Below are 105,712 nucleotides of genomic sequence, written 5' to 3'. Positions count from 1 at the left end.
TCTGATCCAATGTCAATCTTACATCTTTCCTCAGTGAGAAAGCATTTGCTCTCTTAATTTCTAGTTTCACATCTATAAATTTCTCATTGTAGACTTCAGCAGTAGTAAGAAGAGACTGCATGACTAACGCTGGACATGGATAAGCAGATCAGCATTGCCAGGATTTCTTGGAACAAGCCTAAATGCATATGCTGAGCTGCATGATTACAGCAACTGAAGGCCTTTGCTCTATATTTGCTTTAAGAGGAGACAAGCGCTGCTCTCACTATCTGTGTCAGCAGATCTGTTTAAAATATCTAGCTGGTGAAATCTCTGGGATTATTTGCTTAAGCATGGTCCAAGGAATAATTTAAGTTCCTGATTAAGCAAAACTCACAAACACTTGGAACTCCCACTGAAGTGATATAGCTGTAGTGCATACACCAAAAGACTACAACAAATCACAGCCATGGTGACTATGAACAACGTGGAAGGAAGAGAAAGAGTATTCTAGGCTGATTCAGTGAGCTGTGATCACTAAATCTCAAACTGAAAATAGAAAACCTTAACCAAGCTCTCCAAAGCGCTGTACTTTTCATATCTAAGTGTTACAGCATCCAGGAAATCAGTTTCAGGTTTGGAACATCAATTTATTTTTGCTGAATTAGAAAAGTAAAAATAACTTTTATCTGTAAGTAATTTTGTGTTTTGTTTTGTTTGTTTGGGATTGTTTTTCTTGTGTTCTTTGGTTTTGTCTGACATTGTGGTTTTGTTTTGTTTCTTTTTCCCCTAGAACCACGCCACTTTATTTTTCCAGGATGGTCCAGAGGGAAAAAACCCCTATGAGTCAGCAAAAGACCTCATCACACATTCAACTTTTAAGATCCATATATAAATCCATTCTTGTTCTGTGAAGTGCTTAACAGCACTTTTGCTCTTTTTTTTTTTACTGTGAATCCAGTGCACTTCATCCTTTAAGAAATGAGGGCCTAGGAGGTTAAGTGATGCATGTGAGAAAGATAGAGGAAGTGGTGGTTAGGCAAAACATCAGGCTACGTTTTAATTAGCCACTGGACATACTAGTTCTAGCTATTAAAAAGTTAATTTAAAGTTATAAGCAAGACATTAGATCCATGCCTTAGGGACCTCTTTTATATTTGGAATCATTACTTCAGCAACTACTCTCTCTTCCAAAAGCATTATATCGTGTTATTAAATACAGCAGGAAGATAACATAAGCCAGGTATTAAGCTATTGTAGATTTGTACAGTTATTATACAGTTATATTGTACAGTAGTGCCTTTTAGTTAGTTTAAGAACATGGGGTTTCTATTCTGTCTTTTCCAATGCCAGATAAACAAGCTTTTAATAAAAATACTAACCAGAACTTGACCAGAATCCAGCATTTGTCCTTGAAAAAAATATTTCCTTAAAATGTGGCCTTTGGTAGGATTGAAATAAGAAAAAACATGCAGATAGATACATGCAGACAGATCTTCAGACACGCACAAATGATTAGAAAGCGTTCCAGCCCCTGACAGCATTATTTAACAATAAAACCCAAAAGGCTCAAACATACAGGTTTGCTAATTTTCTCCAAACTAGCTTCTGCTTGACAGAAGACACTTCTTGCACTGGTGGATTTAGCCATGACTCAATAAACTAGGGCTGCAGGCTGACTAACTCACAGCTGTCTGGGTACACTTTAATACTGTCAGCTGTGAGAGTGTGACACTTTACAGTCACAACCCAGACTGTTACACAGATCAGCAGAAGCACTGAGAGAGCTGATGGAGAAATTCCCACATTACCTCGTTCATTGGTAACACACTTATGGAGGGTCCTCACAACAAAAGGTTTAGATCACTATGCAAAGACAGACACATTCTAGTGATTGATTGCTTTTCACCAGCATGACCTCTGGAGAGATGCAACTGCTCTCGGGCTGACAGTTTTCACAGCTGGGTTTAGCTGTCTGAAGCTATTGTACAGCTCTGAAAGTAGTTCCTGTCATCAGCCTAGACTGCACCTGCACCTGGGCCCTCTGGCAATGTAGCTATCACCACAGAGATCTGAGAGACGTGTGACTAGCTATGTCCTGTATTGGTCCTCACCCTCCAGGCATCCAAACAGTTGGCCACATCCAGTAACAAACCCCACTGACTTACTGTGGGAGAGGAACATTAGCAACATTTACTATGGAATAGCTTAGTGTCAAAAAAAGAAACAGCTGTGGTTGGACCAGACAACGTTTCACTGATCTCTTTAATTACAGGGCTGTTTCTTTTCCCACCCATTTCCCACTGGCACATTTATTGCTGACATGTCAGTCTTACTAAGCGACTTTCCCAGACTCAGAAGCTGACATTCAAGCCTGGCTGATTTTGTGCTGTGGAGAACAGTTGAGAAATGTTATCCAAAGGATTTTATATTTCAGTATTTAGTTTTTTTTGGATTGTATAAGTGTTCACTAACTGCCAAATCAGAAACCAAATTATAAGAACACTGCTGTAATCTGCAGTTGTGCCCAAATTTTAGCTGTGTTTGATACCAGCTTAATGTCAGAACAAATGAGAAATACTGTCTGCCACTTGGTGGAGGGCAGCTGTAGCAAACCTCCAGACAGCATAAGAGTTGTAGCATATACAACTGGACCACTAGAAACAACAGAGAGAATTCAGTGGTCATTCTCTCTTTCTCCTTTTAACTTGGGACATTCTCAATAGAAACACTCCAGCTTTCTGAGAACTTTTTCTAGCAGTCTGTGGCAGAAATCGCCTATTCAGTATTAAGGAATGTGCATTAGGTACAAGTAATCAAGAATACTGTATGCCTAGGCAGGGCAAGTACCCATTTTGTTAGGTTTGAAAACATTTACATCTTTGCATGTGTTGCTATCCTTCACAAAAACGCTGATCTTTACGAAGCCCAGCATTATTTTGTTTTAAAAAGCTGTTAAATTTTATCCTTGTATAAAAGCTATATTGTGTATCAGAGAACTTAAAATTGTTGAATCCAAAGAATTTCAGTGATATGCAGGAAAAAACAGTTATTTGTGTACAACTGAAAAGTTGGACAGAGGCATACAATAAACCTTTGATAAGGAGCAATAAATAAGCAGATTTTTCTGATATGTGTGTATTCAAAAGACACGTGGAAATTGCCTACCAGAGGAGTGGTGAAAAATTCTTTGAACTATAAACTTTTTAAAACTAGCATTCTCCAGCTTATTGGGAAGTTCAACCAGCTGAAATAAGAAATTTGACCTAGGGCATGTCCTTTGTGGTGGAGGACAAAGTCAGTAACCACTTTAAAGTTATTTTGCTGCTCACTCATTTTTGCTCCTAAACATCCTCAGATATACCATGAGAAAATGCAACAGTGACTAACCACAAAAGATTCTGGGGCTAGCAGCTGTTACCAAACCAAAGCCTAGTCTGCAATTATGGATCTGAAAATGTGTAGGTTTGACTGAAAAGTGAACAAGTCTTCTGTGCTTCACAGTACTGCTAAACGTCATCGCCTTTGATCTAGTGCCTTAGCTGTACCAGTGGGACAAACGTTTTTTGAGATGGCAACAGAGGCTGAATAGCTTTGAGGTTTCCAAGTATGAAAATCATCCAGCTCAGTTTCTTTCAGACATATTCATTCCTCCAGGGCAGATGCAATATTTTCTTTCACTATTTAACAGCAGGGGGCATATTCAATGTATGCCAGCAAAGTTTAATGAACTCAATGAAGTAGCACTGATTTGCAGTAATTGTGAGTCCAATCATGTGTTCTAATGCCAAAGAATCTGGTTATCTTAAAGGCTTATACTACTTTCCTTTCTGGGAAAAGGGTGTGTGTGGGGGGAATCCAAGTCCATTTGCTTTGTGAAATAGGGCTCCATCTAAGATATCAGAGGCAAGAAAACACCTCCCATTTTTATTTTTACCTTTGAAATTTAAGTGTATCTCTTCTTGCTGCACCAGCCAAATTTCCACTCTCTATCCTCCTATACTAGTTGTTCCCACTACTCAAAAATTAGAATGTGGCTAGTTTTGGATACATCTTGTGAATTCCTTTTGATCTAAATAACCACTAGATGCAACCATCAGAAAGCCTTTGGGTTCTGCATACCATGTAAACTAGAACCACTAGAGTTGGCTGCAGACTGTGGCTGAGTGCTGTTCATTTACACATGCTAAGAAGAATTTTTACAAGCTAATTATAAAACTGTGCATAACTGAAAACTAGGGCTAACATTACTGTGTTAAAATTGTCTTTTCTCCACTGAGTAGGAAAGGGAGAAGAACTGATTTAGCCACTTCTTTTCAGCATAATAATACAGCTGACAGGAAGAAATAGTAGAAGGAACAGATAAATAGTAATTTCTGACATCTACCAATATTATATTCAGTGTAACCATCACAATTTGATAGGCATGCATGAACTGCTCATTATTGTTACATTCTGCTTTTGCACACTGCAGATTTGATACAGCTAATTAATTTTCATTTTGTTCCTTGTATGAACTTGATCACAGTGATCTTCAGCTGTTAAAATGGATCAGCTAAGTTATCCACAGTTATCAGTCTGTAAGAGACTTCTCTAGGGAGACAGTTTAGATGTACCAGCTGTTGATTGTCTTTGGAGGCAGGTCTAATCCATCAGAATCTATTTGCAAATTCAGGAAAACCAGTCAGCCTTTACTTTCAGAAAGGTTTTACATCACATACCTTGCAAGAACAGGAATCACTGGTTTAGCAAATGAGGAAACAGGCTCAAAAAGGCAAGACCTCAGGTTTTCAAGAGCAACTGCTAAATTCGAGGCTCTCAACAAGTTTATCTCCTAAAAAGCAAGAATAATTTGGATGATGCTGTGGAAGGAGAATGTATTGCATTCATACCATTTCACAAAAGGGCCCTCCTGTTGTTTTTAACTCAGTATTCAGTGTGATATACAAAGCACACCCATCTCAAAAATTTCAAGTAATTCAGGAATACAGATACCTAATTTGTTTTTCAATTGTGTTTTGAAACAAGACCAGTGATGCATCTTAGATTCATAAATTCAGTCAGGGTTGGAAGGGACCACAAGGATCATCTAGTTCCAACCCCCCTGCCATGGGCAGGGACACCTCACACTAGATCAGGCTGGCCAGAGCCTCATCCAGCCTGGCCTTAAACACATCCAGGGATGGGGCCTCAACCACCTCCCTGGACAACCCATTCCAGGCTCTCACCACTCTCATGGTGAAGAACTTCTTCCTCGCATCCAGTCTGAATCTCCCCACTTCCAGATTTATTCCATTATTTATTTATCTTGGACCTACAGCAACAATGGTTGTTTTAGACATGACGAGTAAACAAGTACAAGCATAAAAAACTAGACAGAGAAGGTGGAGGCTGCATTTTCAGCCTTAGACCTCCAGTTTCCTCTTAGGTGCCTTCACAGATCTGGACTCTGGAAACCAAGGTAATACCACAAGTATGTTAGCTAAGATTTGGGCCCCATACACACATCTTCCAAATCCTTTTCTCTTTCTCATTTCCGCCCCCCACATTTAATGTCCATGTCCTCACCATGCACCATCCTCTGCTTGTTTCTATATATAAAAATATTTTGAGTATCCCACCTTAAGAATGATTAAGTCAACGAAAAGAATTATGACACTGGTTTTGTTCAAATTATACTTCAAATCTGCTTAAGATTTACTATTAACTATTTATCAAAGTGCAGGGAAAGGGCCCCTGAAGGTGGTTTGAGAAGTACACACATTGCAGATTCATGCTAAGAATCCAAAGAAGATCGGTGTGTTGGCACGTCCTACAGAAATCAGTGGCACTGCTATTCATTGTGCATGTCTATGAAAGACTATACCGCAGGAGTTTTAGTAATGCCCGACAAAATTCTTTTAAACTAAACAGGTGGATGTTTGTGTTTCATTAAAGTCAATATTAACACATTTTCTTGAAGTCACTGGAAAGAACAAGACAGGCAGAAACATTTTGCCAGCCATGTGAAAAAAAGCCAGAACGCTCAGAAGCCGTGTTTTTAGGCCTATGCAAACCTATCATCATTGTCAGTACTGCTGTAAGGGCAGGGGTAATGAAGTGAGGATGAACAGGGAGGGCTTGAGCACCTTTGGCAAGCCAAATGTTCAACACATTAGAATTGCTCAGTAATTCTAGTACCCATAAACCCCAAGCCAAAAAAACAGCCTTACTTCTATTTTGCAGCCACATGTGTACTTTTTCCTACAGACACACTGGTGTCAGGTCACAATTCTGAAAAACAAACAAAGCTGTCTTCTCACGTTCTCTATTCTACAAATAGATTTTCTACAAATGCATTTTCTACAAATCATGTTGCCTCCCCATCCTAATTAAGGAAATTTAGGCTAGTCACTCCTTCTTGACAGAGAGGACTTGATACTGTGCCACTCAGAATCTAAGTCCTGGTCAGTCTTAACTACAGGGAGTCTATTGCAGTATTTAAACATTTACAGAGTCTAAACATTTTTGCAAACACTTTTAGGATTAACTTTCCACCATCTTCCCAGAAGCCACATGTATACAGTAGACATGTAATGACATTCAAATCAAGATCTCCTAGTTAGGCAGCTGCTGTCTGACTGCTGTGCCCAGCAAACTTCTTCAGGGCAAATGAGTCTCTTACCACCAAATACTTTTGCCTTCACTGAAAGTGCAGGTAGATGTTTCACCCTGAGGGCTGGGGACTGTTTTTCAGTATCTACATAGCAGATGCACTACACCAGACACTTCTTCCTCTAGGGAAAGTACTTTATAACTATTATGCACCTGATGTGCTGTGGCAAGATGAAACTAGTCCCTCCTGATCAGACTGAGATGGAAGCTACTTACCTCTTCTGAAGTTACTTACAAAATTAAGGAGATGTAAAAGATCATCCAGATCTTCAGTCCTCTATATAATTTTTGACATACATTCACCATTAGAACCTTGTGGAATCTGAAGAGTTTTTTTCTCTATGAGCAGAATTATCCTCCTATGAATTCTGAAATTAAGTTTTGGTTATTTTATTGTCAAATTCTTTACAAGTAATTTATGTTTAATGTTTGCATACACATTTTGATTTAGCTGTTTGCTAAGAAAATATTTATTATGATTGGAAGTTTAACATAGTAATCAATCACATAACATTCACTGGACTTCAAACATAGATATAAAATACCTACAAAATTTTTTATGGAATTACACAAAGCAAATGCACAGGGTTTGTCTGTTTCTACACTGAATTAATCCCAAGCCAAAACCAAAAAATAACCCCTAAAAATCACCCAAAAAAGGCATGACAAACAGCATTTTTGTTATCGTTGTACTGCTATATAATAAGCCCTTTTTACAAACATTTACTAAATGTTAAAAAAAAAAATCAATTAAAAATGTATTCCATCTAAAACAACTATTGGATTAACAGATGATTTTTAACTGACCTTACGCCATGAAATTCTATTAATAGAGGTACTTTAGTCACTTAGTTTAAAATACGGAGAGTAGAGATAGAAAAAAATTAACCTTTAGTAGTCTTTAATATAAAATGCACTAAATTTTCCAAAATAAGAATATTATGACACACTAGTGCCAATTTATGCTGACAAAAGCTGGTATCAGCTTCTTTCTAACTAAAATTAATTTCACAAAACCTTTATATATTACATGAATATTCAAGTAAACTATTTAAAAATATTTAGGAATGCAAAAACTGAATTATACAGTGTTTCAGAGAGACGGTTAATTTGGGAATGCTGTCATGTTCAACTAAATATATTTATAGATATATTTTTTCCTTATTTTTAAGATCATCATGATATTACCTGATATTGCAAGAAATCCTTATCATTAACATTTGATATTTTTCAATGTATAACTTAAAATATAATGATTTTACACATCAATGTGTACTTTTCCTCACTGTTTCTGTGTACTGTGTGACACTGAATCACACTACTAGCTTCCCTTCGTAAAGTGCTGAGTAACAGCCAAATTACATCAGATTTAACTGGAGATGATGGTGCTCAGTGTCTTGCAAAAAAAATCACCATTAAAATGCTGCAATCAAACAAAACAATTAAAAAAACCAAACAAGTTTAGCTGAGTAGTGTGTGTTCACCAGTGTCAAATCTCTAACAAAACCCTGAATGACTAACAACATTTTCTTGCAGGCTGCATTCTTTGTGTGCATCAGCTGCAAGAACATTAAAATAGTTTATTAATGATTCAAACACTGGACACCTTCTCTGGTTGAAGGCTCACTAGTTTTGGTCAACTGGCTTTTGGGAAACTTTCAGAGCAAAATAACCCAGCAACAGGAATTTGGAATGAAAAATGCCAACCATGCACACTTATATTACTGTAAGAACTGAGTAACACATGCAAGACAAAGGAAAGGTCAGAACATACCAAAGTAGCAATGGCTATGAAGTTAGTAAAGTTTTCACAGTGTTTCATACAGTCTTTTACTTTAACACAAGTGCATCACTTACCACCACTATCGCTCAGACATTTTAAAACATCTCTTGGCCATGCAGATCATTTTAAGAGAACAGGAAATTACACTTCTTAGGCATTTTTTGACATTAAGTACAACTTACTATTTTATTTTTGTATTCAGTCTTATTAAACAGATGCTTTCGAGCTATAATCATTCTAAGTGTTGGGCTTTAACATTTCTTCCAATTCTGTGGGATCCTGAGCACTAAATGTCCAAGGAACTGGTGATATACACAAAGCTAAGCTTTGTTCAAATAGCCCAAGTTATTACACAATAGAAGGTATAGGGATTTTCTTATTTGCACTCCTAAATATCTTCCTTCCTAACCTTGAGATGATCCTAACCTTGAGATGGTTGAATTTTACTCAGTTGCTCACACATATCTTTGCCTCCTGGAAACATTACTCTAGTTGGGTGATTTATGAAAAAGTAGTACTAGACTCAAAAACACCAATGACTTTTTTTTTTTCTCTGTCCAAAGAACAAAATACACATTTTCTTCCCCACTTGGCAAATTCTATTTGACACCACATCACCACCACTCAACATTAATTTATAAAACAGAGACTTACTCCACTGTCGGACACAGCAGGGGAAAAATGTTCAGAGGATAAATGGGAGGCTCTTTATCAGATATAATTGCTTGCTCATAAGGAGAGAATCCAGCTTCCCCTCAATTATTTCTTTCATAAATTAATAATTTGTTAAAATCATAGTCACAAGAATTTTAGCTATTACACAAAATTCAAGTTTAAAAACACGAGAATAAATTAGTTACAGCCTTGTAAACAATTGTTCATTTACTAACATACTTGGGGGGAAAAAAATCCTTTATATAATTAATCATACAGTACAAGGCACACATCACACTTAAGAATCCAAAGTGATAAAACCAGCAGACGTCTCCATCTTCTTTGTTCGCTGGTGTAATTGTGCTATAAACACTGTAAAAATACGTAGATTTGTTTACATTACAGTCATTTGGAAATACTAATGACTGTGCTTTTTCTGGTAAAATATTTGTGCTATTTTACAGTACAGTATGATTTGAAGCTCTTGGAATGGATCTTCTCAAATATTCTCTACAAAGCTGCCGGGGAAAAGGCCAGTTTTTCCATTCCGTTGCAGAGTGCCTTTGAACCAACCATCCTCACGTTTTTTGTGTACAAAAACAATGTCACCTTCCTTAAGTTCAAGTTCTGCTTCACTCTGAGGAGGATAGGATACCACAACCCTGTACCTGTGTAATCAGAAGAAAACACCTTCATTTAGGATCGTTTTTCCCTTTTCCACACCCCTGCCCCTACCAACCAATGCTTTAAAAAATACTCCTGTGCATGTTAAAACTTTGGAAAGCAAGAAACTGCCTAGAACTGTTTGCTGAATACATAACAACTTAAAAGATAAGTACATCTTTAATAGAAAATAACAATAGCAATGTAATGAATTTCAGTCAAATCTATTCATCTCCTACCAAGCCTTTTTTTCACTAAGGCTCTTATAAAAATTCTTGGTTAGTTAGATAACAGGAAAAAATGGTAAACGTATTTTTGGATGTAAATTTGCAGGCTATTCCAGGCAGCATAACTTGGTAATAATCAAAGCAGTAACTGGACATAATTTTTAACTGTATATTTAATATGATATTGTCCCTGGGAAGACTCTGAAGGAAAGGCACTGAACAAAAAGAAGCAACAAAACATATTCATTTGCATTATTGTTTTAAATTATTTTCATTTTTCTTCACAACTTTTTAGGATAGAACATGTAGCATCTTATTTGGACACAGTTGCACAATTTGTGTAACATTTGTGTAAATTTTTTTTAAGTGTTTGACAATTTTCCTAAGCACCTGATACAAAAAACCTCATTTTTTTTTCAATTTTCCACAGCAAAAATTGCTTTTCAAATATGAGTGCATTAAAAACAGGCTATGTTGTTCCACCTCTGTTTTTAAACATGCATAACACCATTGTTTCAGTTCACATCTACCCAAAATTTAGGTTACATCTCTGTAGACAATTGTGTCAACTTCTTAATCAATTTCTCTGATAGATACTGCAACTCACTTTCTAGTTAATCAATAATGTCCACATATTGAAGTCAAGTAGAATCCATGACTGACTGTAGAACTGAAAAGCCTTAAGCACAGTGCTAGGAGATGTGCTGCTGTGAGCCACTTCGGTTTTAATGCTGACTTAGGACATAAGAAGCAAACATTTTTAATAGACTCTAATTAATTAGACTGTAAACTACTCAGGGACGACAAGATAGTGAAGGCTGAAGAACTGCAATGAAGCTATGAAGAACTTCTTCTGATGTAATAAACAGGTTGCTTTCAAGCTGAAAATTAACCACCACACACATAGCACTAGTTTTATCCAAAAACCAGCCTCTTAAAACTGGTTTTCAGGAGAGAATATTTGCCTTGCTTACACTGCATTCTGTCTAATGCTGCTGTAAACAATCCAACTTGAAACACACTGGCTTCTGTTTCTCATGCCGTCTTATTAGTAACCTGTGTGCTCTCCTAAGTGACAGCCTAGTCTATATTCTATCCCTAGCTTCTGCCTCAGTGTTCAAAACCAACAACTTTGCAAAAACCAATCTTCTCTTTGCCTTTCCTAGAGGATCACCACCTTGCACAGAAATACTGTTCTCCTGAGCTTTCCACATAGTTTTGGACTCCTTCAGCCCTGCAGTAATGTACTGCTTCTCATTAACTTTTAGCTTCCTGATCACTTTGATAACTATCTTGTAATCTAATGCCTAAACCAAAGCACAATACGGCTGGTGTTAAAATGTTATTTTACTATATTTTTCAGTGTTTCATGAGAGGAAACCCGTCAGCCTTTGCACCTTTAAATCACATTTTTTCTTACAAAAAACCAACAAATTTTATGCCACATTTTACAAATTCTATTTGCCCAAATTGAGGTGATCAGGTCCAGACTCACCACACATTCAAAAATCTGTCTGTTCATACCACTTTTGATCAGATATGGAATAAACCCCTATTTTTCTATTATCTGTTTCACAGTGTACAACATACTGCCAAAACTACCAATTTCATGCAGAGTGAAAAGCTTATGCTTCAGCTCAAAAGTTCATTGCCAGGTCCCTGGAGAAAAATAATCACATTAACTAAGCGTGACCTCTGTTTTGGAAAAACACGTTCAATCCCACGCTTCAATCTTCCAAAACACTTCCTTGTTTCTCTCTCTATTCAGTATTTTTAAATGTTTTGAATGTGTGAAGGTCAAGTTTGCAGATCTTAGGTGGTCACCTAATCTGTAGCATTTTACATTCACCTAAGCTGCACAGTATGTGTTTTCCTCTCTCTATTTTCTTTGTCTTTTTTCTTTAGTTTTTTCCTTAAATTTGTCTTTTTTCCTTAATTTTCAAAATATTAGCCTAATTACTTTTAAGCAGATAGTGATATTACTTAAAAAAAAGAAAAGCATTTCAGCCTCCCAGAAGCAGACAGTGTATTTGCCATCACTTCATTCCTGATATTCCTAACGTATCAGGCTGTATCCCACGTTTTTGCACTTTGTGAATTTTATTTTTGTTTTGAGGTGGGAGGCGGTGGTGGTCCATCTTCACATTTTTCCATTCTACTTACAATTTCTAATATTGGCATTTCTCACACTTTTCAGCAACATGAAGAATATTGTATCTTTCATGTGTTTCTCCCTTTCTTCATTGCTTCTGTTTCACTAGACACAAAATACTGCTTTTCTTTCCATTTCTAGTTGATTTTTGGACAATTATCTGTGGTTTTCCTGATCACCACATGGATAAAATATTTTCTCACATGCAGAAAATTTTAGCTGAGGAAAACACAGAAAGCTGCACTACTATTATTACAAATATTATGTAACTTCTGACTTTAGTTTCTTTCTCATGCACATCAAATTTTTTCTGTTCAGCTCACGTATGCCCTGCTGTTTTGCAGCTTTTCTGTCTGCTGAGTAGGTGCCTTGACTCCCACAGATAATCAACACTCATCTAGGGCAGACTGATTCTCAGCATTTAATTAACAGCATTAAATGCTGCCAGATGTGATAAAACCTGCTGCTCTCTAAAGCCGCTAGCCAGCTCACTAGAAACAGATGTTACACGAGCCATTTTGTGGTGGATAGAATTATTTTCCAGAGTTGAGCCAGCTACATTGCTCTTAATTCATGCAGAATAATCAGCAGAACTCAACTCCTAAATTCTCTAGTCACCTCTGAAGATAAAACTTGAACACTAATAATTACACTGCAAAGCCAGACTCAGAATAATACTATTTCCAATCAGATTGTGGCCTGTGATTGGAATTGTGAAGAGAAGAATTTTAGAATCATAGAATCATAGAATCATCGAATCAGTCAGGGTTGGAAGGGACCACAAGGATCATCTAGTCCCAACCCCCCTGCCATGGGCAGGGACACCTCACACTAGATCAGGCTGGCCAGAGCCTCATCCAGCCTGGCCTTAAACACCTCCAGGGATGGGGCCCCAGCCGCCTCCCTGGACAACCCATTCCAGGGTCTCACCACTCTCATGGTGAAGAACTTCTTCCTCACCCCCAGCCCGAATCTCCCCACTTCCAGCTTTATTCCATTCCCCCTAGTCCTGTCACTCCCTGATATCCTAAAAAGTTCCTCGCCAGCCTTCCTGTAGGCCCCCTTCAGATACTGAAAGGCCACAATAAGGTCACCTCGGAGCCTTCTCTTCTCCAGACTGAACAGCCCCAACTCTTTCAGTCTGTCCTCATAGGAGAGGTGCTCCAGCCCTCTGATCATCCTGCTGGCCCTTCTCTGGACACGTTCCAGCATGTCCATATCCCTCTTGTAATAGGGGCTCCAGAACTGGACACAGTACTCCAGGTGGGGTCTCACCAGAGCTGAGTAGAGGGGGAGAATCACCTCCCTTGATCTGCTGGCCACACTTCTCTTGGTGCAGCCTTCTCTGTTCTTCAGCTTTTTGTTGAGTTCATCCCTCAGGACTATTTTCCTCCTCAACACCAAAGATGCTATTTCATCATCAATATCTTTCTTAAGCATTCCTTCTTCCAGACCGATGAAGATTACTCAATCCTTATAAATTATTTTGAAGATACTGTGTACAATGTAAGTAGTAGGTATGATTAAGCAACATATTTTAAACAATTCCACCTAAGGAAATGGAAACATGACAAGAGCACCTCAGCAGTATAAACATTAACCCTGCCATGGAAAGGACTAAAGGAACCCAAATGAAATTCCATTCAAATACACTGACCAAAATGTTACAGTGCTGAATGACCACCAGGGAGAATGACCTTGTAATGGCACTTCTCTGAAAGCAATAATCACTTAACTAATAATAAGGATACAGAGATGGAATAAAAAGAATGTTTGAGCAAGTATTATTACTAGGTCAATAAAAATATACAGTATATTTTTTTGCAAGTAGTTCTGAGGAAAAAAAAATTGGTCATGGAAGTGAAAAAAATTTCTTTTTTATGAGGATGAAAATAGCTTTACACAAATGTCCACTGGTCATGTCAGATAAAATTGATATTCTTTTCACATTCAAAGCATAAAAACATGACTTTGCCAAGCAGACTTAGGGTAATGTGAAAATAAATGTTATCCTTAAAGAAGAGTCACGTTTTATTTTCTATCTGTAAGTCTAAATCTAAATTCAGAAGTTTAGTATGAGATAGAAATTTCCAGCAAGAAAATTGCATAGAAAGAGTGATACCTTTATAAAAATGTTAAAAGGTATGACAGAAGTGAGATAAAAGTAGAAACTAACATACTGTCTGGCTCTTAACACATGAATATAGCTTAAGATCAAGGGACCTCTGAAAATACAATGGTATGCCCACACACCAGAAGTTAATAGTATCAGAACAAAGTCTACAACAGTAGTTCTAACTCAGTTCAGCCTGAGAGCTGTTACCATTGCAACTCCATTATCTTTTTCAGTATGTCACACAAACTGTAGCTACAGCAAAAGAAATCCTATTACCGTTTTCATATTGCTTGTGTACTATCAGGAATAATGAAAAGAGACTGTTAGAAAACAGCCACTTCCTTCCCAGTCTGTGTGATTACTGAAAACCTGAAAATTTGAAAATCATTAAGTGGATGCAAAAGAAAAGTGACAGAACTTAAAAGCAACTGCCTGGCAGTTTCAGAGTCCAGACAACTATGAGCTTTTCAGGCTCACTAGCCAGGACTGAGAGGTTGCCCTATAGCTTGCTATGTGGAGTGCACAGTAATGATGCATTTGAGTAGTAAAAGTATCTTTGCAACAGCTGAAGAAATCATATATCAAACTCAATCATAGGTAAGTTCTCATATCAAATCTGCAATCACCTTATTTGAGTGTCTATTCCTTCCAAAACCTCAATATAACACAAAGAGTAAAGAAATATAAACAAGAATTTTGGTTGATAAGCATATAAAGCATTGTTAAAAAGTGAGTTTCATCTTGCTATAAAATCTCAGCATTTTGAAGCAGTTCTAACGTACACGGCAAGTGTCAGAGAGTGGATTTTTTTTTCTTTGTTTGCCTGAGTCTAACTGCACAGGGTAATTTACCTTTCACAGACAAGAGGCCTGGATTCATTCAGGACCGGACCCAGGGATGAGCAAGGCTGCCGAGGTGGTGGCGCTACTGGAATAGAGGACTCCAGGGAACTTGTTTTCCAATGCAGTGTCTCCTGCACCAGCCCAGAGACCTCGCTGTCGGTGGGACAAGACCCAGCTTTGCTGTGACCTCCAGCTGATGGAAGCTCTGGCCCGACTGCGCCTTGTAGGGCTAACTCTGCAGCTGCTTGCTCAGTCTCCAGTGTTGGTGATGCTGGAGGTGACAATCTGGGCTTGCGTTTCGTAGATGCTCCTGAAAGCAGTTTCAGCAAACCTTTTTTTTCTTTCTGTAAATCAAAAGCAGTGTCTCATTTTAGAACAAAAGTCTCCCGTGAGGAGCTTGAACGCTTCCTCCTGGTAGATGCCATCATGATCAGAGAGGACCCAAGTGGTAAATTATGAGGAGATATTGGAGACTGTACAAATTACCAGAGGTAATTATGCAAATTCTAACAGAGAACGGTAATTATTAAAATTCTAATGAGAAAAACAGTAAGGCATTTAGACAATAAATCAGCTAAGTCCTTAACTAAGTTAGTTAAGGCTTACTACAAAAACCAATGATACTAGCCCAAAGGTTGTCTAGAAAAAACATGAGGAGTTGGATTCCCACAATGGAAATCTGTGAAATAAAGTATTTTGTTAACAGAGAAGTTTCTAGGAAGGCACAAAGAGTAATTTTAAACCAAGCAGGGAGAAAAGTCTGCCCTGGAGGCTGCTGTTTAGATAACTGTCTTTTACTTATCCTCCTCCCTCAGTAAGGGGAGACCTTCATGATTTAACAGAAATTTGCCACAAGAGGAATGCATTGTGTTTTGCTGCTCTGCTAGAGGGGAGGATTGTAAACATTCTTTTTGCTTGTCCAGACAGGAATCTCTAAAGACTATTACTTACCCTGAAGAGAATTATTTAAGTAGCTTTTGTGTTTCTTGTCTTTTTTTTTTGTAAAGGATGTGGCAGTGATCTTACCAGCCCTCTGACTGAGTGAATTTAGTGCTTATGAGAGGTGCCAGATTGTAAGCCCTGGAGACAAAAATAACCTATTTAACTACAGGAAGAAAAAAAATTTAAAAAGCATGAGGAATGTGAGATATTTATTATAGCTTGGGATGCAGTGGAATAGGTGAACTACGAATGAAAAATCCTCTGTCCTTCTTCAAGATCTCAAAAACCCTAACGCTATTTCAGCAAAGAACTGCTGTCTAGCAAATGGGAAAGAAGAGAAACTCTAAGAAATTAACATAGCCCAAGTAAAGTTAGCATAAATAAGTTTTCTAAAGCTCTGCCTAAAGGCACCTCACTCTGACTTCAGTGGCTATGGCTAAAGTAATTTTAAAATTAAATTCTAGGTATCATCGTTCAACAATAATAAAAAAATAATTAAGTGGATGAGATTAGTGTACAGTTTATGACTGAAACCTTCATAAGCTTCATTAAGGAGTGCATGTGAACGAAGTAGTAAGATAAAGCCTAAAACATTTGATAAGAAGAGAGTTGTAAAAAGAAGAAAAATTTCTAACTACACCACAACTGTAAAACAAAACCAGTTAGAAAGCTGGAGGAATGCTTCTGCCTACAGTGTAACAATCACATGACTTGTTGGATGGTGAGAATGAGTTTAGAGACAGAGCAGGATGCTTCAAATAGAAGGAAAGCAGAATCACTACAGAGTCTACTGATCCACATTTATAAATTACAGTTATCTGCTTTTTTCCTTTGTCCAGTAAGCATTGCTGGTGACATGTTTGTTATAATCTCTAGAGGTGTCTGTTTAACAAAGAAGAAAACCTGAGAAAATACTGATTTTGTCAGACTGAATTTTTTATGTTCCTGCAGCATACTGTTTTTTGGGTTTGCTGGTTTTTGTTTGTTTGGGGTTGTTTTTCTTTTTGTGTTGCTTTAATTTGGCTTGGTTTTGGTTTGGGGTTTTGGGGGGTTTGTTTTGGTTCGTTTTTTTTTTCATTGTAGTCTTATTAGTTTATAAGTACTTACTGATAACATTTCCTAGCCATACAACTTTATAAAGTATTCAGGAAATTGGCGGCAGGTTCAAGAAAAACAAAATATTTAAGATTCCAACAGTCAATCTAATACTGCATCTGAACTTCACCCATTCATTTTTTTGGTTTTCCTGCTTAAAGCATGAAGTTGCTTTCCTATTTTAACCCCTTTAACCCTTCTTCAAGGTCTGGTCTGTATTTTATGCATCCCAAATTATTCTTGTATGGCAAACAATACATTTGCCCATAGCTATAGTGACAAAATGGCTGCCTGAGTTTTAGACTCAGTCTTAAAAACCTTACAATGCTGCTATTCAGTAAATGGATTCCTTGCATGAAGAAAGTGAGAGAAATCAAGGGAATGATTTTATTCTCCACCCACCTTGCCATCCTTGTCTACTTTACTGACAGCAGCATTTCCACCAGCACTCTCTGGAGATGCAGGAGCTCCAGGGTGAGTGTTTACAGTTCTCCCACTAAGATCTCCCTCCAAGGATGCAGCAGCAATGTTGGGAGAATTCAAAGAAGCTGCTGCACATGCCAGTGGCACGGTTGAGCGGTTCACATTCACAGCTGTGACGTAAGAAGCTGTATTTGGAAGCTGGGGCTGGAGCTGCTGGGAGGCAACAGAGTGGTGTGGAATGATCACAGCTGCAGGAATAAGGCATGATGGACTCTGGGCTTGTATGGGTGTGACTGCTGCCGTAGGTCTTTCTTGACTGTGTGCGGCAACTAGAAGAAAAGAATGAAACGTAAGAGCTCAGTTTTTCACAAGGCAGAGGCAGAGTCACTGTGTGGTGGCTAATCAGCCCTAAGAAACTTCCTCCCACCTTGGAACTTCCATTTATATTACTATAATTACATCTCACACAGAATCAAATTTATCTCACCAGAATAAAGAAGTAAGCTATGCTACCCTATTTGCATCAGTATGCAACGGAAGAATAACAGCACTCCAACTACTGTGGAGAAATCCAAACTGCCAAGTAAAATGCTTCACATACAGATAGAGATGGAAAGTGAAGACTGCATTTCAGTTCACAAGAGCTAGCTAAATACTGACTAGAATTTGCTTGCTCCTTTCAATATGCTGTGTAGTTGTCAGGGCACATAAAGTAAGAAGAAACACTTCTTATAATGCTGCTAAAAATATAATTGGATTGTTTTCCCTCAACTATTCACAAAATCCACAACAGATTTAGTGGGTCTTTCAAACAGTAAGTACAGTGGCAATTACTTCTATGAGTGGTTTCTCTGAAAATGTAAGCTGGTGTCTCTTGGGATAATTAAATATAGAAGTGGATTTACTCATACCCCTGTGAAATAAAAAGAACATCTACACTAGCAGTTGTAGAATAGCACAGGGTTGACTATACAAACCTGTGCTGCAGCATAACTGCAAAGCACGGGGCTCTGCATGAACTAGTTTGTCCTATCTAACAAACAACAGTGCTATAATGTGTCAACCACACCCCAGCTGGTTCTCCTCCCCCTCTACTCTGCCCTGGTGAGACCTCATCTTGAGTACTGTGTTCAGTTTTGGGCTCCCCAGTTTAGGGAGAGGCAGAGAGCTACAAGGATGATTAGCAGACTGGAGTATGTGCCTTATGAAGAGAGGCTGAGGGACCTGGGGCTTTTTAGTCTGGAAAAGAGAAGACTTAGAGGGGATTTAATAAATGTTTATAAATATCTGAGGGCTGGGTGTCAGGAGGGAGGGGACAGGCTCTTCTCACTTGTTCCTGTGATAGGACAAGGAGCAATGGATGTAAGCTGCAGGACAGAAGGTTTCACCTCAACACAAAGGGGAACTTCTTTACTGTAAGGGTCACAGAGCACTGGAACAAGCTCCCCAGAGAGGTTGTGGAGTCTCCTTCTCTGGAGACTTTCAAGGCCCACCTGGATGCGTTCCTCAGTGACATGAGCTAGATTGTATGGTCCTGCTCTGGCAGGGGTTGGACTGAATGATCTATTTGGGTCCCTTCCAAATCCTGACATCCTGTGATCCAGCTGTTGAAGTAATCCAAAAGCACTGAGTGGTATGAAGTGCAGACAACTTAACCAAATAATATGAGACAAAATACAGCATCTCAGGTGCTTAATAACCTCTTTCCTTCAAATACTCTTAAACTTAGTGAGGTCATCCCTCTAGCTTGATGCATGCACATCTCATGTAAATTCATTCTGACTTTCAGATGCTATTCAGAGTTTTGGGCTTGCCTAAGTGATATCCTTGAATCAAGCCTCTGGCACTTACTCTCTTTATTTTGCTCTCTAAAGATTCCCCTGGTAATTTGGTTAGATTGCATCAGCAGTATCACAGAATTGTTAGGATTGGACGAGACCTCAAGGATCATCCAGTTCCAACCCCCTGCCATGGGCAGGGACACCTCACACTAGATCAGGCTGCTCAGAGCCACATCCAGCCTGGCTTTAAAAATCTCCAGGGATGGAGCTTCTACCACCTCCCTGGGCAACCTGTTCCAGTGTCTCAGCACCCTCATGGGGAAGAACTTCTTCCTAACATCCAATCTGAATCTACCCATTTCTATTTTTGCTCCATTCCCCCATGTCCTATCACTATCTGACACCCTAAAATGTCCCTTACCAGCTTTTTTGTAGGCCCCCTTCAGATACTGGAATGCCACAATAAGGTCATCTCAGAGCCTTCTCTTCTCCAGACTAAACAGCCCCAACTCTCTCAGTCTGTCTCCACAGGAGAAGTGTCTATGCTTGCATGCAATCAATGGAGTACAAGAGTGGAACAGCTTTCTGGTTTTGTTTTCTTATTCCTGATGGAATCCATACAAAAAATGCTGCAAGTCATCCTATTTTCATATGGTTAACCCTTTAATGAAATTGGCAGAATATAAATTTTCTTCCTAGTTCTTTTCAAATAAAGAAAGCATACCCTGCCTCAGCAAAGGTGAAACAAAGCAATGTCTCACTAAGATCATTTGAAGAAAGTTCCTTGAAGTCCTGAGCTAAACTGAAACTGGTGAACAGCCCTGCAAAACACAACACTGATCTGAGAAGCATCATCAAGATAGCAACACTCAGCCAAAGGTGTAAAGGAAAGCTCAAGATGATCATATTTCAGATGCTGACTACCAAGTTCTCTGTAACTTTTGAACATTAAGCAGTCATTATTGCTTGAGTTCTCAACTCCTGTAAGGGCCACATCTGTATTTGTGATTCAACAGTACACCTTTACACCACAATACAATGTCAAGTGCTCTGTGAAGAAAGAGTGTAGTCCCTTTGATTTTGCCATTTTGGACCTGAAAAGTTGGTGGGAAGTACATTGTCATGTTTTCCAGCTGAATGGAACTGTACGCTAATTCATCTTGACAGCAGTGCAGAGATGCAGGGACAGAAATGCTTGGGAGGCCACAGTAGCTTTACAGATAATACCATTTGCATCTTTTGCTTTCTCTTCTGCTTTGCCAATCAGAATCTCATGAGTAAAAAAAACCTTTGTCACAACTCAGTCAAGAGACCTCAGGTACCAAACTCGAGGCTGAAAGAGAGAACACTGAGAGAGTTTGAAATGAAATATTTATTTTTATCTTTTCTTTTGAGGCCCTAGGAGCAACTGAAATAGAATAGGCTCCAGTTGTGTAGTATGTTTCTAGCCTGGCAAATCCACAGAGGAGTGCATGGATTTGGTAAACAGAAGCTCCATTATCAATTTTTTTGGATCTGGGTTTAAATAACAAGAAGGTGTGTTTAACTATGATGTGGCCTGCCCCAGACAGTATAGGCAGAGTTATACAGAATTTTATGACATAGATCATATGGAATTTGAAGCCAGTGTAGCATTAATGTTTCAGAGTCAAAGCTGCAAGAGGCTGCAATCAAGATTAGAGAAAAAAAAGGAATGCCTAAGGACCAACCCTGAGCCAGAAACCTGAAAATGAAGAAGGAATGAATGCTGAAGGTCGTCAAAGATGTTAGGAGATAATTGAAAAATCAATGCTAAATTAGAGCAATTTCTAGCTGTTATGCAGTTAACAAGTAAAAAACAAAGGTATGACTCAGATGCTCTTTATAACTTCTAGTACTATATGAATTGAATATGACTGGGGAAGCTCAAAGGATGTCCCCATGCTAGATACTGCTGGAATGAAAACCAGACCAAACCAATATAAACAAACAAACAAATCCACCTAAAGTACTTGGAAATAATTTCCCAGCGTTGGAGTATGTATATACACATAGTTGCAGGGAGGAGAGTAACAGAAGATTCAACCATTCAGAGATATTGTCATTTCAGAAAGCATTGAACTTTAAAAAAAAATGAAATGTAAAAGGTCTTAAAAAAAATATCCCAGCACATATTTACACATATCTTAACTGCAGCTGTTTGCCCAGACAGCTTGTCTACAGTTAATCTACCACACATAAAAACGGCTTTATTATGTTTTTTACCTGTTCGAACTGCATTGCGAGCCTGGTTGACAGTCATCTGTCCTGTCACATGCATAATGACCTTGGTTTGTGGACTAGTTTGGATATGTGCTGCTGAAACCACAGCCGTGGGTACTGTGCTGGAGTTCACTGCCACACCATTCCCCTGCAGCTTCTGCGATGTTCCACCAGCAGTGGAAGGGCTGACCATAGTTACCACTCGTCCCGTTTGGCCAGCAGTAGACATGGGAACTTTTGTTTGCGATGCACTTGTCACTGTTCTGCCAAAATCAAAAGCAAAACACTAAAACGCAATTGAAAAATGAGCTAGTTGCTAAAACCTACAGCTCTTCTACTATCCAAATTTAGCATCAAATACAAAACTAGAATAATTCTGGACTTGAAACCAGATAAACTACTTACTTAGACACTCGTATAAAAATATACCTTGTAACTGGAGCCACATAATTTCCAGGAAAAACACCAATCTTGTTGGTATGCATGGAAGTTCCCTTGAACCAGCCATCTTGACAGCGTTCAAACACTAGGAACATTTCTCCCTTCCGCAGTTCCAGTTCATCTTCTTTTCGAGGAGTGTAAGGGTATATAGCAATATACCTAAAAGACAGGAAAGTAGGTGCAGTTGATAAACCTAAACCAATTTAAAATATCACTTGTGTTTTCTGGCAGAGAGTTAAGACAGAGATGAGAAGGCATGGCAGAAAGGGTTATGTGTTAGTTACTTGATCCAACATACTGTTACATTCAAACAGAAGTTGCAGCAATATTAAGGGAAAAAATTACCATTAAGAATGTTCTCCTAACTGCACTTGAATGTAATGTACAATAATTCCCATAAGACTCTCCATTTTCTTAATTGAGGGGACTTAACTAAATAGATCCCAGCATATTCCACTCCTCTCCCCCTACACCTCCTTCTAGTATCTCTTACAGTTTGTGCAAAGTTTTTTTTTTTTTGTGGGTTTTTGTTTTTTGAGGGGTGGGGAACATGGAGAAGTTCTGTCAGTTGGGAGCAATAGATCACTATCAGAAGGAGTTTTCAAATTGCAAAACTGGAATCTCCCTGTGCAACTGTGGTGCCAAAAAATAAGAAAAAGGTATGTTACTAGAACTTGAAATCAACAGGTAAGGTAGCTAACAGCTCTTCCCTTGTAAAGTTTATCACCTTTTTTTCCTTCAAACCGACATTAATGCATCATTCAGTACATTTGTAATCATAGAGTTCAGAAACATTTTACATTTTTCTTTAAAAAAAAAAATTCTTAAAAAGAAGACCCCCAAACCCAAATCAAACAAAAAACCCCACACACCAAAACCAAACCAACCAACTAACCAAAAAAAACCAACAAACCCTGAAGCTCCTGCAGTTGCATGCTGCAATGTTCCCAGGGAAGTCTTCAAATAAGATTGCAGTTTTCTATTATCACATTATTAAAAAGCAGTGCTGTTTTAACCTCCACAGTGTTTTACTTTCTGCCACATTTTGAACATACAAAGACTCTTTAAAGTGTTTATATAATTATGGACCCAGATCTATGTGAATTAGCATTCTAATATACCACATTTTCTCAAAAAGAATTTCTTTTCCACAAGGCAGCCAGTTAGTGTAGAGGGGTAGCATACCCCCTTTCTTGAAAAAGGACCCACAATTACTTGCAAAGCCAGTCTTTCCCACTCCCCTTGTTATCCTGAAGGTAAAAAAGTGGCTTTACAAAAACTTTATTCTGTCCAGTCTCTTGCACACAGTAGCAATAGCATTAACTGCGTGCTTCTTCTGTTTGCATTAATTTCTGTTCCTTGATGTCCAGACAGGAAACTTTGCATTACCTGCAAAAATGCTTTGAAAGTAATATAGGTACCTGACAAAGCAAGTCCAAAATATGCTTTAAAGGCAACATATAACAGAAGAGCAACAAAAGGCTTCACTGGTACATGATTTAGGCATGATCTACAAAGTCACATACTGAAGCCCTATGGGAAAGCAATGTTCTTTAATGTTCTGATGTTCTTTAACTGTTGTTCATTAACTTCCCTTTCAGTTAAATGATTCCAAATTTCATTAGCATCCTCATACAGAGCAACACTTCGAAGGTGGAGGATGGGAATAAATGAGATCGGAACCTGATTAATTACACTAAGCACAATAATCCGTAAGAAACTGTTAAAATGCTTGACACCAAAGAAACAGCCCAAATCCAGATGCACCTGCTACACAAGAAGGGTGCTCTTTTGGAGTGGAAGGAAACCTGGTGGGAAGATAAAAATAAAGACACAGAGCAAAAGTGATGATTCAAACATGTCCTATTAGGTGAACAGAAAGAAGTTACCAAATAAAAAGATGTTTATTGAATCATAGAATGCTAGGGGTTGGAAGAAACCTTTGGAGATCATTTAGTCCAACTTCCCTGCTAATGCACATATGCCTAGGTCAGGTTGCACAGAATTTGCATCCAGATGGATTTCGAAAATCTTCAGAGGAAGAGACTCCACCACCTCTCTGGACAACGATTGGTAGGATCAGTCTTCTTCAGGCTATGGAACATTGGGTCTCTTAGCCTCTCCTCATAACCATGCTCATGGTCCTCTACTGGGCTTTCTCTCCAGTAGATCCCTGAACTGTGGAGCCCAGAACTGGACTCAATATTCCAGGTGTGGCCTCACCAGGGCACAGTAGAGGTGGAGGAGAACCTCCCTCATCTTGCTGGCCACACCCTTCATAATGCACCCCAAAATACTGTTGACTTTCTTGGCCAGAAGGGCACATTTCTAGGTTATGGTGAACTTGTAGCAGAACATATTAATACACACAATATTTTCAGCCAAAAGGGTTATACACATATGCTTGTATTACAATGTGAAGACACAATGTTAATTAGCAGCTTTCTGCCTTCATTCCAAATTGACATCTAATTAAGTGAACCGTAGACTCTTCAGTCAAATTTCAGTTGCAACTTAGACAAGCAGTCTGACAATGACATGACAGTAAAACAGTCTAAATGAAATACAGCACTTCCCGTGTTTTGGCGTAAGTTACTCCACATAAGAATACATTTCACACCATATGTAACAATGAAAAAATTCACTCTACCTTTTGATACTTGTAAGTTACACAGTCTTCATCGCTAACTCAAGGATTCATTCATCTTCATAGACTCATAGCATAGGTTGGGTTGGAAGTGACCTTAAAGATTATCTAGTTACAACCCCCCGCCCCTGCCATGGGCAGGGACACCTTCCACTAGACCAGGCTGCTCAAGGGCTCATCCAACCTGGCCTTGAACACCTCCATATAGGGGGCATCCAGAACCTTCTTGGGCAACCCGTTGCAGTGTCTCACCACCGTCACTGTAAAGAATTTCTAATCGCCAGTCTAAATCTACCCTCCTCAAGCTTAAATCCATTTCCTCTCAGCCTATCTCTACAAGCCCTTGTAAAAAGTCCCTTCCTGTCTTTCTTGTAGGCCTCCTTCGGGTACTGGAAAGTTGCTATAAGGTCTCTCCAGAGCCACATTATCTCCAGGCTGAACAACCCCAACTCTCACAGCCTGTCCCCACAAGGGAGGTGCTCCAGCCTTCTGGTCATCTTTGTGACTCTTCTCTGGACCTGTTTCAGCAGTTTGATATCCTTATGCTGGGCCCACCTTCTGCATAATTTTATTTTTGAAATGAGTTCTTTATACACTCAGCAGCAGCTGATTATATTGCCTAAGACATAAATAAGCCTCCATATGAAGGCTATTTGGGAATATCACCTTTAAGTGTGGCTTTGCTGGTTTTGTTCTGAGTTGCATGCTTGGCCTTCTGGGAATTCTAAGACAACATAGCCAGCTGGCATGATGCAAGTACATACTGAGTTACTGATCCCATTTCTGGTTCTGACTTGTGAAAAATTGAAGTTTTACTTACACACTTGGACGTGTTTGTGGTCGTAAATGTGCCATTTGTTCAGTTGATCCTGATGTAGGCCTTTGCATTACACCTGCAGACTGAGGTCCAGAAGAGGCCGAGGCAATGATTGCAGCAGACAAGAGAGGCGGTGGTGGAAGTGGGGGATTCATATTCTGATTTTATTTAAAAAAAAAAAAGGGGGCAACAGATGGTAAATATTGTTTGATGAATTGACTCAGCTTCAAGAAGAAGTATGACATTATATGGAATTGGGAAAACCAGCTTAGTTCAGTATTAGTTTATATACTGGTATGATAAAACTGGAAAGTTATATTTTTCCATTTTGAAACCTTGAAGCCTCAGCAGCTAATTAAGCAAATGATAAGCAATTTCTCAGTACAGTAAAAAGGGAAAACATTGTTTCTAATTACAGCATCTTTAGGATAGGACTCAACACAAATTTAGAAGCCTTCCAGGAGGTACATTTTGCATCTTACTGCTGACTGTACTTCAAAACATGATTGTTTTTGAAATCTAGAACTGAAACATAATACACAATTCAGCAGCACTGCACCCAAAATCACCCCTTCTGGGGGAAATTTTCTTTTGATGTATGGGTTACAAAAGCAAGCACAATGTGAGATCATAGTCATTGAGCTATTGTTACCTCTTTCTCCTATTCTTCTAGTTTAAAAAGTTACTTTTGAAATTCAGTATTATCAAGATTGGTAATCTTTAACAAACACCCCAGTAAAAAGGCACAGTTCCTTTACAGGCAGATCGTAATGGAGGTCCTGCCTACAGGCTTCTATGCCTTTTCAGAATCAATGGAGCAATTGTTACCTTCTGTGCTGTAAAGCTCAGACAATTCTTTAGGACCTTGTGTACTGACACTCCTGGGAAAAGTCTCTCACAAAAAGAGAACTTTTCCCTCCCCTTTTCCAAAAATAATTATTTGTGTAACAACACACTCAAAGAGAGTAATAAAAAACCTCCAACCTTTCACATGAAAGAGAGAATTCATTTCAACATGATCTTCGATTTAACACAACCCTTTAATGTTGAAACAAAACTCTAAATCACTGCCACTTGAGGTTGAAAAACCACCTAAAGAAAACATAAATCAACACAATGTCCTGAAGTACTGCCTGGCTCTTCCATTATGCCAGTTTAGAAACGCACAGCATTACATTATCAATTTGGAAATGATACAATTGAAAGTCATTTTAATTCTCCTCAAGCAGCCTACTTCTAAAGGTAGAAAATAAGTTACACTGCATGATTATTACCTTGCTGATTTTGCTGAAAGTATTAATAAAAGGACAGCTCTCTGAAATAGTCTTATGTTGTCAAGACACTGCAAAGAACTGCATGATTAAAAGCTTTCAAATCCAGAGAAAACTGATTAACTCTTCCAACTTTTCAGTCAAAATTCTTATTCTTAAGCATGATATAAATTGCATGGTTTATTGTGAAATTTTTCTGATTGCACATTAACAATCTCTTGAGACCAAACAGGCCTCCTGTATCTTAACACAAAGCAGACATGACCTGCTGGAGAAACATCATTGTGAGCTCTGATACTAATAGTTGAGGTATTTACAAGAATATCAGCTGCATTTTCTTCCAATTCTTCATCATCATCTCTCCAACATTTTTTTGAAAATACCAACATGTCTCTTCCAGCTGCTTTACAACAGATGTTATTTCCCCCTTCCAGTCAGCTTCAACAAATGTCTTAGCTGAATTCAAGTTGAACATGAGAATCTAAGTTTTAGGCAACCTGCCTAAAGAATATAAATTCAAATGTTTCTTTAGGCATCTAGATTTCTTTATACATGGTAGAAACTGTAAACTCACATTAGGAGGCGATTAGCTGTAAATCTTTATAATTAAACCTATTCATGCACAACATCAGGGTTGTCATGATTCCACACTTCCTGCACCTCTACAGATATGAATGCTGGGCATTGTATTTTATTCATTTCAATACACAATATACACAGAATTTTTAGCTGCAAGAAAGGCACCTTCACAGCTCTATTTTATTCTGCTTTATTCAGGTTCAGCTCCCCTCCCCAGGTCTATTAGTATGGTAATGAAACCTGCAGTGAGCCACAGCCCAATTAAATTCCTAAACACTTGGCAAGTTCTTAGAAATCTAAATAAACTACCCGATAGGCTTTAGAGGACTAATGCTTCTCAGCTTGCACTGCTACAACTTGATAAAATAAATCAAAACGCTCTAGCCAAGTTTTCAAGCAGCTTTCTGGCATGTAACCATTGTTCTAGCTATTGAGCAAAACACCTGTCTCCAGAGAACAAGCTAGTTTTGATGGTTTCCATATTTAACATTGTGAAAGAATATATGCAAACCTCACATGATTTATTAAAATATGCTTATACAATTAATTATTTTTATTTTACGTAGCTGAGGGATAAAACCCAAATGTTTCTGCAACTGCTTTTCAGATAAGTATGGTTTCAAGCATATAAAACAGCAAATCAGTGATTTTTTTTTTAAACTGGAAGATGAAACAGTGTATCGTTTGATAATTTATGTGAAATCTTCAAATAGTACCTATACTCTTGCTCTAGAAACACATACATGTTACTGAGTTTAATTAGGCTGCATTCCTGTACCAGTCAACTGAAGATCAATAACTGGCACACCCTAAGAGTTACAAAAGGCGCAGCAGTGGGGAAAAACAAAAAGAGTTCATTCTCTGTCTTTGCTCCCACAAGAACTAGGGAAAAAAATACGACTTGCAAAATCCTGAGGGCTAACAAATTAAAGCTCATGTTTAACAAAATTCCTAAATTATAAATAAATGTTATGAAGAACAGGCCTCTCACATATGACCCTGTAATTTCTCTCAGCTGCTTCCTCTTCCCAGCAAAAGTTGAAACTTTGCTGGTTAGAACTCCAACAGTACTTATTTAAACGTCCTCCTTATTGAATTATCAGGAACTACATGACAGGCAGCTAAATGTCATCAGTATACTATCAACCTCACAGCTTTGGCCTCATTAATAATTCAGACTACCCTGTATACTGTAACATAAAGGGTCTTGGGGTTGGGGATTTTATTTGCGTGTGTGTGGTTTTGTTTTTGGTTTTTTTTGGTGTGTGTGTACCAGAAACTATGAGTAGAAAAAAAAAGGGAATTGTGATGGTTACTGTTACAGGAATTTTATAATTTTTAAAACCTTCTGCATGTAAGTGGATATAAATCATCCAAACATAGCCCATGTATTTCTGCTAGTTAAATGCACATATCAAGACACCATTTCAAAGTCAACACATCCAATCTGCAGAAGTAGCAATACAGATAACTAGGCTGATTGCAGTCCAAAATACTTTTAACCTCTCAAGAGACTGTAAAGGCAGAATGAAAGGAAGGTAAGTTTTATGTTGCTATTATATTGTTTTCTTTCTGCTGCTTTTGAATGTTACCCTACCTTTGCTGTGGTGTATTTTATCTGTTTTTCCCATATCACAGTTCAAACCACATGCTTATTTAAGAGCCTTTTTCACTAAAATCTATGGTAACTAGATCTCCTCCATTAGATAACTACCGTATAAATTACATCCAAGAATTTCCTCCCAAGTAAATGAGTCTCACATAATTGTAAGTGCATATTTTCACCCAACAACTACTGAACTTGACATCAGCTATCTATATTTCACAAAGAACTTCAAATAACACTAACCACCTACAAGGTTCAAAAATGCTAGTGGCCAAGAAGAGCAAACCAATTAATTCCCCCTCTAAGGGCAAAGTTGCAGTTTGAAGTTTCAGAGAGCAATGTAAGTGATAATATCATAGTCAAGAGTCTCAGCTGTGAGAAGTTTGTCTCGGTTCATAGACTCTTCAATGTCAAAGAACCAAATTCAAAACATAAAACAAGTATTAATGTTGCTAGCTAAAGAACTAGCCTAAAGAACTGCTGCTGTAAAATAAAACCTTTAAGTAAATTATCACAGGTTTTCTGAACACAAATTAGTATTTGCTTGAGTGATACAAGCAGGAGATAGTGTATTTAGTCACTTGGCAAAAGCGCTTCCATTCCCAGGTCTTACTTGCACCAATTTTGACCACCAGTTTGCAAATTACTTACTTCATACAATGGTTGGTAATACACTGCATCTACAAAATATGATTATGGACAAAATAAATTAAAACTTTTTGAACTAATTAAATTTTTTGAACTACAGTAACAATTCCCAAAATAACATGACAAACTAAAATGTGATACTATACATGCATCAGATAAAAGACTCACAGGCTCCTTTGGGCTGGGAACTAATCTCAGCTGTTTCAAAGAACCTTGCTACCCAAGATACAGGTTATAGGTTGGACCTGATGATCTCTGAGGTCTTTTCCAATCTGGTTGATTCTGTGATTCTGTGAAGACAGCTCAAAATACCTCCTCTTCACAACACAAAAAGAAGACTAGCTTTTCTTTGCTCAGATTCAGGACAGATAAATGTTGCAAGATGCATAAATTCAGGATTATAATAAAGGAATATATACTTCTTCACTGATGGGGTATTACACTTATTCTCTGATTTCTTCTTTTACCCTTAATCTGAGCTTGGCATGAAGTAAAAGCTGCATGAAGAGCTTGCTCTCAATGAACAGTCAATTACTTTAAATAGTGTTGTCAGTTACTTTAAGCAGTGTTATAAACACCAAAATTATTGACAAGAAGAAGATTCAATTAAACTATCTTGATGATAAAGAGAAACTCTCTCTACTTCAATCTAACTTCCTTGTCATTTGCTTAGTGTTCAAAAACGAAGAAAAAACTAGAGGGAGAAGCAGGTGTTTATACTTGTAAAGACAAAAAATACAAAAGGACTCAAGTTAACTATTCTGCTATATGACACGGTACAATTAAAATGAATGCTCAGAATGTCAGGCAGGTATTTCCAGGAAGGGAAACATCCTGAGAGAGAAGAACATCACTTTCTGTCTTGACCTGTCAGAAGCAATATTTCTAAAATTGAACCAAGAGTTTGTGACACAAAAGGCACACTTCGCAGTCTATGACTATGAGCTGCATCATCATCTACTATCATCTATCATAAAAGAACAGAGGAGCAACCTGACTGTAGCCTGAGCTACAGCTTGTATTTTACTCACGCTAAAAAAAAAATGTCAGGAAGAAACAGAACATTATGTACAGAAGCTTACTGACTTTTGAAGAGGGTGGTAGAGAATAATTCAGATTCATAATGGGAAATATATGCCTAATTGGAAACATAACCAAGAACACGGTTATCACAAAGAGAAGGTAGTCCTCCGGGATACAAGACAATCATGCGGCAGGAATTTCGCTCCATGCTGCATTTAGCACTGCAATTTAATTCCTGTGGGTACCAATGGTGAGATTGCTTTTGAACAAGCTTATGCAACTAAACCTCCCGAGGTGGCTTAATGACTCTGCACTAGCACCAAAATAAAGTATTTTTCCATCAAAGAAAGAATGACTGATTCTTAGTAACAAGCAAAAGTGTTTGCTACTGGGAGGAAAAAAAAAAAAGCAGCCAAATTCTGACAGGACTTTTGAAATTATGCTTTGAGTTCTGCCCACCCCATCCTCTTTGAAATGCATCTCAGCCACAAATCAAATCAATTACTCAGTGTTTGCAGAATGTATGTTAGCTACACTTGCGTTATGCCTAACAGCACAAATGACACCGAACCTCAGTTTGTTTTCTCAGTTCTCTTTCATCCTCAAGGACAGGATGAAAGAAGTATAAAAGATAACCTGGATTAATACATCAGCAGCTAATTATTTCTACTGTTAGATGTATACTTCATGAGCCAACAATGTGCCCTTGTGACAAAGAAGGGTAATGGTATCCTGGGCTTCATTAGGAGTGGTCTTGCTAGCAGAGTGAGGCAGGTGATCCTTCTCCTCTCCTCAGCACTGATAAGGCCAAACCTGGAGCACTGTGTCCAGTTCGGGGCTCCCCAGTACAAAAGAGATACGGACATACTGAAGATTCCAGCAAAGGGCCATGAAGATAATAAAGGGACTGGAGCATCACTCCCAAAGAAAGACTGAGAGAATTGGGACTCTGCAGCCTGCAGAAGGCTCAGGGGATCTCATCAATGTACATGAATACATAAAAAAATATACAAAGATGATGGAGCCAAGCTCTTTTCAGCAGTGCTCCATGAAACACAAACTGAAACACAGGGGTGTCATTCTGAAGATCTGGAACAGTTTTTTTGCTGAGGGCAACTGAGCACTAGCACAGGTTTCCCAGAGAAGTTGTGAGAGCTCACATGACACCATTTGGCAACTGGCTGTAGGTGGCCCTGGGTGAGCAGGGAGGTTAGACTAGATGACCTCTACAGGTCCCTTCCAACCTCAACTACTCTATTAAAATATGAACCTAAATATTAAGTGATCATTAAGTGGTTCCAGATTAGCATACATTTAAAAGCAGGATTGCACAGCTGATCCACAGACTGAAGGGGTCATTGACAAAAGGACACAGAATTGTCAAAATGCCTCCTGCGTTGCTCAGTAAGGCGGGGCAAAAGTACACTGCCTGTATAGCCATCAGTAAGGTCATCTGTCTGAAGAAAAACGATGTGAAATACATTTACTTGGGTGGGGGCAATTAGTACATCACCAATAGCAAATTTGTAGGATCACAATGGATATTTTGCTGAGTATAACCTTCATGCTACACTCAGGCCAAATGAATGGATGAAAATTCTCAAAACATAAACATCCCCATAATATGATAAAATACTCATAGCATTAATACTTTCATCACTGAAAAAGACTGTGCAGGATTTTACCTAGTTCTGGAATGTGCTTCCCATGCCAGAATGAAGTATTGCAGAGTCAGAACAGTAGGGATTGGAAGGGACCTCTGGGGGTTGTCTATTCAAACTTCCCTGCCAAAGCAGGCGCATCTAGAGCAGGTTGCCCAGGATTGTTTCTAGGCAGGTTTTGAAGGTCTCCAGAGAAGGAGACTGTACAACCTCTCTGGACAGTCTGTTCTAGTGCTCCATCACCCTCAAAGGAAAGTTATTCCTTATGTTTAGGTGGAACTTACTGTGTTGTAGTTTGTGCCTGTTACCCCTTGTCCTATCACTAGGCACCACTGAAAAGAGGGGAGCTCCATCCTCTTGACACTCAACATTCAAGTATCTGTAAGCATTGAGAAGGTCCCCTCTCAGTCTTCTCCAGGTTAAACAGCCCCAGGTCTCTCAACCTCTCCTTGTAAGAGTGACGCTTCAGTGCCCTCACCATCTTTGTAGCCCTCTCTTAGGCTCTCTCCAGTAGTTCCCTGTCCAGAACTGGACAGAATACTCCAGATGTGGCCTCATTGGGGCAGAGTAGGAGAAGCTCACTTGATCTGCTGGCTGTACTTTTCTTAATGCAATCCAGAATACCACTGGCCTACTTGACCATGAGGGCACACTGCTGGCTTGTGGTTAACATGACCACCAGGACTCCCAGGTCTTCTCAGTGGAATTGCTTTCCAGCAGGTCAGCTCCTAAGCTGGAGTTACATGGGATTATTCCTCCCCAGGTGCAGGCCTCCACACCTGCCCTTGATGAATTTTATTGGGTTCCCCTCCACCAACTCTCCAGGTCTTGCTGAATGGAAGCACAGCCTTCTGGTATGCAGCAGATAATTCAGAAAATGACAGCCCCATAATTTTAAGGACTAAAACATATTAAGAGTCCCAATGAAAGCTGTCAAAATGCAACCTCTCATCTGCAACGAAACCAAATCTAAGCATTTACTTAACAGAAAGTTGGTAATAAAAGACAGACAAGTCTGCCTTCAGTTTTGCAGACAAATATTCAAAATGATCCAAGTACCAAAAGTTCAAAACAAATCCAGATAAATGTAGCAGTTAGGCTATTCACTGTCTTTTACTTGCTTTAAAGACTTGCAAGGATAATTAGGCACCTAAATGGGATAAAACCTTGGGGGATTTTGTTCAGGTTGTTTTGTTCTCTAAGCAGAGATTTATTATTGAACTGTGCCCCCCACCAAAGGTTAGGGGCACAACTTTTGGACTCGATACGAGAATTAAAATTTTGAGATTTCCTCTGTTAAGTTCCCTTGAAGATCTCTGAAAAAGTTATCCACAATTTTTACTGCAGTCAGGGTCTGATAAGCGCAGTATGATATAGGACATTCCAAAGCTTCTCCAACACAAGCATGGCAAAAGAAAGAATTTCAATTGCTCTTGTAATGAAATCCTGCTCTTTCTGAAGACAACGTAATTTCCTTGTCCAAAGGAAACAGCAATGAAATGTATTCCTTCCTTTAAAAGATGGCCATCTGCAACAGTTTTTCATACTGATCTCCAAGAATCTAACTTAGACATGTTCTTTATCTGTCAGAGATATAAACACAACTTAATCTTATTAGGAGAAAGCAGGGTTTTGAAACTTATTTCAAAGAATCTTGATAACCTCGAATTAAGTAAGGCAGAAATATCTGCCAGTTGTGGCCTCAAGTTGATAGGTTTTTTTGTAAGATCTTGCTTGTTTCCCTTAACCTCTCTGCCAGCATAATCTCCTCCTCATTTGTGCTGAAAAGAAACACTGTTCTGGAAGGACTTTTTGTCTGCTTCCTGTGTTTACTACAGAAAAATGAAAGAGGACAGCTAGAGAAATGGATATGTATGACAGAATGTAAATTATTCTATCAACAGTAGTTTTCCTAGAGTTCAATTTATAGCAGTGTCTATCACATAGATGTCATAAACCCCTTTCAAATCAGTGTATTGGAACTCGGGGAAAAAAACCCAAAACCATACAGAGTTGAGTTTTCTTAAACAGTACTTACACCAAGAGCAGCTTGGTAGTTAACTTCTGATGGGAAGGTAAATGAAGGTCCTGTTGTGACTGGGCTACTAGGGGGTGGAGTCACAATCAGTCCTGTAGTACCAATATGAACCTGTCAAAGTCAAAAACAAAATCGGAGGGTCACTTCTGAGTAGTTTAATAAGAGCTGGTTTTAACACAGCTGTATGCTTCATGGTCAAAATCACTGCTACTAGCTCATGTAAAGTGACACCAACACTTCTTAGTCTCCATTACTATCTCTTGTCCCAAAACTTAATCTCTATGTGAAACAGACAATTGTTCACAAATGACTGTAGCTTGCAACTAAAATCTTTGAAGAAACAGGAGATTAACAAATAAATAAAGCCAAATAAATGTTTCTACTTATCACAACCAAGTTAGTATCATAGATTTCTGAAATGAATATAATTTTCAAGTTGCATTCACCTTTATTTGCATGTGCTTTATTAATATCCAATATTATATTCAATTTAGGGAAAAAAACCAATAAATTAAATCACTTCAGCTTCTGGTTTCCACAGTTTAGCAAAAATCTTTGAGGTAAGAAATTAACAGCTGCGAAAAAAAATAATATTAGCTTACAATACCAAAAATATTTGCTATCACTGCATAGAATGCTTTCCTTAAATGCTCTGATCTTGGAAAATAAACATTATGGAAGTACATATTAATATTAGTTACACATAATTAGTAATTTGAAATAAGTAATCTGACATGATCAGAGACCTTTATAATTATTTTAAAAATTGCATACATCATTTATATTCAATTTCATGTAAATACCTGAGAAGGGGCACTACAGGATAGTCCTGTCAGCTCGCTTATGCGGGCTGCTGCAGTTGGGTTGCTGGAGCTGATGAGGACAGGAGGACTAATTTCCATTGAATGGCGATTCTGAGAAGACTGTGAAGACTTGTTGGACATAGTGAGGGAGGTAAAAGAATGCCGTTTTTTGGTGTTTTTCTTAGTGTCAGTGTGCTTCTGGGTTGAATTGTTGTGGGCTGCCCCAGAGGTACCTTCTCCAGAGTCAGCAGCAGAACCTGAGGGCTTATCCAATTCTATCAGCTGTTTGGCTGCTGTGTTAAACTACAAAAGACAGTCAGACATTATTTATTTATTCATAAAAACCAGCTGAATATAACAACTAAAAAAAAACAACTATTTTCCTGTTTTTCATAATAGAAGTTAAACCATGCAATTTAAAATTGCTACATATTGACCTACTGTGCAAATTAGTCATTACAGAATCACAAGTTTTTCATTGAAAACTCAGCACTTATTTTGGGCTGGTGTGGACTATGCATCAGAGGTAAAATTTCAATCAAGAAAGCACATTGTGCTCTTGCCCAAACATGGATTAACTCAGCAATATCTGCTGCCTATGTTATCTATAAGTCAAACTAAATCACAGTTGTCTTTGATCTTGTCATCTAAAAATATCCGTGTTACAAAATTTCTTTAATGCTAATTTCATTTTAAGCCTTGTTTTGTTTGTATGACATAAGCCTACACCTTTGCATGTGGGCTCCTGAAAACATTCCTTCTAGTATCCCTTGGTATTTTATCGAATGAGAGCAATTATTGAACTTACAGTAATTTAATTTTCCTTCCTGATCACACTGGGCACGGATCATATGGACAAAATAATTTTGTACCCCTTGTATAGCACAGAAAACATAGGCATATAGCTTTTTCCAACTAACTTGCAAGTTCATTATTTAGATACATTTTAAATTTATTTTTTAGATTCTAAGTTTATTTCTTAGATTTTAAATTCAGAGAGAACATAGTATTAACAGAACAGTGAAAACAAGGTTATTTTATCACAGAACACAGATGTGAAGTTGCATGCATTCTCCAGTGAAACGGCTAGCAACCATTCAAGGTCACCATGGGAATGCTGTGAGGTGTTTCAATACAGCATTCCTTTCTGCAACAAATGCCTCTTTATCTGTTCCCACATTTTCCATGCCAGTTGTTTTTTCTGAACAGATGTATTTGAAAAAAAAGCTTTTTTACCTCACTCTTATATTCACATTTGCTTGTTTTTCCCATTTGACAAAATCTTTGCTGTAAGAGGCAGCCTGAAATCCAATTCTGCTTCACACCAAACCCCAGGGAACAGAACGACTTCCCAAACGGGGCAAGACAGAGAAGTATGTTTGCACCTCATCTCAGTCCTGCAGCAGGAGGGTAGCAGATACATTTCTCCTCCTGCTTGCAGCTGTCTGCAGACCTTAGCAAGCAGACTATCACGCAAGACCTGTTTCAAGGTATTTTGTAGTGGTGCACTTATTTTACAAATTAATTCAGGCATTCCTTCTCAGAGGTAGGTAATTAAAGTTCAAATATAACTTTCTGAAATTAAGTGAAAACACCATCTTCTCCCTGAAGCAATCTTTCTAGTTACATTCGGGCAAAACTTATTTACGTAATTTTACTACATCCCCGTACAGCAAGGAGTTATTTTTCCATACTACCAACACTAGTCAAATTCCAATTTCTAGACAACAGCTCACTTTCACATATAACGGAAAGCGGGGAGCACAGTATAAGTGAAACCAAGACAACACATACTGTCCTTATCCGACATGTCTGGTTGTGGCAGTTTAGGCTGGGTGCCTCCTGTTGCTGCCACATAAATTGCACCTCTGGTGTCCCGGGTGCCCACCCAATAGGGGTGGACACAGGAAACGGCAAATTTCTACCCATAAATCCTGCCCCCTATCAATCCATCTGCAAAGTCATTCTCTTTCTCTTTCTCCTCTCTCTGCTCCCGTGGGAGATGCTCTCTCTTATCGGGTAATGCCGGGGGAGTATCTCAAGGCCACTTAGGCCTGTCTAGGCCTAATGCCAGGAGGAGAATGGAGGGGGGGACAGCCTCAGACCTGGCCAGCCTGAGACTTGCCTAGCAGCGGGAGGGGGAAGAAAGAGCCCTGGGGGTTTGGGTATACCCTCAGGCGGAGGAGGGAAGGATTGGGAAGCCTTTGGGTATTGTGTAAGGGGCTCTGTATGCTTTGGGATATTCTTGGCACCATGCTTTGTAGTTCTCTGTAGCTTCACCAATTGCTTTTCCATTTAAACTTTCCATCACTCTCCAATCCGTTTGTGTGAGTGTCATTCTTTTGTCCCTCCCGGGGCAAGAGAGGATCTGTCTGGCCTCAAACCAGCACACTGGTTTTGCTAAAAATCAACCTGGAAGATAGGTAACAGCTTAGAAACCTAAATTCAGCTTTGCAATTAAGGTTTCAGAATAAATATATTTTGTCCAGAGCAGATGAAGAATCATTTCACAAATCTTGACTAGATCACAATCATGTGCAAAGCTGCATTCATATTCATTTCTAAAACAAATGAAATAGGTCAGTACCGCAGTTTTTCAGACCACAATTTTTTACTCAAAATCAACAATTCTACTCAATGTGGCTCAATAAACAACATTTAGTCAGGCAAACCAGTGAAAAAATAGACAGAAGTTTCCATGAAAGATTCTATGTTATTCTTCTGAATATTATTGCAAAGGTCAGATTTTTTTTCCCCCAAGCATGTTAAATTAAATCACATCACTAACAGTGACAAAGAACAGTGTAGATAGTACAGTGTTAAAAATATTCTAGCAATTCACCCTAAAATCTAATCCAAAGTGTATAGAGACATTAAAAAATAATTATGTTTTGAAACAGTCTTGTTTGGTACAAGAAGAGATGCTAATAAAAAACCCCAACCTGACACACTGGGTACATAAAATCTTATGATACCCTTGATTAAAACGTCCTGTCAACTGATGGATGTAGTCATATAAAAAGAGAATTTAGAATTCTACTACAGTAAACGGTTTCCATCTACATTTCTGTAAGATTGTTCATAAAGAAAGCTAGAGCAGCTGGATTACAACAAAAGTGTTTCCCAATTCTTCATGTTAACTTGGGAGAAAAAATAAAAATAAAAAAAAAAAGGCTGACATTATTTTCTACTGACATTTTGATTGAAAAGTGATTATTTTCCCTAATTTTTCCTTTTTGGATGTTCATATTTTTTCAGTTGTTCTGTACAAATAACCTGTAAAAATTTAAATACTTTGCACATTTGGAGCATGTTTACAAAATGTTAAACCACATCAAAATGTCAAGTTTGAGGTCTAAGAAATGTATATTGTAACCAGAACTGTATTCTACATCAAAAATTTTTAATAACATCTCTTTAGTTCTAATTAACTTTCTTTTTTGGAACAGAGATAAACATAAGTGTTATGAACTTAAATACACAATTTCTAGACTGGCTACATTTTATCACTGTGCAAGAACCTGGCTGACCTGCTTTTAAAGCAACACACTGAAATTCCATCAGTGCAAAGTCTCATAATTTAGATGTGTTAAGCAGGACTTACTGTAGCTAAACTAGAGGATTTGTTTGGTTTTAGCACTTTTTAGGAAATGAAATTCTATTTTCTGCAATGTTTGCATTATTTATTTTTCATTTACAGACAGAAGTAATTATTTCACAGTGCTATGTGTCTATAAATAAAGAGTTAATGTTTTGTTAGCCAGTTACCTATAAAAACTATAGTTTAAAACTGATAGGTATTAAAACGTATCTCAAAATGTTTTGTCTTAGGTTTTATTATTACCACAAATTTAATAAGTGAAAGCCATACAAAAGAATAGAGCAGACTAGCAAACATTTAATCATAAAATGTTCTTCCAGGTGAGAAGTTTTCCTCAAATATAATCAGGTTTTCATGGCCTTCAATATATCTAAAGTTTTATTCTTTATCCTCACTGGTTAAGAAATACAGCAAATCCTAGGACTATACTACAGAATAAACATCACAGCACAGACTACACTCATTTTATGTTAATGACTTCCAGAAAATCTCCAGCAAATGCAGCTACTAATGCACATTTTAAAAGTATGTGTATTAACACACATAAGGCAAAGATATTTCTGTCATTATAACAAAAATAGACAATGATTACAGGATTCAGAAGTAACTAAAAATGTCATGTATGAAATACATTAAAAATAGTAATTACTCCTCATCTTTGATGTCTTCAATAATACCATGGGTAAGAATGGTTTGATATATCATTGTATCAACTGTCTGTATATTTTTCAGAACAATATAGAAACGTTTATCTCAGAAAAGAGGTGTTTCAAAATTCAAGTTGATACTTTCCTGCACCTCTCACTGCTCTTCACCACATAATGCTTCAGTACAGTACATACTGAGAAAAAAACCCCATCTGTCTGATCTGAAGTATCTCTTTGGGTATTATTTCTTGTTCTAGATTTCCCATATCATTTTAGTGGGGATTCTTCCATCTACATAGAAAAATCAGCACATAAATATTTTGTCTTTAAAAATAATAAATACTATGTTGGTTGAACACAGTTGTTATAAAAAAAAATAAAATTCCATCTCATCAGGGCATTCAGGAACTGAATTAATAAAACCTGACTTGATCTTTAGCATGGTTATGCATTTCTTCTAGGACTTGAGGTACATATTTCTCATTCCATAGGTAATGTGAAAATACTTTTCATCATTCTGACTCATTTAAAGAAAATTTCGTCACTGCAAGAAGTGTTGTCTTACAAAGTATCCATAGCATCTGTATCTTTCTGCAAAGCAAACTTGGAACATTGTTGCAGCTCTACACGCTGTTCTTAATCACCTAGGTCTTTCTATAAAGAAGATAGAGCTTTCAACTCTTAAACTTTAAAATGTTGAAGAAAAGTTTCTCAAGTGCTACTTCTCTCTGTAAATTGTCGTATCATATATGAGAAATACAAAAAAGATACAGAAGTTTTATATAAGGGTCTGCTGGATGCGAAAGTCAATGCTTTAGCTGCTTAACAACAGCCTCTGTTTCTGTTCTTTGACTTTCTAATTGTGCTAATTTGGTTTTGAGAGGCAGGTATCAGAACCGGTGCAAAGCTACCTATTTCTTTGATTTACTGACTGCTTTCATTCTATGGTCGTGTGGTTTGTGATTGATTGCATGACACCAGTATTAACAGAAAAACACAGTGACTGCCTCCAAGTACTATCATTCCAATTCCATTCATTGAAAATGGGTATTAAATAGCTGGATAAAAATCACTGGTTCAGCTGCTGAGGGCATTAATGTTTCCAAACTAAGCACACAGATCTTATATTATTTTAGGTCTAAGACTATTTGTATCTCTGGTTATTTTAGGTCCAAGATTATTTATATCTCAGTTTATCACCACTACTATTATTTCTCCTTCTAGAAAATTCAATACACAGTAGGCATAACCTCACAGAGGGTCAAACTTTACTCACCTCCACATATGAAATTGGAAAGATTCCTATCTTGTCAGCCAGCATTCCTTCTGCCCAGTTTTCGTCCACACGGCGAATTACAGTCAGAACATCATCCTGTGTGAACACGCAGCAATTATGTCTCCCAGCTCTAATTAAACTTCTAATTTAATTTCTCTCCATAAGACATAGGCAATCAGAAATGGCAGTACATGGACAAGAACCGCAGCAGAGAGGGCCCTCTGTAACACGAACATGCTGCTTTAGAGGTTGCAGCTGCTTCAAACTATTCCTTTTCCTATTCGGTCAGAGTCCAGCTAACAGCCCACAACTAATCTCAGCCATCTGACTTTGTCCTTAGTGCCAGACATCTCACCATGTTCAGTCCACGGCATTCATCAGCCCCCCTTTCAGTTCTTGGCATTAATCATCAGAACTGCAACCCTTTTCTGTCTCAACTGACCCATTACCTAATTTTCCCTAGATGCTGCTCTTCTACTTTAATACTCAAGAACTCTGGTAAGTGATATGATTTCTTTTACATGTACATGGAGCATTTGGATAAGAGATGGTTTTGAGAATGCTATATAAAAAAGGACTTATGTGCACATTAAACATTGCTCTGAGATATGTAATTGTTTCATATGCAGGTTAAAATACTTGGAAACATATGTTTACTCAAGCAAGATTAAAGATTAAAAAGAAAAAAAACCCAAACCAAACAAAGAAAAAAATAAAAAAAACCCACCAACCCCCCCCCACAATTTGCCAACAAGTTAATGCCAGTGATCCTTAACAGTATTGCCGTTCTGTATTGTAATAACCATTGTCCATCCAAAAATTGGTATCTTCTCTTTCTAGAATTTTAGCCATCCTTTTAATAGGTAAGAGTAGAAAAGCGATTAGCTTACATTTGGACTTGCAACATTTTTCTGCAATTTGATAACCTGAAGAATCAGAAACTGAAAAAAGGAACAGCTATAATTCCAGTTGAACCTCTGTATCATTATGTGCCTTGCAAGACAGAAAATTAATTACAATGGAAATAATATAAGAACAAAGGTCGTATTTTCTAAAGGGCATTTAGTAATACTATAGAATTACAAAGTTGAGCAGTACTTTGTGTTTTGCATCTAGTATCCTAAAAGTGCTGCTTACTAAATGCAAAGCTGAAAGTAGTACCAACTTCAACAATTTAAAATGAGTGTTTCTTGAGAAGATGGGAGCACTTTTAATTTGTAGCATCACTTATTTCTCATAAATTATGAGCATTACTACTTGCAATTATGAAAAATTGCATTCCAAAAATAAAACCTCAGAGAAATCATACGCAATTTAGGAAGAGAAGGAAGACAAAACTAATCAACACAGGGGAAACACCTGCAGAATAATTTGCCCTTATCATACTTGCACAGCTTCATGAAAAAAATGCAAATGACTATGGAACCGTATTATTACTTTTTACCCAAGTGAATGAAATTGATAGAGGAAAATAATAATTTTATTCTTTATTTACCTTTGAGAATGGTAAACAGTCTTTATCTGCTTCCTTGTCTTTTACTTCGAAGTCATAAAGTGCTTTGCACTGAGGTGGAGGTTGAGGTAAAGGTTTAATAATCTGAACAAAATTTGTAGGAAAAAAGCCATGGATGCCATTGACTTCTCCATGATACCAATTTTCATCCACCTGTCGACGCAAAATGATGATGTCTCCTTTACTGAATTTAAGATCTCCAGGTTCTTTTCCTTCGTAGTTATACAATGCTTTGGCACATGGTAACTGAGGTACACCCTAAAGAAGAAGCGGGGGGGGGGGAAAGAAAGGCACCAGAATTAGATGAGTATTGTTAAATAGAATTTGTATTACATTCTTTGGGAGATATTAAGAATAAAAATGCATAAAATTGCAAAGTAAATTTATACATATTATTTTATTGCAGTGATTCTACTGATTTTACCCAAACATGTATGAAGAGCTTCAATTCTAGAGAGTCTTAACATTCCCCTAAATCTTATTATGATTTTTGATAATGCTAAAATTTTGCTAGACACAAGAGAGGCAAAAAAATGTAAATCATTATCCCTCATGTACTAATTCACTAAGCTTAAACATTAAAAAAAAAATCCAAACTGGAAAGTATCCTGACCGCTTGAGAGATCTAACAGGAAAACGCTGCAAGAAAGTAAAGAACTAAAATAATAGATTTCCTGCAAGACCTTTAATTGAAGGCATGATGTCTGTCTGTCTTTTTTTATTTATTTTCACTTCATTTCACAGGCATGTAATGCTAAGAAGAGGACATAAGAGAGCTGTTTTGCGCTTGAAAAACAAATCTTACTTTATTAAAGGTGAGAAATCCTCTTAACTAATTTATTTAAAAAAAACAGCTAAAAAGATTTACTGGGGAAAAAAATCTGTTGAAGGTGAGTATCCTTGAATTTTCTTTATGTGATTCCTCCATAACATCTGAAAACTATAGGTGCTGCTCTTGAATGCATGTCAGAAGGATTACAACGTAACACCATGTCACCCTCCCTTACATGCACTGCAGGTGCATTATTTCAAGAGGTACACAGACAGTGCAAGGAAATTTGCAGAAGGAATACAGGAACATCACAGTTTTTTCTATTGCACTTGGGGTGAGTACTAAAACTGCTATATTAGCAGGATCCATGCAATTCACAAAACCTGGTGATATTCAGACTGAAATGAACACTTTTTCTTTATGACCACATTTAACTGCAATCAGTGCAGAATATAAATATCACTATCATACTCTGTACAAATCTGGATAAGGAAAAAGACATCAGCTGGAGAATCTGTGGGTTACAGCTGACTAAGGGGAAATTCATTGGCCACAATAAAAAATATTTTATGTATTTTTTAGCCTTATGTGCTCTCTGCAGAATAAACAGACACAATGAAGAAGCAGTCAGTGTAGATGTTAGTAAGGACAAGTGCAGAGACAGAACTTGTGGGGAGAGTGGGCATGCTGAAAGCACAAACAAACACATCAACACGAGAGGAAATGCTGCTTGTTTGTCTGTTTCCACCTGAGTAACAAAGAAATCAACCCAAAAAATTACAGCCATTCACTGATTATGAGCCAAAAAATTACTCGGTAAAAAAAGGGCCCCAAGCAATTATGGCTCCTAGACAACATATGCATTTCTCTTGCACTGAAGGGAATAGCTGGATTTCTCCCAGGAATCACCCTGTTGTCGCAGGAGAACACTTTCTATGTCCCCACACTGAGAAAGAACTTTAATACAAGCTGTGTGTAAAAATACAGTTGGGGAGAAAATAATTTTAAAACAAACAAAATCAAAACAAACCAGGAGTGACAGTGCAGCAGAACATGTCCAAAATGATCAGACTTATCAATTAGCCATCATTTAGAACTCAATACCACACTTGTGTAGTTTATCACAAAGCCCCCCATGAACAAATCTTCACTCAAATGCACACACATCTGTTTGTGTTTTACAGGACATTGAATTTCTGCAAAGCTTGTTTCCCACGTTAAATAAAAATGGTTCAAATCCATAATTTCAAACAGAACAAAGTTCAACAAAACACGCACTTAGTTCTCAGTCAGACTGCCAGGGATTAAGGAGAAATTGTTAAATGACTTGGAAGAGAAGTTTAAGTGAATGCCTTTTCCTTCTGTCCCCTAGGGAGGATGATGTGAGGAGGAGCGGGTGAAATGGGGAGCACTGTTCTCAGGAGTACGGTGTCAAGGGACCTTGAGCACCATCTTCACATTTATACTCCTCTGACCAAACTGGGAGACACAGATCACGGATGGCGCCTTCCGGGCTGTTATGGTTAGCAGCCTTGTGTGGCTTTAGCCCCTCTGGCTGGTCACCAGGAGAGGCTGTAAGGATATGCTGAGCAGGAGTTTACATTTTCTCTGTGTCTTTCACTTGGCTAAACATGAAAGGAAGGCTTTGGAAGAAAAACTCTGCAGACTACCCTTAGGTTTACAGCTGTCATTTACCCTGCCAGCTATTTGAGAAAGTAACACACACAAACTACTCAGACAAAAACCATTTTAGGAAATTAAAATATAAAACTCAGAATGACTGCATGTGAAATAGATTTCTTAAAATTTTATGGTACAATATTTGAACTTCTAATGCTACTACTGACATTCACGTTGTTTACATTAATTCTTAGCTAAGGCTAAAAAATTTACACACATTTCACATGCCAGATTCCTTTAAAGAAAGTAAAATCAGCAATATATGATGATATCAAAACAGTTTAACAAGAATATGAAAAAATGCACATGCATTCATATATATGAGGTTCAAGTCCCTGAGATTTCTTCTCCCAGACAAGATATTTTGTCTTAGAAACCTACATCACTCACTTACAAGTTTTCTCTTTAGATTTATACTTTGCCTTCAGTCACACTATATCAAACTTTTTTTTTAATGGACAATATGCAACCGTCTGCATTTTTCATGAGTTTAAGCCAAGAGAAACTTATGCCTGCACAGAAACATGAGATCTGATTTCCTTTTAAACAGGACTTTCTGTGGCAGAATCCCAAATGTAAATATGCTTACACTGGCATTAACCAGTGCTCATTGTATAACTTAACTGCACTTGGAGAACCAGCATAAGCTAAAGTGGCAAAAAGAGTAAATCATTTCCGAAGAAATAAATGGAAAAGGTACTAGGTCTTCTGTATCTCTGTTTTTTCCCAAGACTCTCCAGCTGCAGTACTGCTGGTTCTCACCTTTCCAAGCAATTGAGGCATTCCCTGTTCTCCAGCTGTGAGACTGTGGTGTGTCTGGTGTTTCCCATGAACCAGTTCAACCTACCCAGAATATCTATGCCTTTTTCACCGGTTGAAGCTTCTCAGACACTAAATGTCTTCAAGAGGTCAGGAAGCCTTCTTTTCACAGAAGTACTGTTTGTGGTAGCAGTAGGACAGCTGGAAAGATTTCCGAAACTGCCAACATGCACAACCAAAGTGCTATCATCCCCCAGAAAAACTGGCTTGGACACCTCAAGTGGTAGTTTTTATGCCTAGCTTTCAAAAACCAGTTCTTTCTCTCTCCAGAGAACATTTTAAAACTAGAAGTTATTATCATGTTGATGCATAAGAGGATCTTTAATGACCATCAGTTATTTCAATTTTCTTATTTTCCTTCACCTATCTTTTTACTTTCTTTCCATGCAGCTCCTAAATCAAACCAAAAGTCAACATTAATAACCAGGACAAACTGAAAAACTATTATGAAAAATTTCAAATTACATGCAACTATAAGTACAGTGAGTCCAGTGCTACAAAGGTGCTTTTATCAATCTAATCTTTTTGTTGTTGTTGCTGGGTTTTGTTTGTTCATTTGTTTTTGTTTATGCCCAAAAGGAGACCCTTATTGTAAGAACATACTTGGTCACCAATAGAAGTTGCCTATAGAAGAACATACTTGGTCACCAATAGAAGGAAAGGTACTTGTTAATATGCTGCAGTCAACTTGTTTGCAAGGCAGATTTAGGCTGAGCTATTCGTGTGTATATTCTCTGGTAGGTACAAGGTATACCTGAGGTTTCTTCTACAGACTCAAACCTTTTGAATGACAATATTGATACTTCAAATCTTTTAGTCCATTCTCTTTGATATTGCTGCCTTAACTCAAAATCTTTCAAATGCATCCTTTTTATTATTTTAATGTGGATTTTTGCTTTCTACCATCCTTTGGCATTTACCAAAGCTGTCTTGTCCTACATGCAAGAACATCCCATTTCACACCTATGTTTTTTCACGTCTCTTTCATCTTGCTGACTCCAATATCTGTTTTAAAGTCTTAATTTAATGCCATCTGATATGTCTAGCTCCATTTTCTTGGTTTCAGCCTCCTTTGTTCTTTCTGTACTGCACTTACATTTTTGTATACATTTTTTGAGACATAGCTTAAGTATACTCATTTCTACTAGTTTCTAATGATATAGTTGTACTAAATCTCATTTTCTCAGCACACAGACAAACATTTCACATAAAACAGTGAAAAAGTGTAGTTGTTTTGAAATGCCATACTCAAATATGGTTAGTCACAGCTTAGTACAGAGCAGAGCTGTGCCTTGAGAGGAAACTAGCTAGCCAGGTTACTGACCTGACTAAAGAGACCAGGTTTTATACCATGACATGGACCTGTTGAAGAAGGGGCACAAACATTATCAGAAGGCTAGAACACCTCTCCTATGACAAAAGGATGAGAGAGCTGGGGTTCAGCCTGAAGAAGAGAAGGCTCTGGGCAGACCTTACAGTAGCCTTTCAATACTTAAAGAGGGCCTACAGGAAAGATGGGAACAGTCTTTTTAGCAGGGCCTGTTGCAACAAGCCAAGGGCTAATGGTTTCAGACTAGAAGAGGATAGATTTAAATCAGACGTCTGGAAGAATTCTTTTATAAGGGTGGGGAAACACTGAAACAGGTTGCCCAGAGAGGTGATAAATGCCCCATCACTGGAAACATTCAAGGGCAAGCCGGAATGGGTTCTGAGCAACCTAATCTAGTTAACGATGTCCCTGCTTATTGCAGGGGAAGTGGACTAGACAATTTTAAAGGTACCTTCCAATCCAAAGCATTCTATGATTCTATAAACTTTGCTCTTGGTAACTTGAAGAACTTCACAGCACAGGCTCAGATATACCCTGTATTTTGTAATATGAGGGCTACTCCTCTCCTCGTGCAAACAGTTTTTACATGTTCTTTTGAGGTAAACTATCAAGGACCTACTTAAAGCAGCCAGTTTATGAAAGCCCTTTTTGCATCTTCTGTCTTAACAGCTTTTAGTAGAAACCATTTAGACATTTTTTCTTGTCTGATGTCAAGAAATAAAGTTGTTTAATGTAAGTATGAGTAACTCTCTCCCACAAAGTTGTTTTGAAATTAAAAGCTGGAATACAGGAGAATGAAAGGAATTTAAAAATGCTGCCTTAAGGCCCAAGCAATCAGACTAATAACATGGAAGGTTAGAAAGGGACATTTACAAGCAAAGCTTTTGAGAGGCAGTTAGCCCAGTCCCTTTCTGTGCAGTACCTGTGTTTTTGAAAGCTTTTTTGCTGTCATCTTTCCTTGGCTATCTGAAAGGCAAAGTTCTCAGCTACTTACCTTTCCAAGGTTTGTTAAGTAAAGACATTTTGAACACTTTCCACTAAACCAAGCTCTCGAAATAACCAAACAAGTAAGTAAAAACTAGGAAAAAGTGGAGAGGAGAAAATAATTCCATCCTGCACACTGCATGTCTCCAAACATTTTTACTGTATGCATTTGACCAGCTAAAGATTGCTTCTTTCCATGGGGGGGTGGGGGAGGCAAAGGCATGAGGAAATTGCTCTGGCACAGGAAAAACTTAGAAGGTAACTTTCAAGATGCAGAAGAAAATTTGGTTTTGTACCCACTGATTTTGAAAAGGAAAGTCAAGGCATAGAAGACAATTTCATTCCAAGTTTTTAAAAGCCTTCTCATTGGTTACTACAAAATTGTTTTGCTTTGAAAAAAAATAGGTAACTGCAAGAATCTGAATAAAACTTTGAAGTGTACACTGTGTAGAGCTAAGTTTACATAAAGTAGTCCTTTTCAAAAGTAACCATTTGCTTTAAAGATCTACTCTTAATAAGCTGTTACACCAACCTCACTGGTCAGTCTGAAAATGCTATTATCCCCCTTGATTTTCTCTTGATATGTTACAACTCACTGACATTTGAAGTCTCCATCAAATTTGATTTTTCTTGTCCCAGTGCCACTGCACAACAATGTGGATCTCCTCATCTCTTTAACCATGTCAAGTTGCACTACAATTTCATTCCATTCCACTTAAACTCTTCTACCAATGCATTCTGTTTTCATGTACTATCACCTACTGCTTCTAAAACCAGAATGCCGCATAATCCGAGAAGAAAAACGCCTACCTATCTTGGCAAGTATACATCTAGAGGAGCAGTAAAATTATGAGACTGGGTAGTGGCACGTTCTAGTCCTACTCCAAACTATCACTAACCCTACTATATACCCCTGAAGAATTCTGGGATCAAGTTGGATAGGAAGAAGAAGAAAAGTTAATTGCAAAAATGTAGTGAGAAAAGAAGTAAAAAACCAAACCAAACCCCACATAGGATAAAGTATCTGAGGGTCAAGAGGCTGCCAAAGACCAGTTAAAAGACTTACATATAATATGTCTTAAGTAGTTTTCTAAGATACATATTTCACTGAAGATCAGAATAGAATACAGAACTATTTGACTGTTCAAAACACCTGATAGATAGTACTGCTGTGTTTAACAAGAAGCTGCCTTTCGCCCAATCACTCAGTAAGGGCTTTTTGTAACTATTTGCTTCTCGTCCAAAATCTGTTACAGGAAGTGTGACAACTTTCTTGTGCCAACACAGAGTCCTAAATATCACTTACTTTTCTTGTCTGCTATATGAACACAAAAGTACAAAACAGTAACTACTGAAGAGAAAAAGAAACAACCACCAAAACCTTTCAAAAACTATCAAAACACAGACCACATCTGAGCTAAATTCTTCCTCTAAATTCATTCTTACCCAGATGCTGTACAACCTTCCCTTTTTACTCTTCATTATACTTTCCACAAACTGGAAATATACCACTTTTTTGGTATACTTTTCCTGCTGCCTGAATTCATCCTTATCCTCCTAATAGTTATCTGGCATTTACACTGCCTATCAAAAAACATATAAGCAATTGCTTAAACAGCCAAACAATTAATTCCCAAGCAAGATGTGTGCCATTCTGAGCTCCAAGTCCAGATTAAACAGAAATTTTTATAAATGCAGAATACTATTCTTTCCTGTTAGCTTAATGAAGGCAGTTTGAGATGCCATAGACCTTTTTATATTCTTCTATGAACAAATAAAGCTTCAATAACTGCAGCTGTTATCATTCAAAATCTGCCCTACTAGCTGAACCACCAACTAACCTTATAACAACATTTATCAGTCACCAATAAGAGCAGAAAAAATAATTATTAATTCCAGAAAACATTCAGAAAACATCTTGCTGTAATGTTTAGAGTCACAGTATGGCAGACACACTGCACATGACAGCTGGTGGGAATTTCTGCAGCATGTGTAGTAGGCTAACAAAGCTATTGGGACACAGCAGCATTGGAGAATGGAACCAAGTTGCAACGCTATGAAACATCTTTTTTTGTTTGTTTGGTTTTAAATACATTAATGCAAAACCTCACTGCATTATAAAGAAATAAAAGGGAATCTACATAACCCCATACAGCACTGCTAACACCTAGAAGAGACTCCACTACCTGCTACCACTAGGTTTTGCTGCACTGGAGTAGTGGTAAGAAACAAGTAGAACTATCTATGTTTTTTTGCCAGTCTTAACATGGCTAATCAGAATAGATACCTTTTCCTTCATTTTTGCATTAAACTTAAGCCACCAATATTGGAAAAGTAATTCTATTTTACTGGCCACGTTTAAAATTCTCTCACAAATCTGCCCTTTTTAATGCCTCTTTACAAATCAATTTACAAAAGGGTTTGCTCCCTTCAAAAACAAAAGTTAATCAACATAGTGTAGAAGATTAGAACATTTGGTTTATCAAAGTGCTGAAACACAGGAGGCCCTGTCCTGACTTCAGGGAGTTATTTTTTAAATACAAGTATCAAAAGCTCCAGAGGGTTTATCAACAATGTAAAAAATTTAAGCGTAATGCTTTGTATAGTTCTAAAGGTTTTTACACTTTGAAAATGAATGTAAACAACCTTCCCTCACTGCGATGTGAAAATGAATATGTTTACTTGTTGCACCAAGAAAAGATGAGGGAATTCCAGGTGAGAAGACAGATTGAAAAAAATTGAAAAGAATAAATGAGAACTGAGATTGCCAAGAGCAAACTCTTACTGTGCTTTGAAGGTGAGGAGTTTGAACATGACATAGGAGAAATGCCAGCGAATGACTCTGAACAAGGGAGTGAGTTGGTAAGATTACTCTTTGTGAGATCAGCATGAAAAAAGGTTCCTTTAATCTCTCAAATACTTTGCTGCCAAAATTTGGGGAATGGAAAAACACAGAGGTGCAAAGGAGGAGGCCGCTGCATTTTTTCATGAAAACCTATAAAGGTTGACAGGCATGACTTTTTATCTGAGTATGCTTTCCTTTCCATTATGATCAAGTGTTAATGTATTCCCTGCCAAAACAGTGCAAGGTCTAAAATTAAAACAACCCTGTCAATAACATTTTAAAAAGAGAGCAACCACACAGTTCTCCTTCTGAATCGGATTTTAAAAGTCTGAGATAGCATCTAACATTCCACCACCTGCTGAGAAAGTGGGATTAGGTTTATTTGCCATCACTTCCACTGTTTTGTAAATGTTCAGGTGCTTATCCAACCTTCTGGATGAATGCAACATCACTATCACACATCCTTCTGAGGTACTCCCTACAAACTCTTGTTGCCAGACTCTGAAGGAACTTTTACAAAGCATGATTCAGAATCAAGTACCACGTCCTCCTTCTCCTGAAACACCCTCACTTGAAATTCTTTTGGAATCCACTTAATTCCTTTAATACCCCAATTCAAATAACCCCTTGTGGAAAAGGTGCTAATTTTAGCTCTCATTGTAGCACACACAAATACATGTCTGCTGCATCTGCTGCACGCACAGAGGATGCCAAGAGGATGGAGCCAGGCTCTTCTTGGCAATGCCCAATGACAGGACAAGGGGCAATGGGTGGAAGATGAGGCACAGGAAGTTCCATGGAAACAGAAGGAAGAATTATTTCACTGTGAGGGTGACAGAACACTGGAACAGGCTGCCCAGGGGGGGTCGTGGAGTCTCCCTCTCTGGAGATATTCAAGACCCACCTGGATGAGTTCCTGTGTGATCTGGTATAGGTGATCCTGCTCTGGCAAGGCAGCTGGACTAGATGATCTCTCGAGGTCCCTTCCAGCCCTAACATTCTGTGATTCTGAGACTTGCACCACAATTCACCAGCCTCTGTATGTATGAAACCCAAGTTTTTACAAAGTGTTTTTTGTTGGGTTTTTTTTTTGCTTGGGCATTTTTACTTTTTTTTTAATCTTTACTCTTACATAACTGACAAGGTAAGCATTTTTTTCTATTTGTCTATGCTATAAACACAAAAGAAACAATCCACTCTTTCATCCAGTTCAACAAAAATGACCATTTTCCTTCCTTAACAAAAAGGGATTGTTTATGTTTTATACTATTAACTGCCTGAGATCTCCTCATAGTTTTCATTTATGTGTTCATGCCATAAATAAAAATACAATGATTTTAAGCAAGAAGTTATGTGTATGACAGAGCTTGACAAGTGGGACAGAGCCTAACAAGTGGTATATTCTTGCACATTCTTTTCACATTTAAGTGGTCTTAAAAGTACATGAAATCCACTACTTTTTGATGAAACTAAAATGGAAGATGTTCTCCAACAGTGATTAACTGTTCCAACACTCCCTGGAATCAGAGTAGAATCTCATCAAAGTATCACCTCTGAAAAAAATACAGGCTCTGGCCATCACATCCTCCATTCCCACTGCAGATTACTTGCTAATACAGATATAATGGTTGAAGTTTTCATATCCCAAAAAAGTTTTCAGTTCTCTGCTTGTAAAATGTGATACATGCCATGATCTCAGGGTTTTCTTTGAAATAATTAAAACAGTTCTCATTCCAGCCACATTAATCTCACTAGAAGTTTATTCCACGAAAGCTAATTCCGTGACATCCAGGCCCATTTTTGCCAAAACCTGCCTCTTCGGCACAGTAAAACTGCTAAGATAAAATCACTGACAACAACAAGGGACCACAGGGCTGAGACCATGCACTTCCTGCATGAGCAATTTAACTTCCAAAACTTTAAGGAGCCTGTAAGTTCCTACTGCAGAAGGACCTCCTGCCTTTGATAGTCCACAGTGAATTAATAACCATCTACTTACATTACCTGGGAAGGCACAGAATAATTATGTTCCACAAAGTCTCACGAACAAGTCACAAGAAGTACAACTTTCTCATTTAGACAAAAAGTATTTTAATTATGTGGTTCAATTGTAATGCATTATTATGGGAAAGCACTGCTTTGGAGCCAAGAGTTAAGAGCAAGATAGGATAATGAAAAGCTGACAGGTCTTTAATTCTGTCTTAACTATTCATGCTACTAAACTGGTTGAGATATATTTGGAATGCAGAATTCAGTTGCGCTGCTTCAGAGTTCTCTGAATCAGAATCCAGGAAAGTCTGGTGGAAGACAACTCAAGCAGGATACTCAATCTGAAATTCCACCACTTTTTGTCACCTTGGTAGGACAGCCTACACCTTAGGCCCACTGCTGACAAAACTAGTATTTCTGACCTCTTGTATGAGATTGTACTTTATATAAAATCAAACTGATCAACTACTCTTACAAGAAACACAAACGGTAAACCCTCTGCAGATCACAACTGTATTAACAGGTCGCTCAGCTTTGTAATTGTTCCACTCAGCACACTTGTGTGAATTGGTGCTGACACAGAAATACTGTACTGAACAAAAAGCCCTGAATACATGTTCATGTAGGTAAGAAACCTGCATGTGGTGTGACAACACTGATATCATGCCAATATACATGCCATCATCACACATGGATATTCAACTTTCCTGCAAGTTAAACACTCTTCAACCCACTGACTCGAGCTCAAAGCTCCAAATAAATTATCTTGCAAGAAACAAACTCCCCATATTTCTTCGAACTGTACTAATTATTAAATTTTGTAGACATTTCCATTTTTCTTCTTCACTCAACTCTGTTCTGTCTTTGTAGGACAGTGTAGGTTTGGGATTTTATGTGACCCTAAACAACATTTTGGGGAAGTATAGTACAGAAATACTGATGTAGACACATTCTGTCCAGAATTGGCTGCCTTCAAAAGAGCGGGCTTGTAAAGTCTGTCCCTGCACTGCCTGAAAGCCTGCATTTAAGGTTGTTTCTAAAGAGCCCATTAAACCTGTGATGCAGAAAATCACTTTTTCCAGAAAGGCACTAAGTCTTAAACTGAAAACATAGACAAAGGAACAATTTATCCCTTCCATTAGGAGGTTTCCACTGGCTTACCATGCTTCTTAAAGTATTTATGTAACTCCCAGTAGCTCTAGCCTATTATTTATCATAACTCTTCTGAGTATATAAAGCTGTAATTTCTATTAATTGGTATTCATTCTTTCTGCTACTTGTTGTATGAAGCTATTTTTGCTGTATGGTTGGGCTTGGGTTTGTGTTTTTCTCAGCTTTGGAAAAGTAGCCCTTTTGAATCACAAGATAGGCAAAGGTTGCTCATACTGAACAACTAAGTATCTCTAAGCAAACAATACTTTGTCTTGAACTTCATTATGATAGCCCCAGATTCCTGGACTAACAAATCACAATTTGATCATATTTTATATGTTTCAATACATGTGGTAAAGTAAAATAATTATCTATATTTTTAGAAATGAACATTATGTTAATATAAGCTGTTAAAGACCTTCAGAATAAGACTACTGTAAAGAAAAATCACAGCTTGAGATACTTCTTCCTTTCTACTACATTGAGTGCTTAAGCAGTAAGTAATTATTTTCTTTTTTTAAGCTTTTTAAAAAAAATTCTTTAAAGAGCTGACAGCTAATTACATGTAATTTCTTTGCTCTTTCCTTCCTTTCTTTATTATTTAAGGTCTTCTCCCATTTCCCAATAGATTAGCTTTCCTCAAGCAGAAGGTCACACTGATCCTATTTCATCATCTGTATCAGTTATGACTTCTGGAAGAGAGAGAAGCCAGACTGTAAGAATAACTACAGGAAGCCTGCAGATCTATTCCTAAATGCATTAAAAATTCTTCCAATACAACAAGCTGTTGTTTACAGCTATCTGCAGGTAACCCGTTGAAGAAATATACTTCCAGTATTCTCTATATTGGAAGCCAACTCTGAGGAAGTTACTTTGAAATCTGTGATTTGCCCATTAGAATGGTTCCATTAATGTTACTGCTAACATCACTGCACAAGTCACATGAGTGCACATGCTGAGTAATACTGCTTTGCAGTAATTCAACAGAATTACACTTGTGCCCATCTTTATGTGCTTCTGTAACGCAGCCACAGCATTCCAGTTTCTGTGACATTTAGTCTTCCACTCTTAGTACTTATTTCAAAACTCTGGATTTACACTTTGAGGTATTAAAACACAAATTTCAAACTCTTCTAGCTACAAAAAAAAAAAAAAAAAGAAAAAAAAGTAATGCTGTAATTTTTTCAAAATCTGAAAGTTAAAGTTATCTCCAAATGTGACTTTTTTTCGTTTAAATGTGAGTCCACCATCCTGAACATTTTAAGTTGCTAGTAACAAAAACCAAGTAGTCTTTAACATTATTTACGAGACTTTGAGTACAAGAAAGTAGTAAGTAAACCACGTAATGCCATGTGCCTCTCAAAGTAGGTTGTGTCTCTTCTACAGGCAACTGCAATTGTCCCTATTAACAGACTTAACTGAAGTTTTCTTTGGATCCCTTAATAGTCTTCCTATAATTTAGAAAGGGAAGGCCAAAGGAATAACTTTCTGTGATAATGATCATAATAGAAATCCTTATTTACTAAAATTTGTAAGACTTTCCACATTAAGTTACTTTTTTGCAGTTTCCTAGATTCAACTTGCAAACTTTGCGGTGCTGAGGAGGAAATCTAAACATGCACACACAAAAAGCAGGATTTGCATCTTAAAACACAGTTTAAAACACAAAAGCAAGACTAAAAAGCTCTTTTTCCAAAGTATCAAATAAAATACAAAGGAACTGAAAACTTTTTTTAAATAGTTCATTAATTATCTATCCTAAGTTCTTGACAATGTGGAAAAATTAAGAACATATAAGATCTGTATAGAAAAAAGAAATTCAAAGCATGTCTTCATTTTATGTTTACAGTTTTTGGGGAACCATAAGAAAACTATCTCCTGGTATATATGAGGGCACTTTCCTTGTAAATTGTCTCCATTTTGGTTAGGCATTAGCATGATCATCCTGTAGTACACACAAAATTCTACTCTTCAGAAAAAGGCACCACACTGCTTCTAAGTGTTCTGCTGTGTTGAGTGCACACATACTTTTGCAGACCTCGTTTATCATCCATACATCATGCAAAATGCATTGCAAATTTATTACACTGCCTGAAGGAAATCAAACCTATTATCTCATTACTCAAGTGCTAAAATCTAATTTCCTTACAGTTTTTAAGTCTACATTAGCAGCTTATATTTAGTTTACACTTTCAGATGAACAATAAATAATTAGTTTCATATAGAAATGGCCAGTCTCGGCAAGATGATGTCTCCAGTGCTCCCTGTATCACATATTTTCATGCTTCCCAAACTTTCAATTGGGAGTGCTAAATATATATTCCTGTTTCTTCTTGCAGTGCTATACTGCTCAATAGTTTAGTATATAAGTTTTGGCAGCTGGCTTTTCAATGAAATGAAATTATTTAGGTATCACTGCAGGTCAGATATTGTCTCTCCTCTCCCTTGCTAAGAATAAAACAAAACAAAAACAAAACAAAAACAAAACAAATACCCCCCCCCCAAAAAAACCCAACCCAACAACCAACCAATCAACATTTCTAGGAATGTACTTAAAATTGTTTTGTGTGCGTAAACACAGTGCTGGTTTACATGGCCTTTGCAAATACACCACCAACTAGTTACAAGCAAAAGCTTTACAGATCCATAAAATATAGTACAGTTTGGTTTCCTAAATTCTCTGTGCAGCTGATGAAAGCTTCTGTGTGAAATGCAACTGAAATGCAAGAAACAATTAAAAAATATTCCTTAGCAATTTGATTATATCTATAACATCACCCCTAAAATTAACTGTACACGAAAGTCTTCTGTTTAAATTCTTTGAGTCTTTGAACACTGCACAGAGGAGCTTAACATAAAAACACATCAGAAGGAACTGCATTTTACAAATCAGCATTGACACCATTATAAATCAGTGTATCTTTCAAAGGCATGTCAATTTTCTTCTAAAATATTAAAGATAACAATAATAAAATCCATACATACTTTAGAAACGTGCTCCAAACAATAGTTGTTATTGGTAACATATGCTCTAAACATGAGCTAGAATATAAACTTTAATAATGTGGATGAAAATTCCAAGGACTGATCATGACCTGTTCCATGTGTGCTACGGAGCCAAGGCAATTTTTAGCTTGGTTACATTTGAAAAGGGATCCCTGCGGTCTTGGCCAGCTCCATTCCCCTCTCTATCAAGCTGCATTAAAACAAGCAGGCACACAACAGGCAGAGTGCCATGTTAGTGTCATCCTCTGCTTGGTTCTCTGTGGCTGCTGGCTGCTCACTAAAGACATGTATAATTTGACACCAGCTACAGGCACCTCTTTCCTTGCTGGCTGGTAACACAAGAGCAATAAAGGACACCAGTAAACCCCAAATATTGGGGGACCACAGAGGACATGACGAGGTATCATAGGGCACCGCAGAACTGCCACAGGCCTAAATCTTAGTCTAATGAAAATAAGCAATCTTCTTAACCAGAGGAGACTTCAAGCTGAAACACCTTTCAAAAATCTGCATGTGCAGAAATCTGAGTCTTCTACTCTCCCCTACCCAAAAGAGCACAGGAACAAAGCCAGTTCCTCCTTTTGCTTGGGTTCAGCAGTCTGACTGAGTTGCAGCTCATCGTTAGCTAATATTCAACAAACTGAACAAAGACCATTCAGCCAGTAAAAGGAAAACTGCTAGAAAGCAAACATTCAGGCAGGGTACCAAACTAATAACTACAGCACACCTTTAGAAAGGCATAAACAGAGGGAATGGGATTCACCTGGTCTCACTAGGGAAGTAAAGGCATATAGTTATTTACTTTACAGATTAAGTTAAGAGCTTTTTACTTCTCCAGTCTTCAATTTTATCTACTCTCCATAAAATTAATAACTCTTTCCAAAGTCTTCAGGTAAGATTAACTTCTCTTTATACTCCATCCTGATACTTACAAAAAAAGCAATTTATTAAAAAAAGAAACTATCACATTTTAAAAACTGTTATCTTAACCCTCTGTATTTTAAGGGTGTGGATTAACACCTCTCATTTCTGTTGTTTGGGGTTTTTTTTAGCATTTGCCCAATATATTTGTAAAGTGTTGTTGTGGGGAATCTTTTACTATCTCCAACATTTAGTTCATTCCAGCAAAGATAACAATTCCACATCATTAACTCTCCAAACACTAGGTGATCCCTATTGCCTTGCATTTATTAGTACCCATAACTATTATTTACCTTAATCCCTTGAAACCTCATTGGTTTCCATGTAGTCAAGTAGATCAAACTAAGTGGAGTGAGGAAGGCTTTGAACAACATAATCTATCTGAAACCAGAAAAAGAGGTCTCTGGAGAGGCTTCCATAACACAAGCACTCCATACCCAGACCTACATCTCCCACACCAACTGCACAAAACTCCATCTCCTCAGGGAGCTTCACAAATCCTCTGGTAAAGTAAGTGACAGGTATTTGTCTGCTCAACTGGTCCCATCCAGAAGCATGAAAAGCTCGATGATGCTGTTTGTGCACAGCAGTGATGCCACAGAAAACTGCACTATGAACAGAGAAAGTTTCGTGCCAAACAGCATTTTAATTTATTTTATTAAAGTATTTTTTAAATAAGGAACTTAATCAGTCACTTGAGTGAAAATATGGAGGATGGCAAATGTGAGGGTGAAGACATAAAATCCATACTCTGTGCAAATTAGGAGATCCCTTCCCAAATTAATACACTGCTATTATATTTGAGAGGAAGGGCATTAGTAAAACACTGCCACACAAATTAGGAGTGGACAACCTGTCTCATAAACTTCAAAAAGTGTTAGTAGTTTGTCCAGGTTACAAAATGAAATACAAATCATGCAAAAATTTAGTAATTTTCATAAATTGGACTGGTAAGATTGCAGACTTCTCACAGCCCACTGATTCAACGTATGCCATCTTATGGAGGATCTCAGTAGCTCTCCTCCTCTATCTGCTTTTTACCAGAGATAAAAAAAATCCATCAGAAATCCGTAGAATACCATGCTTAACTTCATCCATCTAGGCAACAGTGCAAAACTACTACTATTACTCTGGAGGCAGAGAAAAATCAGATAGTGCAGAGACTGTGCTTTACCTACTGGTGTCATACTTGGATCTGAAGATGAAAGACATTTTAGATAAAACAACAAAGTAACCTCTCCAACAATACAAAAAAGCTAATCTCATTAGTTCATTACTCAGACCAACTTAACACTCAGACACAACACAGGTCTTCCCCTGTCTATTCCTTTCAAATACAACTTACGTTAAAAGTCAGTAACATTACAACCTCAATTCTTTCAAGTGAGTAAATGCTGAGATAAGATTGCCTTCAGAACTTTATATTATTTCCCTATATATGCACTAAAATGCAAGTCTCTGACGGCAGGATCATGTTCTAACTTTCTAAGGATGAGATTATGTTATTTTCTTATTAGTAATCAGTGATCATAAGTCTCCATGTCCTACTCATTTGACCAACTCAGAATATTAGATTTTCAGTTTCCCTCACTAAGACTTTAATTATGTTAAGCACAATAAACTTATTCATAAATATTCACAATTACTTCAGCATGGTGGGGATGTGCTGTAACTTCACTTTACAGATAGAGACAAAACGTTAATCCAAAGTGCTCTATCCCTTCAGATTATTTCTTTTGTTCCCTTTTCTCTAGCTCTTTCCAAAATATAGGACATTAGTTTTACACTTCAGGGATTCATAAAATAGGTGTCAGCCATGGCAGCTCAAAGATACATGTCTTTTTCCTCCTGCATACTGATGAATGCATACCATGTTATGTGTCAATACTGAAATTTGTTTCATTACAAAGTCTGGGAGAAAGAAAGACATCAGGCAACCACTATTTTAGATCAAATACTCCTAAATTCTGAGCTGGCCACCAAGGGATCAAATGATGGTGGACAGAAGGAACACTTTTCCTTTACAAATATTCAAGAGCAAAAAAAATGGCAAGGACAACAGTTTTTATCTAGGACACTTGAGACAGTATTTCGCTAAGGCCCATGCTGTGTTGCATTGGCACATCAAACTTTGCCCTGTGACTGTTCAAGGTGAACCAGCTATTAGACTCAATCTGCATTGAAAATAAAGAGGTGAAAGTGTTGAGGTTTGCAGGAAAACATCATGGTCCTATTCTTGCATTTCTGTTTTTCAGCATTTCCTGGCCTTGCCAGCCTGAGTGGATGTTACCACTTAAATACTTTGGAGGAGGGAAGAAGGCTTAAAAGCAATTGCATGATTGAAATAACTCAAACACAAGATTTTAGAACAAAGTAACATTTATATCCCATAGGCACACATCAGATTATGGAATCTGTCCCTTGCTTCAATACCTATAACATTTATTCTGTCATGACCTAGACTTTATTTTTAGTTAACTATAGATAACCTCATATAAACACATCTGTCCAGGAGAAACCAGCTGCGATATGCAGCTTTTACAAACTTATTCTCTACCTTTATTTTCCCTGGCCAAGTTTCTTCATTATCTCCCATGGTCAATCTCACTTTTTCTTTCCTTAAAATGGACTGAGCTCTACTCTCTCACATATGCCAACTTGATTCAAATACCATGACTGTGCTTACATTCCCTCATTACCTGTGCTTTCATCAGTACAAACTTAGGTGTAACCAAACCTTTAAAGTCTATGTACAAAGTTAAGACCTTGGTAACTGGTACACTTCCTAGCTTTAAAAACAGTAATAGTTTAAAAAAGTAAATGTACGTATTTCTCTTCTCATTCTGTACATCCTACTTTAAAACAAGTATCATTAAAAAATATGCTCTACAAATGTATTTTCCAGTGTTGAATACTCCACAAAATGTGTAAAACTACTACAGTTAACATTATATATTTAAAGTCCTATTAAATTTAAATGGACCATTTAAATTCATTATGTTAAATACCTTCCTATTCTGACAGCATTTTGAAGTCTTTAGGATTACAGTATTTGAGACAGACAATCGAAAATGGAAAAGCTAATGCCCATCACCTATGCCTATCTTATTTTCTATATACTGTTAGTGTACTAGCATTTCAAAGGATCTATGAATTAGAAATCAGCCACCTCCAGATGTAGAGAGGAACTCTGGTTACCCCCAGAAGAATGACAAATTGGAAATCCAGGAAAAACAAATCATTATGTAAAAAAAAAAAAATCTTTAATGCAATAGGGAATGCCTATTGTAGCTCGCTAAACGCTTTTTGAAGTCACACGTGATGATTTACAAATGCTCACGCACACGTTTACACTTACAGCAATGGACACACTCAGGAACTGCTTGTGTTACATGGGTAGTCAGCACCCCTACTATAGCAGATTTTGCACATTTTATTATACTTACATATTACAAAAAGCTAACTTATTCTTCTGTTTATTAAAACAAATAAGGAATGTAAGGTTACAGTTTAGAAGTTAGCCAATGTCACCAGAAAGCAGACAGAATATTTGTTTCTAGGTGAACAAGCATTAGTACTCATTTGTGTTTTGGCACAAGCTAGTTCATTAGCAGCTTGATAGTAAAAGCAGAACAGCAGCTTTCTGCAGTAAAGACCCAGTATGCTATTTGTATATGAAGCTTATTTTGGACACAGCAGAAAGAGGGAGTATTTTAACATATGAGTTAGAAAAGGCACTATTTTCCATTCTGGTCCCTCAAAACATGTAAACAAATATGGAAGAAAGACAAATCTACACAGTTAAAAATGTAACTACCTTGGGAATAGGTTTCCATTTTGTAGATGCATTAAGAGCTTTGAGTCCTGGAAGAAAGCACTTGAAGAATGCTGAAGGTTAGAGTCTGTTTTGTTTTGTCTTAATATATGTTGCAGAGAATACAGGCTCTTTAAAAGAAATATGCTTTTTTATTTGCCCTCATTTTTCCCAGCACACAATAGCTGCTACAGTCCAGTGTTTAAATGACCTTTGCCCGGCCCTCCTACTATGTTTTCCCTTAGGAATGTCATTCATCCTTTTGTAACACATTCCAACTCATTATTGCCTTATTTTTTCCTGTGACTTTTGTTCTAGTCTTTAAAAGAGAACATACAGACTCTTTCAGTCTAAGGGGAAAAAAGGAAATTGGGAAAATGCTCAGGGACAAATACTCATGCTATATTCTAATGTAATCTGTAAGTTTTTAGCCATAAACTTACTAAAAGTAGTTAGTGACTTCAGTGAACCAAGTATGGACACAATGAAATGCTAAATTAAAATATAAAATTTAAGGATATTTCTATCTTCTCTCATTATTTCTTCTCATTGCTCCCATATCTTCACCAACATTTCAACACGCGTTTGTAAGGGACAATGGGTTGCTCCCCCACTTATCAAAGACCAATCTATATGTGTTCTTCCCATACTCACACCTTCCCTTACGAACTCTAAATTTATTTAGTACAGCCAGAACCCTTATCTACGCTAAGAGAACTTTTATAACACGACTGCTCTCCTCTAGACCTGTCTTGATGAGGAAGGCTTGGGGGTGTCAGCTGACAAACTCAACATGAGATGGCAACCTGCACTTGCAGTCCAGACGGGCCAACTGTAAACTGGGCTACATCAGAAATGTGACCACCAGGACCAGGGAGGTGATTCTCCCCCTCTACTCTGTTCTCTTGAGACCCTCACCTGGAGTACTACATCCACTTCTGGTGACCCCAGCATAAGAAAGAGATTGAACTGCTGGAGGGGATCCAGAGAAGGGCCACGAGGATGACCAGCAGGCTGGAGCACCTCCCTTGTGGTGACAGGCTACCAGAGTTGCATCTGTTCAGCCGTGAGAAAAGAAGGCTCTGGGGAGACCTTATAGCAGCCTTCCAGTACCCGAAAGGGACCTACAAGAAAGCCAGGAAAGGATTTTTACAAGGGATTGTAGTGATAGGGCAGGAGGGAGTGGGGTTAAGCTTGAGGAAGGCAGATTTAGACTGGATATTAGGAATGTTTTTAACAGTAAGGGTGGTGAGACACTGGAACAAATTGCTCAGGGAGATCATGGATGCCCCCTTCATGGAGGTGTTTAAGGCCAGGTTGGATGAGACCCTGAGAAGGCTATCTAGTGGAAGGTGTCCCTGTTCCTGGAAAGAGGGGTTAGAACTCGATGATTTTTAAGGTCCATTCCAATTCAAACCATTGTATGATTCTATGATATTCACACTTGCTATTGCTGATTCTGATACACTGGCAGCAAAAAACAAAGGCAAACCTCCTGTTTCAGTAACACAGATGCAGCTGAGGCCATATTAGCAGAGACTTGAGTTTTTTGTAATAACCACTCATGTGTATGGAGGTACAGCGTGTTTCTTTGAGAAAGTACCTGAAAAGTGTAATTTTATGTTAAGAGTCTATAATACAAATGATCTTCAATTTCCTCAAGCACTGTACAATCGTGGAATTTTCACAGCCAGCAATACAAACTAATATAATTTTCTTTGACCACAGTTCTTTGCCTAAGAGTAGCAAAAATATTAGTAATAAAATACGGAAATATCCAAAGACTACAGACAACTGCAACAGGTCAACATTTTAAAGCATGCCAGAACTACTACATATAAAAATATACCCTTGTAAGCAAACCTAACCCTCAGAAATATATCGAGTGGTAAAACAAAATTCATATAAGTGTTTCGAATAATCCTTTAAAAAAAAATAAAACAAAACAAAGAAAAAAATCAAACCACCAAAAAAACCTCATTAAATGCAAGCTGTTATTTACAAAAATGGTACCAAACATCGTTAACAACACTATTCACATTAACAGTTTAATCAACCCAGTGAGAAAGGCCAGTTTAAATCACTGTCAAAAGAAATAAAATAAAAAGGAGTTTTTAGAAGATGTAGATGAGGAGACACTGAAAACATTCAAGATTACAACCATCTACAGTGAACTAGCAACCCTGGGAGGGAAAAATGTTTCTTATCCTTTTCTTTCAGTTCACCAGATATTTCTCACCATGCCTGTACTACACGCTAGCAAGAAAAATGAAGTCTTTGTTTCCTCTTTTCCTTTTATTTATAGCTCTGTGGCTTCAAAAGCTCAGAGTCTCATGTAATGAAAACTGTCACTGGAAACATTACAACATCATGTCAAATCACACAACGAGTTACTTCCATATCACATTAAACTGCTTGCTGTGGAAAACCAGAGGCCTCTCAGCTAGCTGATATGTTGAACATAGTATTTCATTGTTTGTCCTTTTCTGTTTTTTCCAATCCCACTTAATAACCCAGCTGCCAGGCACTGTACCAGTCACATTGTTAGCTGGTTGCTGCTGAAGCTATCACTGAGATTTAAAAATGGGGCCTCCTGCAATCCATCTCTCTATTCAGAACATCTCAACTTCTGCACACCTAATAGATGCAAAGATTGGTCCAAATAATTTACAGCTTTGCCAACTGGCTTCTTATTCCTCAGGCTGAAATCCCTGGCAGTTTAGCATAGCTGCTCTTCTTGACTGCCTTCCAGCTGCCTGCTAGGATGAGCAGTATTTATCATTTTACTCTTCAATCAGAGGGTAACAAATAACGGAGCAAGTTGAAAAAAGACTAATTCCCATTCCAACAGGAGTATTTGAACTACTGTCTTCAGGGAAAAAATTCAAATAGCTTCCTACATACTCATCAAAACTCGAAGTAAGAGTACCTTTAATCTTTCAGATGCAATAGTGAAAAGCTCCAGTCGCTTCAGAAGAGGAGCAGTTAACAGCCTAAGTGCCTGCGTCTTCTCTACAGCCCAGCTACCAGCAGCACAGAAACCTGCTCTGCCAGAAGTTTTCTTGCTGGAAAACTGTTCCACGTTTTCATGTTGTAATACAACAGTGTGAGTCACTCTCTTAGAGGACAATTTTTCATTTCAGATTAATAGGACTCAAGGAAGAATTACATTTTACAATTAGAGTCTTAAATTTTATGTTCATATGTGAACATTTGATATTAGATGTGTGCAGGCCTAAATGGTTGCAAAACAGTGTAAAGGAGGAAGGTTCAGGGGGTACTTATACCTAGTGCTACAACTAAAGACAATTCTGTCTAGCTACTAAAAATTAAAATTTTAGTTCTGTTTCCAGCATAAATGAGGGAGGATAAATTCCTGTTTTTACAAGTTCATACGGCTTACACATTCTGACCACTATCACCTAAAAAAGATGTAATAAACATATTCTGAGCTGTTTTCTGCACAATGTTACATGCAAAGTAACATATACACAGCCCATCAGATAACCAGTAATTCTAATCATATTTGCTGTGATTTGAACTGCACTCAATTTTTAGATTGCAAGGACTACAGACAATTCATGCAGTTTTTCTCCTTTAAGTATCACACGTATTCTAACTACTTCCACCAAAAGGCTTTTGGCTAACATTGGATGACAAACAATGTAAACTAAAACCACAAGAATGTCTAATTAAGAAGAACTGCAAAATGATGGAACTCATTTTGGTTTGCTTCACTCCTTTACTAAATCAGGTACTTGAAGAGAAACACTCTGCAGAATTAAAAATAAAGTGTACTGTCAGGGTATTTTATGATAATACTGAAACTTAAAAAACCCAAACAAACAAAAAACCCCAAAAAATAGAAAAAGTCAATCTACTTTAGACTTGCCTGCTGGAAGTCCACAGTACTTAAGAAACAAGTGTGCTTCTGAAGGACATAATGATAGCATGAAGCATACAGAAGACAGACTACAGTTTTCCCAGGTTTCAATGAAGAATAAAGAATACATTTAAAGAAAAAAAGCCCTTAATTTTTAAATTTCTTAATTAAAAAGTTAAATTCACCTAAGGAAAAAAAATGTAGTCGGTGTCATTGGAAAGGTTAATATGGAATACAGGCATTTCTGATTTTGGTGACTCAGGGGATTTACTTCAAGTAGAAAATGAGTTTTGAAAACCCCACCCTCATTTTAAACAAACATACTGGATGTCAAAGCTTATGGTTTAGCTTTTCTGTACCAAAATCTGCCTAGAGCAACTCTAAGCATTTGCTCCTATTCTTATTTTGGATATTTATAGTTATTCATAATTCCATGAGATGCTAATAGACTTCAGATAAGGACAGCAAAACTTCTGAACTTGTGACTATTAGTAGTGACAGGGCACAAAGCTTCTTGTGCTTTCTCTGATTGCTTAAGCAAAATTTTATAGCATCTTTTAACACCCCAGTGAAATGATGCATGCATACTGACTTTTAGGAAAGATTATACTACAGAACTAGTGTAGTAATGTACATTATTGGCTATTTCTAATCTTTCTGTCCCATAGGATAAAAATTCCTGTATTCAACCTCCTGATTACATTAACTAGCCCAAGATAAAGCATCAAGCTCTCTGGGTAAATCAGGCTTATTACAGTTAAATATGCACAGAAGCTTGATTCGCTTCTAGTAGGTATTATAACATATAGAAAACTTGATGTTGAAATTTGTGTAATCTCTGTTTTCAAATGCTTACTATTATTGGAAGATGCTACACTTAACCCACGGAACGCTCTGCAGTGATTTACTATGTGTTTCTCATGTGCCAAATTAAGGTTTTATCAGTCTAAGCAGAATAAATCAAATCACACATGTATTCAAGTTTTTTAAAACTGTATTATAAGATGACATAATGAAAATAATTCAGGACTGCATAGGAAAAAGACTAAACTGTATGCTTGTTTGATTAGAACATTGAGATGAAAACTCTGTGTTAGTAAAGCTGTACATGTACAGCTAGAATAAGACCACTTTTGCCTCTACTTAATGTACAATAGGATAATTAAACACTAGTAAAAAAAATTTTTAAATACAGCACTCTATAATCTAATTTATTATTAAAAAGATCTTATTTATATTGCTGTAAACTACATAGGTTTTGTAACTAATTTTTGCCAAGAGTTGCCTATGTCCTTTTAATACTCTGCTTCCCATTGGAAAATTTCTATTCATTACATTTCATCAGTACAATGATTTCCATTTCAACAAGAGTGCAGATACCAATCTTTAAAAACTCACTCATGAGTAAGCAACCTTAATGTGTTAAGAGTTCAAAAGTAATATGTATCATCTGAAAAATAACACACAATATTCTACCATAAACATCATCAATATGCAGTATCTCCATGTTTGAGATTTCTTATCTATTACACTCACAAAGGAGACCTAAATGTGTTAGAAACTAAATGTCTTTAAAAGTATGCAAATCACTTGTACTCATTTCATTAAAAACCCAGAAATTAATTAAGGAAGGCTTTTTGAATGACAAATATCCAATAGAAAACAGATCTATTCCGCTTACTACTCTGTTTCAGTTGGGTTTAGCCAATTGAAAGAATTAAAAAAAAAAAAAAATCAAACTAGGCCTCAAAATACAATTAGCAAAACTGTCAAAAAAAACCCCCAGAACTATCTGTTTGCTACAACTAGTTTTGTCATTCACTGCTTTAGCAATGAAAGCCCACTACCGCAATTTCAGTACAAAATATTGGTTTATGTAAAACTGTACTACTTTTAAGACTTGTTTTGGGTCTAATAATTTTTGGATTAAAAACTTAGTATAAAAGAAAGCATATTTAATGTATTTAATGAATGAAAAATAATTGACGTAAGCAAGCTAAGCAGAACAATAAGGAGATTTAATCGCATTTAAAGCTAAAGAAATGCTGTATGTCTCTTTTACTAGAACCTGGATATTCACTCATTCCAGCATCCAAATCAAGCACAAGACTTCTAGTCCCCCTCAGCCTTAGGTACAAAGTAAATAAGTAGCAGACAAAGTTTTGAAAAAAGGAGGAGGGGGAAGGCATTTTATTCATTTAATAGATCAAGACTAATTCATCCTCTCTGGAAGACATCACTGCAGTATCTAAAATTTATTGCCTCTATTTTCTATTTCACATTCTTACTGAAGATTATTGTCCATTTGTCAAGGACAGCAGCAGCTAACTCATCAGCAGGTGTATTTCATAACTTGATGATTAGCCTAAACTGACTTTGTCAGTAACCTTCAGCAGAAGGCTGGAGTGATTACAGTTAAAATTGCCACAGATAAACCTATCAAAGATCACAATTCAGCTCACACAGAGACTAAGTGATTTGCTCTATGTCATATATTCAGCTTAAGAGCTGGGACTTGACAGTATCTTACAGTCTTAACCACAAGATAGTATTCATTAATGCATTTTATTATTGAGGACAAAACTGGAGTTTCTGAATTCATCCTGAAATGTCCAGATTTTTTTAAAGTGCTTTTAGTCAATCTTTCTTTTCCATAATGTAGAATCCTATCCAAGCTTACGAAAAGCTATAAAACCTAAAATATTCTCTTCCAAAATACAAATTTTATCAAATTAATGCACTGCCATATTTTGGTATGACTAAGATAGATAACAACTTTGACCACATAAACATGACCTGAGTGAATGCTACTAGATGAATTCTGGAAATGTGATACAAGGTTATCTATGCTGGTTCCTCAAACAGTGAAAGAAAAGAAAAAAAAACAACAGGGCACCATATAAAGATCCTGTACACAATACGTAGTACTAGGAAGGTCCCTACACAAAATGTAAAACCAAAGAATGGGTGAAAACTGCCAGTATGGTAGGAAACAGAAGAATATAACACAGAGTTACCTTGTACATGTAACATCAGCCAAACACAAATTTACCAGTATTTATGAATGTATGAATGCACTGACTACTAAATATAGTATACTGACAGTGGTGGTGTGCCTCCACCTTCACACACACGCTGAAGTGAAAACTTTCTAGCACAACCTATTATTTGTTTGAGAGGAAATAATGGGCTTCAATCCTACCTCTGAGCCACACGCTATTTTCACAACTTGCAATATTTACCACAGTGGATAGCAAGTTAAACTACTCTGGTAAGAAAGTTTAGCAGAGAAGAAAAGTTAAAATCAAACAAGTGGCATGTAAAAAGCATCCTGACTACACAAGACAGTCTTCTGAAACAAATGCAATCTAACTCCCATTGATAATTCCATTGAAATGCATTTGCTGAGAATTATCTTCCCATCTGCTGGAAACACGATCTAAATGCAATTTTGTTAATTAAATATATTTTATAAAGTATTTTGATACCATATCTTAATCTTTCTACTAAGGGCTCAGACCCAAAGGGAGAATGGATCAGCAAAACCACTCCAAATCACCAGGAAAAATTAGTGATTGTTAAAATGTAGATGTAGTCTTAGGGGAAAGAAATTTCTAATTCTTTGTCTCTCTTCCCCACAAAAACTTAAGAATACTCACATCACCTCTCTCATAAGGTAATATAGCTTGCCATTAAGTCTATCCGTCAAGTGAATTGCTAATGATAAAACTCTTATTTGCTAATCCCTTATTGTGTCAATAGTCGTGTACTGGAACTAATTTTTACTGTCTTCACTTCACTTACTCCCTTATAGGAAACAATAAATATTTATTTTGTCACTACAGAAATTAACACTTTCCTACTACTACTCAAGTCATAGATTTTTTTTTGAAGCCATGTTTAGGTTATATATTAAGATGTAACCACACTGTAAATCTTGGCTCTTTCCTTATTTATACCCCTTAAGACTACAATTTAACTTCCTGTTCCAGGCTCTTTCATGTATATTAATTTATAAATGAGACTATTTCATTCAAGATGAAGGCAGCAATATGCATAATCACTCAGTGTCACACCCCAGAATAATTTAGGGGCACGAACTGAAGAATAGCTCATGTCCCAGTAATTTCCCAGATAATTTATGAGTTAGGAATACTACTAACAGAAGCAATTTCTACAGTAGCTTGGAATCCTAATCTCTCCAAGCATCTGACACACCAGGTTTTCTTTTACAAAGGATTTCTCCCCATCAAAATTTGTGAGAAAGCTGAATAGCATCTTAGAATATCTTCCTTGCCAATGAATATTTAATCATGTATTATTTCATATTATCTAGTATTAATTTTTTTAAGGTTTATAGTAAACCAGCCTTTAAGCCAATTTTTAATACTGAAACTAACGATTCCTGTTGAATACAAACACAGTGTCTGAAAGCAAATACAAGTTATCTTAAATACATGATGGTAAGATGACTAGAGGGAGCTGACGTTCACCCGGCCAGCGTGCCAACACCTTTTTCCCTTCCACCTTGTATTTGAGTCAAATAAACTGATTTGGTTTTGGAAAATCCAGATTAACCTAAGCACTGTCAGGCATTCATTTAAAAATTTGTTTTCTTAAACTGTGCCCTCTGATGTCACTGAGATGTTTCTTAAAAAGCAAACCAAGATATAAACAACCCCTCCAAAACTTCAAAAATGCAACAAAAATACTTTTCTCACTGAGAACAAAGACCTGTTTGACATACATGTGATTTGATAACATTTGATCTACAATGCAACACTCAGTCTACAGACAACCTTTTCCTAAGGCTGTTTCATGCTTTTGTGCCTGATTAAAAATTTATTTTTACTACCTTACATGTATTTCAACTGTATTATATCATAATTTTACCATATTGCTACCAGTACCATTTACTACATTCACCACACTGACCACTTGCTAAGGCAAACTTCTTCAATTTGTCTTCAGAGAAATTAAGGAGAGAACACCATCCCTGGTGCTGATTTGGAGGCATTTGTCATCAAGTGATACTAAATGTACCAGAGCTCCTTGAATCAGAAATGCACATCAGCCTTGGCAGCTGCCTTACTCCTTGTTCATTTTCTACTGGTCTTTTGCAATTGAGTAAGTCAATTTTCTTTTTTCCTTCTGCCAATACCTGAACCAGAAGGTGGAGAGGCCTTACTGCTCTTCAGTCTGCAGGTGAGCAGATGGTGCCCACCTTCCAGAAGCAGGAGCGAAAGCATCTAGAGCACCACAAACTGAGAATAAAAGATCAATGCATTTTGGGAAGTCACAGAAATATTGGACTGTTAGCTGTGGGGTTTTTTTTCCTGATGTTGTTTTAGGAGTCTGGCCTGTTTTGGAGTGAGGGGGTGCTGGTCTAAAAAAAAAAAAAATTTTTTTTTTGAGGGAATCATCAACATAACTATTTTACTCTAAGAGACAATTTCAATCTGTAAATACAAGTGAAATATTCTTCTATAATTCAGAATCAGCTCACTCAGCCTTGGAGAGGTAGGATTTCAGGCAGGTGCTATTTTTCAGTACTACCTATGGGCTACCTGCCCATTCTCTTTTGGAATACCAGTCATTGGGAAATGTAAATTAAGGCTCAGCTATGTGGTTAGAGCTGCACTACGTTAACAGCCAAGTTTTTTATAGTCTTGCAAGACTGTAAGAATGTAAACACAACTGGGTCAGAGAGCCAAATCTAATATTGCCCACCTGACTGCAACAGGTTTCTACAGAACAGTATGTGGGATAAACATCTGCCTGCTGAAAAAAAGTGCCTAAAATTAGTTTCAGAAAATTAAGATCTCTCACCAATTAACTGTTATGAAAAGCACACTGAATTTCAACATAAGCGAGTGTGGGGAAAGACATCCATTAATAAACTTTATCATTAAATCTACTACTATTAAGCCTACACTCAAACAGACTCTACTGCTTATTAACAGTTCCTCTGCATTTCAGCGACATGTTAGATAAGAGAGATGAACAGCTTACCTTTACTGTTAAAGTGCTAGAGGCTACATTTGGGGTTTTGACAGCCACAGCAGTTTTGATATGCCTTGGTGGCACATTTCATGGCAGTGTTATTGTCACAAACTGAAAAACCCAAACACTAAAACCGCACACAGGAAAACGATGGACAGGGTTAGCATTTAGTGGTCTTGCCCATTTGAGGAAGATTCAATTCAGAAAAGCTTCCAGCATAACTTACAGTAAGAATTTCTCTTACTTTTGCCACCCATGGTCTAAAGCAACATGTTAAGCAGAGTATTGATGTAAACTGGACTCCAGTGTTCTGAATTCCACCTCCAGCCAAGAACAGCCTGGGTCACACACTGGTAATAACCTTGGCAGCACACTCCTCTGCTTCTATCGCTGCCAATACTAATGAAACCAAACTGGATGCAAGAGGTTTCTTAGAAACTTGGCGTTAATGCTGGCAGGCTGGAACTATCTGTAGTGCTTGTACTAATTATCCCTGAGTAGATTAGACCAGAGAGTGCCAAGCCAGCCCAGCAGCCCTTTCTGTGTACTCTCTGCTGGGTGATCACACTTTTAAATTCAAAATTACATTAATTGGTTAACACCAACACAAATTGCAACAAAGCTGAGTTTAAGAATTGTTATAGCTGTAAGACAATCATCACTGAAGCACCCTGAAAACACAGCAAAAAAAAAAAAATCAAGTAATACACAAAAGTAATTTTAAAAAAACAATCAACCAATACACGAAAAAATAGTTTTCTTTTAAAAAATACACAGTAAAATACATTTGTAAAAATCCCAGGTTTGCTTATATTGCACAGACTAAATAAAGAATGTGGAAAGAGAACAAAGGGATGATAACTAACATCAGCAATTCATCTTTCTAGTGCAAACATTTTATGTAGCACATTACAGTCACTTTTATGCCCTCATTTGTATGCATCAAGTTGAACAGTTAGTCTTCATCTAGAGCCATGATACCCATATGTACTTGTCCTCAATAATACTACATTTGTACAGTCTCAGTTGTTTTCTCTCCTTGAAGGCAGAAGATTGTAATACTACTTGGTGGGTTTTTTTTAAGGAAATAAAAGAATATTACATGGCTCAGTGATTCTTTTAAAATACAGAATCACTACCTAGGCTTCCAAACACTTTGTTCTGTAACACTTTGTGATTTAAGCCCCGCTGGCAAATAATCCCCACCCAGCCACTAGCTCACTTTCCCCTGTGGGATGGGGGAGATAATCAGAAGGATAAAGTCTGAAAAACCAGGGGTTGAGATGATAGTTTAATGAGTAGAGCAAAAGCCACACATAAAAGCAAAGCAGAACAAGGAATTCATTCACCACTTCCCACAGGCAGGCAGGTGGTTCAGCCATCTCTAGCTAAACAGGGCTCCATTACTTGGATCATCATCCATCACAAAAGCCATCATCCCTATCATCTTCTTCACACTTCTTCCCCTAAATTGATATGCTGAGCACAATGTCAAGTGATATGGATATCCCTTTGGTCAGTTGGGGTCAGCTGTCCTGGCTGTGTCCCCTCCTAGCTTCCTGTGCACCCCCAGCCTCTTCACTGGAGAGGCAGAAAAAGCCTTGGCTCTCTGTAGGCACTGCACTTCGATAACTAAAACATCCCTGAATTATCAGTACTGTTTCCTTTGCAAATTCAGAACACAGCCCCATACTAGTTACTATGAATAAACTTAACTCTATCCCAGCCAAAATCAGAACAAGCATAAATCACACAAAATGTAATAATTTTTTCTACCACCTAGAAAGAACAGACGTGACACTCATTTCTTTTTAAGAGAACACTGAATTGGAAAAAGTGAAAGACCGGATGCAATGTCTAATGTCATATGAAAAACTGAAGTCCATATACATCTCAATGCAATTTGCTAGTTACTACTGTTCTTAAGGGAATAACATAACAGCAAAATTACTGTTTTTGTTATTTTTGCTTCGAATTCAATAGCAGACATATAATCCCCTCAAGATCATAGAGATATAGCTAATTTGAAATGTAACATTCAAAGTTACACATGTTTTTAAAGATATCTTTTAAAAAGTGATGGAAAAAAACCTTAATTTATGCTTTGATAGTTTCTTTCAAAACAATAACCCTTCATCATCTGAAAATTCATCCCAAGAGATGCTATTTTCTCATTAAAAACAGAAGCCAGAATGAACTATTTTCTCCTAAATTAATCTCATCTTTACATTACAGAGGAAAATGAAAAGAGAAATATCACAGCTAAGCCAACACAAACACCACATGTTATGTTCCCCATCTGACAGTGAAAAAACAGGAATGCAATTACATAGGATTATTTTATCTCATTAAATAATTCACTGGGGACAAAACCAACAAGATTAAGGGAAAAAATAAAATAAAAGGTGGTAATTCCATAAAAGCTGTCATTAGTACCAGCAATACATGATCCAACACGACATGAGATCCAACCACCAACCCACAGATGTCTTGGCATGGATTCCCCTTATCCTCTATTACAGCACTGAACAGGACAGCAAAACAATTCTCTGGCCCAATGACCCAAGCACTCACCTGGGATGAGGGTAGTTGGGTTTTAATCCTTTTTCCAGCAGGTATTTTATTTTCAGAGTGTAACAACTTCAGCTTTAGAAAGGGGGCCTGAATTCTGCGTGATTAAGCCACTACAATCACCAGAACTATCTTCACAGTATGTTAAATAATGAATCAAAGGCTGCCTTGCTTTAGTTAAGTAGAGTCACCTAAGGCACATTTAATGCATACCAACAAAATGACAAAACAGATAAAACTTCTGTATCCAATGCTAGTTTTTCCATTGTCTTTTAAAAACATGTACAAAGAAAAAGCACAGAGATAAAACACAAAGTATTTACTAGCCCTTGATCTGATCAGTTACCCAGCTTTCATAGGCCTTTGCTGGCTTAGAAAGCCAAAATGATAATTCAAATAATGTTTACCAAAACCACTCACAAAATTGTGAGTCTCTGAGAAGAACACAACCTGACTGAAACAGCATTCACATGCTTCGTAACTGTTAGTGCTACCAGCCAGTCCTGTGCTCTCGAGAGTGTTGTCTGTCCATCTTGGATGATTCACGTAGAGCTCTGCTTCTTTTTTTCTTCCTTTTAACCCCCTGTCAGAAAATCCATTTCTCTTCATGATCTAACCAATGATACAGCCCTGATATTTGTGGTTGACTTTATCCATCTTCATAGGGTAGTCTCCCCTGTTCCAGATCTATTACACTGATCGGCACCAACAGCAGCAGTTTCTGCTGCTTCAGCTACCACAAGAACACTAAGACCAGTGTACCTCTAATGAAGCATATCTACTGCACTTGTTGACTTTTCACCCGGTCTGCTTTTGTGGAAGCCATTAACTCTTTTCTGTATGCCAAAAGAACAGTTTCCAATGTGTATTTTAATAGCAAGATTCAAAACTGCAATTTTAAGTCTATAGCTGCAAGACCTTGAAAAATATAAACACAGTGAGTGTTTACATAAGACCACTTTGGTCAGATTTCTTCAATTAATATGCTGAATAGAAGAAAGAAACATGCTATGAGGAGAGGTTGAGAGAGCTGGGGTTGTTTAGTCTGGAGAAGAGGAGGCTCAGGAGAGACCTTATTGCTGTCTACAACTACCTGAAAGAAGGTTGTAGACAGGTGGGGGTTGGTCTCTTCTCCCAGGCAACCAGTGGCAGAGCAAGAGGACACAGTCTCAAGCTGTGCCACAGGAAGTTTAGGCTTGAGGTGAGGAGAAAGTTCTTCACAGAAAGAGTAATTGGCCAGTGGAATGGGCTGCCTGGGGGGTGGTGGAGTCACCGTCCCTGGAAGTGTTCCAAAAGAGATTGGATGTGGCACTTGGAGCCATGGCTTAGTGGTCATGAGGTGTTAGGTGTTAGGTAATAGGTTGGACTTGATGATCTCTGAGGCTTTTCCAACCTGGCTGATTCTGTGATTCTGTGGCTGAGCTTCAGTCTATCTCTAAGTGAGGCTGCACCAAAATCCTCCTGTAAGCACATCAAAAATCTCATACATGGATTTCTTCTGAGGACTTGTGCCTCTGACTACTATAAATCCACACCCTTCTATTACAAGTACAAAATTTGTTCTTTTTAAAAACATTTACAAACTCTTTATATGTGAGCTGAGCAGTACATTCCGGACAAAAATATATACCTATTTGACAACCACAGACTACAAAATCCAACAAACATGGGCATAATCTTCATCAACCAATCTATCTCATTAACTCTGATAACTTCCATCAACATCAAACAAAAAGGAATTGTGTGATGTAGTCTAACTGCATGTGCACTGCAGGTATTTCAAGAGCTATAAAAGGATTAAGGTTGCCATATTACACAAATTTTTACTCAGAGGATACTTTTTAAAGGGCATATGAGTTTGCATGTAAAATTCTGTGATTGCTGCAGAAAAAAAAGGACACAGGGACGTCCTGACAATTGTGCTGTTTTTTTTCTTGGATTCCTTTAGTGCAAACTCAGGAAACTTGAAACAAGAGTATTAGACACGCTCACAAAAATCTCCCTAGCATTCACTATGTATGTAATCAGGATTATTTTCCATTTAACTGCATCAGACACAGCATTTAATAATAAATTCTTTTAAAAATAAATATACCCACATAATCCTTGGATGGAGTATGCGGATGGAATGTGTGGAATAATCAGTTCCTCTTCTATGCTGTTTAAAATAAATTTTTATCTCTTCTATGCTGTTTCTTTTTCAGGTAGGGAGCTTGTAAAATAACAAACAGGAAAGTATAAAAGCCATCAGTTCCCTGTCGTAAAGCAACAATGTTCTGAATACACGAGAAAGCATGGATACATTTTTGAGTAAATGGCATATATCCTCAACAGAAGCTGAAGTCAGAAAAAAAGCTTTCATCGATCCTTACATTTCTTTCTGGGTTGAGAGGTCTCAGTATGAGAAAATAAACATCTACTGAAATTGTAAACTGCATTGACAATGTTTCCAGAAACAGCCCACTAGCTATTCTGTTTCTTTGCTGAAAAAACAATTCCAGTATTAATGAAAGCAAAGACAAACACATATCCCCCATACTGAATAAAAATCATGTATTTTGAAAACATCATTCTAGAAAGACAGTCCTCCTTTTAACCATATTACAGCAAGGAGAGCTGCTCCAAGGGTCTGAAAACACACTGAAAATGTTCCATTATTTTTCTTGGAGAACATGCCCCACAACATGAATTTTTGTCATGACTAAATTCAAAAGAATAGCATGTGAGATTGTAGCCATGCTCTGTAATACTGGTAGGATGTTTACATCCTTATCTTCAGATATTACTGAGAAGGACTACAAAAAACACTGAGAAAACATGGAAGCAAGGTGAAAGAAAATGTTCCCAAATCAAAATAGTCAGAAATACTCTATTTATCTTTCTGTTATTGATTGATTGGTGTTTGATTTTGTTGTTTTATCTCTTGTGAATCTTTTCCAATTTCCAAGCAATTCCTAGGACACTAGTCCACATTTTCATATATTATTTCTCAGTTCACTGAATGCAAGAATTAAATTTGTAAATTTATTGGTTCTGTAAGAACTATGAGAATAGTTTATTAGTAAGAAAACTGACAGTTTTAGAATCCTGCAAAAAAACTCAAAGTGCTTGAAAAATATGCTAGAAATGATCCTCACAGTCCTGAATAGAAAGATTTTCAACCATTTTGTAACTGAAATACTCTAAACGTCAGGCAGCACATGACACACTATTTCAAAATAAACAATGAAATAACATAGACATATTTTAAAGCTAAAATACACACATTCTGAAGGAAAAGAGATGGGATGTGAGCCAAGACACTCCCTCAACCTGCTCCACATGCTTCTTGATGCAGTCCAGCATATGACTGGCTGAGCTGCAAGTGCACAGTTGGCTCATGTCCAGCCTTTCATGAACCAGTACCCTCAACCCCTTCATACGCCAGTCTGTACTGACACTGAGGATTGCCCCAATCCAGGTGCAGGACCTCACACTTGAGAAGTGAACCTCATGAAGTTCAAAAAGACCAAGTTTGTCCAGGTCCCTATGGATGGCATCTTGTCCCTCACACGTGTGAGCCACACCACTCAGCTTGCTGTCATCTGTAAATCTGCTGACAGTGCAGTCAACCACACTGCCTATATCACTGACAGATATTAAACAACACTGATCCCAGTATAGATCCCTGAGGAACGCCACTTATGGCCAGTCTCCATCTGGTCACGGATCCATTGACCACTAGCCTCTGGATGCCACAATTTTTCATCAGCTGAACTAATTTGTTATTGCTCTGCTCCTGTATTACTTGACCTCTTGGCTCTTTATCGGTCATCAGTATCAAAGTTTTTCTGCTTTTCAGTTATGCACACCCAGAGGCCTTCTCCCATCTTTTCAATGTGATGAATGACTGCTTTCACGTCTCAAACTCACTGAGTGCTCAGCAAGTCTGCTGTCCTCTCCCAATACAGTCACCTTTGGCATCTCCTAGACCTGGTTTGCATTCCCTGTTTACTTTCTCTACTCCTATGCTGATGTTACGTGAACAAGTCTGGCAGTGATCCTCATGCCAGACTGAATTATTCCACTATAAACTAGTTATTGCCTTCTTCCAGCTCTACTACCTCAGAGGGTCTGCTCAGGAGACAAACAGATTAATTTGAATAGGGCTAGAAGAGCCACAACTGAATAACATAGACTGCCTTTTTTTTTCTTTTTCTTTGAACTTTGATCCATAGACTACTGATTGTCTGAATGATTTTCAAAAACAGCTTGCAAAACAATGTCAAAGATTTTACTCTGCATAAGGCAAGGAATGAACCTGTTATTTTTATTTACCTCATTCTCTATTTCAAATCTAACCTAATTTTACTGGGCTGTAAACCAGGAAATAATCAAATTTTAAAAAAATAATCCACCTGCCTGACAAAAATAAATGACAATCCTTTCAATTTTTCACTTGAGTTGTAGGTACTGTGGTAAGTGTGTTTTACACTCAATGGGAGTTAAGATCAGCATTTCTCAACCTTTCAAAGCTCCGTGTAGACACCAACACTTATTTCTGGAAGACCTATAAGTCTTCTGAAAGATTATCTATTCATCTACTTATTGACTATCCCTGCCCTGCTTAGACCAAGAATCTAAGAAGATTACAGAACCTGGTGGCAAGGCTAAAGGCTTGTTAACTTAACAACACTGTGGATTTAAAACTGTGTTAAATTAAACAGGTTTTGAAAATGGCTTAACTGCTAGTGCGGGTAAGATTTAAGAGTCTTCTCTCAGATCTGTATCTAGCACATGAAAAAGATGACCATGTGCCACCAGGATGATCAGAGGGCTGGAGCACCTCTCCTATGAGGACAGACTGAAAGAGTTGGGGCTGTTCAGTCTGGAGAAGAGAAGGCTCTGAGGTGACCTTATTGTGGCCTTCCAGTATCTGAAGGGGGCCTACAAGAAAGCTGGGGAGGGACTTTTTAGGATATCAGGTAGTGATAGGACTAGGGGGAATGGAATAAAGCTGGAAGTGGGGAGATTCAGACTGGATGCAAGGAAGAAGTTCTTCACCATGAGAGTGGTGAGACCCTGGAATGGGTTGTCCAGGGAGGTGGCTGGGCCTTCATCTCTGGAGGTGTTTCAGGCCAGGCTGGATGAGGCTCTGGGCAGCCTGATCCAGTGTGAGGTGTCCCTGCCCATGGCAGGGGGGTTGGAACTGGATGATCCTTGTGGTCCCTTCCAACCCTGACTGATTCTATGATTCCATGTGACTGATTCTATGTGAGATAGTAGAGCGCTGACATATACAAACAAGTGAAGGTCCACAAGCATTAATTTTATTTTAGCAAGCTCTCAGCTTCAGAACAAAAGATTCATCTTTACTCAGAGGCACATCACCACAACACACTGAATTCATCTTTACTGGATTTGTTTAAAATAAGCTTGTACAACAGCTATGCCCTATATATGCCAACTCAGATCGTCATCTGATTTTCCTGGAATATTTTTCATCTTAGCACTTTTTAATCACTCAGAAGTTCCTCATTCTTCCTCATAGCTTTATATAAATAAAATGTAGACTATAGCCTAAAGAATTAAAAGAGCATGCTAACACAAAATAATTGAAAATACCAGTTTCAAATTATTCAGTATTGCTCATCTCACTCCTCTATGCAAGCAACACTACATTCCCTTTCCTGAGTTCGGCAGCTTGAAAGTCTGGTAAGAATGAGCACTTTTGTCTTTAATAAGAGCTTTTCAAAAGCTTATCTTGTAAAACTGTGGTTCACACAGGTTAAAATAGTGCTTTTGTTCTTTAAAAACCCTTTAATGAACATTTTTTAAGTTTAGGTGCTGAGAAAAGAAAGTCAGGAGAGGTATTATGCACATCTTTCCTTTATAAAAGGAGAGCAGAGGTACCCCACCTTAATGCAACACTAATGCCATGAAATAAAAATCAGGTTTATTAACAAAAGAATACTAAAGACTGAGGAGTGTATCAGGTGTTATGAAGTTCAACAGAACACCCTCTGATGACTGGCTTATCTTCTGCGCAACACAGGCAGCACTTTTCCACTTCAGAGAGAAGGAGAATCATATCTGTATTAATTTTTAAGCAACACTGAAGTGCTTACTTTACATCAGTTAATTTATGATCAACTGTCCACTTCCCAGCTAGAAACTGTAAAATTACACTTTGCACATTTACAGAAATTAAAAACAATCTGTATTTGATGCTGAAGAATCATGCAAACTTTGAAGACAGAACAAACAGTTAAGCACCATATCAGAACTTTTAGTTAAATTGAAAAAAAAAAACAAAAACAAAAAACCACACACACAAATTTTCACTACATTTTACAAATTACGTAAATCACATGATGAAAGCTTAGCATACCAGCACCATTTCAAACTACTGTGTGAGAGAGACAGTGCATATACATACTCAAGAGAATTTTATTCTCCTTTTTTGGAGAACCAACACATTCTTGCAGGTTGGAGTTTTTATACTCAAGAGTTTAAGTGCTTATATTGCCAAGTAAGACAGGAACAAAGTCCAAGATAAGAAATTACTTAAAATTCTGAAGTGTTAATACTCTTATGCTACAAAAACGCAGCTCTGGATAACAAATCATGTGCTTGAATGCCACAGTCAAGTGAGTATCACAGTCTGAAGTTTCTAAAGTTACAGGGCTAAATTATTTTTGTGGTGCATGGTTCATACGCACCACTGTTGACTTTCATGTATGTAGCAGATTTAAATTATGAGATGCTTTGTCAACACTACGTGTAAAAGAAATGAAGAGCTGAATTTGACTTGTGTGTTTCATTTTCCCCGTCAACTAGGGAATTCAAACCTGGATGTTTCCATTAAACATTGAATGACCTATTAAAGAGATGCATATAAGCAACACTTGTCAAAATTTCAAACACTGGACCCAGTCTTTTTTCTTTGGAGTTATTGTACATATCTCCAGAGCAGCTTTGTGAGCCTCAATTTCCTCATGTTTAATAGGATGCAGGGGAAGAAACAGAATTAACTGTTTGCCTCTGTGGTGACCAAGACCAGCTAGAGGCTTTATGCCCAAACTGCATGGCAGCCTGAGCAGTATTTATAGAATGAGAATAAATGAAAGCAGTTATTCAGACAGTCTTGATGCAGCAAGGCTCTAACTAGGACTAGCTTCACTGTTTAGTCTGACAGTCAGAGGACTGTGCTGTCATTTCTCCCTCTACGCCCAGAAAAGGTAAGAGGTGCAGCAAAGAACACCTGGATATATTATTCTGCCACCTCAGGGCCATTCACTTCCTAAAATTAATTCTGATTTGGTGATGCAAAAATCAAAGCAAGAAAACTGATCTAGGGCAACTGACCCAAGAATTCACTGATTTTCTGAGATGCCTCTTTTTTAGTAGACAGAAAAGCTCATCTAAGAGGAACTGAGATGTAACAGATGCATACTTTTCCTGCATGCATGCAGTAACCAGGTGTACATATAACAGGGCTGACCAGACAATATTTCAGCTTTAATTACTGAGAAATGTTTTTGCCCACACTAAGATGTTCACAGAGGCAATGATTTAAAGCAGAAGAAAAAAAGAAAAAGGTATGTCCAAACCAAAGAAGGTTAAATATTACAGTAATAATAACCTATTAACTTAGCACTCTTCATTCATTTAGCAGATTTAGTCATGAGATGCAAGAGTATCTGTAGTTCAGATACTTCAACAGAACTTTCTCTTTCCTATTGCTTATTTTATGGTACCTATGTTTGACACAAGCAAGTATAAATTGGACACAGAGGGGAAAAAGCCCACATTTTTTCACAGAATCAGTCAGGGTTGGAAGGGACCACAAGGATCATCTAGTTCCAATCCCCCTGCCATGGGCAGGGACACCTCACACTAGATCAGGCTGGCTTGAGCCTCCCTGGACAACCCATTCCAGGCCCTCACCACTCTCATGCTGAAGAACTTCTTCCTCATGTCCAGTCTGAATCTACCCACTTCCAGCTGTTCACAGAAGGCCAACCGGTTTGTCAGGCATGATTTGCCCTTGGTGAAGCCATGCTGACTGTACCCCAATCACCTCTTCACTGTTCTTCTGTCTCAGCAGTGCCTCCAGGAGGATCTGCTCCACGATCTTACCAGGCACAGAGACTGCCGGCCTGTAGTTCCTTGGTTCCTCCTTCTTACCCTTTTCGAAAATGGGAGTAATGTTTCCCCTTGTCCTGTCAGTGGGGACTTCCCCAGACTGCCATGACTTTTGGAATATAATAGAGAGGGGTTTAGCAACCTCCTTTAGCCAGTTCTCTCAGTATGTGTGGGTGTATCCCGCTGGGTCCCATGGACTTGAACACTTTCAGGTTCTTCAGGTGATCACAAACCTGATCTTCACTTATGATGGGCAGTTCTTCCTTCTGGTCCCTGCCATTATCTTCCATGACATCAAGAGTGTGGCTGGAGGCCTTTGCAGTAAAGACTGAGGTAAAGAAGTCATTGAAAACCTCAGCCTTTCCATATCACTTGCGACCATTTCACCTGTTTCCTTTCTGAGGGGGCCCACACCTTCCCTAGTCTTCTTTTTACCATTAATATACCTGTAGAAATCCTTTATGTTCCCTTTGACCTCCCTGGCTAGATTCAATTCAAACTGTGCCTTGGCTTTCCTAACCAGATCTGTTTCTGCTCAGGCAGCTTCCTTATATGCCCCCCATTCTAGCTGTCCTTTCCTCCACTCCTTGTAGAGTTTCCTTTTAAGTGACAGCATGTCCAGCAGCTCCTTGCTCATCCAGGCAGGCCTCCTAGCATTCTTCCCTGCGTTCCTCTTTGTTGGTATACATTGCTCCTGGACACAGAAGAGGTGGTCCTTGAATACTGACCAGCTGTCCTGGGCCCCTCTTCCCTCTAGGGCTTTGTCCCACGACACTTTGGCCAGCAGATCCCTGAAGTGATCAAAGTCTGCATGCCTAAGTCTAGGGTTGTAAGCTTAGAATACGTCTTCCTGGTTGCCTTGAGGATCTTAAATTCAACTGCTTCATGGTCACTGCAGCCAAGGCTGTCCCTGAGCCTCACATTAGTCACCAACCCTTCCCTGTTGGTGAGAACAAGGTCCAGCATAGCACCTTTTGTTGTTGGTTCCTCTACCATTTGGAGGAGGAAGTTGTCTGGTGCCTTGCTGTGTTGTCCATCCAGCAGATGTCAGGGTAGTTGAAATCCCCATGATGACCAGGGCTTGTGACCTGGAAGCTGCTTCTATTTCCCTGTGGAGGGCCTCATCCGCTTGGTTCTGCTGGTCAGGTAGCAGACCCCTACAGTAACATCACCCTCCCCTGTCTTGCCTTTAACTTTAACCCAGACACTCTCAACCAGCTCATCATCCTTCCCCAGGTGAAGCACCATGGATTCCATCTGGTCACTGATATAGAGGGCAAAGCCTCCTTCTCTCCTTCCCTGCCTATCCTTCCTAAAAAGCTTGGACCCATCTATCCCTGCTTTCCAGTCATGGGAATCATCCCACCACGTTTCAGTAATAGCCACTATGTCATGGCATGCCAGCAGAACAGTGGCCCTTAATTCGTTCTGTTTGTTGCCCAAGCTCTGGGCATTTGCATAGAGACACTTCAGCTGTCATCCTCTTGTGCCAATTCCCCTGGATTTCCTCGGAAATTTCTTGGAAGTAGTACACCATGATAAGAGGCAAGAGAATGTCTGAATACAGGACAATAATGGAGCTGAAGTAAAAAAAAAAAAAAAAAAGAAGGCATTAAGCATATGGTAAGGAGAAGGCCAAATGCACTGCAAGGGGAAGTCCACCAAAAGAAAGACAAAACTCAGACATAAGTTTCCAGTTTTATTATCACAGCTGCAGTTTCAGCCTTGCTGTTTTCTACAGTTCCTACCCATGCACTAAACACAGGGGTAAGAAGAGGAAGTACCATGTGAAAATCATTTTGATCAGGTAAATGAGAAGGGAGGAGAAGGATTTCTAGCTGACCCCATCCCAATCAGCCCTTTCAGTTCATCATCCAATACCATACTGGATGTCTGTCAAGTCACTGAAAAAGAGAGATCCATTGCAGAAAGCAAGACACTATTCATACAGAAACATGGCAATAGCACTACTGACTTTGACTTTCCTAACCAGATCCTGGACCACCTATGTAAAGCACATTTTACTGGTATTTGATTTCTGTGGTAATAAGAGAAAAATGAAATATTTTCATTCTCTTAGAGAAAAACTACTGCCCTGCACAAGCCCATTAAAAGTAATGGTTTTAGATTTCCTTTCTGTGCAGAAGTTTGCATTTTAAGGATAATCAAAGCTTTTTCAGTAGAGCAGTAACTTGTAACTCACCAGCCAAACTAAAGGGGACAAAAAAATACACCATTTTATTTCACAAAGATGTTTTTAAACAAATCTACAGAAGTGAAGGAATATTAAGTTGGAAAATGAAGGGGAAAGTTCTCTTTTCCATCTGAAAACAAAGTAATCATATAGCACTAACTTCCACTAACACACACAAAAGAGGTAGCAGAAACAAGATAGAGATTTGAGTATCACACTTAAATACTGTGGATTTGTTATTTTAGTTTTTAAATCAACTTACCTCAAAACCTAACTATTTTCTAAATGAAGGGATTAAACTGATTTTTCATCTTTTTTATCAACCAGATTTATGTTAGCTGGCCGGTTAAAGAACACAATCAAGGTTCAAAGTATGGAATTGAATATTACCAAGACCATACACATTAGATTTTCTTTTTTTATTCTTCTCAAAACACACTCAAATCTCCACACCAGAATGCCACTGAGATGTACACTTCTCTTGCTAAGTAACAGAACACAAGCTTCCACAGATTTTTAAGCACCCAACTTTTTCCTCACTGAGGTATTTAAGCGATTCCCTAGTAAACATCCAGACAAAACTAAATCCTTTTAACAGTGTAATACTAGGCATTGGACTATCTTTGATACAGGAAGTGGATTATCAACAGCTCTGCAGTAATGTGGAAGTCAATGATTTGAAGAGTGAACAACAGTATCTCCTGACCTCAACAGAGACTGTGGATCCATTGTAAAACATCTTATAGATGCATCCAAAATTAAAAAAAAAGTCACTGTCTGCTCTAGAGAGTATACAGTTTAAATAGTGAGTCAAACAAAGGGAGTACTATCAGTCATATCTGCAGATGGGAAATAGAGGCACAATGAGCTTTGAATGACTCTTTGCAAGGTTATAAAGGATGTCTGTGGCAAAGCCAGGAACTGTGCCTGGAAGCTCTCAGTCCTAGCCCAATGCCTTTGGATACTGAGACAATTCTTCCTTTTGCTTTTTCTCCCTCTCTTTACTCAGAGAGGAAACACATTAACACTATGACAGTCTATTTTCCTTTTATATGTATAAACTCCCTTAAGTTTTCTCTCGCTTAATATAAGACACAAAGTGTTACAGAGAAGTAATTAAAATCGTACGAGCCATCTGTAAACATAGAAGTAGGACCTCATATTTCAGACAGGGTAAGAAACAAAAACATGAGCACACGATTTAGAGAGACTTCCCAAAATGTTTTCCAATGATCCCTCCAGAACACAGATAGGCACCTATCTCTGCATTCTTAAACTGAGTTTTCACATATTGAAGTTGTACCTCGACACTCCTTACTTTTAGGGGATGGGATATATGCAGGAATGGAGAATTAAAACCACAAAGACTTCTTTTTTTTTCAAAGGGGAAAGTAGGTTTTGTACAAATTTGTACAAACATAATCCTTAAAATCAGGTATCATCAAGTAACGATTCTCCAGCCTATTATCACAAATACCAATCACAAAAAACTTTTCTTGCATATTTCTGCAACCACTTTTTCCTCCAAGTGGCATACCTGAAACTTTGATCTATTATCACAGCATGAGTCTCTTCCAAGAGGATCTGACCAGCAGATGTTTACTGACAGGACATTTCTGCATACTGTTTTACACTCCTAACTCTTGTTCAGAACCTATTTAAACATCTGTTTGAACATAAATATGCTGCTATGCTTGAAAATTCTGCTATTTAATTTTAATCCTTTATTAAAGTTATTGATCTATGAACTCATATTTTCAGCCTTATTTTCCAATCTAGTAACTTTTCTTTAATGATCAAGTTCTGTCAAAATCTCAGTAGCCCAGCAAGTGCTGTGTATACAACAGAACTCGTTTCAGCTCCTAGCAGGTTTCTGAATCCTGCTAAATAGTCAAACTGTGAGAACTGCCACCTTGAGCTCTCTTTTCTAGGGTGGTTAGCTTAAAACAAAATCAGTTGCTACCAGGATGCATTGAGTCTAACAGACACAGAAGGCTGACCTGCTTAAGTCGTCACAGACCAGAAGGTGGTCTACCATTCCTACTGCCACAAGTTGTATACAGCATTCAAACATGACAGCTGAGAAAGAGAACCTGGCTCCACTTCCTTTTATGGCATCAAAGCTGCTTCAGCAGTTCTCAGGTAAGCCTACTGGATCACAAACGACCACTGCTGTGGCAGTATGGATATGGGAATTTCAAATTTTGCTGTTGCCTTGTGTTACACAAACATGGGAATGGACATTCGGGCTTACACTACAATAAAACACTGCTGAGCATTAGCAGAAACTTCTGTAACAACATCCAGTTTGCAAGTTTTTCTTTCCTCCTCAGTTTAGATGAATTTAATTGCCAACACCTAAATGAGCATTTTCTACTAGCCTGTAATGTTCCTTTATCCTTTCATTTCAAGAAGGCTTCACCAGAGATGATATGACTAGAGGACTCCATTAGCTATCCAGAGTAAAAACCAAGAAAAGAGGGAAAAGTTTTAGCACTTCCCCATGGTCTGCAAGGTCACATTTCTCAGTAAGATTTCCCACTGATGTACAGTATAATATACTCAAATTTCACCATCAATACTTAAACAGCACCAGCATCAATCTATTATGCATGGCCAACTGTTGAGCTATTCACACTCTTTTCTTGAAAAGGAAGATCATTTGAATCCTTCACTTAGTCTGAAATCTCATCACTGTTGTCAGTATTCATTTAATACTATTTTCAGCTGTTCTTTGGACCAAGTATAGGCATAAAGAACTATCTAGACTCTATTCAAGGTTATTCTGAGAAGACAGACCTAAAAATTCAGGAACTTGGGAATACAAAGAAACTAGCATGAGAATTGGTATGTCTGAGGCACACAAAAAATTCAAGGGAAAAGTTAGAGGAGCTCTCCAATATCCATAAGCTTCTGCACAAAGCAACACTTAAGACTCCTGCAATAACCATGCTCCTGTAAAACTACCGTAAGGAACCCATGACAATGCCACAAAGACTTTGTGATAATAAGATAAATAACACGAGCATAAATCTGAAAGTGAGTATCTTCAAGTTTTAATATGCTCTTTTGAAGGAAAAAAGGCTCATGCAGTCCCTCAGCAACCCTCAACTACTTGCTCCTCATGACCAGTCTCAAGCCGATTTGACAGCAAGCTGTGATTCTTAAAGCTCTTCCAAGCTGTCAACCTAGCAGAAGATTTTCACTTTAAAAAAAAAAAAGGATTAAGTTAGCATCCACACCAGAAAGGAAGCTGCAGCAGCATGATTGTAACTATTATTTGTTCTTCCAGGCAAGCTGGCTGCTCAGAGCATTAGGTACAGCACTATGTTTGCCTTTGTCCAACTGGTACTCAGGGAAAGGCACAGAAGGCTTATGCATCAAACCAGCAGGGAACAGAAAGAGGTTAAAGACTTGCAGAGGAAAACTGAAGTTGTTACAGCAGTGAAAGATTATAGAGGTTACAGAAAGAAACAGGGTTATTGCAGTGGGGGAGATACAAGGCACAGGATTTGTTAATCTCACCACCCACCCAGCTTCATTAGTTTTAATACTCAAGGAACCATTTGTTTATTCTCATGTGTCTCCATATACATATAAAGAATGCAATATACATAGTACTGTGCTGTAACAGGGGTGGCAGCTCCACAATCATTGACATAGCTCAGGAAATCACACTGCAATACATGTTGTATTAACCTTTCCTGAAAATTACAGCATCCTCTAAAAGGGCATTTATGAGCTTAGTATTACTTCAGGGTATAAGCAGAATGTTTATGACTTGACAGCCTGCATCCACATTCACTTCATTTAACATAACAGCAACTTTCATTTACTAGTTTCCCTTCAGCAAAATTAGTTTAGGAAATCTGACTCTGCCACTCATCTAAAAACTGATTTTCCTCTCCAATTCCCAGAAAGGAACTGTACTTGCAACTAATTTTATGTTATAGTTAGCAAAACAAATAGGGCATTCACTTCAATACTGTCCATTAAATTGGCATTTTGTTTGTTTCTGGATTTTTTTAAAATACTTTTAATATAGAAAAAAAGTCCTTATCTTCCCTTTATTATCCTTCAGGGTGATCTCATGTTTTCAGAAGTACTGCCTTTCTACTGAAAAAAGCTCTGAACAGAGTGAACAAAACATAAGACTCCCCAACCCCCAAAGGAAATAAAAAACCACAAAAAATGCCTGTGAAACCCCAGAAACAAAGATGCATTCAGACTTACTGTAAAATGTTGACATCTATTACTAATATACACTATCAGTTAATTGCATAACAAACACACAGTCATAGCTTTAATGGCACACGCATATAGTATAACTAATAAACTGAAGCAACATCCCATGTATGTTATCCCTTTCTACCTGGCACAACATCTGGAAATGCATGTGTTGCACAACAGGATATTACAGAACGTTCAAAAAAGAGATGGAATATTCCATATTCAAGTTAATTTTTTTAATAAGGCATTGAGAGACTGAAATGTATATGCAGTACACTGCTGCACCAGAAGCCTTTTTGAAGAAGCAGTCTCTCAAGATACAGTTATTTACAAAGGTCAGTAGAAAAAAAATACATAAACAGGTTATATGGGTAATTTGATTTAATTTGAAGAGCTTTTGCAAATGCAAGGTTATCAGGTAAACATGTTAAAGTTCTGGAGAAGACCAGACTGATTTTGATACTGCTGAAGCTTCTCTGCAGTTGAGGTTTTTTTTGTTTGGTTGGTTTGGTTTTTGTTTTTTAAAGTTTACCTTCTGAAAGAAGAAAGAAAAAGAGAAAACTAATCGCCATTATTTTGTCTTCTCCCTTACTAGTTAACCTCTATACAGAACAAAACTCACTAACAGGAAGTGGCATGATAATTGTTATTTTTGTATCCTAAAGAACCTAATGAGAGCCTCCTCCAAAGAGAGAAATCAATGTAATCTAATGGAAGAACACCTGTATTTCAAATCCTAATGCAAACTTGATAGTTGTTCCTAAGATGTTTTAGAGAGATTCTAATCATGTAAGTACAACTGAGGACAAATCAGTGTAAGGCTTCCTTCACAGGATAAGAAAGCTAAAAAAATAAATCACTCAGCTATATTTGAAAATAAAGACTAGTCTTCCCCTCTCCTTCAAACTCTCTAAGACACTGCTTAAACTTCACAAGAAGAAACCACCTAAACCATTCAGAAACTCCACTTCAAACACATGAACTTTGAATACACAAGCATCACAAAGTGGGTGGAAAGATCTTTCAGAGAAGCTGTTCTGCCTTGTCATTAGAAAAAGCAAAGCAAGGTCAGTCATCTCATAAAATTGTATTTCCTTAGTACAGGCTCTAGAATGGATAATCACACATGAGGCTACTGTGTGTTGACTAAGTTATGACAGAGGCTACAGGTTACACCGATCCTAGGAAAGGAGTATACACAGAAGGCAAGGTCTTTCCATCACAGTGATTTTCCAAAATCATGTATCAAAACACATTGAGGAAAAACTAAAGATGGGGTGAGGACTAAGAGTGCAAATAACTTACGAGACCACAACAATAAATAGATTTCTTTTCAAGGAAAGAAAAGCACAAATGTAGCTTAAAAACCAATGACACAGCTTTCACTGATTTCAACAAGAATGTAACTTCCCTGCTCATTTTCAGCAGGAAATTTACTAGATCAGAATTGTTACAGAAAGCATGAAAGCCAAAATAAAATCTCTATCCTTGCAGCTGAGAAACCAAGAATAATTTCAAGTGTTTCTCACAATGTTTATCTTTAACCATTACTTAAACTTTCCACCTAAATTACCTTGCTCTATTTTACTTCTTTTTAATAAGACAGTTAAGGTATAGAGACATTTTTATTCTCCTTAACAACTGAGAGTTTTAATAAGGAAATATTATGGTACTTGCATAACAGTAAAGCCAATACTGATAAAGACATTGATATGTTTTCTTAGAAATCTACAACAATTCTCCAAAATACGTTGGTTTGCTATATTCCCTATTTGACTGCCGCTATCCTGAAGCAGAGGGCATAAGCAGTTTTGAAAGAGCGCAGGAAAAGATATGATTACAACAAAATACCATCATCACATATACTTACCCTAACAGGAGGGCTCCGTGCTTGCACTCTTTGCTGCTGTCCAACTTGAGAGTTCTGGAGGTCCTTTGATCCACAATTAGTGTTGATGGGAACCCTTAAAGCATTTGTGCTACCAGTTCCACCACCAGCACTGGGCTTTCGAGGCCTCTGTTTGATGCCATCCAGTAGTCTAACAAGCAAAATATTACTGGGAAGTTCATCAACACTGCAATCCACTAAAGTTCTACACTCTGGGCATCGAAGCTCATTTCGAGAGCTCACAATGCCTAGCAGACAGCGTTTACAAAACGTGTGTTGGCAAGGCAAGACTTTTGCAGAAGCATCAAGGCGTTCTAAGCAAACAGGACACTCCAACAGATCCAGCAAAGCTGATTCATCCATTTTCCTTGTATTACTTAACTGAAAATCAAATTCTTGCACAACTTGTGTTTTGAGCATTCCAAGGATATCATGTTACATCCATGCCTCTTCTGATCATTCTCTGAAATTTTTTGAGGGAAAAACATATTAATAAGCCAGAAAAAGAGTCAGCAAGACTATTTCATACGAACATATTCATACCAAAAAAAAAAAAATCTCTGAATTAATTCACTATGTGTTTTCAATGAATGTAAGAAACATCAAAATAGTAATAACTAATGATAGCACTCTCCATTAATGTATCTATTTAGTGAAGTAACTATAATAAATGGTAACACCTGTTTTTAATCCAAGTTCCCATAAATGTTAACCTAAGTGATTCTACTTTTTTTTCAAATTATTCCATAATGGTTATCCCCCTTGTAGCACTATAATAATAAAGCTTAGTTTTCACAGTTCTTGCTTAACACACCTGTATCTCTGAACATCTTTTGTAATTAGCTTTTTTTTTCCACTACGAAAAGACAGCAAAGGGAACTACAGCTGGGTCCAAAACAGCTGAGCATAAACCAACAGGGCATAGCAATGGGAATTAGATTTATGCCAAGACTAAGCCAATAGCAGATTACCTTTCTACCATTTCTCTTAAGAGTAATAGCAGCACACTGGACATGTTAGTTTTGAAAACAGCCTCTAGCTCGCAAGGTTTTAAGCTTACCACAGACATTGACAAGAGGGCTTATTACAGTGTTGCCTTTAAGAAGCGCTTCCAAAACTATCGCGAAGTGATTTACAGCAGGAAGTGCTACTGCCATATCGTTAGGACAACACGAGTGCTGCGTACGCACGAAGAGAGGCAGCGGCAAGCCTTCAGCTTGCCTCAGCGTGTGCCGCGAAGGGCAAGAAAATTCGAGGGAAAAAACTCCACCACCAAAAAGCTCCCTAAAAACCGTCATTCTGCGGAAGTCACACTAGGATGCACAGGGGAAAAAATGGCTTGTTGAGCTCGGCAGTCCTCATTGCTACGCGTCCGCGTACTTGGCGCGGCAAGATAGCCCCGGCCCGCGCCCGGGCCGCTGCCCCAGCGCTTCCCGCGGCGAAAGGGCGGCAGCCCGGCGGGGAGGTCCTGCCCCTCGGGGGCTGCCGAGGACAGGCTCCGAGCGAACTCGAGCGTCTCCACCCAGCCCCAGCCGCCGGCCTGCGGAAGCGATTCGCTCGGCTGCCCCGGCCGCGGACGCTTGTCGAGGCGCCTGTCCCACACCTACCTGCTTTCAGACTCCGCACCTATTCCGATTCCTTTATTTATTTTTATTTACCCGCTCCTCCCGTTAAGTACAAGTCGCGGGTAGCCTGCCCGCGGCAGACGATACGCACCCCTCCGCGGACCCTCAGAGAAGAGACGTGAACGGGTATGGGACGCCCAGGAGGTGCATCCCGCGGCGGGGCGGGAGAAAGGGGCTGGCAGGAGGCAGGCCCAAGGCACAGGGCTGTCACCCCACCCCGCGCCGCTGAAGGGAAGGGGGAGGTCGGGCCTGCGGCCCCTTCGCCGCGCTGAGACAAGCCGCCCCTCAGGGAGCGCGGGAGGGTCCCCAGAGAAGCTAAGCACCTCCCCCCGCGCCGTCCCTCATCCAACTCTCACCCTGTGGAGTCGCAGAAGGTCGGAGGGACTGCGCTGCCCCGCGCTTTGTTTCCGTGAGGATCCGACGCCGGCCCCACCGGTGCCTCTCCCGCCGCGGCAGCGCCAAGACTCACGTCCCCTCCCCGCCCTCCGCGCAGTGCTGACGCGAGGGGCGGCACCGCCCCACCCGGCACCGCCCCGTTGAGGGGACCGCAGAGAAGGTGGCCCCCGACCCGACCGGGCCCAGCACGGCCCGGGCTACCTCCCCTCAGCGGCAGCACCACCCCTCACGAGAGGGGGCGGGCTGCGGGGCCGGGCCATGACGGCCGCAGCTTCTTCCCCACCGCCCCCTCGCCAGGTGCCGTGGGGTGACGGTGGTAGCGGGGAGGGCTTTCTGGGACGGGGCATCTGTCGCCACGCCAGAAGCAGGCGTACCCCGCCAGGAGCAGGCGTACCCCGCCCGGAGCAGGCGTACCCCGCCCGGTCTGTGAGGTGGGGCAGTCCGGGCAGGCAGCTGGGGCTGCCGCCGACAGCGCGAGGGTGGCTGTGGGCAAAGCGGACTGGCGGGCGGATGGATGGTCAGAGAGCTCCTCCGGCTCTCTCCAGTACATCAGGCCTGGAGTGCCAGGCCCCACGGAAGGAGGAGCCGGGAGTGCCGCCGTGCCCAGAGTCTGTAGCCACCCGGCCAAGCAAATGCTCCGCAGGCGGAGCGAGCTTGTAATGGGCGAGGGGTTCTCTCCCGGCGGGGCGCTCGGGTCTGTACGATAGCTGTACGCCCTCTGCTCCCAGCACAGCCTTTCGGTGGGAAGGGATGCGGCCAGGGTTGGGGGCATCGCGGCATTTTCCGCCTCTGTGGGCTGAGGAGTACGGGCAGGAACAAGAGACAAGTAGATACTGTGTCACATCGGGTGCTTTCTCAGGTTCTTGCAGACCCCTCTGTAGTGAAGTCGAATGACAGCATAAGGCATTAATCTGGGGCGTGCGTGTGTCTGTCAGAAGGATGAAGTTATTTGTTAGCGTTGTTCAAATAATCAGCTCAGGTCAGAATGCTCCCAATTGGTGTGTGTCTCTCTTGATTCAGGAGATGAAGTGGTCGCTTTGGTGGAGTTCTATGTGAAATACTTCTCTACAAGGCTGTGGGAATGAAGGAGGAAGTAAACCCTAAGGTGCATACAAATTTGCATTAAAACAAAGGATAAAAAGGATTTTTTTAAATGCATTGTTTTTAATCAGATGAGGCAGCTTGTCTACGGATGGTGGAAAAATCTGGAGAAATGTATTAGCTACAGTTAATTATCTTAGCTGCAAATCAAAAAGGAAGCAATCTGAAAGCTTTTCAAAAGCTTCCTTCTTGTGGGTATAGTTTTGAGCTATTCATGTTTGTTGTCATTCTTCCTGAATTTTGTGTGCACATAAAAAGCCTTTTTTTTCTTTCTTTCTTTTTTCCATGGGTTGTGTAGGTTTGTGTAAAAGTTGATAATGTGAGAGGCTTTTCTTTCTTGCTCTCTGGACTTGTTAGCTTGGTTGTTTTCTAAATTAATGATATTCTGTCATTATTAGCATTTCCAAATAAGTGGTCACATTACATGCATCTCTAATTTTTTTCTTTTTTTTTTAGTAGCATTAGAAATATTGAAAATGTGAAATATCTATGTTTTTTTAAGAAATAAGGTTTCCTCCCCCATGAATTCTGGAGTTTAGGAAAATTGATACAAATGGAGTTCTGTTCTATGTCTGTGCTTCACACATATATAAATAGAAGAGAAGGGTATAAACATCTGACACTTGAAAATATTCCCGTGTCTTGTGTAGCTGCCACTACAGAAACAAGGATAATCAGTACATTTAAAATAGAGACTCGTTTAAACAAAAGTTCAACTCACAACTGGATTTCCCTCTTTGGCCACAGCTTTTCAAAAAGATCTCATCAAGGTTCCATGGTAATAATTTGCTAGTCTTTCCAGCATAGTTTTGTAAGCAACACAATTATTGTTGTCTAAACTTAGTTTACTGCCAAAGGAATGTAAAATATCTATTAAAATGATAGAGGAATTTACAATACAGGTGGTGCACCAGGGAAGCAAGATGAAAGTTCAGGGGAGCAGGATAAAAAGATTAGCCCTTTATTAGGGCTGGGCTTTGATAATGTTTTCTGTAAAGTCTGCAAAATACTAAATATATCTTGGGATACTAGCCAAAGCAGTAAACATTCTGAAGAGTATCAGATAAATATGTTACTTCCTTAGCAGCAGCAGTAGTTAATTTTCAAACAAATATCAGCTGTATAATGTACTGTGGGTGTGCCTGATGATGTACACCACTGCCCTCTTATGGATGAAGTGTTTGACTCCGAGTGGCTGGAATAAGCTGACACCAGAAATAGAATTGCCGTTACACTGAAGTATTTATTCATTCTCATTTCCAGCCACGAGCAGAGAAATGGACACTTTGCATATTTTTACACAAGGAGACTGCCATTCTTGAAACCGTTCCATTCTTGTGTATAGTTCATTAGTTCGTTGCACAGCTTTCACTAAGTAATCAATAAAAGAAGCAATTGCACAGGGCAGACAGGATTTAATGGATATTGAACCCGCAAATTTGAAGGAAGAGGTCCTCCATTTGCTCAAATCCTGTATTTCTCCAATGTATATGTATTAATATTCATGTTTGTGAAAACCCATTTTACATTTTACTGTTTTACAAGGTGGTGTTCTGGTTTTCAGACACTTTTTTTTTTTTTTTTAATCTGGAAGTGGCTGGGTAAAGGAAGAAGCAAAGGGTGATAAGCAGAACAGTAAAAGAAAAAATATCAGTAGCAAGACTGGTGATGCCTGGTTTCTTTCTTCTTTCTGTGTCCAGCATCCCTGGTGCAATAAGCCCAGTATGTCCTCTGTGCTCCTTCTTCCCTTTGGCCAATACCTTCATCTGTGGGCCCACCAACCTAAAGACCATCACCCCATGTCTTCAGACCTCTCTACCAAAGCAATCATACTTAATATTCCTCCCTAAACCCTGCTGCAATCATTCTGGTTTCTATGACATTTCCAAGTATCCTTAGGTTTTCCACTGCCTTTAAAATGCAAGGCTAATTCATAAGTTGGCAGGATAAGCAGAAGAGAGAACTTGACGTTTGCTGCACCCTTTTCTGCAGAGGGGAAATGAAATTTTAGGTCTTTCCTGGATATGACCACCGTTTTCCATAAAACCTAGAGAATCTTAGTATTTGTACAAATATTCTGTCAGGTTTTGCCAGTGAATTATAAATGGCTGGTGAGAAAGGCTGACAGAGCACTCTGTAATTATTTACATCTAGTTCCTAAGGAAATTTAACTAAGAAGTAGTATAAGACATTTCAGAATAGGATTCCAACTGCTAGAGTGGAAATCTTTTGAAACATACAGACATTTGTAAATTAATGCAGAAAAGAGCAACAGCATTAAATGTACTAAAATAGACTAATGCATTGAAAAATAAAACTGGGTCTAATCTCCACTCTAATACTACAAATGTCCCTGTAGATTGTGACCCTGATGGTAGGATAACCCATGTGCCTGAAAAAGTCATGTGAGTGGTCTGTATGTTTATATTTGTAGAGGACAACTGAGTGAGTGCCAAGTAGAGAAATGCTGGCCTGTGAGAATAAACATATGAAGGCATATTTAATTTACTTATGAATTCCATCTTTAAAATCTTGAGATTACTAACAGAAGACTCAAGGGTAATAAGAACCATGTAACAAGAGGTGTTATGTCCTATGAGAAAGAAAATAGAAGATTGTGTCTTGTGGCAGGCATAGTCTGATTCTATATTTTTATTTTTTATTTGTAAATTCAGGAATTAATTTTTACCATTAAGATGATACCTACTGAGAAAAAAATTAAAGATAGATTCTTTGTATTAAACTATTTTGTATCTATGTTTTGGGTTTGTTTGGGTTTTTTGTTTTGGGGTTTTGGTTTTGTGGGGTTTTTTTGTTGGAAAGGATGATGCTTTTCAGTTTGTAATTGTCCACATTAGCCCGTCTTTTCCATTGAGTATAGATCTTTAGCACAGACCTAAAAGTTTAATCTTATTTCCTTGTAAAATGACCCCTGGATATGTAGCAGTGATTTCCTTTCAAAGGTCATGTAAAATTCCCACTATCATTAATTTATTAAGAGATTTCCCACTGACAGCTATGCTGATGTTGCTGTCTTTATACTGGTAAGTGCAGCATGTGTGAAGCATGACCCAACTTTTTTCAGTCTCTGATGGAAAGGAGCATGGATGTTTTTCAATGGCTTTGTTCCTTCATTAAAGAGTTGGGGATTTTTTTGTGTGTGTGATTTTATTTTTTGTGAGTTTAGAGGATTGTGGTTTAGTTTTTGGGTTGGTTGGTTGGTTTTTAAGAGCAAGATGTCTGTGCTGCAGCTAGTGCTAGCTTTACATTGGTTAGCTTGGTTACTGTTAGTGGAATTCTAGCAGCATGGAGCTCAGCATGGTTGACATTGATCCAGACAGTTTGCTGGCAACTTGAGTTTTGTGCTGCCCCTGCTGTGCTTCCTGTGTGGTGAGCTAGTCCTAACTAGACCAGTGACTGTAATACAAAAGTTTCTGCATCCTTCTGGAAGGGTTTCTGCCATTCTAGTATTTGTAAGGAGGTAGGAGAAAAGGGTTGTCATGCTTTCAGTATGTTTTGGCTTCTATTTTTTTATATCTTTATTCTGTATTCTAGGTATCTAGTTTGGGGTATAGATAAAGTTGTCTGTCTGTATCTCACACATGACAAGACAGATGATACTCAATTTTTGTTACTTTTTCATTTCCTGTTTTCTTGAAGAGAATATAATTTGCGTGTTAATGTTGTGAACTAGCTCTCTCTGACAATGTGAAGCAGGAGGTGTAGCTTCACACATGGTGATTCTTTTCTAATAACTTAATTTGTGTTGCAGTGAGGGAATAAGTAACAGAAAAAGTGGCTGTGGCATTAAAGAATAAACATGTTACAAATTCTCACTGTTTGGGTGAGGTCTTTGTTACTTCAAGACTTTTCCACTGGGCTAGTCATAGGAAAATATGGGACTTACAGGTGTCTGTATGATCCACATAGCCCAGCTGCAGCATCCAGTGCTGTACCTTGTAGAAATGCAGTAAGGTGTGTAGGTGGACAAGAACTTGATTTAATGATCATTACACTGATGAGAACATAGTGCCTGCATCTCATTAACCAGCAAGCTTGAAATTGCCCTTACTACAAACAAGGCTAAACCAAAAGCAAAGGAAAATGTTTATTTAACAAAATCAAACTAGATGGCACAGCTGTGAAGATTTGAGAAGTACAGAAATTTAAAGATTTACTCTTAATAAGTTTATTCTAAAATTGAATGATCTTTTTCATCCATGAGTCTGTAGAGTACGTCCTAATGCTCCTCTGCCTCTACAATTAGTGCTGTGTCCACAGGGGAGATTCCTGTGGGGACAGAGCTTGCCAGATCTTTTGTTTACGTTTTTCTAGGTGTCTCTCAATCCTACTTAAATCTACTCTCAGAAAGATTTGTGATTCATGATGTAGTTTTAGAATTGCTGACAGGCCTAGACTTTCTGAAATACTTGCATGCTGTTTTAATAGTTTGCTTTATTGTTAGAACTGTAATCAACTACATCAAGTGATAGTAGGCTGGAGTGACTAAACTCCAGTTTTGTCTTTGAGGAACATTGTGACAAATGTTTGGAGCTTTCAAAACCCAGACCTGTAGAGCCCAAACATTTTTTTTTTTTTTTATGTAATAGCATGATGGATAATCAACATTGACAAAAGTTTACTTAGTCTTCATTACCACACCTCATTACCAAGTCATCTAAAAGAAGCTGAACTTCTGGAAACTGGACACTTGGCATGTATACTATTTGAACAACAAGTATTATGTGGGTGGAGGTGGAACTGTTGAGGAGAAAGAGAAACACTTTTGCACATGGACTGTGCAGTGGGAAGGAAACTGTGGACATTGGGAGAAGTCTGTATCCATCATGTCAGATCTATAGTTCACAGATTCTGTCTTTTGTTGTACTTCTATAAATGCACTACAGCTTCACTCTAAAATCCTGTGAGACAAACAAAGCTAGTCACTAAATTTCATAAATAGGGAAGCACTGTGCTGTGAGACAGACAAAGCTAGTCACTAAATTTCATAAATAGGGAAGCACTGTGCTATTTTATCTAGAGAGGTCCTGTATTTAAGTTAACCCTCACAGAATAAACATCCTTGACCAAAGTCTTGGGAGTCCTATCCTTTGCTCCATTACCGAGAGTTTTCAAATCATCAGCTGTTTGGTATTGGTTTGCTTTTATTTACTCCAAGGGAATTTCTGAATCTTAGCATGACCTCCTCCACTGCCCAGGATTGGTGCGGGACACCCAGTCATGACATATGGTGAGTCCTTGCAGTTCATCCTACTGTCTAAATCAGGAAATCACCTTGAAAATCACCATACTGCCTTCACCTAGATCTCCTCAGCAGTGGGAGTCAGTTTGGATTTTGTCCCTCAACAGAATCTGAATGTAGCTGTGCCACGTTCCTGGGTTTAGGAGCAGGAACTGATAAGGCACTCCAGGATAAATAAGTGACATCTTTCCATAGGAAGCTCATGTGGGTTTAGAGCAAAATCTACAAGAACTTACTTGCTTGTTTAAGTTCTAAACAAAGCTGGTTTAGAATTTTGAGCACTGTAGCAGTTTGATAATATGCCAAAACAACAAAAAACACACTTGTCATGTTAGTTCTTAAAAGCATGCTCAGCTAGTTTTTCAAAGAGTTTTCTTTCCTTTAAATAGCATTCTCCTACTAAAACTGCCTGCTGGGCAGACCTGTCTTGACAGACGAGTAGAATTATCAGCATGTTTACTTTTCAAACATCTGTGCCACACTTAAACAGTTCTGCTGTGGTATCCAAAATGAATGAGTGATAAGATACGTTTTGTAAGACTTTGTATACTAGAATATAAAAAATTAAAATGTGTTACAGCATTTAAAGTGCGCTAACATTTTCATTCCACACTAGACAAAGCAGTGTCCTTATGTCAAAGTAAACTTTTCTTTGACTGCTATTAGGAAAGTAGAAGCTGCTACTAGGAAAGTAGAAGCTATTGCTTTCCCAATAGCACAAGTTTTACTTCTTACATTGTCTGAAAGGTACAGAAGCTCCAGTTATCTGCACTTTCTAGTACACTTAACAAAAGGATACAAGCAGAGGTTTGGATGTGATCAGTGTACCGCCAGTACACTAGTGAACAGTGTACTGTTGGTTTTGTCTGCCATATCATAGAAGCAAAAAGCAATCATTTCCAACACAGTTTAACTCTGAAGGAAAGATCTGAATTAAATTTACGTGAAAGGGAATAAAGGGACAAGTTCCCCAATGGTTTTTTTGTTTGTTTATTTTGTGGGCTTTTTTTGAAGCACTATCCTTCTGCTACCAGAGTTCCTTATCAATAGACAAAAATAGGAAAAAAAAAACTCTAATAAAACTTTCCTTGCTCAAAATAAGATTAAGAAAGGGAGAGAAATTTATAGAGTATTCATAGTACTTCAGTGGATTTCTTTTATAAAGCTTGAGACTTGGCTTTTAAGTCAATTAAGACATTGAGATGCAAGATAAATTCTCTGTGGCTGCTAGTGCTACTTGGCTGTATAATCACTCTGGGATTGCCAAAGACTTTTGGTTTGGTTTTTTTTTTTTTTTTTGGTAGATTTGTGTCACTTTCACTCCCACACATCTGGCAAGAGACCTCTGCACTGGTTTAGTTGCAAATCTTATCTCATAGATCATTACTAGCAATAAATCCCAGCCTTTGTGCTTACTCATATTGTCCCACAGCCTGAAGTCACTGATTTTGTGGAACTGGGAATTCAGGATGTAAAATATTTATTCACCAACACAACACCAAAACAACAACAAAAAATAAACCACCAACCCATCTCAAAACCACCCCTCTAGCTCTTTCCTTGTGAAGCCAGCTCTGAAAATGTTAATCATGTCCAACTAACTCCCTGAGCCAAGGAAAACAGGCAGCTGGATTCCATCCCTTTAGCTAAGAATCAGCCCTTAAATATCTCTTCAATATATGATTTATATAGTCAAACCCATTTTCAAGTAATGTTTTCCCATGTGTCCCAGAAAACGTGAACTGCAACTCCCTGCGTGTTGGATATAGTGTTGACAATTGTTAAGTGTGCCAAAAACCTCTTCACAAGCATCACAATCAAGCGCTGATAATGCAATGCTAGCACCACTCTAAGGTCACACCCACACGGAAAAAAGGATGTATTTTTAATCTGTGTCGTAGTTCTTAAATAGAGCTAAGGCAGCTGTGCTCAAAACAGTTGTTGGCAAGTGGTCTGTGCAAGATATTCTCCTAAGTGTGAAAATATGGTGCTTTTTGTGCTGTTCCTTTTCCATGTGATGGGGAGCAAAAAGTTATCCCATGCATTGATGACTGCGACTGGCAATGAAAAAAAATGGAAAGAGAAGGCAAGCCAAAATAGGGGAGATAATGACTGGCATAGATGCAGTTAGCTCTGCAGAGTAAATGAAATAATTTTCTAGGGAAAAGTAAAGGGACAATTTCCAGAACTAAACCATAGATCTCCAGTTTGGCAGCCTGTCTCCTGGAATACTGTTCATGAGTTGAGGGTGAAAGTTAGTAATGACTAGCAAGTATGGTTGGGTAACAGATGCATTATCTAGGTGTGAGGAGAAATGGCATGGAGATGCATGAGATGCAGTGTACTCCATTCCTGATCATCAGGTTTTGAAGGAAAAATTGGCAGCTGGCAGGTAATAAAGCCAGTATATTTCCCAAGAGTTCCAACAATCATTCTTGAGTAACTTACCCCAGCAAAAACACAGCAAAATAAACAATTGGGGTATAACAAACTTGAAATGCCTTCCCCTTTTCTTGTCATAGGACAAATTGATGATGTTTTAACTCTAGGTAGTTTTATATAACATGAACTACAGTCATTTTAATCAAAATAAAAGGATAATCCAGAAACAAACTGTAACTTAATTTTTGGCATTGTTACTTCCAGTTTCCCAGGTGAACTCTAGTGAGTGCGTGGAAATGTTTTTTAATCAGTCCTGATACAGATCCACATACACTGCTGTCTGGAATTAGGTTAGTGCATTATAGCTGCTGCGGGAACTTTAACTTGCTTTCATTGACTTTATGAGGATTAAGTCAGAAACAATACTATTTTAATGCCTTTTTCTGTATTTACTTGGCAAATACTCTTGTCAATTTATTAAGTTTCCCATGGGAGGTGTCAAGAGGTCACTGAAATTTTCCTGGGGGGAGAAGAAAGGGAGGGAGAGTGGTTAAAACCTTGGGCTTCCTGCTGCTTCCTTCAGTGTTTTTCTTCATGTCATTAGTGCTGTACTCGGCACATTTCCCCCAGCTTCCATTAGAAAAGGAAGGGAGTGAATGTAAAAATTTTATTGAGAAATGAAGGCAAGAAACACAGAGAAGGCTTCCCTGCTGTTTTATTTGGCTAATTCTAGACCTCAGTAACAGTAAACTTAGTCACAGAAAGTGAGTATAGAATATATTGTCTAGTATGCACAAAAAGCTCCCAGATGCTTTCAGCACTTCCCCCCGCCCAGTTCATTCTATTATTCTATACAGTATTCTGTCCAAGGATCACAAAGCTTTCTGACCTCTCTGTCATCCTACAGCAAGGAAATACAGTTCCCTTAGGCTGAAAAAGCATCAGGGTTTGGTTTCCAGAAATGAGGTACCTGCAATTTCCATGAACTGTATAACTGTAAGTGAACAGCATAGTTTTCAGACATCACTAAAACACAAATATATAATGGAGGGGCAGCAGAGACACCCCATGTCTTGTATGCAAGGCTTCTGAATTTAAGCTGAAAATACCTGAGTTGAGGTATCAAAGATCTTTGTTAAAGCCAGTAACTGTAGGAAAGGATCTGACCTGTTTCATACCATGGGTAAATGTGATCCCTCTAATAAGCCCCCATGGTTTGTCATATGATAAAACAGGCAATTTCACAATTACTAGAGTTAAAAAAATATTTCAGTTACACATTTCTCACATTTCAACAGAATAAAATATGTGGGGAGTTTACCAGCAAGTGAAAACAAAAATAGCATTAAGTACATTGCAACTTGATTAATGCAAGATAAGTATTACACACTACACAGTTTTTGCTCCTCAGCAAGCCTATTTCACATTGTATATTCTCTTACTGCACAAATCAGTCTTGCATTGTCCTTGACAGATGAGCATTAGGAACTCTTACAAAGAAGTTTAAGTTATAATCCCATCCTTAGGGTTGTAGAATGGAAGATGTGTTCATATCCTCAGCAGCTGCAGCTCAGTCTAGCAACTTGGCTCAAACTCGTCTTCTCGGCAGTTTTAATCAATGACACTCTGCTTTGTAGTGGAGCATGAGGGTTGGTAGGCATTTCGTTCTGCTAGGCCTCATAATCACTGGCACAGGGAAAGCATAGGCAGCTGAGAACAGGAGGATCTTCACAGATTGCAGTGGGGTTTGACTCAAGCTTTCTTTAACTTTTACTGGGAGAAAGGAGGCCTTAAAACCATGCTGCACTATTGCATGTATATGGCCAGATACTGGTATTTATGGTGGAAAATCTGTTCATTACTGATCTGAGCAGACTAGTTACTGCATTTGTTAACAAAGATTGCAGGTCAGGACTGAATTCTGCTCCTTCTCCCAGCTGTCTGTTAGAGTCAGAATTTGATGGAGTCTCTTCCTGGAAAAACAAGGCTGCTCAATGTAGAGAAAACAAGAGTGGTCATCTGAGAATAGGAGGCAGTGCTGTGAATTAAGTGAATACAGTGAGTTAAGTTATTCAGGGCACTGTGATTATTAACTGCTGTACTAAAGTCCATGGTAGAACAGGAGATACGATTCAGTGGAATCAGGCTTATCTACAGCTGAAAAGAAAAAGCTGTATTATTAATAGTTTAAGGCAACATCAGAGATGTTTTATTGCTGTGGAAATACTTTTCCATATATGATTATTAACAGTAAGTAGAGATCTACTAAATAAGTCTATAAAAATATTAAGCATGAAAAAAATACTAATATTTTTTAGAATTAAAAAAGTGTAAAAATACATCCAGTGTTAAGTCCAAATTTATTCTGCTGAGAAACTCAACTACTTTTCCCCCCTTGCAAAGTTTGATGAACAAGGCTAAAGTACTTCTAAGTTATCAAAACTAACATCACCAGGAAAGGATCAGCTAAGTGCTCTACAGTAATGGCAAATTATATGCATTTAATTTCTATCCTTTAGACATCTTTATCAAGAGTTGTTACAGCTCAATACAGAGAAGGAGATTTTAGGAGAAGTACAGTTTATAAAAAAGATACTGACTGACCCTTTAAGCAGTAGTCATGTTAGAATAGCTTCACAATAGGTAGAGCTCTAGCTCATCATTAACAGCAATTTAGGTTTCTCTGTCTTTTTTAAATGCCCCTCAAATCAAAATCAATTACTTTTTCAGAAAAAAGGCTACATACCTTACTTTTACAAAGCTATTTTGATAGCATTGAAAGTTCCAGCAGCAATAAACCACAGCAATGAGAACTCTTGACTAATGATGGGGATAGTAATAGCAGGAAAAAAATAGCATCCCTTCAAGTATTGCTTGAGATTTGAAGTTTTATTGAGAGCTAGAGCTGCAGAGTTTTTGAATCTGGGAAAGTTTTATCCTATATTGAGGCTACAGCAAAAATGCCTACTTCATCCTTTCCTCTAGAGAAGAGATTACCGTCAAGACTGTCTGCAGGATACAGCAGAAATTAGGGTATGTCAAGGACCTGATTATAATTACATTATCCTCAGAGCATGTCTGCATCAGCTTGAGCTGCAGTGTCATTTGAAAACTGAACTGTATTTTCTCTTGGCTGACTATAGTCCCTAAGGGAACATCATTCAGCCAGGCAGAAGTGACTCACGCAACACCCCAGCCTCACACTTGATACAATCAACCTCAGGAATAACTTGTGAAGAACTGTCACAGCCATCCTGAAACTAAGCAAACATTACCTCACTGGCATTTCCCCACTGAGCAACTCGCCTAGTTTTGGCTATTGCTGTGCAGCCAATGTGAAAAATCTCTCCATGTCTTTAGCTCTGTGATTTCTTAAACTATATTGTTAATGGAAACAGCTAAATCCCATCTTGTTTTAAAAATGTCTTGCAAATAAAATCTGGGAGAGTGCACCAGACAGAGGTGCTCAAGGCAAACAATTTAGCTGGAGCGCTAAACTCTTATGTATGTGTCTTACAAGTAACTACAAATTAATATATCTTTTTGGAAACAGTTCAATTAAGGTTTTAGTTGCTGAAAAAGTGTTTTGAGGCTCTTTACAAGCCCACTGCTCAAAGTGCTGCTATTTGAATTGATGAACTAATTAGCTCAGCTGGAAAACATATTAACTTGGAAATGCGCTTGAAATGTGTGTTGCATTAACACACAGATTTAATTTAAAGAAAGAAGCTCTTTTTGGATTTCAAAACTAGTACTTAAAATATGTAAATTGCTCCATTTAAACTGCTACAATAATAATGGCAAAAAAAAAGAGCAGTTCTAGGAATGGTAACCATGGGTTTCTATTTTATGCTAAATGTTAGTCTACGTGGCTCATGAGTGAAAGCACCCAATTATTTGCGAAGAAAAACATTTAAGAGGATTGAAAAATCAAATTTCTGTATTTATCCTTGGTTTATCACAGTTCATAAAATTAAGTAGAGCCTAGGTCAATTTGAGCCTTGGTGAAAAGTCAAATCACTATTTTAGTCAGGGACATGCTTCTACCCCACCGTCTGGCTGAGGGGCAGACTATTGATAGAGTCCAATCCCACACAACGTCATGACTGTGCTAAGACAGTTGTATTCTTTAAATTCACTTCTAGTTGTTCGGGGATAGTGAACATACTGTGCTGTACCCCTGTCCCCTAGGAAAAGAAGATTGCATGACTGATGCAAAGCTGAGAAGCTGTGCTTTGTCCAAAAGCTTGCTAGTATTGCTGGGTAAACTGTCTGCTTTGCTCTGATTTTTGAAAAATAAATAATTTGCAAATAACTTCTGTCAGCACAGGAAATACTTATGAATCGTAGGAACGTGAGAATTTCCATGCTGATTCAGACTCCCGGTCTACCAGCTTCGGGACTGTACCCAGGACACCAGGTAGCCCCGCACCTTTGCGAGCAAAGCGCACTCTGAGCCGCTTGCGAAGCAGCGCCCCCACGTATGCGGACGGGGCCGTGACCCCTCCTCCGGCGGCGCGGCCGTCTCCACCTCCGCCGCCCGATGTTATGCTGCCACCTAGCGGGCGCACGGCGGCCCCATGACGTGAGATGTATGGTTCAACCGGAGCGGGG

General features: G+C 38.3%; 1 protein-coding gene across 1 annotated transcript; it reads right to left on the bottom strand.

The window, feature by feature from the left end:
* Positions 1-9,569: 9,569 nt before the first annotated feature.
* Positions 9,570-90,694, bottom strand: SH3RF1 (SH3 domain containing ring finger 1). Its single transcript, XM_054383094.1, has 11 exons — positions 90,314-90,694; positions 42,106-42,381; positions 40,611-40,706; positions 35,087-35,389; positions 34,284-34,394; positions 25,461-25,615; positions 21,982-22,152; positions 21,556-21,815; positions 17,510-17,859; positions 15,080-15,414; positions 9,570-9,738 (listed from the first exon to the last, which is right to left on the bottom strand). Exons 1-11 carry the CDS (start codon positions 90,692-90,694, stop codon positions 9,570-9,572), a joined length of 2,607 nt encoding a protein of 868 aa, XP_054239069.1.
* Between the last annotated feature and the right edge of the window lie 15,018 nt (positions 90,695-105,712).

This window comes from Indicator indicator, chromosome 8 (genome assembly GCF_027791375.1).
Source record: "Indicator indicator isolate 239-I01 chromosome 8, UM_Iind_1.1, whole genome shotgun sequence".
NCBI lineage: Eukaryota > Metazoa > Chordata > Aves > Piciformes > Indicatoridae > Indicator > Indicator indicator.
This window is presented reverse-complemented; position numbering and strand designations above follow the sequence as displayed.

Excerpts from the sequence above, each read along its gene's own strand:
- SH3RF1 (XM_054383094.1), bottom strand. The coding sequence starts at position 90,694 with ATGGATGAATCAGCTTTGCTGGATCTGTTGGAGTGTCCTGTTTGCTTA. Across the intron at positions 35,390-40,610 it reads TTCCAATTTCATATGTGGAG|TTTAACACAGCAGCCAAACA; the intron begins GTGAGTAAAGTT and ends TGTCTTTTGTAG. Across the intron at positions 34,395-35,086 it reads CCTGTAGTGCCCCTTCTCAG|GTTCATATTGGTACTACAGG; the intron begins GTATTTACATGA and ends TGACTTTGACAG.